The sequence below is a fragment of the Conger conger genome, chromosome 18 (assembly GCF_963514075.1).
Source record: "Conger conger chromosome 18, fConCon1.1, whole genome shotgun sequence".
Classification (NCBI taxonomy): domain Eukaryota; kingdom Metazoa; phylum Chordata; class Actinopteri; order Anguilliformes; family Congridae; genus Conger; species Conger conger.
This window is the reverse complement of record NC_083777.1, coordinates 2,821,016-2,965,194: the sequence shown is the minus strand read 5'-3', so window position 1 is coordinate 2,965,194 and position 144,179 is coordinate 2,821,016. Positions and strand designations below refer to the sequence as shown.

The 144,179-nt window shown below is 44.9% G+C and overlaps 3 protein-coding genes across 6 annotated transcripts in view; all 3 read left to right on the top strand.

The window, feature by feature from the left end:
• Positions 1-20,545, top strand: part of pik3ap1 (phosphoinositide-3-kinase adaptor protein 1) — a 25,786-nt gene extending 5,241 nt beyond the window's left edge. Inside the window, exons 3-18 of one of the 3 annotated variants that reach the window (XM_061228552.1) lie at positions 1,265-1,530; positions 2,517-2,661; positions 3,318-3,460; positions 4,520-4,652; positions 5,033-5,229; positions 7,109-7,283; positions 7,680-7,751; positions 7,858-8,133; positions 8,469-8,528; positions 9,143-9,345; positions 9,784-9,856; positions 10,451-10,621; positions 12,930-13,000; positions 14,971-15,065; positions 15,654-15,749; positions 17,059-20,545. In XM_061228552.1, coding sequence (XP_061084536.1) covers positions 1,265-1,530; positions 2,517-2,661; positions 3,318-3,460; positions 4,520-4,652; positions 5,033-5,229; positions 7,109-7,283; positions 7,680-7,751; positions 7,858-8,133; positions 8,469-8,528; positions 9,143-9,345; positions 9,784-9,856; positions 10,451-10,621; positions 12,930-13,000; positions 14,971-15,065; positions 15,654-15,749; positions 17,059-17,170 — 2,288 coding nt within the window. In that variant the 3' untranslated portion in view covers positions 17,171-20,545. Of the gene's footprint in view, positions 1-1,261; positions 1,531-2,516; positions 2,662-3,317; positions 3,461-4,519; positions 4,653-5,032; positions 5,230-7,108; positions 7,284-7,679; positions 7,752-7,857; positions 8,134-8,468; positions 8,529-9,142; positions 9,346-9,783; positions 9,857-10,450; positions 10,622-12,929; positions 13,001-14,970; positions 15,066-15,653; positions 15,750-17,058 lie in introns of all 3 variants that reach the window. The other 2 variants (XM_061228551.1, XM_061228554.1) reach the window with 2 other exon arrangements.
• Positions 20,546-56,148: 35,603 nt separating this feature from the next.
• On the top strand, positions 56,149-118,087 carry LOC133118571 (sorbin and SH3 domain-containing protein 1). Its single transcript, XM_061228673.1, has 26 exons — positions 56,149-56,255; positions 58,627-58,752; positions 61,438-61,535; positions 63,482-63,614; positions 68,657-68,817; positions 70,452-70,512; positions 71,493-71,567; positions 73,384-73,419; positions 74,607-74,731; positions 76,072-76,182; positions 79,054-79,137; positions 87,715-87,764; positions 93,350-93,522; positions 96,348-97,025; positions 97,068-97,736; positions 100,638-100,723; positions 101,446-101,613; positions 102,782-102,828; positions 103,742-103,856; positions 104,338-104,463; positions 105,081-105,275; positions 105,752-106,279; positions 107,311-107,409; positions 108,425-108,609; positions 111,771-111,877; positions 112,731-118,087. Exons 1-26 carry the CDS (start codon positions 56,222-56,224, stop codon positions 112,796-112,798), a joined length of 4,338 nt encoding a protein of 1,445 aa, XP_061084657.1. The 5' UTR covers positions 56,149-56,221; the 3' UTR covers positions 112,799-118,087.
• Positions 118,088-119,498: 1,411 nt separating this feature from the next.
• Positions 119,499-140,965, top strand: pdlim1 (PDZ and LIM domain 1 (elfin)). Of its 2 annotated transcripts, XM_061228121.1 has the most exons (8): positions 119,499-119,513; positions 120,135-120,212; positions 125,178-125,329; positions 129,074-129,158; positions 134,053-134,255; positions 138,236-138,372; positions 139,137-139,254; positions 140,090-140,965. In XM_061228121.1, the coding sequence occupies exons 2-8, from the start codon at positions 120,210-120,212 to the stop codon at positions 140,274-140,276; spliced, it is 885 nt and encodes a 294-aa protein (XP_061084105.1). In that variant the 5' UTR covers positions 119,499-119,513; positions 120,135-120,209; the 3' UTR covers positions 140,277-140,965. The 2 variants fall into 2 exon arrangements, with proteins under 2 accessions (XP_061084105.1, XP_061084104.1); XM_061228120.1 differs by lacking the exons at positions 119,499-119,513; positions 120,135-120,212 and adding an exon at positions 120,255-120,586.
• Positions 140,966-144,179: the final 3,214 nt, after the last annotated feature.

The following is a 144,179-nucleotide window of genomic DNA, read 5'->3' as shown; positions in this document are numbered from 1 at the left end:
TTTCTATTATTTTTAAGTTTGACCTTGAAGTGAATACAGTATATATGTATTTATAAGATTGAATACGCTTGAAAACACTGATCCATCAAAATTCATGTAAATTCTAAACAAATGAGAGAATACTATATGTGATAATATTGCATGGTTAATTTCAAAGACCGAGTTAAAAAGTAAAAGTAATTGTGCTATGCTTACTCAGTAAGAAAAGTGCATCTTTTCTCCATTGTCTGTGAATATTGATAAATTGATTAAGTTTTGATCTATCTTCAGTTGTCAGAGTTATCATACATTTGGAATAAATGGAGCTAGATGTGAATTCTGAATATTTTTTAAATTAATAAATTAAACAATGAATGGGAAAGCAGCGATTGTGATGACTTTAAAACCGTGATTCCAGTCTGATGGTCTTTCCTGCCAAACATTTTGATGTGAAAGTTTCTCTAAGATTGCAAGGTTGGTAAATGTTCAATTCATCTAACTGCTGCCAAGTGCTTATTGCATGTGATTAGCATCAAAATAAGAGTACTGTGTAAAATGGAACTAATTACATTATGGTTATGTTACCTTAAAATGTTTCACTGTTGTAAGGTCTTTGTTTAACATTTTAGCCATTAAAATGTATCTTACATGTATAATGGGGCAGCCTATGGCTTAGTGGCTGAGGTGCTTGACTGGGACCTGAGAGGCTGGTGATTCAAGCCCCGGTGTAGCCACCATAAGATCAGTGCAGCAGCCCCCCTGCGACCCTGTTCAAGCGGGTTCAGATAAATGGTAAATGGCAGGCATTTATATAGCGCCTTTATCCAAAGCGCTGTACAATTGATGCTTCTCCGTTCACCCATTCATACACACACTCACACACCGACGGCGATTGGCTGCCATGCAAGGCCCCAACCAGCTCGTCAGGAGCATTTGGGGGTCAGGTGTCTTGCTCAGGGACACTTCGACACCACCCGGGCGGGGGATCGAACCGGCAACCCTCCGACTGCCAGACAACTGCTCTTACTGCCTGAGCCATGTCGCCAGATAATGAATGGATGGATGTTATTATTATTTTTACATTGTCCTAGATATCAGTTTTGTAAGGCAGCATTATGGCTTCTTTGAAGACCTGTCTGTCAGTGTGTAGCTGAGCTCATATGTACTTTTAAGAAGCAGTTTCTGTTTCCTCGTGGTCACGTGTGAATCTGTTTTCTCATGTTCACGTGTGAATCTGAGTCCTCGTGGTCACGTTTAAATCTGTTTCCTCCTCGTTGCACAGCAGGGTCCAGTGAGCCTGAGGCAGAGCGTGACGGAGCGGTGGCAGAGGCAGAGGCAGAGACAGAGACAGAGACAGAGACAGCGCTGGAGCCAGAACCTGAGACCGGCCCACAGACACCCACAGAGGAGCTCCAGCCTCCCGAACCACCCCCCGAAACAGAACCAGTGCCTCAGCGCGGCTGCATGGTCAGCCGAGGAGCCCAGATCCAGCCCACAGCCTCAGCCCAGGAACCATGCCTCTGTATCCAGCCCAGCAGGATACAGTGTGGGGTAATGACTACCACACTATAATGTGTACTTTCTTCCACTGAGAAAATAATGGCAAATGCTTGCTTATACTGTTTTAATAAATTCACTGTAAAAACTATTCTGTAAAATTACAGCAATACAATTACAGCAACTTTGCTGACAGTAAATTACAGTGAAATGTAATGTGATTTTTTTTTTTTTTACAAGTTAACACAAGACCATACTGTTTAGATATTTGCTGTTATCTACATATTTATCAACATATTCACTGTAAAAAATGTACTGGACATTTTGCAGTACTTTACTGGCAGCAGAGTTGACAGTAAAGTACTGTAATTTCGCAGAATTCGTTTTGACAGTGTAGGATATCAGAGAATGAAAAAAACAGTCTAGCGTTTTTTAATGAATCCCTTTCTACAGGTACCACATCCATTAATATTGCACTTTCTAAATATCCAAGCAGCTCTTCTTTCCACTGTACTGGGCACTGTATGGATCATATATATCACACATTATATGAACACAATAAGCCATGATATAGTCTGCATCAAACCGTGCACTATGCTTTGACCTCTGTCTGAGATGCTTTGGGTTTTCCCCCAGAGAATTACATGAGGTGATAATAACTACTGACTGTGTTCGGTGTGTTGGAGAGACAGCTCTGGTTTCGGGGTGCGCTTTTTGGCATTGAAATAAATGTAATGTAGCCATTTAACAGAAATACCGATTTCAGCCATTTCACAGCTGAGTGTGTGAGGAGACAGTCTGTCCCACAGATCAGCAGTCTTCACCCTAGAAATTTGCATGTTGTCCCATTATGGCTCGGAATGATGAATAGGAGCAAATTAAGGAACTGAAAATTGTGGGCGAATCATGTCAGGTTGCATAATTTTCAGGTTGGATGGCTGGTACTACTACAATGTTTTTATGAGTATTTTCACATATGATCATTGCGATTCATCTGAAAAATAATGTTTTTTTTGGTTGTCTTTTGTGTGTTGTAAAAGTCCCAGGTAAATATTTTCTTCATCCTGAGGTGTAAGATGGACCCCCAGGCCAGAGCAGAAGTAGAGTTTTCCTGCCAGGACTGCATTCCCAAACGGGAGCCGGGAGTGTTTGAGAACGAATACACCATCAGTGTGAAGTCCCCCGGTACGCCCAGGAATTTACACTCATGTAGTTAGATGGATCTAGGGGGAAACTGTAGCTCCCACCTGGGTGATGCACGGATGCAATTCTCACCATACACCAGCTGAGGTGGGGAGGGAGAGCACAATATTTCTGCCGATTGAATCGGGGGATGAATAGATGGCAGCCTGAGACCGCCAGGTTGGGAATTTTGCCAGGACACCTGGGGACCCCATACTTTTTGTGTCATGGGATTGTTAATGTCCCCTGTGAGTCAGGACCTCTGTTTAACGTAATGCACGTGTAGTGCAGTGAAAGAGGAAACCCAAATCACACCATCCCCCAACCCCCCTTGCCAGGCCTCTCTCCCCCAGCATATCTTTCCCCGACACCCACAACTTACGTCAGCGCTCTCACCCACATGTAGCCTTCTGGGTAAGCTGTGGCCAACAGTTGCTTTTAGCAGTTTATTAAGCACAAGAAGAAGCTTCTTCAATATTTTCACTATGAAAAGAGATGATTAAAAGGTCTCAGCAGTGTGCATCTAATTGACTATTTGCATGCTCTGCATAAGCATTCATATAGACCAGTGCACATTGATATCATTATCTGTGGCTTTTGTGAGTACATTGTTTCTAGCTGAATATAAATGTGGAAACACATGTCTCTCTTGTTTGTAGATATGCCCCCAGGCACAGTGTTAGTGTCTCTGTTCTGCAATGACTCAGTGGTCTGCTCCAGGCCCATTGCGTACTTCACCAGTATGGGCGAAATAAGCAGCTACCTGGAAACCGCATTGAATCCGGCAGATTTCATGTGTCAGGTAAGAACAGTGCACTGTCTCATCTGACCCTGCTTGAATTGTTACCTCCCTGTTCCCCTGGAACATACAGTACATGCTGCATTTTCTAGCCCTGTGCTTCCCAACCCTGCTGAAAAAAACAGCTCAAGCTAGGTTTTCTGGTTTACAGCTGGTTGACCTGCTCAGACCAGTTCCCAGCTCAACATGGTTTAGCTGGTTGACCAGTTCAGACCAGCTCCCAGCTCCACATGGTTTAGCTGGTTGACCAGTTCAGACCAGCTCCCAGCTTGACATGGTTTAGCTGGTTGACCAGTTTAGACCAGCTCCCAGCTTGACATGGTTTAGCTGGTTGACCAGTTCAGACCAGCTCCCAGCTCCACATGGTTTAGCTGGTTGACCAGTTCAGACCAGCTCCCAGCTTGACATGGTTTAGCTGGTTGACCAGTTCAGACCAGCTCCCAGCTCCACATGGTTTATCTGGTTGACCAGTTCAGACCAGCTCCCAGCTCCACATGGTTTAGCTGGTTCACCAGTTCAGACTAGCTCCCAGCTTGTCATGGTTTGACCAGCTCAAGCTACTTTTTGAAACAGCTGACCAGCTCCCAGCTCAGACTGGCTACCAGTACTCCCCAGCTTGGCCATGCTGGTTGACCAGCTCATAACCAGCCTGATCAGCTCAATTTACAAGCTGGACAAGCTGGCATAGCTGGATCCTGGAGATCTGCCATTCTGTAGGTTTTCATTCAAGATTGAGAACCACTCTGCTAGCAGGGCTACTATTTTCACATTATTGCCTTGTTTGTCTTGGAACTTGAATTGAGTAGATTTGTAACAAAATTACGTAAATAAAGAAATACCCAAAATGGTTGACAGGAATAAATTACATATTTGTGAAAGATATAAAACAAAGAGACTATATTAAGAATAAGAAATCCTGCTGTATGTCTTTGCAGATCATGGCCCCAGGTTTTAACAGGGGTCCCCAGGTTATAACAACCATCCTGACAGCATGAGCACTGTGGGGGTATTGAGGAACTGAATCATTTTTAAGCATGCAACTTCATTTGTCAATGTTCCCAGGCTTTTAATATAACATCCAATAGAACGGAGGCACTGGACAAGCTACTGACCAACTCCCTTCGAAGCAGAATACCTTGCAATGGCCTTTGCATCTTTGGCGTGAGCCAGGTCGAAGAAGAAAACATGTCTACTTGTAAGTCTCTTGTTTTAGTTTAACTTAACATTTTTTAATGACACAATTTTGAAGGGTCGTCATTCCTACAAGATTCATTCCATATTTATGCACTCAGATTAAAGTGCAGGTTTAATCTGTTTCATTTGTCAGATGTAATTTGATGGCAGCGCGTCCATATCGAGTGCACTGTGAATCTGTGAATTACAACCCTTTAAAATTGTGTCACTGCCCAAATACTTACAGTTCACTGTCGCCAAATCTATTTTTGCATAAGTAAAGCCTGGTTATTTGTAAGTAAACAGCCGGCTGTAACTTATTAACAGTGTCACTGTTGTTGTGTCTCTCCTTCCGTCGACCGATCCGGTGCCGTGTCTTGGCCCTTTCCGTGCCTCGGACAGACGAGCGGAAGGAGGAGCTGCCCACGATACTCCACTTCGCGGCGAAGTTTGGGCTGAAGGAGCTAGCATCCCTCCTGCTGCAGTGTCCTGGCGCCCTGCAGGCCTACAGCGTGGCCAACAAGTACGGCGACTACCCCAACAACATGGCGGAGAAGCACGGCTTCTCCGACCTCCGGCAGTTCATGGACAAGTACCTGGTGAGTCACCGGGCCGAGTTGGCAGTTGGTTATTCCTGCATAACCCTCCTGGAAGATCTTTCTCAGTTTCATGGAGCTGATTACAGAACGTTGGATGCCGGGCATTTGGCAGCTGCTGCTGCCGAGTTGTTGATCAGTTTTCAGTTTTGATTTTGATTGTCTTTTGAGGGCTGTGTGTCGCCATGAGGTGGGGGGGTATTATGAGGGGGGGAAAACTTCAATATTGAGTTTGAAAGTATTTTTTTCATAAAAAACATTTGATAAAAGAAGATTAGCTCATGCCAACTCCAGGAGGTTGCAACACAGCACAGCACCATATGAAAATCAAATTTAAAATATAGCGATCTACCAACAAACCCAAGAGGTGTGGAGGTGCAGCCTCCTGGAGCCGGCCGTGAGAACGTTCAGTTCAGACTATTTGAATCATCTGCCTGTGACCTTGTCACACCTTAAAGGGTTAAATAAACATTAAACTGAAATCCCAGAATGGACATCACTCTGTGTCAACAACATTAAGCCAAGGGCAGTGGCTCTGAGTTGTTTATGTGTGTCTGTGCTCTTAACGGGTGTGTGTGAACCCCACAGGAGACTGTGTGTGTGTATGCTCTTAACAGGAGTGTGTGTGAACCCCACAGGAGACTGTGTGTGTGTCTGTGCTCTTATCAGGAGTGTGTGTGAACCCTGCAGGAGACTGTGTGTGTTTGTGCTCTTAACAGGAGTGTGTGTGAACTCCACAGGAGACTGTGTGTTTGTGCTCTTAACAGGAGCGTGTGTGAACCCCACAGGAGACTGTGTGTGTGTCTCTGCTCTTAACGGAAGTGTGTGAACCCCACAGGAGACTGTGTGTGTCTGTGCTCTTAACAGGAGTGTGTGTGAACCCTGCAGGAGACTGTGTGTGTTTGTGCTCTTAACAGGAGTGTGTGTGAACCCCACAGGAGACTGTGTGTGTCTGTGCTCTTAACGGGAGTGTGTGTGAACGCCACAGGAGACTATGCGTGTCTGTGCTCTTAACAGGTGTGTGCGTGTGTGAACGCCACAGGAGACTGTGTGTGTGTCTGTGCTCTTATCAGGAGTGTGTGTGAACCCTGCAGGAGACTGTGTGTGTTTGTGCTCTTAACAGGAGTGTGTGTGAACTCCACAGGAGACTGTGTGTTTGTGCTCTTAACAGGAGTGTGTGTGAACCCCACAGGAGACTGTGTGTGTGTCTCTGCTCTTAACGGAAGTGTGTGAACCCCACAGGAGACTGTGTGTGTCTGTGCTCTTAACAGGAGTGTGTGTGAACCCTGCAGGAGACTGTGTGTGTCTCTACTCTTAACGGAAGTGTGTGAACCCCACAGGAGACTGTGTGTGTCTGTGCTCTTAACAGGAGTGTGTGTGAACCCCACAGGAGACTGTGTGTGTCTGTGCTCTTAATGGGAGTGTGTGTGAACCCTGCAGGAGACTGTGTGTGTCTGTGCTCTTAACGGGAGCGTGTGTGAACCCCACAGGAGACTGTGTGTGTCTGTGCTCTTAACGGGAGTGTGTGAACCCTGCAGGAGACTGTGTGTGTCTGTGCTCTTAATGGGAGTGTGTGTGAACCCTGCAGGAGACTGTGTGTGTCTGTGCTCTTAACGGGAGTGTGTGAACCCCACAGGAGACTGTGTGTGTCTGTGCTCTTAACAGGAGTGTGTGTGAACCCCACAGGAGACTGTGTGTGTCTGTGCTCTTAATGGGAGTGTGTGTGAACCCTGCAGGAGACTGTGTGTGTCTGTGCTCTTAACGGGAGTGTGTGAACCCTGCAGGAGACTGTGTGTGTCTGTGCTCTTAATGGGAGTGTGTGTGAACCCTGCAGGAGACTGTGTGTGTCTGTGCTCTTAACGGGAGTGTGTGAACCCTGCAGGAGACTGCTGACAAGCTCAAATCGCCCGTAACGCAGTCTGTCACGGAAGAGGGGGATGAGGAGGTGTACGAGCCCATGGCCGGGGGGTCCCAGGAGATGCCGTTTGTCCCCGGCTGTTCAGAGGACATCTACGAGTCCATGATGGAGCTGGACCCTGACTGCATGGAAGACCTCTGTATGTCCTGAGGGCGGTGTGATACGTATGGGCTGGGCTCTGATATGTGTGGGCGGAGCTTTGATCGATATGGGCGGAGCCCTGGTCTGTGGAGGTGGAACTCTGGTCTGTGGGGGCGGAGTTCTGGTCAATGGGGTCGGAGCCCTTGTCTGAGGGGGCATGTCCCTGATAGAAAACAATGCTTTGCTTCAAAATATTCAGCCTGTTTCACTTTTACACCACATTCACCAATTCATTGATTAATTTATATTGTCTATCTGATTAACTGAACACATGTTCCATTGACTGAAGTGTAAAAGTGCTCCTGTTAATACCTCCGGGCTTTGCGTTAGCGCTTTGACGTGTGTTGGGTTATTGTGGTGTGTATGACCTTTGACCCGTGTCCTTCCTGTGCAGATGAGGATATGGACCAAGCACTGCGGCAGTCCCTGAACCCTGAGGAGGCCCTGCTGCGCAAGTTTTTCCAAGGTCAGTGAACAGAACAACTGTATTTCTCCATTATTGACTGCATTAGACTGTTAGCGCTTAGCATTGTGATACTCCCTGTGGTAACTGTCTTTTCTTGGTAATGCAGGGACGACAGAAAGGCACTTCACAGAAAATGAAGAGGAGCAGAGGGAGGAGGAGGAGGAGGAAGAGGAGGAGGCAGAGGAAGAGGAGGGTGAGAACGCAATGAGTGGGGAAGAGGAGGAGGAGGACCCCTATAACTTGTGTTTTCCGGATCAAATATACGACACGGTGGACGAACACTTCGGCTATGTCCCAGATGTCACCAACCGCCCCCCGGCGCCGATTCCCAGACCCTCTGTCCCCACCCAACCGGAGGACACCAAAACATACATCTCCAGAGGTGAGTCCGCCCACAACACAAAACAATCTGTTGAGCTGTGTCTCGGCTACACGGCTAATCGACGTCGAGTCATGATGCGACCACTTTTCTACCTATAATAGAACAGTGTTTAGCACTCATTGAATTATCAACTTCAAAAATATCTTTTAATTTCTCCCCCACTATTATGACCGACGTTGATTAGATCGTCCTGACCAGTGGTCTCCAACCCTGGTCCTGGAGAGCTACAAGGTCTGCTGGTTTCTGCTCCAGACCTTTCTTTTTCTAAAAATAATGAGCTATATTCAAACCTAGGCATGAACATATAAGAACAGCAATACTCCTTATTCTTTCAGTGTTTCATGAAAAGCCTTCGGATCACAGGAACACACTGACACCAGGAGGACCCTACTCAGGTGAAGAAGACTACATCTATAAACTATTTAATGTACACAAAACAGCCCCCATTTTTTTAAACAACACCTACAGCACCCCTAAAAGCCTGTATATATACTGTATCCATGATTTAGTAATTATATAGACATTTGTAATGTTCATAAGCAATTCACAAACCACTATTGAGATTTTATCTGCTGTAACATCCAGCTAAGTCAGCTTGAGAATTTATTTGGTCAAGCTTGTCATGACGTTGGCCTAGCTGGGTATGAGCTGGTTAACCAGCTAGTGCTGGTAGCTTGTCTTCTCTGTTTCAAAACATGACTTTAACTGGTCAAACCATGTCAGCCAGCTAAACCATGTTGAGCTGGGAGCTGGTCTGACCTGGTTAACCAGCGGTTTCAAAACCTAGCTGTTTTTTTCAGCAGGGTCCAAACATTGGTAAGTTAGTGAAACATTTGTATTACTTCAAGCTATACAATTTACTGCTGTTACACACTGCAAAAGCCAAAAAATAACAAGTATTTTCATCTTATATTGAGACTTACACACCCGTTACACACTTGTTTAACGGATGTGTAAATAAGATGAAAATATTGGCAACGAGGTAAGGGTCGTGTCTGTGTTGTGTCAGTTCCTGCGAGGCCGGTCCGGGACAGACCGTCCAGCTCGACCTACGACCCGTACGCGGGGATGAGAACGCCCGGGCAGCGGCAGCTCATCTCCCTGCAGGAGAGGGTCAAAGTGGGCGACCTAAACGTGGACGACGCGGTCCAGGAGTTCAAGGCCTGGCAGCAGAACCAGGACAAGCGCTCCCAGTCTCTGCGTTTCCAACAGGTTCTCCAATCACACCTTCTCACTGAACGCAGAACCGCTATGGGACCAAACATTTATACACTATAACCACTTCAGCTGTGAAGTGCGTGGAACAAGGCAAATGTTTGCGAGGAAATATGTTTGCTATGAACAGTTACTGCTGAACAATTTTAAATGAACATTCCATTTAGTTTGTCTCTGATACACTAAAAGTGCAGTGAATTATAACAGACAAATTATAATCAACTTGAACTTATTTGTTCTCTCTGTGTTTTCCTTGTTGGCAACCATTCTTGTTCGCAATGCAATACCTTTTCAGACTGTTAGCTAATGTTGGCGAACATAAAAAAGTTTTTTTTTGTGCATGTTATTTGTTCGAAGGAATAGTTTATTGAGTTATAGTGCATCTGCAGGATTATGTATGTATAACAGGAGGCTGCACCTACACTTTTATTTCAGGAGAATCTTAAGAGGCTGAGAGACAGCATTAACAGAAGACAGAAAAAACAAGGAAAAACTGGAAAAGACATTGGTAAACTTCAGCCATGTGTATGTGTGTGTGTGTGTGTGTGTGTGTGTTTGTATGCATGTGTGTGTGTACCTGAGTGTGAGTCAGTGCATGGATCTGTGTGTTACATAAGCTAAGTAGGCCTTAGGATGAAGGTGATGATTCACACACACACACACACACACACACACACACATTCAGACACACACAGAGTCACACACACTCACAGAGTCAGAAACACAGAGTCAGAAACACACAATCACACACAGACACACACACACACACACACAAACATACACAGACACACTCACTCACACACACACACAGTCACACTCACACACACACACACACACAGTCACACACAGTCACACTCACACACACACACAGTCACACACAGACACAGACAGACACACTCACACACACACACAGTCACACTCACACACACACACAGTCACACACACACACACACAGTCACACACAGTCACACTCACACACACACACAGTCACACACAGACACAGACAGACACACACACACACACACACACAGTCACACTCACACACACACACACACACACATGGTCAGGTTTGGGTTCAGTGTGACTCCTGCTCTCCCTGCAGAGATCACAGCCCCCCTGCCCCCAGGCCAGCATGGTGACTCCATCCTGCAGGTGGAGTGCTCTGTATATGAGACCACCTCTCGCTCCCTCACCCTGCCCCCGACCACCCGGCCGCCTGGCAGGCCCATGCAGAGGGGCAGCTGGCAGAACGGGAGCTCCTCCAGCTTGTCCAGTGAGTACTGCTCCCCCATTCCTAAAACCGCTCTACACACCGTTATACAGAGCTGCTCTCCCATTCATAAAACCGCTCTACACACCGTTATACAGAGCTGCTCTCCCATTCATAAAACCGCTCTACACACCGTTATACAGAGCTGCTCTCCCATTCATAAAACCGCTCTACACACCGTTATACAGAGCTGCTCTCCCATTCATAAAACCGCTCTACACACCGTTATACAGAGCTGCTCTCCCATTCATAAAACCGCTCTACACACCGTTATACAGAGCTGCTCTCCCATTCATAAAACCGCTCTACACACCGTTATACAGAGCTGCTCTCCCATTCATAAAACCGCTCTACACACCGTTATACATAGCTGCTCTCCCATTCATAAAACCGCTCTACACACCGTTATACAGAGCTGCTCTCCCATTCATAAAACCGCTCTAGACACCGTTATACAGAGCTGCTCTCCCATTCATAAAACCGCTCTAGACACCGTTATACAGAGCTGCTCTCCCATTCATAAAACCGCTCTACACACCGTTATACAGAGCTGCTCTCCCATTCATAAAACCGCTCTAGACACCGTTATACAGAGCTGCTCTCTCATTCATAAAACCGCTCTACACACCGTTATACAGAGCTGCTCTCCCATTCATAAAACCGCTCTAGACACCGTTATACAGAGCTGCTCTCCCATTCATAAAACCGCTCTACACACCGTTATACAGAGCTGCTCTCCCATTCATAAAACCGCTCTACACACCGTTATACCTAGCTGCTCTCCCATTCATAAAACCGCTCTACACACCGTTATACAGAGCTGCTCTCCCATTCATAAAACCGCTCTACACACCGTTATACAGAGCTACTCTCCCATTCATAAAACCGCACTACACACCGTTATACAGAGCTGCTCTCCCGATAGATGGATACGTAGATTATTGTATTCATATAGCACTTTTCTAGACACTCAAAGCACTTTACAGTGATGAGGGGGAAACTCACCTCAGCAACCACCCATGTTTTACACCCAACTGGGTGATGCAACGGCAGCCATTTTGTGCCAAAACACTCACCACACATCAACTGAGGTGGGGAGGGAGAGAGAATAATTTTCTTAGCCATTAAATCAGGGGATAATTAAGTGGCAGGTTTAGAATTTAGCCAGAACACTGGGGAACCCCCTACTCTTTGCAAAGAGTGCCATGGGATCTTTAATGACCACAGTGAGTTATCCACAAAGTTGCAATTTCCCATAATGTTATTTTGAAGCCTCATAATGGCTTCCTTGTCTTTTCATTGACACAACTACTCATGTTGACAAACACCACTAAGAAATCAGAGTGATGTTCAAATCCATAAAACAATGGCCACTGTCACTGTCCTTTTTTGGTTAAAGGGACAGTTGACTTTATAGGTTTTTAAATATAATGTCATTTTTAGAGTATGTTTTCAGTTGGCCCAGGCAGTTCAAATACCTCATGCCACAACACCCAACATGTTTTAAAATAATCCCACTTATAGCGCAGATGGTGTGTTAGCCTATGTATGTCACATGATTTGTTTTCAGATGTGAAAATTGCAGTACACATTTGGAAGTCAGTGAAATGTGGAATGTAATTTCACAATGTGGAAATTGTGAAAAAAGGCAATCATGTGTGGACATGCATATGTGATATTTTCTTTTCACATGTGAATATTTTAATTGTCAAATTAATGTTTAAGTAAAATAGTAATTTCATGTAGGGCTGTGCTGCCGCTTCTGTCCCAGTGCACATCAGGAAATAGTTTCAACGGAAAAAATATGAAACATGCTCTTTTGAAGAATAATCAGATAACACACACAAGTACAACCTAGAGAGGAGTAACATCACTGCCCACGCTGCTTTGAAAGCACCAGAAAACAGACCACAGACCAAAGTGAAATGTCTCTTTAATGCTGTTATATGACTGTAAAGCCTCTGAATTAGCTGTAAGAGTTTAATATTTTAACTCATCTGAAGTATCGTACCTCACAGCATCCACTGGTATTTATGAATACATATTAGCTAACATGCCAGCATCGACTTCCTGTTTGCTTTTTTCTTATTGATTATAGATTTGCCCCTTAATATTTCCACAGAATTGCTTGAAACCCCCTTAATGTACAAAAGGAACTAGTCTTCCTGGCAAAACACACACTTCTGCAAGATAATGAATCTAATGTGATAAAAATAGCCATATCGCACTTCAAGAAGTGTCTGTGGTCTTTAGCACCGGTGCCTGTGTGTGTGAGAAGGAGGGCTGATATTTCTGCTTTCGTTTTGAGCAGGCGAGGGGAGCAACAGACTGAGCACCCATAGCACTCTCAGCTACAGCAGTGGAGCGGACGCCGACTTCGAGGTGCACCCCAAACCCCAAACCCTCTCCCTCGGACCAGAACACACCCCAAACCCCAAACCCTCTCCCTCGGACCAGAACACACCCCAAACCCTCTCCCTCGGACCAGAACACACCCCAAACCCCAAACCCTCTCCCTCGGACCAGAACACACCCCAAACCCTCTCCCTCTCCCTCGGACCAGAACACACCCCGAACCCTCTCCCTCTCCCTCGGACCAGAACACACCCCGAACCCCAAACCCTCTCGCTCAGACCAGAACACACCCCAAACCCTCTCCCTCTCCCTCGGACCAGAACACACCCCAAACCCTCTCCCTCTCCCTCGGACCAGAACACACCCCAAACCCCAAACCCTCTCCCTCGGACCAGAACACACCCCAAACCCTCTCCCTCTCCCTCGGACCAGAACACACCCCGAACCCCAAACCCTCTCCCTCGGACCAGAACACACCCCAAACCCCAAACCCTCTCCCTCGGACCAGAACACACCCCGAACCCCAAACCCTCTCCCTCGGACCAGAACACACCCCAAACCCCAAACCCTCTCCCTCGGACCAGAACACACCCCAAACCCCAAACCCTCTCCCTCGGACCAGAACACACCCCAAACCCCAAACCCTCTCCCTCGGACCAGAACACACCCCAAACCCTCTCCCTCTTCCTCGGACCAGAACACACCCCAAACCCTCTCCCTCTCCCTCGGACCAGAACACACCCCAAACCCCAAACCCTCTCCCTCGGACCAGAACACACCCCGAACCCCAAACCCTCTCCCTCGGACCAGAACACACCCCGAACCCCAAACCCTCTCCCTCGGACCAGAACACACCCCAAACCCCAAACCCTCTCGCTCAGACCAGAACACACCCCAAACCCTCTCCCTCTCCCTCGGACCAGAACACACCCCAAACCCTCTCCCTCTCCCTCGGACCAGAACACACCCCCAAACCCTCTCCCTCTCCCTCGGACCAGAACACACCCCGAACCCTCTCCCTCTCCCTCGGACCAGAACACACCCCGAACCCCAAACCCTCTCGCTCAGACCAGAACACACCCCAAACCCTCTCCCTCTCCCTCGGACCAGAACACACCCCAAACCCTCTCCCTCTCCCTCGGACCAGAACACACCCCCAAACCCTCTCCCTCTCCCTCGGACCAGAACACACCCCAAACCCCAAACCCTCTCGCTCAGACCAGAACACACCCCAAACCCTCTCCCTCTCCCTCGGACCAGAACACACCCCAAACCCTCTCCCTCTCCCTCGGACCAGAACACACCCCAAATCCCAAACCCTCTCCCTCGGACCAGAACACACCCCAAACCCTCTCCCTCTCCCTCGGACCAGAACACACCCCAAACCCTCTCCCTCAGACCAGAACACACCCCAAACCCCAAACCCTCTCCCTCGGACCAGACCACACCCCAAACCCTCTCCCTCGGACCAGAACACACCCCAAACCCCAAACCCTTCTCCTCAGACCAGAACACACCCCAAACCCTCTCCCTCGCACCAGAACACACCCCAAACCCTCTCCCTCAGACCAGAACACACCCCAAACCCTCTCCCTCAGACCAGAACACACCCCAAACCCTCTCCCTCGGACCAGAACACACCCCAAACCCTCTCCCTCGGACCAGAACACACCCCAAACCCTCTCCCTCGGACCAGAACACACCCCAAACCCTCTCCCTCGGACCAGAACACACCCCAAACCCTCTCCCTCTCCCTCGGACCAGAACACACCCCAAACCCTCTCCCTCGGACCAGAACACACCCCAAACCCTCTCCCTCGGACCAGAACACACCCCAAACCCCAAACCCTTCTCCTCAGACCAGAACACACCCCAAACCCTCTCCCTCGGACCAGAACACACCCCAAACCCTCTCCCTCAGACCAGAACACACCCCCAAACCCTCTCCCTCAGACCAGAACACACCCCAAACCCTTTTTTTTTTGTTGATGTTTTAGGACAGCATGGACCCCCTCCTCCCGCCTCGGCCCCCGCGCAGCGACCCCCCTCCGATCCTGCCCCCTCCGCGAGTCCCGCCTCGGATACCCGAAAGGTTAGCCTTGCGCCGAACTGTCCTCTCAATGGTGACATTAATGTTAGCCTAGCTCCAAACTGTCCTCTCAATGGTAACACTAACGTTAGCCTAGCTAGCTACCTCATTAGGGAATTCTTGTTGGTGGGCCTGTCATGTGCTCTTCATAGCCGTGAGGAACTTGGATGTTTGCATACTGTAAGTTCAGGGCTTTAATGCTTAAAAGAAGCTGGATATTATTTTGTACAGTAACCCTGCTGTAAAATCCAGCTATGACCAGCTTGAAATGACCAGCTACCAGCTGTTTCACAAAACAGTTTGAGCTGGTCAAACCATGTTGAGTATGGAGCTGGTCTGAAGTGGCCGACCAGCTATCAGCTGTTTCAAAAAAGAACTTGAGCTGTTTTTTCATCAGGGAAGTAGTAAGTGGTACTGAAACCACTGAGAGACTGCAGAACTGGCAGCACAGTGCACCCTTTCAGACATGTCTGCTGTTCGTTATTTTAAGGTGGACAGCCAACAGCTTATTTTCAGACCCTTTCTTCAACCTTTCAGTTTGGTGTTCTCACCCAAGAGCAGGTCACGTTTCATGTGCATTTCCCATCACAGAAATAACTTCTCACAACACAGACGCGCTGTGGCAACACCTAGAGCGGGTGATAAGCACAGCCAGGAACAGCAGAAAGCCACGGGGCTTAATGACAGGTACAACTTTAGCGCACACTAACTTTTAGCCCGCGTTTATTACATTTTCAGACCTTAAAATGATAAGAATAAATGTAGGCTACATTTTTTACATGAATGACATAAATATGTTGTTTATAGGGCAATTTGACAGGATTGTGATATTGTACATTCACTGAGTACTTTTACTGTTTCTGTCATTTTAATTGATGAAGCGCTGAATTTCGATGAAGCGTTGAATTTTGCTGTGTTAGGATGTGAAAGCCTTGAAGCTCAATATCTCAAAAGTACTCTGAAAGCAGACAGAACCTTATGATTCAAAGGTGAAGGTTTGTGTGCCTGGATGACAGGCAGCCGTGGAAAGAAAGGCTGGAGTGGGATCCCAGCAACAGCAAAAACAACACTACATGCCTGCTGGTTGAAACCCGCTTTTTGAAACCTTTATACTGAAGCATTAGTGGGTTTTTTTGTCTCCTTTGGTCCTTTTATGAAATGAGCAGTATGAACGCCAGGCTGAAATGAGCAGTATGAACACCAGGCTGAAATGAGCAGTGTGAACACCAGGCTGAAATGAGCAGTATGAACACCAGGCTGAAATGAGCAGTGTGAACACCAGGCTGAAATGAGCAGTGTGAACACCAGGCTGAAATGAGCAGTGTGAACACCAGGCTGAAATGAGCAGTGTGAACACCAGGCTGAAATGAGCAGTGTGAACACCAGGCTGAAATGAGCAGTATGAACACCAGGCTGAAATGAGCAGTATGAATACCAGGCTGAAATGAGCTGTGTGAACACCAGGCTGAAATGAGCAGTGTGAACACCAGGCTGAAATGAGCAGTATGAACACCAGGCTGAAATGAGCAGTGTGAACACCAGGCTGAAATGAGCAGTATGAACACCAGGCTGAAATGAGCAGTATGAACACCAGGCTGAAATGAGCAGTGTGAACACCAGGCTGAAATGAGCAGTGTGAACACCAGGCTGAAATGAGCAGTGTGAACACCAGGCTGAAATGAGCAGTGTGAACACCAGGCTGAAATGAGCAGTGTGAACACCAGGCTGAAATGAACAGTGTGAACACCAGGCTGAAATGAGCAGTGTGAACACCAGGCTGAAATGAGCAGTGTGAACACCAGGCTGAAATGAGCAGTGTGAACACCAGGCTGAAATGAGCAGTGTGAACACCAGGCTGAAATGAGCAGTGTGAACACCAGGCTGAAATGAGCAGTATGAACACCAGGCTGAAATGAGCAGTATGAACACCAGGCTGAAATGAGCAGTGTGAACACCAGGCTGAAATAGGCTCTGCTCTGATTCATGTCGTTTACAGGATTCCTGAGAACCCCATGATGGAGCGCTACGTATTGGGTCCAGCACGTTCCCTTCCCCGCCTGCCCCAGAGACCCCCGTCCCCCCCTCCCATACCCCGACGGACCCGCTGACAGGGGGGCGCCCCCCTCTCCCTCTCTCCCCCAGTCACTGTTCTGCACTCGGCTCGCAAAAACCGTCTCTGGCCCCAGAGACGCCAGTTCATTATTCAGAGTGTTTCTGATTCTCAAACCATGACAACCATGGGCCGCTCAGGGTCTGTCTCTCAGAGGAAGTGAACTCCTGCCAGGGTTGTGGGGCATGGCGGTGGGCTGGCACCCAGACAGGAAGTCCAACACCATATAGTGGAGCCCACCAAAATATGCCTGCATGTGTTATGCAAATATGTGAGCTAGCTGGGTGAGAAGGGTGCCTCTATAGTTCTGGTTATCATACATTGTGCATTACAGTATTCCATTACACAGAGAATCAAGCCTATAGGCAGTTTCCGGGTTTTATATGTATTTATTTCCCTGGAGTTGGAGCTGTAATCATTGAAAGACTGGCTGTGCAGTACTTATAAATGTTTGTCAGGCTACGACACACAAACAGATATTGTGTACCTGCTTTATTTCAGGGTTGAAACAGAAGTGGCACTATTGACTGAAAATAAAAAGGTACATCTGAATATTCAGCTGTCTGGATGAAACCAATGAAGTGAATTAATTACACCATGTTCTGTACATGCTAGCTTTCCGCAAACATTTCTAGCAACAAGGATACATCTGTATACTTTCTAAATGTTTTTACTGGCAGGTAATACTTCATTACTGATTTATCCAATCCTGTTTGATTACTTTTAGAGTTATTTATGAAATGCAATATACGTTTGTGTGTTCAATATGTGCAAAACAATTCCATGTAAATTAAGAATTGGTGTGTACTGTTTTGGAAAATCCTGTTGCTTTATTTGTTATTTTGAGATAAAATGTTATTATATTTTCATGGGGTAGCTTTAATAAATCTCCTCCCCGAAGTGTCTTTTTCTCCTTTTCCATGTCTAGCTCTCACATTAAGCTTCTCATTTTCTGGGCCATGCGGTGATATCCCGTGATGACCAGCTTGAACTACCAGCTGCCAACTGTTTCAAAACCTAGCTTGATCTATTTACATCTGCAGGATAGACTTAACAGTGGCTTGCCACCTAACTATACTCTCAGAAACTGAGGCAGTGAAAATGTGACCGTGGAGGCACATATTTTTTCTGTACCCTGAAAGTGCAGCAATATTCTCTTTGGGTACAAATTAATGTGTTTTTCCAAGCAAAAAAGGTACAAATTAATTGTATATTGCTGGCTAGGGGTACAACTTTGTACAACTGCCCCAGTGACAAGCATTTGTACCTTTTTGGCACTTTCTGTACCTAATGGTGCTTAGATGTGTCCACCATGTTAGCGATGTGTACTAATTGTCTTATAGCATTATTTATTTTCAACCGACTGCTTGTGCAGGAAAATATTTTAAATAAATAAACGGTTTTACTGGAAATCAAGCTATATGTTGCTGAATGTGCAGGCCAGCAGCTTTGTCATGTTTTACAATATTTAATAAAATAATAAATATTCTAGATAAAGTAGTAGAAATTGTTGTGAAGCAAATAGTTATTTATGGCTTTAAAGATAAGACGCTGGAGCTTCAGGATCACTGAGCTGCTGTATGTAGGCATATGTAGGTTTGGGCAGGTTTGGGTTTGAATATCTGTGGGAATTACCCTTTAGGTTTTAATCTTTAATCTTCATCTTAGTGTATGAAATATAGGTATATTTTGTCAGATAGTGTATCTTGTGGTCTTCAGGTAAACATGTTTATCTGATGGTTGTTTTTAGAACATGGTGTATGCAGGAAACTGAAAAGTTTTTTTAAAGTCTTGCTTTCATGTCACACTACAACTGCATCTCCATTTTCTGTCACAAATACTGCTGAAAAATGTGCACATCTCAACATGCTAGTTTATGTTTTAGTGTATTTAACATTTTAGTGTCAATGTGTTTTATGTACAAATACGACCAGTGGAATAAGTTTTGACATTAGCTTTAAACCTGTCAACACATTGCATTACAAGCTGAGATTCTAAAAAGTACAACATTGCTTCAATTCTGCCACAATTTGAGTTGGGTTTAATGTACAATTTGCTTTGCTTTTTGTGGTGGACTTTGTTTTTGAACATTGTAATGATTGCGAGTTGCCGTGAGAGCGTTCTTTATTTGGGGCACTGTAACTTCCTATGGTTTCTGTTTATGTGCCTGTATTTGTGTTATGTGCACAAACATGACCAAAGAGGATATGAAACAAGAGCGTCTGCCAAATGCCATTAATGTAATGTAATGTAACAGCGTCATTGGAGTTTATCATCTTGATCTTGCCCTCACAGAATATAGAGAGAAATCTAAACTTTAACTGCAATGGCCATGCCAGTCCCCTGACTAAAATCTGGCTGAAAACCTGTGGGGTGAGTGGGGAAGGGGTGTGACCATGGACTCTGGATGACCTGGAGACATTCTGTCTGGAGAAATTCTCTCAGATCCCTTGCTATCCATGCTCAAGCTAGGTTTTGAAACAGCTGGTAGCTGGTTGACCAGTTCAGACCAGTTCCCAGCTCAACATGATTTAGCTGGTTGATCTATTCAGACCAGTTCCCAGCTCAACATGGTTTAGCTGGTTGACCAGTTCAGACCAGCTCCCAGCATGACATGGTTTGACCAGCTCAAGCTATCTTTTGAAACAGCTGGTAGCTGATTGGTAAGCTACCAGCACTAGCTGGCTGACCAGCTCATACCCAGCTAGACCAGCTTGATCAGCTCAATTTTCAAGCTGGCATCGCTGGATTTTACAACAAGGAAGTGTGCTCCTGCCTAATCAGACATGTGAAGCCTCAGCGCTATTATGGCAAATAGAAAGCACGTTTACCAGTACTAAATACTAAATGCAGGGGTGACAGTTCTTTTCAGAATAAAAATAATTTTAGGCTATGACTAGCCTACACGTGAACACACCAAGGGTTTCTGCCTCTAGTATAGGATAGGGCAAGTTGTTTCACATAATGACAATTCTGCAAATAAATAAATAAACAAATATAAATAAATAAAGATAGAACCCGATGGAAGTGCGAATTGCAACTTTGCACCCACCCACTTATTCTGCTGACTGCTTGTCGGGCAAATGCTCATGAGTCTGATTTTCACTCCACCATCCAATGGTGTTTCTGACTGTGAAACACACATAATTTGCTAAATGCCACGTAATGTAATGTAATAATTTATTTTAGCAACAGGAGTCCGTTTCCTGGTCTGTAGTTTCCCACTTACTGTCTGTTTCCTGGTCTGTAGTTTCCCACTGTCTGTTTCCTGGGATGCTTTTCATGTAGAGCACTTTTCTGAATTTTATGTCATATTGGTGTTTAATTTGTTTTCTGAAATTCAATTACATTTTTAATAAAGGTTTATAATGTCCATGGAGTGGAGTCAACATATTTTTCTGAAACTTTTTTTCCAGAGAGCACCAGTATAGTCATAGTCACATTTGTATTTTCCTTCAGAATCACCTTTTAGCTCTTTTACTACACTGGCATTTAGCTGACAGTCTTCACCACAGTGACTACTAACAATAAAACTAAATTATCCCCGCAGTGTACTCCCTTTGACATGCAACAATCACCCATGTTGCACTGAATGGCATCAGCTCAGTGTGCTGTGTACTATCTAGGTGATGATACTTGCTTGGCTGCCCTGTGACGATGCAGTGAGCTCACTTCCTGTGCCCGTGGGCTCATTGACTCTAGAGTGGTTATAAATAAGGAAGTGTGGGAGAGGACTGAGAGGAAGTAATTGTCCCATGCTGTATGCTGCATTGCCATGCCTTTAACGTTGTAGGAAAGTTAAACATTGTTGCATAACAAACTCCTATATTACTGTTCAAATCTGTTTTGCACATTGATGGCAATAGAAGACATGCAAGCTCCCCGCTGGGCAGACCAGGGTCAAGTACGCAATTGTTTTGGATTCAAATACTTTTCTGTTCTCGACTGATCTTGCTTACTGCAACTGAGCCAACCAAGAGGACCAGAAGGTGGGGTTTGCAGTATTTGAGAGTATTTAATTAGGTTCCAATACACCAGCCAAGCTCAATAAAGCGTAGAAAAGTATTTGAATCCAAAACAGTTATGTATTTGACCCAGTTCTGCTTCTGACACACTCTTGTGGCAGCCAGATAGTTATTTCCCCCACTGGAGTGCTTGCAACGATCAAAGGACAACGTCACTTAGCAAAAAGGACAACGTCACTGAGCTACAACCGCGAGGATAGGAGGGTAGTGCCTGGTACACCACTGAGAGAAGGAGGTAACCTGTGCAAACCCATGTCAACCAAACTCATATACTGTAGCAGTGGGCAGATAATGCAGGCTTTTGGGAACTCTAGTCTGCCTAGCACATTGACATAGCTCTCCCTTTAATCTGAAACCGCCATTTTATTATTATAACTGACTAAGCAACATGTGAGCTGTACATCATTTTATATAATAAATCTTCTGACCACTTCATGTAACATAACACAGCGTATCTTCGGTGGCTGCACTGGTGATTATCACTGCTAACACTGCTAAGGCTTAACGCTCAAACGTCTCTCCCTCTCAGCCATTACTTTTGTCAAGCGTGCTAGAGAACATGAGTGTAGTGACATGGAGCTCCACTGGGGATGGCAAAGAGGATGGGCCGGCTGGTTCTGGTTTTAACCTAACAATTAACAGCTCATTTCGACCCGGGAAGCCAGGCCAGGAATGTGCAATGTGTACTTCAACTGCTGCAGCTGAAAAAGGATGCGCGGGTGCCAACAGAAGCCAGAGCCACAGCGGCAGATCCTGCATCCAAAACATCATTTGCCAAAATTACACACTAGAGGGCAGCATTTCATTTTTTAAGCACCAACGGGAACTTTGTGAATGCCTGAACTGTGTGTTTTTTTTCTTTTGTTAAATAAGTGCACAAAATCACTTACTCATTGTCTCACCATAGAGTTGTTCTGGGTTGCAAAAACACCTCCATTATGCGGTCTTGCGTGTTGCTATTCTGAAGTTCTCTCTCAGCCAGCTTTCCCTTCCACTTTATTACTCTGGCTGTCTGAACCCTCCTCTTTGGCTCTGCTCTGGTTTTGGGTGCACATTTACAACTTTATGGTACTGTGTCCACCACCAGTCACCCCGAACAGACTGACCATTTGGGTAACACACTTTACAACAGGACGCAACACCTAGCGAATGTACACCTAGGCGTATAATATTCTTTCATCTTTATCTGACCTGACTACATGAGGGAGAACACACTTGCAGCAGCAGCAGTAGCAACATCAGTAGTTGTAAGGCTAATAACAATAGCAATAAAAACGATACCTTTTCAATTCAAGTTCTAAATTCATTTCTAAAGTGTTTTCTAAATGTTCACACAAATTAAGAGTGCACAATGCACATTGTTCACTGGAAACACATATGCCTTTGGAAACAGCAGAGCAAACTTTCTCATGGTGTGCAAATTATGCAGTTTTGTCTGGAGCTAAGACAGCTTTCTTAATTTACCCGAATTAGCTGGAGCTGATATCTATCGGTGTTCTCGAGCGTCCGCCTACAGGCAACCCTTGTTCTCATGTGATTATAAATGTGCCTTTATATTATATATATAATTTAGTTCAAATGTCCACACACAGAAAGAAGCATACATATAATTGCACTCCACTGTTAATGTCAGTTAATGTTTGACCTTATAAAATCCACATCCTAATTTAATTTCTGAATTTTTAAATAGCATGGTATAACCTAGTTATCTATTGTCTACCTTAATTGTGCAGCAAATGTCTTAATATATGTTCACAGTTTTTCGTTTGTCTGTGTGAAATGGCAACATCGGGCTATGGCCTATCTGGGCATCTACACCTGCAGCCTTATGGGCACAGATCTGGGCAAAGGGCTTTGTAGGCCTACATTCCTGTGCTTCCACACTTCCATCAGTTGTTCACAATCCACAGTCTGAAACCCAAGGTACTCTCCTTCCCTCAGTGGCTCAGCAGCTTTTGGAACTTGAGAACTATTAGCGACAGATTAGCAAACTAGCTAGCTCAGTAACAGGTACAGATAGATTTGATAAAAAAGTGCCTGGAAAGACGTATGTACACGTCATATGTGCTTGGCTGAGCTGACCCGCTGGCCGAGCAGTCTAGGAGGGCGCAGCTGTCTTCCCGGCTTCACCAACGGATGGAAAGTACCTTGGGCCCATCTGAATCCCTCAGTGACAGGTCACATCCGACTCTCGTAGCACTTTGACATACGCTACACGGGCACGGGAGCATACATGATAAGACACGCATCCTTGCGTGACGAGGGCACAAAATACAGAAAACTGCTTGCATCAGGTCTGCGCACCAGTGCGACAGTACGGGGTCCAGAAAGAGCGATTCCGTTTTTCTGGAGGTGGTCTTTGAAATTCACCCACTGTTTCTCCATTGGTTGAGAGGTACTACTACGGGCGTCTATCATTGCTCCCCGTTAACGGCACCGACGATTCCAGATATATTCTAATTAGCTAGAAGCAGGTCGTCCCTATTGGTGGGCAGTTGGTGGATAGCCGGCGTGCCCGCGTTGTCACAGCAGCACAAACAGAATCCCAACTGCAGCGTGCAGTGGCGTCATCTAGAAGGAACACTGGAGTGTTTTTCCCCAAAGGTAGGAACCGATGCGTTACCCAGTTTCATAATAAAGAGCGGCTTTTGTCTTTCATGTTCTTCGCATGTGTCACCTTGCCAACATGTAACGGCTGCTTGTGTCGGCTCTGATATCGTACGCCATCGATATATCAATATACTCACAACGTCTACATTACAGCGGCACAGTGTATCGTGGTGCGTCTTGAAAATTGCGGATAATGAATGTTTTAAATGACCGTAACGTCATGTTATCCATTAAAACATTCAGTGTTTGTGTTCGTGTGCAATGATGTACCGACATCATTTGAACTGCGTTTAAGCTAGTTCGTGCTTGGTGTAGAACCATAAAAGATAAAAACGACTGGGAATACACATGAGCTTGCTTTTGCTGCAGAAAATGCCGTTTCAAAGTCAGGAGCCAAACGAACGATTGCTGCACTCTGCACCCTTATATGGAAGAAAAGGTGAACATGTTGTATCCATCAGATTAATGATAGCGAGTGTGCAGATAGCGAGCTTACAATTATGGCGAGATGAAATGTCGGTGTAAGTAGAGTGAAATATGTGATATATCCATATTCAGATATTATTATTATTATTATTATTATTATTATTATTAATATTATTATTATTATTATTATTATTATTATTATTATTATTATTATAACAATAATAATGTTATTCTACTACTCGTAGTACTACAATTGCTATGTGATTGTTAGGGTAATATTTAAGTTTCACTCAGTGATAAGATTAGATATTTAAGTTTCACTTGGCGATCATGAAGTATGTCTGTTGTTACATATTGTAAATTCTGTTTGAGTATTGTATATTTTACAATAATAAGCATGTAATTCAGGGGAAAAAAACCATGCCATGTGTTTGATGACACTGACAGGGACACGTTTTGACTTTTTTCTCGTTATTCCTGTTACCTGTGCAAGGTCATGCCTGACTTGTTGGCCAATAGCTCCTGTGGCCCTGAGGTGCAAACACTGTGATTTGGTGCAGTTTACACACATTGCAACATTTTGCACTTCCAACATCTGGGATAAGGCCACGTAATATTCCGATTCTCATCCTAACTGGGGCTGCTAAGTGAGCAGTGAGCTGAGATGTTTGCTGAGGTTGTTGCTGTAGCTGATCCTCTCCTACCAGGGCCCAGTATTTCACTACTTTTTTGGATAGGATTTCAGTAATCAGAGAGGTTTCAATCTAAAAAATCTCAGTATTTCAAAACTAGAAGGATCCTGATCCTAAAAATTGGGATAAGGATTTTGTAATCCAATCCTACCTAGACTCTAGATCAAATGTTTCTTTTGGGAATTTCCCAGGTAGAGATTACGATAGGTTTGATGCTGAAAATCAGGATAATTGATCCCACTGAAAGGGTGGATTCATGATGGATTCAAGTTTGATGAAGGGACACATGGCACATCTTTAATAAATTGTTTTATCCAGTGATTGCACATTCATTAACACCAACCCTTCCAAAACAATATCCATTCTAAATGGATAATAATATATTTTTAAGGGTCCACAACGTGGTCTAAAGAAAGCCTTGAAAGCCTCTATTCTAAAATAATTGCATAATGGGGAGGTGCATAAACAAGAATATCATAGTTCTTCCTCAGAAGAATGCCAGAATCCAGAGGGACCAGTTGGTGAGTCAAAGAGACACACTCGAGTGAACCTTTATTTTAACTGGGGTCGGTTGATAAACATGCTCTCAAAGCAGTTGTGTTTGATAGTTAGTGTTTTTTATAATTTTTATTATTCAGACATTGAATTTTGACTTTGGCCTATGTATTGTGTATGGGAGGAGATTAATAGGACTAATTATGCAAACTGAATTACACATTTTCCAACATGCATGGAAAAATGACAATTCTGGGACAAAACCAACAAGATCAATTTGATCTGGAATAGCAAAAAAAAGGGATTTCAAAATCTGGATAATTCTGATCTAGATTAAAAAATTTGAAATACTGGGTTCTGGAAATGACAGCAAGTTTTAATCTCTCTGTTAACGAACATATCTTTGTGTCTGTACCTTTGAAGATGTTCTCCTGTAACCTGTAGCCTTTTCAAATTAGTTAATGTATATCATGCAATAACATTATTTTTGTGAATATATGTGTATATGAATTACAACGTTGATGTTATTGATTTCTTCGATGGATTTATTTCACCTCGTATTGTCAGTACATAGACCTGTTGTTATGTGTGATAGCAAGTCATCCAGGTAGTTATTTTACAAACACCTTCCTGTTCAGCAGTTACACGTAGTATACTGTGTGTGTAATGTAATATAATGCAGTTTTCTCATGATTTAATTTCATAAACTTGCTGTTCATGTATCAGCTCAGATAGAGGAGCACAGCAGTAGATCAGGAGGAGTGCAGGAGGTCTGGGAGAAACTGCCAGGAGAAGGAGGTATGAATGAGGTCATCACAGAATAGCTTAGACATTACAGTTCAGCTGTGAACAGGACACTGTCTGAATTTATCCCCTTATATTTATGTATATACACACTATTGTTGCATCAATAGCATGATAATACAAATGCTTTAAAAACAAGAAAGTAAATAACTAAAGCAATCTGTACAAAAAAGAAAGAAGAAAAAACAAGAATAATCTAGGAGAAGAATACTTTTTTTATGTTTTTTTTTTTCTAAATTAAAGAGTGTTCTAGAACTCTGTTCATTTCAATTACCTGTTCTGATTTTTACGTTAGCATTAGAACATTCCATTAACAACTTTCAATCTCATATCTCATATTTGCTAATGGTTAATTAAAATCTGACAAACAAATCAAACAAATAACATACAAAGCTTTGAGTCACTTCCTGGGAGCTGCCTAATCCCTGTTGAATGTGGTGCAGACAGTGTTTTGTGTGTGTGAGTATATAGGGGGGGTTAATACTAAACATGTGATGAGTGGGTCATTCTCAGCACAAAGCAGGTTATCTAGTGAAGAGCTTAGCAGCAGCACCACACATTTTGCCTGTAGTATTCATACACCTTCATACAGATATCTTGGGTCACTGTACCAAAGGTTATTTTGACTGGTTTTAAGCATGGCTTTAAAACGGTTCATTGATTGGTCAATTAAAACAGTTGTTTACAGAGCTGAGGGGGTATATCATGTAGCAGGATAACTGCGCTAGCTGGATAAGTTCACAGAGTAAAACCCAGGACAGCTGTATTTAGTCCAGTCCATTGTCCAGTTTCTGGGAGGGCTCCCAGTTTTTGGGGTGAAAAGAGAAGACCTTGTGACTCTCCAGGACCAGGGTTGGCCACCCCTCTTGTTTTTGTCAGTTTGTGAATTCACTGTATGACGATGCTAAAGGGTCCTCAAACCCTGTTCAGACAAGAGCCCACAGAGGGCACATCACAGCAGCGAACAGCCAATAACAACGGGCTGAGTGGTCGTTAAAAAGCAAATGTGCGATATCCACAGAAACGAGAGCTGAGCTAATCGTCGGATGAGCAGGGCTGGGATTTAGACAGCTGCCTGTGTCTCTGCCCGTTAATAGCTCCGAGCAGGCATTTTCCCAGACACCCAAATGTAATTTAGCCCAAATGGTATGTGACATTCAGCAGCAGTCTACAGATGGGAGGAACAGACCATCCCCACTGCCTCCATACACACATCTACTACCCTGCTCTCTCTTTCTCTCTCTCTCTCTCTCTCTCTCTCTTTCTCACACCCTCCCTCCATACACATGTCTAAAACCCTGTTCTCTCTCTCTCTCTCTCTCTCTCTCTCTCTCTCACACACCCTCTCTCTCTCTCTCTCTCTCTCTCACACACCCTCTCTCTCTGTCTCACACACCCTCTCTCTCTCTCTCTCTCTCTCACACACCCTCTCTCTCTCTCTCTCTCTCTCTCTCACACACATGCACACACTACCTCATTACATGCTTTACACATGTCTCATACCCTGTTCTGTCTCTCTCACTCTCTCTCTCATTCTCTCTTTCTCTCTCTCTCTCTCTCTCTCACTGCCTCCATACACACATCTAATTCCCTATTCTCTCTCTCTCTGTCACACTCCCTCCATTATACATGTCTAATACCCTGTTCTCTCCCTCTCTCACATCCTCCACCACTCTCTCACCCTCCCTTCACTCTCTCTATCTCTCCCTCTCACACACACTCTCCCTCTCTCTCACATGCTCTCTCTCTATCTCTCCCTCTCACACACACTCTCCCTCTCTCTCACATGCTCTCTCTCTATCTCTCCCTCTCACACACACTCTCCCTCTCTCTCACATACTCTCTCTTTATCTCTCCCTCACACACACTCTCCCTCTCTCACACGCTCTCTCTCTCACCCCCTCTCTCTCTGTCCCCCTCTGTCTCACACACACTATTTCTCTCACACTCTATCTCTCCCTCTCACACACACTCTCCCTCTCTCTCACATGCTCTCTCTCTATCTCTCTATCTCTCTCACATGCTCTCTCTCTCTATCTCTCTCACACACTCTCTCCTCTCTCACTGGATTGCCTCTCTCTCCTTATGTTCCTTTAGCACTAGATCAGTTCATTTAGACTGGCCTGCTGAAGCTGCAGTCAAACCCTGTGCTGCTCCATACTCAGAGTGCGTCTGTGTTATCATTTCGGTGGAGGTTTGATAACGCTGTTGCCATTGGCGTCCTGCATCGATCTGTGTTTAAAGGAGATCAGGATGGACCCTTATCAAGCTGCATTTTCCTACACGGATTGTTCTTTCCTGTTTAATTTTTACTGAAATATTTTATTTTATGGCTTTGGCGGTGTGAGTAGCAGACGGCGGTTTCCATGCGGTTAGCTTGGCTGTCATTGACACAGGCACTTGTGTTCCGTACCCAGCCAGCCTCCCTGCAGTGCCCTGCAGTTTGTCAGCAGGGCTGAAACACTGAAGGGCCTGTAGCTCCAGTTTTTCATCCAGGACTCTGCTGGCTGAGCTTTGATTGGCTAAAGCCTCACTACAGTCCTGTATGCAACCAAAGGGTAGCAACGATATCAAGGGGCTGCTGACAACGAAGTATTTTTTTCCTGAATGTTTTGTTTTTGAAGTGTCTCCTCTACTCTAGAGGTGTGTGTGTGTCAGAACATTCTGGGTATTGAGAGCTTTCTGTTTATGAATCATGGTACGGTGGGGGTAATTTAATAAGAGAGACATGAGGTTCTAAAAGTCAAAACCACACATTGTCACACGGTACGTAAAAACGAGCTTTCTCCAGCTCGCCTGTCATTGTTCAAACAACGGTGTACAGATCCCAGATAGGCTAGTTCACTGTGACTGTTAACAGCTACACACCGGCTGCACATTTATGGTGTTTACTGCTCTCCGAAGGCCGACATCTGGGCCGGTGACACAGACCAGAGGCAGAACCTGTTCAAAGTCTCATTTGTATTGGGAAGGCCACTGCCAGCTTCCACCAGTGTTTTACTCCACCACTGTCTCCCACTTTAGAGCACTGGTTTTAACTTCTTAATAACGGGACATTAATTAGAGTACTTTTCAATATCAACTCAGAAATGTAGTACTCTTCAGGGACTGTTCAGGGACCTGTGAAATACACATTCCAGTGTTAGCGTAGCGGCCTGCAGACTCATTACGGACCCCTCTCCTACGTTCCCATGACCTGTTTCGTGTCCCGACCCAGAGGTTAAGAAACACTGCTTTAGTGCGTGTAAAACCATAGCCTTGAACTGAATATCGATATTGATTTAATATTGGATTCATTACACAAGTATTAAGTTGTCATATACCATTTCCATTTGGAGAAGAATACACATGATATGACAACTCTACTATTTACTTTTCTGGGTTGCTTTTCGCGACTAAAATTTCAGTGTGAAAACGGAACCGAATCACAGAGACAGAGAAAAGTTTTCCTCAGCTGTCATATCCGTCACAATTACCAGAGACTGTCTGCTCATGCACTCTTCTATTCTGTGCTGTGAACTTGAGCCTTTTATGTTATGAAACAGCAAACAAACAGCATTTTTCAGCATTTCAGTCCCACGTTATTAATTAGAAAATAGATGCAGTGGTTTCATTTGTGTTCTTAAAGGAGCTAAAAATGCTTGGCGAATAGCTAACAGTCAACACCACTCTGATATCAGCTGTGGAATGAGCGCATTAGCTCCTGGCACTGATGCCATTGGACTTTCAGATGTGGAATGTGGCATGTCCAATGTCTCTACCAGTAAACTCCCAGGCTGAAATGATAGGATGTGGTTACACCCCTAAACCAAATCTTATACAGAACATGCACTTTATGTGTGCACTTTACACTTTGTTGTACGTCGCTCTGGATAAGAGCGTCTGCCAAATGCCATTAATGTAATGTAATGTAACATTAAACATGGAGCACAATGTTTGTGCAGAATATGTAGTTGAGAAACTGCTTGTGGGAAATGCGGTCCGTCCGTGGTGAAAACCTGTAGCACACTGCCAGCGTGTAGTTCAGTGTTCGCAAGGGACCTGCTGAGCCTGCTGATTAATAATTTGTGTCGTCTGGTAAATATTTTACAACTTTCCTGTAGTGTCATGTTACCTGTCCCCTGTGCCTGAGGGGTATCGTGAGAAACTGTATTGTGATTTCTGTTTAATTTTTTTCACTGTAAATCAGCTACAGTACATTTTATAAACTCAGATTAGATCCCCCATGGAACTGTAGTATGTGTTCATCAATTTCACAAGCAGCAGATCATCTTACCATATGACACGGCATGTGTACAGTTTGGACTCTGCAAATATTAGTACAAGGCTTCTGTGAATAAGCTGGTGCATTCAGTCAGTGTGGAAAGAACACCTGGACAGTCCGGTTTTGCACCTGAGGGAGATTTCAAAGAAAAGGTACACTTGCTGTGAAAAGCCTACTATGCAGAAGTTTTGTGGAATGCCATCAATTTTACTGTATGGAGATGTGCATGTCTTCAGTTGTATACATACTATTATATAATGATACTATGTACTATAATGATTTTAGAACATTTTGCTTTTAGATTTAGATTTTTGGAATATTTTAGCTGTAGAATCAGCAGATTTGTGCTTCCATTTGATCAGCTTCCATTTGCCAACATGTGAATGAGCCGTGGCGCGGTAGCTACGCGCTGAACGTCTCTGCTGAACACGGTGGAGCCGGTCACACTGCCGTCTGTGTGCTGAACACGGTGGAGCCGGTCACACTGCCGTCTGTGTGCTGAACACCGCCCTGTCCGGCCGGGCTGCGCACACGGCTTTTGTGTTTTCACAGAAGTCCAGCTGACCTGGGAGATACTCCGGCAGCACGGAGGATAAGGTCCCCTTGTGTCCCGCGGCGTGCTAATTCAGTAGCGGAAGTTCTGGAGTGCGAATTGAACGGGGGAGGTTTTTGTTGAGCTTCCCCAAATTATCAGATAGCTAGTTAGACAGCCCAGGTTCCGTACTAGTTTCTTTCGACATGTAGTTCTTCTAAGGTGCCATTTTGTGTACTGTCAGAGTTAGTGGTGGTGGACTCGGCTGCAGCTGTAGCTCGGCTCTAGGCACTCAGTGATATCTACGGTCTTTCCTGCCTCACTGTGTCCCAGCCATGGCAACAGAGCATGCCCAGTGCAGTCAGGGCCTGGGCCTTTTCCAGCATGTCCCCAGCCCAGCACACTCCCATTTCAGTTCAGCCCAAATTCAGCTGGGCAGACTCTGGAAAGGTCTGCTCTCAGGACAGACACTGACTGTCTACTAAATGTTGGTGTTAGTGATCTTAGACTGCTGTGGCAGTGATCTTGGTGATCTTGAGTGAATTAGTATTAGTGATGCTACATTGCTGTAGCAGTGAGTTTGAACAGATCGATGCAGTGATATTGCTGCAGCACACAGCCTGGTTTCACATTAGTGGGCCAAGGAGTCGGGGGGCAGGAGTGGATGATCTTTATTGCTTTTCTGCAGTCTTACAAAAATGTCTCTGACACAGAAGTCTGGACTCATTAAATATGTAAGGGTCCTGTACAGTCATGGCATTGTAGTGCTAACTCCTACCCCCCTTTCCAAATAACAAATACCTTTTATAGTGTGAGCATACACAGTGAGGTCCGTAAGTATTTGGACAGTGACGCAATTTTAAAGGGCCTTAATTCCTGCATGATTCACTTCATGTGGAGGTACAGTAAATACCCTGAAAAAGTGCAGGCTGTCATCTTTAATTCGATGGCATATACATCCACATCGAGCACACCGTGTAGGAATTACATCCCTTTGAAATTGTGTCACTGTCCAAATACTTATGGACCTCACTGTATGGGAGAGAGCAGGCTTAAAGGTACAATAGGTACGATTTTTGTGTTAAAACATTGTTACAAGACCATTGTAAATCCCTTCCTATCATTGAAAAAGGCTCACTGACATGTTGACTCACCCTCTGCCTGTGTTTATAGTCCTTAAATTTGGGTTTCAAAATATGCGGTCGACGGGCCACCACACTGTACCAAAACATTGTATAGCTGTACAATGATTCAAACTTATTGGTTGAAAATTGGTTCTAATTGCCACAGCCAATGGCGTTTCAATGTCAGCGCGTTTACAGAGAAAGGGTGGGATAAACAGTGTTGTGGTTTGAGCGCGTTTGTTGCTGCAATTCTTCTCTTGACCATTAAAACTGAAATTACCTATTGTGCCTTTAAATAAGAACAACCCCTGTGTGACTCTGTTGTCCTTCAGATGCAGGGACACTTGGCAGGTGTATTTTGGGGCCTCTTGAGCTCCAGGCTTCTCAGTAACCGCCCTCCTTCAGGACGGACGTGTCGGTTAGCCGCTTTGCCTTTGATTAACTGCTGCTATTTGAACAATGTGCACTCTGTACATGCTCAACTGTGTACCTGCAACCCTTCCATTCAAAGCCTGTGTGTGCCATTTAATCAGGCAACACGTGACCATGTTTATAAAATGGCTCACAATGAGCTCCATGTTGTGCAGTTTTTTACTTTTTATTAAAAATAGCTTTTTATTAATAATATTCTTTATAGGGACACAGCGGACACACAGGGCAGCCTTATGGACACACAGGGCCTTATAGGGACACACAGAGTGGCCTGTAGCGTAGTGGTTAAGGTGAAAGATTGGGACAGGTAAGGTTGGGGTTTGAATCCCAGTACAGCCTCAATTAGATCCGTTCAGCTGTTGGGCCCTTGAGCATGGCCCTTAACCCGGCATTGCTCCAGGGGAAGAAGAGTGTCTGCCAAATGCCTGTAATGTAACAAAAACCATATTTTTAGGTTTTGTCTAAATTGATTAAACACAAAATTGCAATCATATAAAATGTATACTGTACATGAAAAAAAAACTGAACTAAAATCACCTTGAAGCAGTCGCATTGCTAATGATGCTATAACAACTGCAGTGATTGGTTGGTTCATTAAATGGCTGATTGGTTGGTTTATTAAATGGCTGATTGGTTGATGCCGGTGTTTCTATAGCAGTCCAGCAGGAAGGTACAGAATGCCACAGCGGTACCTCACTTGTTACAGAGAGGAATTTGATTTAGTGCAGCTACTCAGCATGTACTTTAAATCCTCAGTTCAGGCTCCTGCTAATATGAGCAATAGTGGAAAATGCTGCTGGAGTAAAGGGTGTAGCAAGCAAGGTTTGAGTCGCCCTGCAGACGCCGTGGCTGTCATGGAGGAGGTTTGAGTAGCCCTGCAGACACTGTGGCTGTCATGGAGGAGGTTTGAGTAGCCCTACAGACACTGTGGCTGTCATGGAGATGTGAGTAGCCCTACAGACACTGTGGCTGTCCTGGAGATGTGAGTAGCCCTACAGACACTGTGGCTGTCCTGGAGGAGGTTTGGGTAGCCCTACAGACACTGTGGCTGTCATGGAGATGTGAGTAGCCCTACAGACACTGTGGCTGTCCTGGAGATGTGAGTAGCCCTACAGACACTGTGGCTGTCCTGGAGGAGGTTTGGGTAGCCCTACAGACACTGTGGCTGTCATGGAGATGTGAGTAGCCCTACAGACACTGTGGCTGTCCTGGAGATGTGAGTAGCCCTACAGACACTGTGGCTGTCCTGGAGATGTGAGTAGCCCTACAGACACTGTGGCTGTCCTGGAGATGTGAGTAGCCCTACAGACACTGTGGCTGTCCTGGAGATGTGAGTAGCCCTACAGACACTGTGGCTGTCCTGGAGATGTGAGTAGCCCTACAGACACTGTGGCTGTCCTGGAGATGTGAGTAGCCCTACAGACACTGTGGCTGTGCTGGAGGAGGTTTGGGTAGCCCTACAGACACTGTGGCTGTGCTGGAGGAGGTTTGGGTAGCCCTACAGACACTGTGGCTGTCCTGGAGGAGGTTTGGGTAGCCCTGCAGACGTGGCAGCCCTGAAGTAGCTCCGTAGACGTTCAGAATGGAGTACTTCTGGGTTAGGGCTGGAGCTGCGGTGACTTTTTGAGTAGGAGGTGCATGTCTGCCATTGGAATGCTTTTTTATTTTATTGAAACAAATTGAATACAGAGAACACTCAAACATTACATACAGTATATATCAAAGGAACATAACAATGACAGGAAGGAAGGGAAATATTACAGAGATTGAGCACCGGGCTCGAGAAAAGAGAGATAAAAACTTTGAGGTGATATAAAACGTCATAATTTAAAAGTTTGCTAGCTTTGCTGTTACAGGAAAGCTTCAAAGAATTTATATATTGTTCTAAATATTTGCTGAATACATGAACAAATTGTTTCTGGGGAGAAAATAGTATGAAAATACAATTTTCATAAAATTATTAAAGATTCATGAAATCTCTATTGTGATTTTCTTCAATAAGAAAAAAAAAATTCTACACTTGTGATGTCAATGCTTTTTGAGAACTTCTTTTTTTGTGAAATTGTGGATTTATTGCTGCAGTATTTTCCTTTAGAGCTCTTTACAGGATTACATCTCGTTCCATTTAGTAAACATTTCCAGGTCTGTTTACCTTCCGCAGCAGACTGTAGTAGCAATGGCACTGGAACCTGTCACACCTCATCAGTAATAGAAATAACATCACATCCTAGGAACCCGCCATATCTGTTTTCACAGGACCACAGTGTATGTGTGTGTGTGTGTGTGTGTGTACATGCACGGGACCAAGGTGCCCAGGCTAGATGCACTATTAAACATGGAGACTTAGTATTCAGAGGCACTGTACAACACTGTAGATGATGGTCATGAATTAGCCAGTACTGTCACCATGTTAATGACTGTGTGAGTGCTATTTAGTCGTTTTACAATGCACTGCATGTGTGAGTGTTATACAGCAGCTCCATATTGTTATAAATGTATGAGTCATTGTTTACTGATGTTACTGTTGTAAGGAGTGGGTGAGGGTTGTCTTGTAATGTAAACAGTAACAAACATAATAATGAATGTGTGTATTTCACAATAATATTGTGAATGTGTGAATGTGTGTGTGTGTGTGTGTGTGTGTTCAGGGTGGGGTGTTTGCAGAGATTCTTGAAATAGGTGTGGGAGTGATCTTAGGCAGCATAGACGTGTGGAGCGCTTGTTGTGGCTGCCCTTCGATGATCACACTGCCTAACCAGCTGGGAGGAGTGATCCAACTCCCACGACCCAGCTCCCATGAGCACATGGTCAGACCTCATCACCTGCCAGCCTGAGTTTGCCTCTGCTGCACTGGCATTGGCTTCACTGTACCAGAATCAACACTGGTGTGTAGCGTAGCAATATGTCCTGTAAACTAACCTGGGTCAAATACGTCATTTCTTTGGATTCAAATAGTTTTCTACACTTTATTGAGCTTGTCTGGTGTACTGGAACCTAAGAAGTTGCAAACCCTGCCGTCTGGTCCTCTTGGCTGGCTCAATTGGGCTAGGCAAGATCCAGAAAGTATAAAAACCAAGTTATTAGACAATGCAGGTACACACTTGTCCATACTATCAGTACAGATGCATCCTTGCCAACTGGTCCTGCCAATGTGGTATAACTCGGAACATAACATGGAAGTGTTGCCCTATATAAGTTAAATATGATAATGCATGGCACACAACATACTGCTTTGTTAAGTTTTTCTGGAGATTGTTGATGTCAGTGGCCTAAGGGGGAAGGATGGTTGGGGTGTAAGACAACTGAGCTCTTGTCAAAAAATGTATTTGGCGCATCTCTAATGCTTAAGCAGTCTGCTCAAGGTAAATCACTTTAGCCACATTTCTCTGCGGAGTCGTTGTGTGGATGCTGCATCAAATTGCTACACCATCCTCATCACTGTAGGAGTACAGTGGTCTACAGACTGTAGTCATCCACGGACCACTGGTTGGCGTGGGTGAGTTCTTATGGAATTAATTGCTAGGAATACATGGCTGACTGGTTTGCTGCTGTGGTGATATTGAAAGGCTGGTCAGGCAGACAGCAGCACCTTTTCTATCCATGAATGAAAACTGGCTTATTATGCATTTCATATACATAAGCAGATATTGCTTTGTTTTTATTTGCATGTTTATCTACTTCTACTACTGTAGCCAACCTTAGTACACATTACATTACAATATACAGGAGTATATTACATCCCTTATGAGGAGAGTCAGCTAGTGCCCCATTTGAGTAGAGAGAGAGAGGGAGGGAGGGAGAGAGAGAGCAAAGAGAGAGAGAACGAGAGCGTGAGAGAGAGGGAGAGCGAGTTCCAAATGAGAACAGAGAGAGAGAAAGAGATAGATGAGGACAGAGAGTGAGTTTGTGTGTTTTGTGGGTCAATGACATGATCTGTCATAACATTTTTATGTGCAATTATTTTCAACTAAAAATAAAATCCATATTCCCAACCTTAAAAGGTATTATTCTCTCTCATGTGGTGCTATGTAGATTTCCATTGAATTATGAATTATTTTACAGTATGTGAAAGTTAAAGCCTCCGCTTTTTTACTTCCTAATTAAATATAGTTTTAATGCCATGTTTGGTAGCGATAATTATGTTTGCAAATTGCTTGACAGTTGTATTCTCCCTGTGGGATTTTGTAGTTGAGAGGCATATAAAAAACGGCTGTTAAAATGTTATAAAATTAATGGTGCAAGTTATGTATGTTTTTAACTGCAGAAATTTAAAATATTAAAAAAAAATACCTTTTAAAATATTTTATGGTTGCAATATACAGTATGTATAACTACAGATATTGTACATCTGGGGGTTGAATGATGTTTGTAAAAGAAGGTTTAGAAGAAGGATATTGAAGTTATGATTTTATTATACAGTTTTCAGTAGCTTTAACAGGATTCTGTTTGTCTACAGTACATGAGATTAAAGATAGTAATGTTTGTTAGGACTGAGGGTCTGTGGTCGTTTTAGGAGCGTGATGAAATGACGTTCTTTCTGCGGGATACCCTAAACGGTGCCAGGCCCTCTGCTGTATAGGCATGCCACATGCTTCACAAGGACGTTTCAAACCCTGTTCAAACTGAGACGTTTGGTGCCACCCCCGTGTGGTCAGCAAGCTCTCTGATTGGTCAGTTAGTGTGGGATGCTGGTTTTGATGACTGATATAGAGCTGCAGATGGGCCTCTTAGCCCCGCCCACTGAGCCCCAACCGCTGTTCGTCAGACAGGAGTGGGCAGGGGGCTGGGATCGGCCTGGCAGATTCCTCACACACATATATACACTCACACACACACACAAAAACATCCCCCCTCCACACACACACACACACACACACACACACACACACCCACAAACAAACACACACACACACTTATATGCACTCACATACTCACACACGCACACACACACCAGCTATACTACTCTATGTCCTCTCTGCTGCATAATTAATTGTAGGCAGCACCTACGAAAGTCCCTCAAATTTGACAGTTTGGACATAGCCCCTCCCGTTCAGGGCCTAAAATGAGAAGGCATGGCTGATTGGTAGCCCAGGTCTGTGAGGCAGAGTCTGTGTTCATATGGAGGTTTTCCCGGCTGAGCTCAATAATGTTCATTGTCAATGGTTATAAATGGATTCTATGTGGCACATTGGTGAAATATTTGCTGACTAAATGGATGCTGTGTGGATCATTGGACAGGCACTGCTTCACTAGTCTTAGCCTGCTTTCAGCATCTGCTCACTGGAACTCAGTGTTGACCTGAAGAGCACAGTAGACCTAATGAACTGACTTCTCCTCCCCTCCTCTCTCCTGCTTCCAACACCTGCCTGGAGCTGTAGTTACACCCCTGACTAGCACTCCCCTCCTGACTATAGTAACACTGTAAGGCTGACTAACTCTCCCCCCCGATTACAGTAACACTGTAAGACTGACTAACACTCCCTGCCTACAGTAACACTGTAAGACTGACTAGCACTCCCCCCCCCTCATTACAGTAACACTGTAAGACTGACTAGCACTCCCCTCCTGATTACAGTAACACTGTAAGACTGATTAGCACTCTCCTCCTGACTACAGTAACATTGTAAGACTGACTAACTCTTCCCCCCTGATTACAGTAACACTGTAAGACTGACTAGCACTCCCCTCCTGATTACAGTAACACTGTAAGACTGATTAGCACTCTCCTCCTGACTACAGTAACACTGTAAGACTGACTAACTCTCCCCCCCGATTACAGTAACACTGTAAGACTGATTAGCACTCTCCTCCTGACTACAGTAACACTGTAAGACTGACTAGCACTCCTCTGATTCTGTGGGTTCAGGCCTAGCCTTGGCTGACAGTTCCATTAGCCTACCACTCCATATAACCACAGTCATCTGTGCCTGGCTCCATTGACGTTTATGTACTGTCATCTTTTTAGTTCTGCATATTATGTACTTTAAATTGAAGTGGTGCCAGCCAGCAGCCAGTGACAGATGGACTCCCCCTCTGACTCAGGTTCTGCTAAAGGGTTCTGTTCCTCGTCAGGAGGTTTTTCCTCTACGCTGTCGCTGTAGGCTTGCCTTCGGGTTCAGGCCCAGATCCCTGTGAGGCTGATTCACTCATAAAAATGTGGCAGACAAATACACTGAATTAGAATGAGATCTCCAACACATACATACACACACACAACCGCATGCATACACACACACACACACAGGCACACAAACAACCGCATGCATACACACAGACACACGTGCGCACACACAAACACACACACACGCACACACAATGGCATGCATACACACACACATATAGCCACATACACACACACATACACAACTACATGCATACACACACACACACAACCGCATGCATACAAACAGACACACGCACACACACGCACACAAACACACACAACCGCATGCATACACAGAGACACACACACAAACACATATACAACTGCATGCATACACACAACCGAATGCATACACCCAGACACACGCGCGCACACACACACACACACACACACACACACAAAAATGTACAAACTGGATTACTGGTGAAATATTCACCAACTATGCTCGCAGCTAGGCATATTATGTTGATTGTTGATGAAATGTTTATTCTCAGTGGTTATAAATGGACATTGTTTGGATCAATGGGTAAATATTCACTGACTGTATATAAACGGAAGCCGCGCGGATCATCGGTGAAATATTCACCGACCGTCATTGTAAACGGATGCTGTGTGGCTTAACTGAAATCTTAACTAAGAGCCGTTATAAATGGCTGTCGTGCGGATCACTGGCAAGATGTCCGCTGACAGTGGTGACGCACGGCGGACCTCCACGTGGAACATTTGACATCCGTCCAAGGGCCCGCTCGCAGTGGCCCCAGTCTGGCAGGGCCGCGGAGGGCCGGCGTCTCTGACCCTGCAGCCTGTCCTGACGCCAGCCCCACCGGCATCCCCCGAGGTCTCAGCCCCTGCTCTATTTATGGACCAACACCTTACACCACAGCTATTTGTTTTGTTCAGACTCCATCTGCTTTTTCCTTGTCCTCTCTGAGGGCTAACACGGCTGTCTACAGTCCAATCTATCTACAGTACCCGTGAAAAAGTATTTGCCCCCTTCCTGATTTCTTCTATTACTGCATATTTATAACACTGAATGGTTTCAGAGCTCACGAATTGTAGTATTAGACAGGGAACACATTTTTAAAATGACCATTTTATGTATTTAAGATAAGATGTTTTAAGTTACCAAGCACCCAAATCACCCCTGTGAAGAAGTAATTGCCATATTTAGTAGCGATATCTCCTGCCAAACACTTCCTATAATTTGTTATCGGGCTTTCACATAGCTGTTGTGGAATCTTAGCCCACTCGTCTTTGCAGAACTAATTTAATTGAGACAAATTGGTAGGTTTTGCAAGCCTGAACTGGTCATTTCAGGTCCTACCTCCCTCGTTCTCTCTCTCTCTGCCTCTCAGTCTATCTCTCTCTATCTCTCTCTCTATCTCTCTCACTCTGCCTCTCGGTCTATCTCTCTCTCTGTCTCTCTGTCTCAGTCTATCTCTCTCTATCTCTCTCACTCTGCCTCTCAGTCTATCTCTCTCTCTATCTCTCTCACACTCTACCTCCGCCCCCCATACACATACACACACACATAGGAAAGTGGGGGGAAAAACAGTAACAACCCCATAAACCACAAAAATGTATCTCTCTCTATCTCTCTCTCTCTATCTCTCTCTTTCTCTCTCTCTCTCTATCTCTCTCGCTCTCTCTCTCTCTCTTTCTCTCTCTCTCTCTCTCTCTGACTGAAGTTGTATGTCCTCATAGAGATTAAACATGTCCTGGATCAGAATCTCAGGTGACTAAAAATATCCCCCTCCTGTGGGTGATTGTGCTTCTCATGCGCAGTTCTCACGATGTGACCGACTCTGGCTATTCCAGGGAGGAGCCCGCACTATTAAAAACCCTCTAAGAGAGGAACAGAGAGGCTGCAGTGGTCCTGATGCATGAATAACTCACAGGAGCCCCCTCTCTACTGCCCTACCTGCTGCAGGAATAACTCACAGGAGTGCCCCCTCTCTCCTGCCCTACCTGCTGCAGGAATAACTCACAGGAGTGCCCCCTCTCTACTGCCCTACCTCCTGCAGGAATAACTCACTGGAGCCCCCTCTCTCCTGCCCTACCTGCTGCAGGAATAACTCACAGGAGTGCCCCCTCTCTCCTGCCCTACCTGCTGCATGAATAACTCACAGGAGCCCCCTCTCTACTGCCCTACCTGCTGCAGGAATAACTCACAGGAGTGCCCCCTCTCTCCTGCCCTACCTGCTGCAGGAATAACTCACAGGAGTGCCCCCTCTCTACTGCCCTACCTCCTGCAGGAATAACTCACTGGAGCCCCCTCTCTCCTGCCCTACCTGCTGCAGGAATAACTCACAGGAGTGCCCCCTCTCTACTGCCCTACCTGCTGCAGGAATAACTCACAGGAGCCCCCTCTCTACTGCCCTACCTGCTGCAGGAATAACTCACAGGAGCGCCCCCTCTCTCCTGCCCTACCTGCTGCATGAATAACTCACAGGAGCCCCCTCTCTCCTGCCCTACCTGCTGCTAACACCAGCTGGGGAGCCTCACTAGCGCCACAAGTCGAGTGGAGAATATCACCTCGCCTTCCTGAGAGGAAACCGCACCAGCAGCAGGGAGAGGCGGTAACAAGCGGCCGAAACAGGGCTTCTGATGCTCACTTCCTGGTCTTGTTGAGAGACGTTGCTTACCGGTGCCTGTGAGGTTGGCCCCAGCATCTGTGTACAGTAAGTCAATGGAAACAAATAACAATATGTTAAAAATATAAAAAGTCAATATTTTTTTCCCGTATGAATGCCTATATACTGTATGGGTACCCCTTCTCTTTACTGCTCCCTACAATTTGTACAACTTGGTGGTTCCCGAAAAACTCCACTTCTGTGGTGTCTTTTCCGAAGCCAATGGAAGGTAAATGTGACGTCACAGGCGATTGGTCCATATTGTTTACGGGTAATAGTCTAAAAACTAGCTGTTCATACAGCCTTTGTAAAAAGGCCTGTAGGCAGTGAATGAGCCGCTGAGAGTCTCACATCACCTGGAAGCTGAATGGATTCATACTTTGTTCTCACACTTTAGGAATGAAGCTTGTGATGTCACCCAAATGACACATACAGCACAGTCAGATCAAATGAGGATGGCCCTGCAGTCTCAGACGCAGTCCTCCTGAGGCCCCCCTGCTAATGCTACTATTGAGTCTGAGCCTTCATGCTAATGCTACTAGTGGGTCTGATCATCCATGCTAATGCTACTAGTGGGTCTGATCATCCATGCTAATGCTACTATTGAGTCTGAGCCTCCATGCTAATGCTACTATTGAGTCTGATCATCCATGCTAATGCTACTATTGAGTCTGAGCCTCCATGCTAATGCTACTATTGAGTCTGAGCCTCCATGCTAATGCTACTATTGAGTCTGAGCCTCCATGCTTATGCTACTATTGAGTCTGAGGTTTCATGCTAATGCTACTATTGAGTCTGTGCTTACAGTACTCATCTCCCCTGTTAGCTTTTTCCCTCAGTGCAAACAGAAGTTGATGTATCCAGATGTATCCCCTTGTTCAGGAATGCACTCTCTCCTAAGATTTACATGGCTTATTTTTACTCCACAGTGTCAACATGACCAGCGAAGCGTTTGACTGTTTTTGGTCATGCTTGCTTTCCTCCTCGTTGAATCTCGAGGAGCCGTTTCAATGTCTGGCCGTGATCATGTTCTGAGTGCTGACTGGTTGCCAGTCCCTCAGGGTGATATCTGATTGGCTGTACAGTACAGTACCTTCCAAAATTCACATTGGACATTGAAGTGATGGGACGGGCCTGTCCTGTTGAGTTAATTTTAATTCAGGCTGTGGACATTTGTATAAATCTATATCATCTATAAAACGCCATAGGGGAAGGAGATTGATGGAGTCCAGTGTCTGTAGTTGGTGTCCTGAATCTCCAAACTTTGTGCAGCCCTGATTAAGATGACAAAAAAAAAATCTGCTTGGCTTCAAGAAGTATCATGTGATCAGGTGGGTTTAGAACAGGGGTGTCTAACTGAATTCCCAGGGGGCCGCAGTGTTTGCAGGTTTTTGGGGTTTCCTTTCAATCAGCTGTCAATGAAAGCCTTGAGAACAAGGTGTGTGGATTTTTTAGCCAATCAATGACTTCAGTGAACCACAGGTGCTAAGAACACCCGAAAAACCAGCAGACCTAGAGTGGTTTGAGTTGCAGGATGCCCTGGTGTGGTTTGAGTTGCAGGGTGCCCTGGTGTGGTTTGAGTAGGTACAAGGTGCCCTGGTGTGGTTTAAGTAGTGGTACAGGGTGCCCTGGTGTGGTTTGAGTAGGTACAGGATGCCCTGGTGTGTTTGAGTAGGTACAGGGTGCCCTGGTGTGGTTTGAGTAGGTACAGGGTGCCCTGGTGTGGTTTGAGTAGTGGTACAGTATGCCCTGGTGTGGTTTGAGTAGTGGTACAGTATGCCCTGGTGTGGTTTGAGTAGCGGTACCGGGAGCAGGGCTTCCGTGCCGTGAGTGAGACGCTCTGACGGCATGACCCTGGAGCCCTGGAGCCCTGGAGCCCTGGAACAGGGTGAATCTCTCCGTGCTGCACATACATTTCCTTTTATGTCCCAGTTGTATAAAGAAGCAGTGTGAGGGCGGAATGAGTCCACGTGCCTGACGGCCTGCATCCAGCCGGCTCACGGATGGTGTTTATGGAAGGAGAGCGTCCTCCCCGTCCAAAAACGCCAAGCTCTCCACTCGGCGGAAGGCGGGAGTCTTCTCCCAAACCATGTTTGGATCTCTTTTTCTGAGACCCCACCGCCCCCCACACCCACACGTGGAGATGTTTCACCCTTTTCACTCTTCCCCGCCGCTAGCAGACCCTGGTGTAAAATCCATTTATGACCAGCCTGAACTGGAGTGTGGAGCTGGTCTGAACTGGTCAACCAGCTACCAGCTTTTTCAAAACCTAGCATGAGTTCTTTTCCTCAGCAGAGGAGAAAGCAGAGCCAAAATGGCTTCTCTCTGCCGAGCCCCCTCAGCCATTTGGTCCTCACGCCAGGGCCTTGTTTATTTATGTATGAGGGCATCTTCAATTAGTGCCGCAAGCGAGCTTTCCCAGAAAGGTGCGGCCGCCACACTCCTCCAGGGAGTGGTGGAGCGTCGTCCACAGAACGAGGCACGCCGTTATTTACATTTCACTCATAATGGAGTCCTGTACCTCACTGCAGCTTTTCCCTATTTTCATCAGAGCACTGTCAGAAATACATAATTAATCTGTGGAGGGACAAGCAGTCTCTGAAAGCAGTTTTCTCCTAAAAAAAGACCGTGCTTCGGCAGAACTACGATGGATGTAGTTACTGTGCGTTCAGTTTGAGTTTACTTACATGAACCTGTGCATCAGCATTCACACTGGTTTCAGAAATGGAGTGAGATGTTCTTATGCTAGGCTGACTTAAACATGTCTTTATTTTTTTCATCACATGACTATTTTAAAATGGGTTATTTGGTGGTGTGAGCCTAAAGCCCTTTTTTTGTTTTGACATTAAGTCCTGAGGGTAATGGGATTTACCCACGATGCCTCACACGTGCGGGGAGACAGTGACCTTCTGGACAGAATCAGCAAGTGCCTCGTGTGAAGTGTGGACGTTTCCCAGAGAGACAGACGGCTCTTAGCTGCGTGGTTCAGTCTGTTCTCCAGCTCAGCTGCGGGCCCGAGCTTAGCTGCCTAAATCAGTTCAGCTGTTCGGCTTCATCATAGAAGTGTGGCAAAGTTTAGCTGCCTTAATCATTTCATTTTTTATTTCAAATGTTATTTTTTTTGCTGTGTGGTTGAGTGTAGTTATCTGGTTTGGTTTTTGGTTGAGCCATGTGGATCAGTTTGGCGACGGATTTGTGTGTGGCTTGACTTTATGGTTAATGTTTTGTAAATGGCAGGCATTTATATAGCGCCTTTATCCAAAGCGCTGTACAATTGATGCTTCTCCATGCACCCATTCATACACACACACACCGACGGTGATGCAATGCAAGGCCCCGACCAGCTCGTCAGGAGCATTTAGGTGTCTTGCTCAGGGACACTTCGACACCGCCCAGGCGGGGGATCAAACCGGCAACCCTCCGACTGCCAGACGACTGCTCTTACTGCCTGAGCCATGTCGCCCCGTTTTGCAGTCTGTTCTTTATTCATGATTAAACAGGAAGATCTCTGTGTCTGACACTTGTTCCTGAAAGTATGTATTTCCCAGCCTCACCTGTAGTTTGTCAGACAGAATTCATGCTTGTGTTCTTAGCCCCTAAACATGAATTTATCTGATGCTGCACAATGAGACAATATAAATGGCAATATAAACTGCACAATATAAACTCCTGGATGACCTGTGCTTGTGCGTATATATACTGTCTGTGTGTGTGTTGGTTGGGGTTGGTATTACTGCTGTTGTGTCTGTATTTCTGTATGTGTGTGTGCATGTGTGTGTGTATGGGGGAGTTGGTGCTTGCTGCTGTTGTGTGTGTGTGTGTGTGTGTATGTGTATGTATGTGTGTGCCGCAGGTGCATGTGTATGTGTGTGCATGTGTGTGTGTGTGTGTGTGTGTGTGTGCCGCAGGTGCATGTCTGTGTGTGTGTGTGTGTGTGTGTGCGCATGTGTGTGTGTGTGTGTATGTGTGTGCCGCAGGTGCATGTGTATGTGTGTGCATGTATGTGTGTGTGTGTGTGTGTGAGTGTGTGTGTGTGTGCCGCAGGTGCATGTGTATGTGTGTGCGTGTGTTTGTTTGTGTGCATGTGTGTGTGTGTGCCGCAGGTGCATGTCTGTGTGTGTGTGTGTGTGTGTGTGTGTGTGCGCATGTGTGTGTGTGTGTGTGTGTGTGTGTGCCGCAGGTACATGTGTGTGTGTGTGTGTGTGTGTGTATGTATGTTTGTGCCGCAGGTGCGTGTGTATGTGTGTCCGTGTGTGTGTGTGTGTGTGTATGTGTGAGCATGTGTTTGGGGGGGGGGGGTATGTGTTACTTGCTGCTGTCGTGTCTGGGAGCTGTTGAGTGTGTGTGTGTGTGTGTGTGTGAGAGTGTGTTTGGGGGGGTGTGTGTTACTTGCTGCTGTTGTGTCTGGGAGCTGTTGAGTGTGTGTGTGTGTGTGTGAGAGTGTGTTTGGGGGGGTGTGTGTTACTTGCTGCTGTTGTGTCTGGGAGCTGTTGAGTGGGTGCCACATTCTCGAGTGGCAGGTACTGACAGTCCCGTTTGGGGACGCCTGGCGCTGAAAGCAGAGGGCCTGATCAAGGTCGAAACTGGACGCTTTATTGGGCGGGTGGCGGGGGATCATGGGGGGGAGAGACGAGGGCTTTAGAGAGGAAGTCATATCCCCTGCGGCCCTCACTGTCCTTCCCACGCACTCCCGGAGCTCCGAGACTCCCAATTCCCTCACACAGGCCGGTTCCAGGGAATTCTGGGCTTGAGGTAGGGGGATGGTTTGGATGGTTGGAGCTGGGAGGTCTGATATGGGTAACACTGAGATTTTGGGAGCAGTTTGGGGGTTGAACTGTTCTGTAAAGTTCCACTCAAAACTAAACAAAGGCTCCTTGCAGTTTCTATTATGACAGCTTTATTTATATTTCAAAGGCAATATTGAGAATTTTATAGTAGCTGGAATATTTTTATTGTCGCTTGGCAATGGTCTTGGCTGACATTTGTAAAATGTACATTTGAAAGGAATTATTGCCATTAATAGGTAAACTGTATAATGTCTCTTTACAATGAAATATACTTTTTGGTGCTATGAATGCTCTGTTTTGGTGTTATGAGTGCACTTGTTTGGTGTGATGACTGGTTTCTCATGTAACGGACAGTGTGGAGGAGTGTGTTATAGTGAGGGGAAGGGCTTTAACGTACAGTATGGATGAATGCTTTAGGGAGAGGAAGAGGATGTTAGATGAAGAGTGAGTGTGTAAGTGTATGGGCATGCCATAGAGAGGGGAAGAGCATTAGCATGAGGACTGCAGTATGGTGCCTAGTGTTCTGGGTGTGTTCTGCAGAGTGTGTTAAAATTGGGATTGTGTTTGAGACAGGAGTGTGTTATAAACTGGGGACATGTTTGAGACAAAAGTGTGTTAAATGGAAGACTGTGTTAAAGTGTGGACTGTGTTTGAGACAGGAGTGTGTTAAAGTGAGAACTGTGTTTGAGTGTTTAATTGGTGTTGTCCGTGCCTTATTATTGTCAGATATTTGGGTGTGGATTCCTCTGATTTCCAAGGGCAGCCAATCCTCACACTAATCTAAAGGAAAACCAGCCTTATTCATGTGAATATCCAGCAAAGTTGTTGTCTCAGATATATCCAAAAATATCATCATGTTCGCAGTGAAAGTTATCTCAGAAACTCCTCCAAGACACGGTCTCAAGACCTCTCATTCTGAGCTAGTTTTCTTTTTTACGCTATTCTTGGAGATCGCCTTTCAAGGGTGTGAAAATGTCGATGGACACCAGATCCTGTGCACGCTACCTCTGGCATCCTTGATCCGTTAACCCAGGAATCCATTAATCCTTCAGCTGTCATGATGCCATATTAGGCCGTGAGGCATCTCTGCACGTAGGCCGTGTACACACGAGCACCAAAACCCGTTCAGAAAACTGGCTCCTTAAAACCATCACATCCACACTATCAGGGGTTTTCAAAATCTTTTAGGTAAAAACCCCTCGTAGGTCGGAGTTGTGAACTTACTGGTTTTAGCTATTAAGTGTACAGGACAGGTTTTTGAAACCTACCTGTTAAATCATTCTCCTTGCTTCATCAATAAATTGTATAGTTCCATTGATGGTACTCGCCTGTTTCAAAGGAATTTTAAACATCACATTTGTATTTATTTTACTTTAGTAATCACATTTAATCTCTATATTATGGCTGCCGATCGTAATTCATCTTGAATGGAGGAAACAACTTGCAAACACCTGGCAAGGGGCAAACGGTAAACGTTGTTATGGTTACAATGGAACATAAAAGATCAAATCTGCTGTCAAGGAAGCATGCTGCCTTGAGGTATTCTAGGTGTTCGAAAGCCACAGAACGCATTTGAGTAGTGTGTACAGACAGGTCAGGGTAGTGGAAACCTTTCAACTAAAATGTTTCCGAAACATTTCAAAACTAAAACCGCCAGTGTGTGCGTAGTCGTAGATGCTGCGCTGTCATTGGATAAGCCACTTGTGAGGCATATCTCTACACTTAGATCCTGTGCTTTCATTGGATCAGCCACCTGAAACCCTAAAATGAGCCTCATTTTAACATCAAGCAGCTCCACAGCTCGACAGGGTGCTACACTCACGAGTGAAATAGACAAGAAACCTGGACAGATAATGGCAACACCGGCCAAAATCTTTAACTGGATTCTTACATTAACTTGACAAATCACTGGTGTTTTGCCCGTGGTTCCCTTCATATAACATTTTCTTTCAACACAGTCTCGGTTGATATTTTGGCCCTCAAGCAAGTAAGAGTCATATTTTTCTGCTAAGTGAACAGTCACTTAGCAGCTGTGCATAGCTTCTGCGTGTGTCTTTTGCAAACATACCAGCCCTGTAGCACCATGCTGAGTAACTGCACACACCTGTCAAACAACGTCAAGTTCAGATTAGTGTTCAATTATCGCCTCGAACCTCATTAGTAACTGAGATCCACTGGTACGCCACGTTCTGGGACCAGTACAGGGACAGGCACTGCCTGAATTCCCATAATGCCTATGCCGTGACAGGCCCGCCAGCTGTAGAACCCAGCTATGTCAGGTCAGAAGTGCTCTGGTTTAGCTGGGTAATACTGGTAATGCTGGTTGCCTGTCTGAGCTGGTAGCTGGTCCAGCGACTGTACCAGCCGTTTCAAAACATAGATTGAGCTGGTCAAACCATGCCAAGCTGGGAACTGGTCTGAACTGGTTAACCAGCTACTCGGCTGTTTCATCTTGAACAGTTTTTTTCGGCAGTGTGTTAAACATGTGGAGGGGCGGGGAGGGTACGTGGGAAGGAGGACTGAGCGTGAGGAGTGGGATAGAACAAGAACTTTGTGAGTTTGTTAGAAAGGCTTTTGATCAATGCTGCTCTTGAGGAGTGTAATCACTGCCCTCTCAATCCCTGTCTTTTCTTGATCTGGGCTTAACAGTGACACTCAGTGAGTCAAAGGGCAGAAAGCATAAGACAGCAACATTCCTAGCATTACAGTACTAGGCTGGCTGGGCTTGTGGGAGCACACGGCGTATGACTGTAGATGCATTAGGAGATTCGATATTCACTGTGGGGCTGAGGGTCTAAGTGCACCATTGTGCTGTAGGAGGTCCCACAGGCGAGTGCTGTTCTCCCAGTGCCAGGCTCATTTCGGCAGGTTTTGGATTTGAAAGGTCACACGTATCGCAGCCAATTGGAAGGTGAAAAGGCTGTAAATAAATTCCCGGTCCGTTTTGTTCCCGACAGGAGTGAGTTAAGGGAAGAGGGCTGGCCAGACCCTCCCCTGGCAGGACTGGCCTGCTTCGGAGACAGCCCTCGAGTGTGCTACTGATGCCAGAGGAGAGTGAGAGACCTGTACGCTCTCCTGAGGAGGGGCAGTGTCAGTGTTCTACAAGGAGGTGGCAGAGACAGGGTTCTACGAGGAGGTGGCAGAGACAGGGTTCTACAAGGAGGTGGCAGAGACAGGGTTCTACGAGGAGGTGGCAGAGACAGGGTTCTACAAGGGGGTGGCAGAGACAGGGTTCTCTGAGGAGGTGGCAGTGTTGTTGTTTATGGGGTTAATGTCAGAGCTGTTCTGTGAGCAGGCAGCAGTGGCTTTGTTGTTCTGTAGGAGGCTAACATGCTCCTGACACTCATTGCCCATTCATCCGTCAGTGAATTACAGCTGTTTGCCCGCCTCAGTGTCTGTTTACCGAACAGCAGACGCACTGTCCAAGGCCTGGCAGGAAGCTCTGTTGCCAGGCAGCCATCTGCAGGCCTAATAAGCTAATGAGTGACAGTGGCCTCCTCATTGGCAATCCGAGCGCGCTCTTTAGTCCAAACAACCAGCCTGTGCGTTAGCATTGCAGCTCTTTAGCTCAAACAACCGGCCCGTGCGTTAACATTGCAGCTCTTTAGCCCAAACAACCAGCCCGTGCGTTAGCATTGCAGCTCTTTAGCTCAAACAACCAGCCTGTGCGTTAGCATCTCAGCTCTTTAGCCCAAACAACCAGCCTGTGCGTTAGCATCTCAGCTCTTTAGCCCAAACAACCAGCCTGTGCGTTAGCATCTCAGCTCTTTAGCCCAAACAACCAGCCTGTGCGTTAGCATCTCAGCTCTTTAGCTCAAACAACCGGCCTGTGCGTTAGCATCACAGCACTTTGTCCCAAACAACCAGCCCGTGTGTTAGCATCTCAGCTCTGTAGCTCAAACACCCAGCCCGTGCATTAGCATTGCAGCACTTTAGCTCAAACAACCAGCCTGTGCGTTAGCATCTCAGCTCTTTAGCCCAAACAACCGGCCTGTGCGTTAGCATCTCAGCTCTTTAGCCCAAACAACTGGCCTGTGCGTTAGCATCTCAGCTCTTTAGCCCAAACAACTGGCCCGTGCGTTAGCATCGCAGCTCTTTAGCCCAAACAACCAGCCTGTGCGTTAGCATTGCAGCTCTTTAGCCCAAACAACCGGCCTGTGCGTTAGCATCGCAGCTCTTTAGCCCAAACAACTGGCCCGTGCGTTAGCATCGCAGCTCTTTAGCCCAAACAACCAGCCTGTGCGTTAGCATTGCAGCTCTTTAGCCCAAACAACCGGCCTGTACGTTAGCATCGCAGCAGAGGAAGCTCTCCTGGTGACTGCTAAATATCAGAAATATTACACGGTGCTTTGCTATTTTAGGAGATCAGTTTGTTGTTTGAGGTGTGACAGGCACGTTTTTGAGCTGAACATCTCAATCTCATCTTATATTTCAATATTTACATTTATATTTATATATTTATATTTATTTTCCAAATATCAGGGTCTAAACCAGAACCTGGGTCTGCTGGTTTAGTTCTTTCTCTGCACTTATATAATCAATTAGAACAGTAGATTACTGGGTGAACAGGGTGCTGATTTTAAGGTGAAAACAACCAGCAGACTCAGTAGCTCTCCAGGACCAGGGTTGGAGACCACTATCCTGCAGAAAGGACCATTGACATTTAGCCTTTGAACACTCAGGAGGCATAAAAATAGATCTGTTCCAATTCACTTCATATCCATAAAGCTTCCAATCACATAAAAAAAAATTCCAAGGCTTGCAGCATAAAATAGTGGCGTCAGACAAATACAAAACCTCTATCATCCACATAAAATTAGATATGCTGCCTCATGCCATTAATGCGATTGGTCTGAGCGGGGTAAAGAAAACAAAACCATGGAAAATCAACAACCTCACCTCTGATCTCTTCATAATATCTCAGTTGGCAATTTTAAGTTCTTTGAACGTGTGTATCTAACGGTTCTTACAATGTCACATCATAGGAACTTTATGGTAGGTTACCTGAACAATTTCTGAATGTTATTTTTTTGAGCAACTGGGGAATGTTCTGCGCAATGTTCTAAAAATGTTTTGAGGAAAGATTTTCTTAAATCACATGTTTCTCGAATCTTGCTGGAACATTATCTGGGGAAAGTTATGGGAAACATGATGAACTAAAACATTCTTACATCACATGTTAAACAGTTTGTGCTTTTTGCAACGTTACAGTGGAACCTTCCTGAAACCTATAGCTAATGTTATTGAATGTTCTCCGAACATTCCCTGTAAGCTGGGATAAAGGGGAGAACCTGACAGAATCAATTCTGCCGAAGGGAGAGGGGCATCATATAGGGTACAAACCATCTCACTAAATGCTGAAGCCGGATCTCTGAAGAACAATTGAAGCTCTGTTGAAAGTGGCCACACCTCTTTGGCACCTAAAGACAGTGTCACACCAGGCTGAAGCCAGTGAGTGCCAGTACTTTCACTGCATTCAGCAAACCCTGCAGTTTGGCTGGTACTACTGCATATGTAACAAGCTCTCGTGAAACCTGCCTAAGCTGAATTAATACAACTGCCAAAACAGGGTTCAGGACAGTTAACAAGGACTTTGTCATAAAGTTTTTGTATCTAAATTAAGGAATGAAAGGGGTCAATAACTTGGAGGATTCTGTAATAAGGCTTTTGATCTCTATGAAATGATACTGCTTTTATGGAACTGTAAAAGGACTCTGTAGCTGCCAAGTGTCAAACTTCTGCAACTAATTTTGGGAGTAGTACTGTATATCCAATCCAGGGGATTCCTTGCTTGTAAGTTTCCAGTTCTGCACTTCGTTCTTTAATCTGTCAGTGAATCTTACTGAATAGAATTAAAGCAAATTTCAGAAGAGCTTAAGCTGGCAAACAGAATTAACTTTGGCGAGATTTTTAATCATGCTGCCATCATCACTTCTGATTGTGATGGCAGACATCTTGTAGGTTAGAATGCACACTACATACCTGTACACCACAGAGAGACATTGTTTACTGGATTTTCCAGAGAAATAACCACATGTTCTCACTCCTTACAACCTGGGACATTTATACCATCAGTTACATATACACACAGAATTCACATGGACGCAAAGTAAACCTCAGGACTATTTTGTGTTTGTTCTTCTCTTTCCCCTGTTTATTCAGAATATCTCATTAAACCATAACAACATCTCTTCCAATCGAATTCAACCAATAACAACACATTTATTTTATTTGCTAGCTGCAGGGCACAGAAGCAGATCTATGGGCCTCAATTTCAATATTTAAGGATGCAGTTATGAAGCCATCTCAGCCACTGTTCACTAATGTGATTCACTTGATGTGTATCGACAGTGCACTCTGGTGTTAATGGGGTTCTGAATGATGAGCGCTCAAGCATAGCATTTCAGGCTGGTTCAGAAATGGCCAAAAGCTTATTTCTGTCCCCCTGGACCGAGGAAAGAGCTCACGTCAGTACTGGAGACGATGTCACTGTACAGCGTTTACTGTGTTCCACAGCTATTTTGTTTATATAATATATTAGGGTCATAGGTTTTATATTTCATTTTGTAGGATTCTACCTATGGCTGGTCAGTAACATTTAATTGAGTCAAAAGGTCAGGAAAGCCCCACCAGCTGAACGAGCTCTACGATATTTATGAAGTTTGATTTGTTGTGCTTGTTACGTCAGATTTAATTAGTTTTAGTAATCCATTTAATGCATTCATTTCAGTCCACCAGGGGGCAGTGTAGCAGTGCTGCTGGTGTCGATCAGCAGAATTGTTTGAGAGGAGAACTGTGGGAACTCCAGCCTCACTAAAAAAATGTCTCTTGGTCAATGTAGACGCCCTTAATCCTATCTGTAACTATGTTGCTGAAACAAAGAGTACTGTTCTTGGGTCAGTGGTACATAAATAATCTTATCATATTTGTGAACTTTAGTGTTCAGTGTTAAGTTTTGTCTTATAGTCGACATGACTAGTGACCTCAAAGGTCAGTAAGAATGATCTTTGGCACATCTTACCAGCTTTATTTTCAGTAGACCTTCAGAATCCCAGAATTCTCTGCTCTCCACACAAATTATGGCATTGTGATAGTGCTGTCGTAGAATATTCTGAATAGCCCATGCCCTGTCCTCCAAAGTGTTTGCAGAAGTGAACACAACAGAAGACAATGGTGCACTGAATGTTCCACAAGAGGGCGCTATTGGCTGGGTGTTTAGAAGTTTGTCATTGTCTAGTGCAGTTTGTTGAGATTTTTCAAGGTGAGGGACTCATTGATGGGGGTTTGTGCTGTGTGGGAGTTTGTGAAAGGTTAGTGTTGTGTGTTTATGGGGGTTTGTGCTGTGTGTGGGAGTTTGTGAAAGGTTAGTGTTGTGTGTTTATGGGGGGTTTGTGCTGTGCTATGTGTCAGGCTCTGTAAAGGGAGAGTGTAATGTTGTGTGTTGTAGTGTGTGAGGGATTTCCTTTCCAGTGCTGTCGGCCCCCATAAATGACCATGCTCCATGATGCAGCTCGGATTACACAGCTTTGGCCCGTAATCTCTCTCTCTCTCCTTCTCTCTGTCCATCTCAAACACTCCATCTCTCTCTCTCTCCTTCTCTCTGTCCATCTCAAACACTCCATCTCTCTCACTCTCCTTCTCTCTGTCCATTTCACACACTCCATCTCTCTCACTCTCCTTCTCTCTGTCCATTTCACACACTCCATCTCTCTCTCCTTTCCACATGGTTTTATGTTTTACAGGGAAGACGGTCCAATAACCTTTGTAAAACAAGACAAAGCAATAAACAATATTAAAACTGCAGCGTTCCATCTAGTTCCGTGAATCGGGAATTGACTCCAGAGAAACTTCTCCCTCAGGGTGGAGGGGAGTGAGGGAGAGTGTGTGTGTGTGTGTGTGTGTGTGTGAGGGTGTGTGTGTGTGCATACCTGCATAAATGTATTTGCACTTCATGACTCTGTTCATGTGTACCCAGTGATACTAACATTAGGGTGGCATGATTTAGTTGTATTTGTATCTGTCTTTAATGTGAGCAGGGGCAGCAGGGCCCACTGAGAGCGAATTCATGGGTCCGCCATCACAAGCACTCTTTCTGAGGGAGTAAAACAGGAGCTCGGGGGTTGTGAAAGCCGGTAACGCATGGGCATATTGCTGTAAAGCTGCAGCGTAACTTGTCTGTGTGTTACAGGGCTTTGCAGTGGAGAGTTCTGTGAGACCTGACAGATCGGCTGGTAAGTCCACACCTTTCAACCTGCATTAGGATGCTAACCTGTATCTAATCATATTCACAGGTACTGCATATGCTAACCTGCATTATCACGCTAACATTTAATTAATCATTTTCACTGGTATAGGCTACCCTGTACCTAATCATTTTCACTGGTATATGCTAACCTGCATGACTATGCTAACCTGTATGAATGAAAATGAAAAACACACGGAACAAGCCCAGTAGGAAAATAGACACAGTGCACTATGTTTGCAGAATTATAACATAAGCCAAACTAACAGCCATGAGGCCTTGGTGGGCTGGTACAGGGTGACTCTGTACGTCTGTCTATTCTCCCCCTCTCATTCTCTGCATTTCTCCCTCTCCTCCAGGCGCTATCTCCTCATCCATCTTTTTATGCTGTTTACAGTCCTGGTGCTCTCTCTCTCTTTCCCAAGTTGCGCCACGTATAAGACTCTCTTTCCCTCTCCCCCTCTCTCTTCCTCTCTGTCTCTCACTCTCCCCCCTCCCTCCCCCTTTCTCCACTCTCTCTCTCTCCCCCTCTCTCCACTCTCTCTCTTTCTTTTCTCTCTCTCCCTGTCTCTCGATTTGCACCTTGTGTGAGACATGCTGACTGTTCACTCGGGTTTCTAAGCAGCTAATGCTTAAAATCCTGTTTGTGAGCATATTTGTGAGCTTGCAGCTGAACTGTCTGTTATGAATGAGGAGTACACTAAGGACCTCTGCTCTGCTGAATACACCAGTTCTGATCTACTACACCGCAGAGAGTTTGGGCTTTCAGTAGTCCCGTGGCACTGCCAGTCACTTCACACCTGTGCTGTATGGGCTCTGACAGTGGAGGCAGTCCACCTGTATCTGTGAACTCCCGGGTGGAAAATCCAGGTGACCAGCCTGAAATGACCAGCTACCAGCTGTTTCAAAACATAGCTTGAGCTGGTCAAACCGTGTTGAGTATGGAGCTGGTCCGAACTGGTCAACCAGCTACCAGCTGTTTAGAAACCTTGCTTGAGCTGTTTCAGCAGGGAAAACAATCCAGAATCTTCTTTTCAAAATGATTCAGCCTAAACAATCTTCATATGGTTCATATTTCCTAAAGAGCAGTAACTCTGACTGTACATTTCATATTGTGTACTTCTGATTGCAATATAGTTATGATTCCACATCATATGGCAGATGCAGAATGCTTTCTATGTCTGTAGTTCCCTCAGGTCTGTGGTGTAGCTGTGTCTGTAGTTCACTCAGGTCTGTTGTGTTGCTGTGTCTGTGTAGTTGCCTCATGTATGTTGTGTTGTTGTGTCTGTAGTTCCCTCAGGTCTGTGGTGTTGCTGTGTCTGTAGTTTTCTCAGGTCTGTGGTGTTGCTGTGTCTGTAGTTCTCTCAGGTCTGTGGTGTTGCTGGGTCTGTAGTTTTCTTAGGTCTGTGGTGTTGCTGTGTCTGTAGTTCTCTCAGGTCTGTGGTGTTGCTCTGTCTATAGTTCTCTCGGGTCTGTGGTGTTGCTGTGTCTGTAGTTCTCTCAGGTCTGTGGTGTTGCTGTGTCTGTAGTTCTCTCAGGTCTGTGGTGTTGCTGTGTCTGTAGTTCTCTCAGGTCTGTTGTGTTGCTGTGTCTGTAGTTCTCTCAGGTCTGTGGTGTTGCTGTGTCTGTAGTTCTCTCAGGTCTGTGGTGTTGCTGTGTCTGTAGTTCCCTCAGGTCTGTGATGTTGTTGTGTCTGTAGTTCCCTCAGGTCTGTGGTGTTGCTGTGTCTATAGTTCCCTCAGGTCTGTGGTGTTGTTGTGTCTGTAGTTCCCTCAGGTCGACGGACTGTCTCTGCTGTCAGAATAACGCCGGTGAAGAGCATGAAGAGTTCTCCGGACCTGATGCCAGCTGCAGGTGAATACCTCCCTCTAGGGGGCAGTGCAGCACAAACTGCTCTCAAGGCTAATATATTTCACATTTTATTTATTTACCAGGGACAGTAATGATAGGAATGATCTAGCTTGCTTTATTCAGTCTATTGTATTGTTGCTGCAAATATATGTTCATTAGTTTAGTGCAGCGCTGCTCAACTTCTCGTCCTGATTTCACTAATTATTTTACCTGCTTGGTCCAGATAATAAGCAAGTTAGTGAAATCAGGTGGTGGAGCGCAGGGTCAGAGCAAATACCTACAGATACTGCAGCCCACAGGAGGAGGAGTTGAGTAGCGCTAGTTTAGTGTATACACACACAGACACACAGACACACACACATTCGCGCACGCACACACACACACACACAAACACACACAGACACACATTCACGCACGCACACACACACACACACAAACACACACTTGCACGCACACACACACTTGCACACACACACACACACACACACATACACACTCGCACGCACACACACACACATACACACTCGCACACACACACACTCACACACACTCATACACACACACAAACACACACAGACACACACACACACACTTGCACACACACACACACTCGCACGCACACACACTCGCACACACACACACACACACTCGCACGCACACACACACACTCGCACACACACACACAAACAGACACAGACACACGCACACACACACTTGCACACGCACACACACACTCGCACACGCACAAACACACTTGCCCAAGCACACACACTCAAACACAGACTGGATGGAGCACCAGCAGTCTGCTCCAGATGAAGGACTGCACACTCAGCTCCTGCATGGTGGACAGAGGCGGCTAGGCTTCAGCAGAGAGAGTCTCTGGCTGGATGCAGAGAGAGTCTCTGGCTGGATGCAGAGAGAGTCTCTGGCTGGATGCAGAGAGAGTCTCTGGCTGGATGCAGAGAGAGTCTCTGGCTGGATGCAGAGAGAGTCTCTGGCTGGCTGCAGAGAGAGTCTCTGGCTGGCTGCAGAGAGAGTCTCTGGCTGGATGCAGAGAGAGTCTCTGGCTGGATGCAGAGAGAGTCTCTGGCTGGATGCAGAGAGAGTCTCTGGCTGGCTGCAGAGAGAGTCTCTGGCTGGATGCAGAGAGAGTCTCTGGCTGGCTGCAGAGAGAGTCTCTGGCTGGCTGCAGAGAGAGTCTCTGGCTGGATGCAGAGAGAGTCTCTGGCTGGATGCAGAGAGAGTCTCTGGCTGGATGACCATGATCAATGGCGGCCCTGCGCTGATGGGAGAGGCCCATGAATGTGATTTGGAGCTCACCCCCTCCATCTGTAATGCGCATAGTCCATGAAGCAGAGAGCACACACTGATACTTACACTCACTCACACACTCATACACACACTCACACACACACACACACACACTCACACACACACACACACACACACACACACACACACACAAATACACACACGCTCACACACACACACACACAAACACACACACACACAAACACACAAATGCTTACAGACACACACACTCACTCGCACACACATAAACGCACACACACAAGCTCACAAACATACACGCACACTTTCACACAAATGCACACACGCAAACACAAACGCACACAGACACACCCTTGCACACACACTCACACAATCTCACAAACATACATACACACTTACACAGTCTCACACAAACACTCACACACACACTCACTCACACAAACATACACATTCACACACACACACACACACACACACACAAACACACACACTCACTCACTCTCACAAACACACAGAGACACACACACACACTCACTCACGCAAACGCACACATTCACACAAGCTCATACACACACTCACTCACTCACACACTCACTCACTCACACACTCACTCACTCACTCACTCACTCACTCACTCACTCACACACTCACTCACTCACTCACACACACACACACACACACACACACACTGAATTTGATTTGGAGCTCACCTCCATCCATCCATAATGCTGATGCTAGTCAGTCAGAGGCCAGCAGGTTTGCACACAGCTCGCTGGAGAGACACATCTATAACAGTCTGCCATTAGAGCAGAAACCACAAGGCCCATAACCTGATAAACAGAGCGCTGAGGGCCCAGTAATCAAACCCTCCGCCCGTCCTTCTCATCGACATGTGTTGTGTGTTTGCGGTGCTGTGTACCATCGGGACATGACACGGAGGTGAACCTGCAACCCCTCAGGGTCAGTCCTGACTGACCAGGCCTTTTGCTGCGCTAAGAATACATACTATTAAATCCCAAATATAGAGTGCGCGGGATCCCGTTACATTAATGGATCTGAATGTCTCCCTCCTGTCTCCTCTTAGACATGGACCCCTCCAGAGTGTGCAAGGGGAGGGGGGTTGTGACATTGAGGGCGACCCTGGTCCACATCGACGACGATGACATCAGCGCCCCTCTGCCCAGCGCAGACGCACAGCAGACCGGGCAGAGTGAGTCTGTTTACAAACGCACATTATTACATAGAACGTACTGGGTGAGTACACAGCTACTTGTGCAATTATTTGGTAGCTACTTTGATTTCAGCGGTAAGTACTATGGTACAAAGTCAGTAAGTACCATATTTAAGTACTGTGTGAATACGTTTTACCGCCTGTTTCATAGTACTTACCTCTGAAATCAAAATAGTCACCTGTGTTTGCCCAGTGCTATGTAATAAACGGGCTGCCAAATAAAGCCTTAACAAATGAACTGTTATGCAGTAAAAAGAGGTCTTTTTTTATGTCTAGAAAATAGCTTTCAGGAGAAATGTCAGAACAGTTTCTCGGTGTGTGGGTTATTGTTTTATCTTGTATAAAAGATACAGCCAGCTCCTTTTAGTTTAAGTACTATGTTCATTTATAAGCTCAGGCTTATAAAAGCAAGTGACAGTGTGAAAACTGAAACAGGCAGTTCATACTCAAAAACCTACCAATTTGCCTGAAGAGTGGGCTAAACAGTGATGTGAAAAATGAATCCTAAATTATAGGAAGTATTTGGTTGCTATAATTTCCACTAAAGATGGGGTAACGAGTTCTATGTAAGTTTCAGCTGGCAATTACCTTTTCACTGGGGTGATAATGGCCGCTCGATAACTTTGTTCATTAAATAATGATAATATGTTTCTGCTCAGGTTCTCTTTGTCTAATCAAGCAATATCACATGAGAGGGAGGGCTGTTGTGCTTTTGTGATTCGGTCGAAGATAATCATCACCATGATGATATACAGTACTATAGCACAACCTTGTGTGATTGAAGATAATCATCACCATGATGATATACAGTACTATAGCACAACCTTGTGTGATTGAAGATAATCATCACCATGATGATATACAGTACTATAGCACAACCTTGTGTGATTGAAGATAATCATCACCATGGTGATATACAGTACTATAGCACAACCTTGTGTGATTGCTTTTATATGACAGCCCTACAGACAAGGATATTTATCAAGTAATGGTGAGAATTTGAGACAATAGACTGACTTCAGCATCAACAAAAAATAGTTCCATTCCATTAGCTACTGTTACTGTCTCATGTTGCCTGGCAACACTATAAACATACACAAAGACTGACTAGTTAGCTGGCAATGCACAAAAGTTGCAGTAGACAGGTACAGTAGCTAACAGAATTCTGTAAACTACCCAGATTCCGGATGGTGATGTGGTCGGTGTGATGTTGTATTGAAACTCATGGAATGCCTCTTGCCCAATCAAATTACTCGACTGGAACTGACTGTTGTATAATATTAGAGATTGTCTAAAGATTTGAAACCATTCAGTGTGACATATGAATAATAGAGGAAATCAGGAAGCATGCAAATACTCTTTGGTGGCTCTGTATAATTACAAGCACATACACTTACTGTATGTGTATGTAAGAAATTGAACTCTTAAATATGCCTTTCATCTGGACAGGTGTAGATATGAGATGCTTTGCCTGACCTGAAAATGAAATATGTTAACTACAGTCCTTCATGTCTAAGATTACAGACACAGAAGGTATGAAAAGCGCCTAAAAGGTACAAATGCTCGTCGCTCGGGGGTACAATATAGGTACATTAAAATTGTGCTTGGAAAACATACTCATTTGTACCCAAAGAGAACATTACTGCACTTTCAGGGTACATTTGGGAAATGTACCCCTTGAAGAACAAAAATGTGCCTCCACTCTCACTATTTCCGAGAGTGTATTTACCCAATAATTGATTCGGCAGATGTTCAAATGTAATGGAAGCAAAGAGTAACAGAAAGGTCATGACCGGTCGTTGTGAAGTTCTGGGTTTGTTGGTGGTGACTCCATGTTGGAAACAGTGAGAGTGAACAGGGCGTTGTGTACACTGTCTCTCATTGTGTGTGCTGGGAGGGGGCGGGCCTGTGGCCATGGCGACCCAGTGTACCAAAGCAATAAAACGCGATCTCTGTGTCCTCCCCGCTGCGCTGTTCTCCGCCGAGTCTGCGCGCGCGGGCGCTCCGTGTCACGTGAAGCGCCGTTCCCCGGCCGGCGTGGACGCCCGTGCGGCGTGAACGCTCGTTTGTCCGTCGAGGCCGCGGAATAGTTCCATCCGCGGTCGCTCATATTTGTGTGGGGGCTCAAAGCCTCCCCTTGTTCTGGCCCGGCCCACAATGCCCTCTGAGCACCAGTCTTCTTCATGGCATTTGAAACATGGAGGAGCAGGGCTGGAGGCTGGCCAGGCCTTCAGGAGAAGATGGCTCGGTTGTTGTTGTCCCCGAATAAAAGACTTTGAGAACAAACTGCCCCCACAGCCCGTCTGAATAGAGGCATTGTTTTTCGTCGCAAAGTTCACTGATTGCGAGAGAGAATCTCGCTCTTTTGGGTAATGAGCGACTCTGTTCATATAGACCTTTCCAGGAAGCAGGGTTTTTTCTCTGAAACGGAGCAAAGGGAATTAGTTTATGGAGTAATTAATGCTATCTGTTTCCCTCTCATCGCTGTGCCTGTCGTCCACCTGACTCAGCGGGCCCGTCGCCCAGGGCCTTGGAAGAAGGTATTCCTCCCAACTCCAGGCTCTTAATTCTGCCTCTTTATCCAGGACTCGGTGGCCTGTGCTCTGTGTGTTCGTGAGAGAAAAGAGCTGTCCACATTGGCTCCTTTTCTGTGCTCGATTATAGATGTCTGCCTGGCTGACACCAATGGGGACAGCTCAGCAGCCTCTGTAGAGGTGAAGGGTGATGAAGATCTTCTCACAGACTGTAAGCTTCCCTCACAGGTGAGTTATTTCCGCTTGAATGTGAATCATTCGTCTTTTAAAAACAGTTATTTAGTGTGTTATTAAAAAGCAGCAGGGGGCGGCCTTACTCAGGCATTAATATATGCATGTTGGGTATTATTCTTGGTATTAATTTATGCATGTTTCTGGGTGACGCATATTTCTGTTCCCACTAAGGTACATGGAATATGCTGTTGTTTTTCAGAATGTTGTGCCTTTCTTTTCTATTACAGTATGTTAATTGTTACAAGTTTTCCATTTTAGTTTATTTCAATGTTGTGCATATACACACACACACACATACATACACACACATGCACACACAAATTCACACATACACACACACACACACACACAGAAGAACACACACACGCATATGTCTATCTCATTTAGCAGTGCAGTCAAGTATTCAAAATTGGCTGCAGTCTGTTATCCATTGTTGCCGCTTATCAGACTGCTGAACATAATGCACTAAGCCAACCCAGCAATTACAGTGGCGCATGAAAGCAAGACTAATGTTTTCAAACTTTATCGAGAATAAAAATATGCCATGAATTAAAAAATGAGTGTGGCATAATGGAGCATATTCATACCTGCACTGTGTTTCTGTCCATGTGCTGTGCCTTTCTCGAAGTACACATACGTGTACTGTCTCTGGAATATGTGCCCCTGCCAGTACAGTTCTGTATATATGATCTCCCAGACTCCCAGCCCTTGCTATAGCGGTTTTTAGACTGATAATGTGTTTTAAGATGGGAGTGTCAAACCTGTGTCCTGAGAGCTGGAAGACCTGCTGGAGTGTGTGTATTTTTATCAGCAGCTAATGTTGACTTTTGAGACGAGGTGTGTGTGGTCTGTTTAGTCACTTTAGCCAATGGGTTACTTAAATTTATCACTTAAGTGACACTCATGCAGACACTGTGGCATTCTGGGACTTGAAGTCTTGACACCCCGAGGGAGGTGAGGAAAAAAGAAAATGAAAAAAAGATATAACAAACGCTGGCTGTACCTTCTGGAAACAGAAACCACAGGAATAAATAATTGACCCTGGGTGCTTTTCAGGGTGTTCTTGGCACACTTTGTTTGCCGGAGAGAAACTTTCTGTGGGCAAGCATTTGGAGTTTGGCTTCTGTTGTCCCCACAAATGTCACATAAATCTCCAGATGGAGATGGCACTTCGTACAGAGCTTTTTTTTTAACGATTTTCAACCTTTTAATGTAATTATTGGCATGATGTTAAAAGGATATATCCCTGCTCAAAATTGCAGGTTAAACTAGCTCAAGCTGGTTTATGCTGTGTTTTTGACACTACCAGCTGACCAGTCTATTGTGTCAGCCACCTGTTTGACCACCAACGTACTCTACAAGCTTAACCAGCATTGTCCAGCTAAAGAGCAGCGTTGACCAGATTGTTTAAGCTGTGTTTGAACACTATCTTAAACCAGTTTCAAATCCCAAATGGTCCAGCAGGGATGGGGGATGCGTTTTTGCTTTTGTAAATTGTAGGTTACAACCACCGCAGGTCAATAATTGTGTGGTGGTGAAAATTACACTACTATATAGAGCTTACCGCAGAGCATGGTAAATGTGCTGTAATGCTGTTCTCAGAAAGAGGGTAATTAAAGTGAAATCCAAATGATAGCAAATGTCCCATGAGCTGGGACCTAGCTCAATAAACTGTAGTGTGTATATGTGTATATGTAGTCTATGTGTATGTGTGTATATGTAGTGCATGTGTATGGGTGTATATGTTGTGTATGTGTGTATATGTGGTGTATGTGTATGTGTGTATATGTAGTGTATCTGTATGTGTATATATGTAGTGTATGTGTATGTGTGTATATGTTGTGTATGTGTGTATATGTGTATATGCAGTGTATGTGTGTATATGTGTATATGTTTGTACTGTAACTGATCTGTGATGTCACTTCCTCTCTGGTCAGCAGGCAGGAGGCCTGAGTCCTGAGGACCCCCTGCTCACTTCCTCCTCAGACACGCCCGGTTTCCTCACCCCCTCCTCCACCTACCCCTCCACCACCTCCGTCAACCCCACCATCGTCCTCCTGCAGCACAACAGAGGTGAGCTGGCCTGTCATGTCCGGTGGTCACATGACCGGTCAGAACCAATCAGATACTCCGTTCAGTGTTCACCTGGTCAGTCACGCCCAATGAGATACTACATCCTGCGGTCACCTGACCAGTCAGAACCAATGAGGTCCTCCAACCACTGGTCATCTGGCCAGACAGACCCAATAAGATACTCCATTCAGTTCACTTCCAGGAAGTTTACTGGCGTGATAAGCAAGTCTGCGTTGGCAAAGACCTTTAAAACTATAATCTCTCTTCGCTACTGAATCACAGCATTGACTGTGTAATAAGATACATGGTGATGAAAGTTTATGAAATGCTGCCACCCTTTTTGACCTGTCTTATCTTCATTCTTGGCCTTAAAATGAAGTACTTGGGTTTGAGTTGCATTATTTCACACAGTTTAAGCTTACCTCCTGCTTGGAAAATCTGACCCAACTGTTTTCCCGTGTGAAAAAAATATTTTATATTATATAATATACTTGAAGAATACTATTATACTATTATACTGGTATAATTATAATATGCAGTTTATGTTATTATCCTTTAAGTATGCTGAAGTATACTATATTCTACATTTTCTTATTTCTTTTGGTGGTAATTTTGAAGAAGCATGGTTTATACAACGTGCAATGCAACATGCTTTACACCAAATAAGACTAAATTAAAACTGTTTGAGGTGATGAGACAGGTGTATTTCTGGATTTTCACCAGGGATAATCAGTCGGTAAGAAATACAAAATGGTTTACAGAACCAGAGCAGGTGTTCCCAAGGGCTGCCATTACTGAGGAAATAAAGTTAATGGGATGCAGTGATGGCCTGTTCTCAGTGTCCCCGTTCAGTGTGTCTGCATCCTGTTTCCTGTCCTCCCATTTCCTGTCTTCACTCAGACCACATTCAGAGTTCCTCCCTCTGTAACTTCATAATAATATTTGATTAATGATATTTTATTGATTGAATAACATGAATCCCCTGACTGCTCTAGCTAGGTTTTGAAACACCTAGGGCATGTTCGATCTGAACGGTTTCTGTGTTGAACTATGTGTTTTCCTCCCAATGGGCTTTGCAGTATGTTTGCTGAGTCAATAATGAGGCATGTGCTTTAAAGCCTGAAGAACGCCTTCTCAGACACCATAGGAGCAAACCGTACTATGTCAGTCAGACTAACCAGGGTTTGCAACAGGATGTTCAATTCACCTCCCAAATGGTGGTCACCGGGGTCTCCTGACAGCTCAGTCTTGCATGCCTGCCACGTCGCGACACGTTCGTGCTGTTTGTGTTGAAGACGTTGAGAAGCTGAGGCGAAAGACGACCCGTGAGTGATTACGCTAGCCCCACCACCGCTTGCTGCGCGCTCCATCAGCTGATCGTCTCTTCTCCGTGTCTCACTTTTGTTCTTCTCTGGCCGCAGAGCAACAAAAGCGCCTTAATTGTGCGGAAGGTAGGCGGTGAAGGATGGGGAGTGGGGGCCAGCAGGAGGGGGGCCATCAGCAAACACATTCTCCATCGTCTCTGGGCTCACAGAGGCCGATAAACACACCCTAAGATCACTTCTCATACACAGTGATCTCTTATTCATTAGTTTGGGGCACGGACCATCAAATCGAGACCTTGGAATTACAAGGTTCCAACTGACATTTTTTTCAAAAATAGGACACTAATACTGTTTATATGTGAAGCGTTTCACAAAAATACTGTTTAACAGTATGAAAAAAAGAGCTACATTTAAAAGGTTTAATGTACATGTTCGGAGCACATTCATTTCGGTATCTTTGAAGCTCAAAATCTCAAAACCACTCAGTCATCAGAACCTCAGAATGCAGATAGAACCTTATCATTTTAAGGTCACAATGAAATCTAGCCCTCAAATCCAAATCCAGCTCTGGTTTTCTTCTCTTAACTGAACAATTTGTGCTACTGACTGGTCCGACAGTCTTCAAATCTGAGTCCCAGGTGAAGGAACGGTGGAAAACCAGCAGTTCGCGGCCCTTGAGGAGCGTGAGTTGGTGATTCCCGGTGTGGAGTATCTTCACATGAACATATTGTGCTATAAGCAGATAAGCCTTGGGGCGGTCAGCTTTCTGATAAATTATTACAATAATAGCATAAATAATGATGCTGCGGTTTTGAGATGGAGAATTAATGCCTTGCCAAACAATGGATGTGATTGTGAGCTTGGTCAGAGCTTTCACATAGAGCTTTGAATCTTGCCTTGCTCTTGCCAGGAATAGTCTTTTCCGTTCAGAAAGTCTTGTGGCATTAAGGCAATTTGGTGCGAGTGGAAGGGGAGAGAGCCACACACCACGGGAGACTTCCTGTCCGTTTCAATATCACGCAGTCAGTTAAAGTGGATACATGACCGCTCACCAAATGTCAATCCTACTCATATTCATATTGATGTGAATCTGTACACTGTCTGAATACATCTGGCTGTATTTGTGTTCTCGTTTTGTATTACATTACATTACAGTCATTCAGCAGATGCTCTTGTCCAGAGTACAGGGACAAGTGCGTCGAAGACCCTAGAGGAACGTGCTGTTCCAAGTACTAGGCCTTGTCCTAGTATTCTTGTAATGAATGTTGTATGACATTTCCACACTCCAATTATTAAGCAATTCCAATTTTTTTTTTCATTCTCGATGTTTTGGCTCATGACGTTTTCATTATTAGTTAACTCTAGCTTGATTAATTAAGACTGCGCTTTTTAATTGCTATTGCGAGTTTTGAAGGCTGATGTACCTGTTTTGATAAACAGGGCACAAGGTAAAGTTCCATTGTTCGTATGAAATGTCAGGCCAACCAATCACATTGGCCAATTGGTGTCTGTGCAAAACAAGGCAAGATAATGCTGTACGAGGAAGCAATCAACAGAGAATGAATAAATGAGGGGCTAGGCCAGCAGGAAGACCTATTCATCAAGCCTCTGAAAAGCATCCATTGAGAAACACAAACAACGACCCTTTATTGAGCAATGGATCCACCAATGGTACAGAATACTCTTCTCACTGGTCGACTCATTCATTCATTTCCTGTCCAAATTATGTTAGTCAGCTAAATAACATGTAAATAACTGCCCATCCCCCCATAAAAATATTCATAAAGATGTGTTTGCTCTTGGTCCTGTTTGTCGGAATACGTTTTGTATAACCGTGGTGGATGTGGCATGTTTGTGTTTTTGCATGACTTTCGTTAAACTACACTGGTGTAGTGTTGGCTTCCATGCTGGAAATCCTGAAGATTTTTTCAGACATAATCATACTTAAATCTAGAGGTTATATTTGTATACACAAAAATTATGAACCATAAAAATTTTGGAATTTTACTTGCACCTGAGCAGACTGATTGAACAGAAAATAACCAAAAACTGTGGGGAGTCAAGCGTTCTCTCTCTGTGAAAGTGCTTAATTAGTTTCAGTAATTTTCACACCCATTTTTGACTGATTGGCTGTGTTGCTGTTTGTGGGTTGGCATGCTGCCATTTCGTGCCTTGCTTACTTCTTCATCATTAAACATTTTGTGGGAAAGTTACACACAAACACACACACTGTACACGCACACACACACACACACACACATACACAGAGTGACAGATCACGCCTGTATCTGCAGATCAGGTTTGTGTGTGAAGTCCAGAACTGTTTGTGAAGTATGTTGCTTCTCATTAAAATGTGTTTTCAGAGCTGCTGTTTTGCTAATGACACCAGAATCTGTTGCGCTGGATTAAAATGGGAAGTTCTTCCCCTTTTACTGATACCAGCCCTTTAAACCCTGATAAACATTCGCAAACAGGTTGCAATTCCCCCGACCCCCATTTATACAGACTACTGCTGAGATGTCCCGGTCACAAGATTAGTGTCCTCTCTTCCCTTTCCCGTCACATGACTGTGTACTTCATTGTCACATGACTGTGTCCTTTCTTCCTGTCCTCCTGCATGATATGGTCTTATCTTGGTGAGCTTGTCAAGGGCAGTGTTTTTGACCTCAATAAGAAAAGCCAGCAGGTTGCTTGAACTTGAACTTGAACTGCTTGGATTTGCACACTAGTTTGTACCTTTTGTCTTTCAATTGCCGTGAACCTCACATGGCAAAGAGATTTCAGTCTTTCTTCTGTCTTCTTCCAGGCTTCTGTTTCTGGTGTTCTCTTTTTTACAACTGTTTTATCAGGAGGGTTAGACTCTTGGTTTTGTACTTTGTTAATTTGTTATGATTTTTTCATTATCTGAACAAATAGTTGTCCAATCATGCCGTGTCTTCCTTGCTTTTAAACTTGAGGTATTCAAAGTTTTGAATATTAAAAAGGAGTAATTTTTAAACCTTATGCAGATGTTAATTTTGTGTGCATGTGTCCTGTGCTGTAAATGGACAGTGTTTGCCAGGTCCTTACAACCATATGTGCCCCACCCAGTGACCAAACCTCCCCAACCCCCCCAAATCCATCCCCGCTGGCTAACTCTGTCAGTGATGGTGCACGTTTGGTTCTTAAAGGTCCCATATTGTGGAAAATGACATTTCCCTTACTATGTGGATTAAAAAGGAGTTAAAGGTGCTATAAAAACATTGTGAAAGTATCAAAACGCACAGTCCCCAAATAAATCCACACAATCTGGATGGAGAAAATGTGAATTTAAACGAGCCGTTTGGACTATGATGTCACAACTATGCACTCATTTGCATATGGCCGCCTTCAGCCCGTCCCACCTTTTAGCCAGAACGAATCCCAGCTCTCGGCACAGACGGTGCGTGCTTTGTTGGATCTAGCCAGCCAATCAGAACAGAGGTTCATTGATATCAATGCGCCTTAAAGACACAGTCACTGAAACTCCCTCTTGTTGGTAAAGCTCATGAGAGGCGCTGGAGAATGGACTGTAAAACTGGATAGAGCTTGTTTTCGGTACTTAAATGGATATCAGGACCTAGAAGAAAACACTGGACAACATGGGACCTTTAAGATTCCTCTTAGTCTACAGTGCCTCAGTGACAGTGCGTGTTCGGTTTACAGTGCATCACTGACCGTGTGCGTTTGGTTTTTAAGACCCCGCTCCAGAAGGGGGCGCCGTGGAGCAGGCCCTGCTGGACGAAGATTCGGGCAGAGTCCCAGAGAGCTGCCTTGGAGAGATGGATGGGAAGCGGATGAGGCTCTCCCTGCACTCGCCCGCCGCCCGACCCCTGGAAGACGCCTCCGCTCCCATACGGGTAAGGATGCGCTGCGCCCACAGAGACCCCCCCAGAGACCCCCACAGACACCCCCACAGAGACCCCCACAGAGACCCCCCCAGGCCCGGGGAACGTCTATTCACCGCGTCACGCAGTCCGACACACACCTCCAGTCAATTCAGTTTCATTTTGTAGAGCTTTGTCACAGTGGACTGTCACTAAGATGCTTTACAGCAGTGGTCTCCAACCCTGGTCCTGGAGAGCTACTGGGTCTGCTGGTTTTTGTTTTCTCCTTAAAATCAGCACCCTGTTGGGACCCAAGTAACCAGGTGAGGTGAGGTGACTGAGTAATCAACTGCTCTGTGCAACATCGAAAACCAGCCGACCCTGTAGCTCTCCAGGACCAGGGTTGGAGACCCCTGTTGTACAGAGTTACAGAAGGGAAGAAAAGCCCTGAGCCCCCAGATAGCAAGAGCTAAACTCCCTAGTGGGATAAAAACCCTGAAATGGTGGCAAAAAAAACTCCTGGGAAGAAAACGATGGGAAGAAATCTCAGGAGGAACCCGACTATAGGATGGACATACCTTCTTTCACCTCCCGACCACCTCTGGGAGTTTGTTAGCGGTTAGCGGTTGTAAATCTAGGTGGAGGCCACAGGAAGGATTGGATTTGTCAAGGACAGGCTGTAGCTGTCAGCGGTGTTTACTGTTTCTGTTCAAACTGCTGTACTCAGCCTTTTCTCACACATCTGCTGTATGTGACACGTTGGCTCAAATGCCCGCTCTCGCACTGCTTTGGGAAAGGGAGGCTGAGTGTGGTGAGCGTGTGAGCGTACCGTATTAATCTGACTGAGACCTGGAAGACAAAAAAGAATCACTCACCTGGGTGACACGCATACTGTGGTTTCAGTCCCGTGGTGCATACTGGGCAGAATGCTTCATATGCGGGCCGAAAATTGTCACAAAAGGCACTAAATCTGGCCCAAAGAGTTTACACTAAAGACAACAATTAATCTGAACATATTAACCATAAGTAATGTTCAGTTATGAAGTGTTAAATAAGGCTGAAGGTTGTGATGTGAACTTATAAAGTGTACTTTACTGTGGGTCAGTGGTACGTGTTGTGCTCAGAGCTCTTTAAAAACCTGGCACGTCCTGTACGGCAGCAGCATGTTCACCCATCATTAAAAACATCCCAGCATGCCGAGGGGCTTGAATTTCACACTGGGACGAGGTGTCTGTCTTCATACCACCGTCTCCAGTCACACCAAGTGCTGTGAAGCCTGTGGTACACTTTTTAATAAGGTTACATAAATTGGCACTAATTAATGTAGTTGTTGAGCCAATTCATGTAGGAATTGTTTTTAACAGTTTTTATATTTGTTAATGATTATATGTTTATCTTGTGGTTTACTAATATATACATGTTAATGTAACTAATGTACTTGTAATGGACTAACCTATTATATACAAACAAATTAAAAGCAAATTTTATGCTTAACAACTACATTATTTAATGGCAATTCATGTAGCCTAAAGTTTTTGGAAGTCATTGCTCTTTGTGGCTTTTCCATGTTCCCTATTATCATATTATTTAATGAGAGTAATACTATCAACACATCTTTGGTTAATGCAAATGCTAATGGTTAATCTTTTGTGCTGTTCTTTTTCCAGAACACTGAGAGGTCCAAAGACTGGTATAAGAACATGTTCAAACAGATCCACAAGGTCCCAGGTATTTTATCTCCCTGAAAGTGTGTGTGCCTTGTGTGCCAGTAAGTGTGCATCGTATTACAGTGCGTTGTGTGTCTCTGAGCGTTGTGTGCCCACAAGTATGTGTCACATTAAAATGCACTATGTGTGTGTTGTGTGTGTGAGTGTGTCACATTGCAGTGTGTTGTGTGAGTGTGTCACATTGCAGTGTGTTGTGAGTGTGAGTGTGTCACATTGCAGTGTGTTGTGTGTGAGTGTGTGTGTCACATTGCAGTGTGTTGTGTGAGTGTGTCACATTGCAGTGTGTTGTGTGAGTGTGTCACATTGCAGTGTGTTGTGTGTGTGAGTGTGTCACATTGCAGTGTGTTGTGTGTGTGAGTGTGTCACATTGCAGTGTGTGTGAGTGTGTCACATTGCAGTGTGTTGTGTGTGTGTGAGTGTGTCACATTGCAGTGTGTTGTGTGTGTGAGTGTGTGTGAGTGTGTCACATTGCAGTGTGTTGTGTGAGTGTGTCACATTGCAGTGTGTTGTGTGTGTGAGTGTGTCACATTGCAGTGTGTTGTGTGTGTGAGTGTGTCACATTGCAGTGTGTTGTGTGTGTGTGAGTGTGTCACATTGCAGTGTGTTGTGTGTGTGAGTGTGTGTGAGTGTGTCACATTGCAGTGTGTTGTGTGAGTGTGTCACATTGCAGTGTGTTGTGTGTGTGAGTGTGTGTGAGTGTGTCACATTGCAGTGTGTTGTGTGAGTGTGTCACATTGCAGTGTGTTGTGTGAGTGTGTCACATTGCAGTGTGTTGTGTGAGTGTGTCACATTGCAGTGTGTTGTGTGTGTGAGTGTGTCACAGTGCTGTGCGTCGTGTGTGTGTGTGTGTGAGTGTGTGTGAGTGTGTCACAGTGCTGTGTGTCGTGTGGCCCGTGGTGCTGACACCCCTGTGGCATGTGTGTGTCGCGTGTTTGTCACGTGTGTCACGTGTGTCTTCTGTCTCTCCGTCGTCTCGCTCAGAGGTTCCGGAGGAAAACCCCTACCGCCCCACCTACATTTTCCCCGAAAACTATGACAAGCCACTGAAAGTGCGAGGTACAAAACGACAGTGGTGGATTTTAATTCATCTTTTTGACCCATGATTAATATGCTAATCATGCTGCTTGACTTTTTTTAGACCAGCTACTCTTTCCCTGCAATAACCATCCGAAACACTAGGTGGTGCACAAATTCAGTAGAATAGAATGATATCAAACAAAATACTCATTGTTACGCAGGAACTAGTAGCACTAGCGTTAATGGAAAGAGAATGGGTCATCCCTAACCTCTCACAAAGCATCTCCTCTGGGCATGCTTGGTTATTAACGAATGTGCACATCGCTGTGGCTTCATAGAGCTTACGCACATCTAACACACACGTCTAACTCTCCTTTCTGCATGTGTAGTTACGTCTGTCTCTCTCTGTTCCCTCCTGTGCGTTCTGTTACAGTTCTGTTGCCCCTCCATGTGGCCCTCTCTTCATCAGAGGGGCAGCTACCGTGTGTGTGTTCCCTCAGTCTGTGCTACTGTTGACTGAAACTGTAACAGATCTGCTTCCCATTACTGACAACTGTTTCCCTTCATTTCAAAACAGGTGTTTAAGGACATTTTTCTCTGCAGTACCTTTAGATGGTTGTCACAGTAAATTTTTTGACCCATCCTCTCTGCAGGACAGACCTGCTTCAAATACGTCATTCTTTTGGATTCAAATACTTGTCTGTGCTTTATTGATCTCACCTGCTGTAATTGAAGCATAGTTTTATTTGAATCCAAAGCAGTTAGGTATTTGACCCAGGTCTGGTGCAGGAGAGCCCAGAGGAGCGTAGCTGTACTATGCAGACAGCCTGCGGGTGAGCAGTCTGAGTCTCTCACAAGGAGCTGCTGGTCGCTAACGGTCATGACACGGTCATGACGCGGTCAGGATATGGTTCTAGAAAATGGGACACACTGCTGCCCCTATGACTACAGCTTTTATCTGATCTGTTTCCGCCCACTGGGCCCAAAAATAAGTATTTATAAAAATGGGACTAATTTGCCTAATGTGGCAGATGAGGAAATGGATCCTATGATTGTCCCTGTGTTGTGCAGAGTTTCAGCGGAAACCAAGGACGCCGTTTTGACTGAATTGGGATTTGTTTACACACAAAGTCATTTTTGAGCAGGAAGTCGGGGGCGATGACATACGACGATTGTTCCTGTTATGTTTAGGACAGTCCGTCAGGATCCTCCAGGCACCCTGAACAATGCGCTGCGTCCGCTATCAGCAGTCAGCACGGCTGCAGTACTCATGCGTGTTTACAGAAACTGTCCTGTGAAAATGGCTAATGCTTTGCCTGATCAGTCTTTTTTATTTGCTTCTGGTTTCAGATGAGGACAAAAAGAAAACATTTTAAAAGGGCAGAATGATGTTCTTCAGGAATTCTCTAAGCTACTGTATCAAACATTGTGTGAGGCTTATCCAGGGGTCGAAGGAGAATTTCTCTGACCTGGAAGCTATTGCAGTCCTTGTTTGACACTCTTCTGTGCATGAGTTTCTTGAGCACATAAATTAAATCAGTGTTGCTGTGATGTCCGGTCTGAGAGTCACTCTGGAGTCAGGATTGGAGTTTGGAGAGAAACCTCAGAAGTTTATGCAACATCACAATTGTTTAAAATATGGATCCTCTAACATACATACGTACTTTGGGTAGTTTGACTGACCAATATTATGACGTTTCTGGGGTTTTTAATGAAGCTTCCTGATTTAAAATAATTTGGATGAGAAGATGAGAAAATGACATCATATCATTATTTTCTTTATATGCCCCACCGTTCTGTTACCGCTTTGAGAGTATGTTAACCCTTAACAATATCCTGAGTTTTTCTCTCATAGATGATGCCCCATCCAGCCTCATGTACCCAGATGACAGCAGTGAGTTTATTCGTTTGCTTAGTGTTATGTATTATTGCCAGTGCTGGCTCCTGTGCTCAAAATGGAGGAGGCAGAAAATATCTCCTTAAACTAATTGGCCTGTTTTCAATCATTTTCCTTGATGAACAAGTTTGCCAATGATGGCTATAATCCATTGGCAGGTAAACACATAGCTTCTTTCTTTGTGCCATATTTGAGAGATTAATTGATTCAATTTCAGTCACTTCATCACTACAAATTCTGCACAATTTCATTCAATTTATAGGGACGATGTCGTATTTACAGCATACACAACACAATCTTCTGCATTGCAATCAAGGCTATCGAACCTGAGCTTGATTGTTTAAATTACTAAATTTGCGTATTGATAGATACATCTTTCCCACGAATATTTTCGCAGTATGAGTGCAGAAAACAAAGAGTAGCTACACGTTTCAAAATGTTTGAATAATGTCAATTGAAATGTGCGCAAATATATATATATATATATATATTTTTTTTTCCTAATTGAGTAAAGTGGCTGCACCTGATAGTATCAACACTGTGAATTAATCACGTTGTTAATCAAGGAAAATGATTGAAAACAGGTCAAGACCAATAATTAGTTTAAGGGGATATTTTCTGCCTCCTTCATTTTGAACTCAGGAGCAGCCATTGATCACTACAGAGCCCTTCGAAATTCCATAGAATCGGCCTTCATAAGAATTCAATCAAGTGGTTTATAGCTTTATTTCTGTATGTGTTCCTTGGAGGATTTTAGGCACTACTTTTTCAGCTGAAATGAAGAGATGCAGGTGATAAGAATTTTAATAACCACCTGAATTCTACAGATGGTGCCTTTTATGAATTGTGAAGAATGTCTGTTTTGTGTCAAACACTGAACCATCGCTTATATTCTGAATGCAAAATTTTTCTTGTTTATATTTCAAACTTTATATCTTTTGCCCTCTGCAAATGTGTATATTATATACAATTGGCAGTGATGGCAATGGCTTCCAGGCTTACCACATCATAAGCAGAGTACTAATAATGTGTAAAAATGAAACGGTTTTGATGTTGTTCTGCTGCTGAATTTTGTGTGTAAATTTTGTGTGTAAATTCTGTGTGTAAATTTGTGTGTAAATTCTGTGTGTAAATTCTGTGTGTAAATTCTGTGTGTAAATTCTGTGTGTAAATTTGTGTAGCGACAGGGGTCCCGCGATCGAGGAGCGCTGCAGACATCGGGCGGACCGACCCCCGGGGAAACGCCATGTCCAAGATGCCCGTTCCCGCCCGCACCTCCTCCCTCAGACCATCTGCTGAAAGGTCAGTGCTCGGCTGTACAGGGCACCAATAATTCAGTGGCTGATCCTTGGCACAGGTTTTATACTGATGACCTATTCAGTCATATAAAAGAACACTGTAGAAGTGTTACTAGGGGTCAAGGGTGAAACAAAGTGCGCAACTCAAAGATGCTGAACCCAGGTTTTTTTTGTTGTCTAGCTTAAACTTTATTTATTGTCCAATATTTTTTTTTGGAACATCAAACAACATACACAACATAATAAACACAATACAAAGAACCAAACCATACCAGGGGAAATGTATAATGAAAGGTGAACTAGAAGAAACGTTATATAAGCAAGACCATATAAAACAAAATGGTTAGGATGCAGTTATCAACAGCTGATCCCAATATTTCAAACAGGCATGCTGCCTCTTCCCCCCCACCCTTTTTTGATGAAGAACATTCTGTTCTCTTCCATACAGAAGCACGGTAACCACCACTTTCTGTTTCTCCAGAACCTCCATCTGTTCAGCGCCGTTATCTGTGCCATTTCCCAGTCTAGCTCTTACAAAACAACAGCTCCGTTACTAATGCTATCTGGGCGAAAGGAAGCCTACTTCCTGCATGATGACATGCGCGTGATTGGAGGGAAGGGCGATGATGTCACAGTTGGCCAGCAGTGGTGCCAGGACAGCCGAGGGGTGGGGTGGGGCTGGAGGACTTGGAGTCTTGTTTGGAAAGTGGCCCTCCCGCAGTGGGGCTCACAGAGGAAGATGGAGACAGAGGGTTCAGCAGATTGATGGAGGTTACTGAAGTTAAAATGGCGCTCGTAAATCAGCGGGAACCTATGGCCCCAGTGAATAACCTCAAATATATTTTATTTACACTGTTTATATAAGGGCCATTCAGCTGTTTATACGAGCGCTTAGATCTGCGCTTCCTCTGAACTGGCAGAAGGCCGTTCATGACGCAGACAGGCAGAGGTACCTGTGTGTTAGTGTTAGCATAGGGCCCTGAAGAGGCAGCGGTAGACCTAAGGCATATGCAGGCCTTGGGACTGCGCAGGCTACCGGACACCGCAGAAGGAATGTTCCGGCGCGCAGTATGTAGCGGTAGCGGTCGATACGGAGCAGAGCTCTCACACGAACGCGCTGTTCTGTGTTATGTGAAGAACAGATAACCCCCCCTGACAGCTGCGACAACAATAACAACGTTAGTGATAATAAAAATAACCGCGCGGCAGACGGAGAGAGTCTCAGCTTGAACAGACAGGAGACAGCATACTCTGACTGTGATGGGGGGGCGGGGTTGAACACATATTGTGGTTGACTGAGACTGTGAGGAAGGTTGTCATGGAGACTGCCCCCCCCTCCCCCAGGAAGGACTGGGAGCCCCCGGACAGGAAGGTGGACACCAGGCGGTACCGCGCCGAGCCCCGGAGCATCTTCCAGTACGAGCCGGGGAAGTCCTCGGTCCTGAGGGGGGACAGAACGGTACGGAACATTCCGCCCAACCCGCTGCTCTGTCGCACGCATGCGCCATCCCCCGCTGCTCCTCTCTGATTGGCTGTGGTACGGGGGGCCTTCCCGCTGATTGGCTGTGATTCGGGGAGTCCTTCCTGCTGATTGGCTGTGATTTGATGAGTCCTTCCTGCTGATTGGCTGTGATTCGGGGAGTCCTTCTTGCTGATTGCCTGAGATTTGAGGAGTCCTTCCTGCTGATTGGCTGTAATTTGGGGAGTCCTTCTTGCTGATTGGCTGTGATTTGGGTAATCCTTCCTGCTGATTGACTGTAATTTGGGGAATCCTTCCTACTGATTGGCTGTGATTTGGGGAGTCTTTTCTGCTGATTGGTTCCAGATTGAGATGCTCTCAGGCATGGTTTTTAACATGCGTCTTCTGTCACCCAGAGACAGACGGACGGACTCTTCTCTCTCACTGAATGTTTAATCGCTGACACAATCTGCTCCTTTGAACTACTTTGAATGTGCTTTACTGCTGTTTGACCCTTTCAGTGCCAACAGTCCCGTATAGCACTCTTGACCGTTGTCCTTTTCAACCAATCAAATACTATGCTATTGTTTTGAGCCCCAATTAAAACTAAATTTGACCAACTTTCTCAACCAAACTCCAAAACCCCTTGGGATTTTGGTGGAGCCACTTAATATTGGACGTGGGACTGAAAGGGTTAATGTGCATTTATAGCGTCTTATTACAATGGTGCTCTGTCCAAAAAAAAAGATACTTTAGTTTGATATCCCCCCCCAACTGGTAGCATAGCTGTTGCCCCTTGGGTTTAGCTGGGATTTGTTCTCACGTCATTCTCCCATCGATGGCTGGCCCGTGACTCTGGTGCCGCTTTGCGTGGGGGTGGGTGGGGGAATGCAGTGGAGTGGATCCCATCCCTAAAATGGCTCCATTATTTCTGACTCCATTCTTCGATTTATGGGCAGAAGAGCAAATGACAAATATGCAAAAGAGGGTCCCTAACCTAACATCTGAACTGTAAATTAGATTTATGATGGTTTGTTTTTTTAATCTCTTACTGTAGGTATTTAAATACCTTCTATTCATTTCCTTCATGATGGGAGGTTAGCACCGTTATGAATAACGGGTTTTGCATAAGGCTTTGCATAACACTGTATTTCATTAGAGATGAGAGGGATGTTACTCACTGTTTAACAGCAGGTGCTAAATCATACATGTATTTTGGCAGAAGTCCATTTATTTCTCAACCATTATTTTGCTTCAGTGCAAATTTATTTTAATGAAATCTACATTTCATTCACCTGTCTGGTCTATCTGGAAGGTCTTCTTTGTTTCATAATCGTCTCACAAGCACATCCTTGAGGAGTAGGCTTTTTCTATTCCTGTTGGTTTAAAGGCAGACTTTCATCAGCTGCTCATGAAAGCTTGCCTTTGTATTGAGCCGAATAGTATTCCACTGACAATATCCGTTTCCTTGAAATTTGGGCGATACTTTTTTGGTGGCTTTGACACCTGACCTCTTTCTGATTCAAGATAAATAAATGAAGACCTTGAGTCTGCTAATGGAGAAAGATAAAAATGCAGAATGACTTGAAGTTCTGAGTAGCATGAAATAGCATGAGCCAGCAGGGCTTGTGTTAAAAATACATAGTGTGTTTCGGGTAGGAGACTGCCGGGGGGGGGGGGGTTTAACTGAGCATAAGCACAGCGTCCCCACGTCTATTCTTCCCTGCTTTCATTTCAGCTGCCTCGTTTTTTTTTCTGAGTTCCTCCCTCCATTTTTCCTGCAGCTGTTGGTGGTTTGTTTCAATAAGCAGCGGTCCGCAGATCGATGTTCGGGAGGTGAAGTAGTCCTCCAGGCATGTGTCAGAGCAGTCTGCGGTACCCACGTTCAGAACTCCTTCCAGCGCTCCGAGACTGCTGCTTCCTTTCCCTGCGGAATTTGGCTAATTCCCTGGAATTTTCTGGAATCATTCAGCTAATGCCTGGGAATCTAATTTTCCGAACGGTTTCTCGGTTTGATCCACGGCCGCACTGATTTACTTATCTTGTAATCATCTGGATAGGGCTTCCCATCCACAAAGCTCGAGATATTTCACTCCACCGCGGATGAAGATCGGTGGGTCACAAATAGGAAACAGATCCGACTTAAGGAAAATGTGTCCTTAACGTTTGTCTGAATCCAGAACAGATCCCGCTACACAGAGGAACACATTGTCCTCAGTTTGCAGAGGAAAAGAGGTGCTGGTCACATGACCCTGATCACATGTGCCACTCATGTAGGATATCAAGAAGTCAGTCTTGCAGGAGTAACCGTCAAACTTGACCACTGTAATGTTACATTTTCAACACAAGTTCTCAGAAAATGTCTGAGAGATGTATATGTCATACTGTTGATTTTATTCATGAAAATGTACCTGGTGGACATCAGGGGGTGGAGTGTAGGCCTATCCATCATTCTGATTGGTTGAGATTGGAGAGGTTATTTATTTGTGACACTGAAAGCTATTACCATCCCCTTATGGACATTAAAGTGAAAGGATATGGTGTTTTCAGTAGAGACCATATATCACCGCGATTACAGAAAGCATGTGTGCATGAACAGTGCATGCCACTAGAATAAGGGAGTAGCAAAATTAGCTACTCGTGTTCTACAGCTGTGTCATCTTTCTGAAGTAATGAGAGGTACTCCTATTATTTATACTTTCATTGTGTTACAGATCTTTAGCAGAGGACACTGCAGTCTGCAGGATCCCTCCCCTGTCATTTTGATTCAGAGCATGTCTATGAATGAGTGCTTTGTCTTGATACATTGTGCTCAACTGTCTTCTCTCTCTCTCTTTTTCATCCTGTTCCTTGTTGCCGCACCCCTTTTAGACTCATGGTTTAAGTCCAGAAGATGTAGATTTAGAGAATGAACCTTGGTATAAATTCTTTTCAGAGATGGAGTTTGGAAAACGGGTAAGTCCCACAGTGGAACTCTTTCATTTAAAGTCCTGACATGACCATATATTAAAACCCTGCGTGTCGTAAATATCCCACTCGGAGCCCTGAAACCCTCACTGTATGTGGGACCAGATGAATTCCCTGAGAAGAGGACCCAAACTCACATCCATAACCTGAGAACAGGACCCAAACTCACATCCATAACCTAAGAACAGGACCCAAACTCACATCCATAACCTAAGAACAGGACCCAAGCTCACATCCATAACCTAAGAACAGGACCCAAGCTCACATCCATAATCTGAGAACAGGACCCACACTCACATCCATAACCTGAGAACAGGACCAAAACTCACATCCATAACATGGAGTCAGGACCCAAACTCACATCCATGACATGGAGTCTGGACCCAAACTCACATCCATGACATGGTGACAGGACCAAAACTCACATCCATAACATGGAATCAGGACCCAAACTCACATCCATAACATGGAGTCAAGACTCAAACTCACATCCATAACATGGTGTCAGGACCCAAATTCACATCCAGAACCTAAGAACAGGACCCACACTCACATCCATAACCTGAGAACAGGACCCAAACTCACATCCATAACATGGAGTTAGGACCCAAACTCACATCCATGACATGGTGACAGGACCCAAACTCACATCCATAACATGGAATCAGGACCCAAACTCACATCCATAACATGGAGTCAAGACTCAAACTCACATCCATAACATGGTGTCAGGACCCAAATTCACATCCAGAACCAAAGAACAGGACCCAAACTCACATCCAGAACCTAAGAACAGGACCCAAACTCACATCCAGAACCTGAGAACAGGACACAAACTTACATCCAGAACCTGAGAACAGGACCCAAATTCACATCCATAACATGGAGTCAGGACCCAAACTCACATCCATGACGTGGAGTCAGGACCCAAACTCACATCCAGAACCTAAGAACTGGACCCAAACTCACATCCATAACATGGTGCCAGGACCCAAATTCACTTCCATAACATGATATCAGGTCCCTGTCAAACTCACACCCATAATCGTGTCTGTTTGTCACTGTGCTTCTCTTGCTGTTTCATGTTTTTGAAGTCCAGTAGCACATCCACCAGTATCTGCTTCTAAATGTGTTTACAAGCAATCATGAACACAATTTATCTCTTTAAAGGGATGTGTCACTTTGGCATAACACAAGTATTTTGTGGAGATACTAGCAACATCACCTGGCCCTGCTGACATTTAATTGTTTCACTGTTCCTCCATGCTGTCTGGGAAATACAATGCAGTAATCTCCACAACATTGTGTTTGTGATTGTGTGGTCAATACCTGAACTTTTCATTTATATACAAAGGAACATTTATACTGATGTTATAAATGTTTGGTTTTATGTGCTGTGTGTGTGTTGTGTTTGTGTGTGTGTGTGTGTGTGTGTGCATGTATGCTTATGTGTGTGTGTGTTATGATTCTTCTGTTCCCTTTAGTGTGAATGGGTAGTATTTAGCTTCAATGAGCAGGCATCAGAAATATTGATTTCCGTTCTTGTTGCTTTGTTTTGAAAATGTCAGGACACAGGGAAACGTGTTATTATGATACTGTCCAACCTGCTTGTGAGAAAAGCGTTCTTCCCTGGAGGTTTGGTTCTGGCGGTGTGCTGTTTTCTCTAAAATACAGTCCACTCAAACAAAAGGAACAAGGAAATTCCCACAAAGAAAACACTTACATTTAACGAAATACGCTAGTGACAGTGAGGTTTATTAAATAGTATTTTCTATTGCACACCTCACAGGTTGATGCAGCATTTGAACTTAAGTCTAAACGATCAGCCCCTCAGTGCTCCAGTCTCGTCGACTGAAACATAAAATTAATGCACATTATTTCCGTCTCACATGATTGTTTAAGAATTAATCCGACTGCCAAGGCCACCAGCTGAGGTTTGAAAACATAAAGCAACCATTCACATTATCTTGTTTCCTGCCTGCAGTCAGATAACAGTGGGTTCTCTCATGTAAACTTTTTGTCACTCAAACCAGCTTCTGTTTGAGACATTTTGAGTTTTGAGGAGTGGACTTTGTTGTTCGGCTGCCATGTTGAAGAACACTTGATTCATGTGATCTCGTTGTTACACATGCACATTTACACAAACAGGCGCTTCTTTTTGAAGCTGGCCTTGCGTGATGGACATTATGACACTGCCCTGCAATTACCATTGTTTGAATTGCTTTCGTATTTATCTCATTTAAGTAAATGCTCTTGCAGCACGAATAGATTAGGGTGCATTTAATGAACATTGTATTTGTTTACCGAGCTATAAATCATTCATATAAATGTGCTTATTAGACGATAACTGAAGTAACTGAACAGTATTTAGATGTGAGCGATTCCATCTGTTGGATATTCATCTCATTTTACATGCTTACGTGCGGGTAGCACTGTTATATTGAGTGAAATTGAATTGACTGAGGCTACACAGCAGTAAAAAGCGAAAGTGACCTGGTTTCAGAAAGAGTCAAAGGACGAATGCCCAGTAACAACACACCGATGCTGTTAATATCGCCATTAAATGTTACCGTCTCCACCTGGTGGAGCGGCCTACGTGCGGTGAGCACGAGGTGCTGGTATGTGCACGCTTAGCATGTTCAGTATGTGCACAGCGCCGGGAGCCATTCATCATCGCATGTTTCCATGTAGAGAAAGGAGGGGACAGCTCGGCCGTAGACACTGGTTTCATTTGAACTCTGGGAGAGACACTGCTGGACCCCCTGCCCCCTCAGAGAAAATGGTTCCAAAAGGAACCCTGTGATTCCACAAAAAAAAAAAAACCTCAATCTAGGTTTTGAAACAGTTGGTATTGGTTTGACCATTAGGGTCTAGCTAGTTGACCTGTTCAAACAAGCTCCCAGTCTGACATGGTTTGACCAGCTCAAGCTATGTTTTGAAAAAGCTAGCTCATAACCAGTTAGACCAGCTTTAAGACCAGCTTGGTCATGCTTGTTGACCAGCTTGGTCATGCTGGTTGACCAGCTCATAACCTGCTGGACCAGCTTTATGACCAGCTTGTCCAAATCAATTTTCAAGCTGGTCAAACTGACAACGCTGGATTTGACAGGAGGGTATCTATTTTACAGCTTGTTTGTTGGGTAAAAGTTTTGGCTGGGAGCTTACACACTCCACACCCATGATAGAGGGATCCATAAATAACTAACAAGGGTTTCTGTAAGGAGACAAACATAACAACCTTTTTTTCAGAGAGTTTAGTCTTCGTTATCAAATTTCAAGTCTAACAAGCATACTAGCTAGTCTTATGATTAATTAATGTGAATGAATGTGAATATTGGGGGTGATGTCACCCTATCCACCCCTAAACCTACACATCTGGCTCTGGAGCCATTATTGAACATCTGTTAGGCAGGCAGGGAGCATCTGATTCCAAGCTCCCCAGTTCTGGTCCTAGAGAGCCTCATGAGTTTTCTTGCTGCTCTGTCCTTATTTGATAAAATGAAGCAACATATATCAGTTATCTGATCATGTTCGGTCCGCTGGGTCTGAGCTGGGTGACTGTATGAAGCTGAAAACAAGCAAGTCGGCCGTCTCACATCGAAAGAAAGTCGCGAGGGACCCTGAGAAGCGTTGACACGGCGGCCATTTTTGAGTGGTTCTCTCTGACAAATCTTGAAAGTCGGGGTCTCAGAAAATGTCTGTATTAGAGCTGAGGGGCTAGAAGTCAGTTCTCCTTAGTGGTCGGCAAATAGTCCCCTGTGACAATTAGGTTTATGTGAAATCCATTAAATCACATTGCACTGCAGTCACTTAGCAGATGTTCTTATCTGGAGCGACCTAGAGAAGTGATGGCCCCCATTTGTATTAAAGCAGTTGCTGTCTGCCATTGCTCTGCTCTGTGTGAACCCGCAGTTGTAAATAAACAGAAGGCGCAGGCGGAAGGTTGTCTCTGCGGCAACGGCAAAGCACAGCGGTGTCGTTGGTTTTTGTTTTTTGTTTGACCTCCAGCCTGGAATGGGGTCACTTTTGACAGCTGTACAGTCATGGTCCACTCACTGTTCTCACTATTCCCGGCTCACTGTTTACAAACTGAGTACACACACACACACACATGTACAGTACGTGCACACAAACACACCCCAACACACATGCATAAACGGACGGACACGGACACACACTCACATTATGTCTTTCTCTCACACACACAAACACACACACATAAACAAACACGCGCAAACACACAGCGATCTGTCACATAGGAATATTTCTGAGCCATTCCCAGCACCTGTTTGGGTACATGGGCGGTCTGAACAAACAGCTCCATAACAGAGCACAACAATGCAAGCTCCGATTGTTCCAATGACACCCTGGCCTGACACTCCAATCTGTTTATCTGGAAGAATCCAGAGTCCCCCTGGAATTTCTAAACTGCCTCTTTAGCACTTGCCCACTGTCCCCTTTTCCCCTGTTCAAGATCGGTCCGATGTTGTGAAATTGTACTTTCGCATGAAGCCTCCTGCATATTTTTAGCCTTGCTTTTATGTGGTGTGTGTGGCAAACAGTATGTGTGTTATATAGTATGCCTGTGTAAGGCGTGTGTGTACGTGTACAATAGTGTGTGGTGGGGATGGTGTGTGTTGGGTATGTGTGGTGTTTGATTCTGCGTGTGTTGTCTATTTGTGTGTGTTGTTTGTGTTGTTTGTGTTGTTCATATGTGTGTGTGCACCTGGTTGTATGTTTGTGCTGTTTAGATACTGCTCTGCTCTTACCTCATATAATATATATTTTTATCTGTTCAATATCTGCCTTCCAAACTTTCTCAGGCTCTGTGAAACGTTATGCACTTTTTTATTGGAGGAAAGTTCCTTCTGCTATAAAACTAGCTAAGCTAACTAACAACTCCCCCCACTGCCAATGGGGATTTCATTTCTAAATCCATACCATATGCTGAATTTATTCTGTGTATTTGTAAAGAGGGTCGGACAAACTACATTTTCAATTTCATATTTACATTCTTATTGAATAAAACCTTGACTACATCTTGAAAGAAAAATGCTTATACTGAAATAGACAAATCACATCACATAAATATTGTGCAAATCGCATCTGTGTAATATCTTTATCGATTCTGTGTTTTATTTCTATGACAATGCAACTTCAGAAATTCACTTTATAGAGAGGGTATAAAAATATATATATGTATTTTAATCATGAAAGATTTAATCATCTTCAAAATCCCATTTTCTGGGTTTCTCTAATTCCTGCAGTCATGGGATGCTGGTCTGCTCCTTATTAAAACCTGGCATAAGGCCGCCTGTACAGTGATGTCATTAATTTAACTCTTCATTTAAATGTATTCAACATGTACACAGAGCAGAATTCAGTTACTGAAACACCCTAAACCGTGAAATCACAGTTTCTATGTTTAGAAGGCTTTGTTCAAAGCTTATGGTTTAGTTGCTAGGATTTACAAAGTTTACCTGTTGGTTCCATGGGATCTGAAGTTCTCCGTGTGTGAATGCAGGTCTAAGCTTACTCTAAAATTTACTGGAACATCCAAGAGCCTCTATTTCTTGCCACAGCCTGCAGCTTACCGCTTTTTTGAAGTTGGCCTGGTCTATGCCATCTTGACCAGCTTCAAAACTGAGCTGGTCAAGTCGGTCATAAGCTGGTATAGCTGAGTATGGGCTGGTCAACCAGCTAGCAGTGTGCTGGTAGCTTGTCTGATCTGGTAGCTGGTGAGCCAGCTTACAGCTGCTTCAAAATACAGCTTGAGCTGGTCAAACCATATCAAACTGGGACCTGGTCTGAATTGGTCCACCAGCTAAACCGTGTTGAGCTGGGAGCTGGTCTGAACTGGTCTACCAGCTGTTTCAAAACCTAGCTTGAGCAGTTTTCTTTCAGCAGGGTTTGATGGTGTACAACGGTGCTCTCTCCTCAAAGACACCAGCCTGTCTTCTATATCTTCGGTCCAAAATGTCATTTTCCCAGCAGGTAACTCCTAGTCTAGATCAGAGTGTGATTGGAAACTGCCAGCTCTGTTGTTTTATACTACTTTCACACCACCACGTCAAAACTCTACTGCATGCTGATTGGCTTGAAGGGGGGGCGATTAATTTTATGAGTCTGTTACCGTTGGGGTGCCGATGCCTTCTTCTAGGGCCACCTGCAGTCGATGACACGTACTGTACACACCGGGCAGACTACCCTGGCCTGCGGTCAGCAGGGTGTATTCCTGGCTCAGCTCACTGCAGCCCAGGTGCTGGTGGCCGGCAGTGGGGCTAACGGATGCCAGTCACACAGTGATTCCTCGGTCTTTAGCGGAAGCTCACCTGTAGAGACGGGTGTGGCATCAATGTGTGAGCCTGCTCGTTATATCACACGCTGAGGACAGGCGACCGTACAGGAGACAGAGTTACAGTCCTGACAGGCTTAATTACATACTGCCTATGGATGTGGCAGCCAAATTCAGGCATGTGCTCTCAACTTAAAGGAGAGTGTCTGTTAACATTAGTAATGAATAGAGCGGATGCCTTCACGCCTCTCTGGGTGATTATCGTATGAACAGTCATTCGCTTTAGGGCGATAACAGCTGCTAAAATGGCTGACGATGAGTCACAACACATTTGTCTGGGTGTTCATCATTGTCTACTCCACAGGCTCAATCACCTTGTTTAAGCTTCAAATCGTGTCACGAATACTCCTTAAGTTACTAAAAGCCAATTTGTAAAACTGTTGACTGGCATATAGGTTAACTTAGTCTCTGTTTTGAGAATAGTCAGCTTCTTAGTTTGAATGTTTCACCTTTTTGTGTTAGGTTACATTACTCGTTGGCATTCTTCACTCGTGACATAGTTTATTACATGTTTGACCTGCTTCGTACAGATGGCTGCTGGGATATTTTAAGGGCTCTTTACAGCAGTGTTGAGTAATGGAACCAGTGTTGGTCAGCTTGCTACAGGAAGCTTGTGTCAAAACTTTCTTATCTCCACAAACAGACGCTTTCTTCGGGATTCTTACAACTTTTTCCTGTTTTATTTCCTCTTTCTTCACTGTCAGTACAAAGCTCGTTCCCCAGCCGACTCGGGACCCGTGGGTTATGTCATTTTAAAAGTCCTTATTTACCGAGGGCAGTGTGACAATCGGACAGGAAGAGGCTGTTAAAACGCAACGTGCCACGGACACATTCATGCAGCCTGACTCCTCCTGGAGGGGACTGGGCAGTGGAACATTGAGCAGTATAAATAGATTATGTGTCGACCTGCCAGGCAAATTCCAGGCTTATAAAGAAAGGCATTCATTTTCAAAAGGTTATTCGTCATATTCCTTCCCCTAGCAACTCCCTGAAAAAGCTCTTGTGAGATATGCAATGTGGTTTTTGGGCGTCTGTTTTTCGGGGAGGGGTGGAGGGTGGGCGTTGGTGGGGGTGAGGTTCTGTGTGGCTGTCAGGAGGGATTGCACAATATTATTTCCAAATATTCCTGGGCTCCTGGTCCGGTCATCGGTGTTATTTTTACTCTGGCGTCTGCACAGAGGACACCGATAGGAGCAGGAGTTGGGGTGTGGGAGAGAACTAAAGCCGCTAACGTTTGCTTCAGAATAACACTGCTTTGGTCTGCTTTCACACTGAAGCTACCTGCAGCATCACCAGAAATAAAGCAACTTAACTGAACTGTTATACGCTTGCTTGTGCATGTGTGCGTGTGGGCATGTGTTTGTGTGTTTGTGTGTGTGAAAGAGAGACTGTATTTGTATGCAAGTTTGTCCATGTTTTGTGTGTGTGTGTGTGTGTGTGTGTGTGAAAGAGAGAGCGTGTGTATGTGTGTGTGTGTGTGTGTAAAAGAGAGACTGTCCTTGTTTTGTGTGTGTGTGTGTGTGAGAGAGAGAGTGTGTTTATATGTGTGTGTGTGTGTGTGTGTGTGTGGAAGACTGTATTTGTATGCACGTTTTGTGTGTGTGTGTGTGTGTGCGTGTGTGTGTGATAGAATGGTAGAGGGAGAGACAGAGAGATGGAGAAAGAGAGTTCCAGAGGGAGACAGAGATGGAGAAAGAGAGGGAGAGAGGGTTCGGGAGAGACAGAGAGATGGAGAGACAGGGGTAGGGAGAGACAGACGGAGAGAGAGAGAGATGGAGAGACAGACGGAGCGAGAGAGAGGCCTCCTCTCACCAGCTGGCTGACTGATCTACGGTCTACTCCACTGCTAATGAGACTGACTCACTCCCAGACAAAAGACCAGAGCGCTGTGGAAACCTGGAGCCCATTGGCTGCACAGACCCCGGCCCCTCCCCTCCCTAGTGCCCCTCTCAGCCCCCCGGCCCCCGCCCCCCGCCCCCCTCCCACACTGCCGCTTGTTTTCCTCCGCTCCTCATGCGAGCCAAAACACACGTTTAACTCCTCCATGTAGAGTCTGCTCCCGCGCAGAGCTCAGCCCCGGAGCTTCCCCACCGCGGACGGACAGACGGACGGACGGACGGACGGACCTGACCGATGCCCCTGCTGCTCTTCAGCCTGGGACAGACCCTCGGCCGGATTTATCAATGACTTCTTTGTTTGGTTTGTTGCAGAGCGCTCCCTCTTTCACGCCGCTGGAAAGCTCCGCAGACCTGCCGCAATTGTAAGTCCTTCCTCTTTCATTACCGCTCTGTTCTCGCTGTGTGGCGTCACGTGTGGTGTGTGTGTCCGTGTGTACGTACGTGTGTGTGCGCAGGTGCCCTGCGTGTGCCCTGGCACTTGCGTTTTTCTCATTCTGATGCTGGGTTTCGCCGTTAGCGGGAACACCCCTCTCTCCCGATGGGGTACCCCTGCTTCCTGGCTCGGGGGTGCTGTGCGATCCAGTCGAAAAGCGCTAGGCTACGCTTGCCGCCCGCTTTCTCTCTCTGCAGCTAACGGGGGGCTGGCCTCTGCCTCAGTTTATTTAAAAAGCAGAAAATAAACAGCCGAAGATAAAAGCTGGAAATGTTTTGCGGGGAGATAAGAGACTTGCGTTCCCAGCCTGGCTGGTCTGTCTCTTCAGCGTGGGGGTGGAGGGTTGGCGGGGGGGGGGGAGTACCGTTATCTCCCATGTGGAGGTGATAGCGGAAACTCTTTTTTTCTCTCTCTCTCTTTTCTTTTTTTCTCTCTGTCCTCTGTCAGATTGTCAGCCTTTCATGGCAAGAGGTCGTGGATCTTTGTTCCCAACTTACGACGCAAATGACTGACGGCTGGCTTTTGAGCCCTGTTTTTACGTCATGCTTAATTTATTTCCCTCTATTTTTGTTTCTCCCGAAAGGAATGTGAGGAATTCGGGACCCGGCCGGGCTGGGCGGGTGAAGCCGCCTCTCGGCATCCTCACACATCTGCGGGGTTAAGAGCCACAGCTCCCTCCCGTTCAGCCGCCCGCGCCCGTTTCCTGACTTTCAACTGTGTGTTCTTTCAAAATACTCCAGCAGTTAGCGGTCTTACGGGCGCTGTTTTAACACAAAAGCGCTCGTCAGAAGCTTGTCTAGTGAGACACTTACAGCGCAGTGTGTTTGGAACTCAGAAGAAGCATGAAAACCTGAGTACTGCCCACGCGGACTTGTGGAGATGTGTAAACACACAGATTATCTTCACGGGTAATTACTCGCTGCGTCTCTGCTGCGCTGACTGGCGTACGGAGAGCGCGGTTTTGATTTGGAGCCTGAATTCGGCGGCTCGTCGCTGTGGCTCCATTAAACGCACATAGATGGATCCACAGCTTGCTGAAGTTGGGCCAGCACACGGAGCCAATTCTCAGCTGTGAGTCACATTTGTCATGATTTTTTAAATGTGTTTTTAAGAGGTAAGCGGGCCCGCGGAAGGTTCCGGAGAAGGAGGCCGGTCTCGAGCACTCGGAGAATGTCGGTGTTTTATGTGCTCTCTCAGTCCCCGGGGGCGCGTGGTGCTGTGAGGCTTTTGGAGAAAAGCGCAGAAGTGGGCTAATGCTTTTTTCACCATCTGTTTTTCCATAATGGTGGGGAGGCAGTTTGGGTCTCTCCATTGTAGTTTTCTATTGGTGCAGAGATGCACACAAGCGTGCGGTTATTGGTACACTAAGTGCCAATAACTCCCCTCTGTGCTGGAATCGACAATAGAGATGATTATTAAAAGTATTTTATTTATTTATTATTATTTCCAACAAACCAGAATATTTATCCAGATACACAGTGCTGATTTCATGAATTATCTTAATAATATTTTTGTATATAAAGTAGAAGCAGACATGTAGTAGTATTTATAGTATTTGACCTCCTGACTATGTATTTTAAGTATTTTATTTTCCCTTTTTTTCTTTTTTTACAAGTGTCTTCGATGAGAAAAACATACTGCGGTGAAAATATTTTCTAAATATATATTGTATTTCATTTTAATTGAATGTTCCTTATGAGGAATCCTGTATAGAGCTCAGAGAAGCCAGAATGTGCTGTCCTCCTTTGAGTCACTGGGTCTCAGAAGAATAACAGTACACTGCACGTAGAGTTTATAGTCATGTGTTCAGAGGCTGTGATTAAGATGTGAAACGCTGGCACATTCCCAGGTTTCGTGATGTGTTTTTAATGTCATTTGGATGCGGTTCCCCAGCCACACCCAGCTAAAATGCTGGGTGGCTGTTTATTTGTTCTAAAGTATCCGGTTTTCTCGCCATTGTGGTCCAGCGTCACGCTTGTTTACACGGTAAACGCATTTCCAGAGAAAGCTTTTAGAGGTGCTGACCGATGGGCCAGCGGTCTGCTGAAACTTGCACATTCTTCTCTGTGAAAACGCAGTCAGAATTTGTGTCAGAATCTGCTTTCTCTCTCAGCCCAAAGTCCACTTTCACAGGTCCTGTGGACAGAGCTCACGCCATGACACCTGGGAAGGTCGCGGGTTCGAGCCGCAATAACATTCTGGCTGGGGTAATAAAAATAAACAAACGTCAGAGAGATTCTTTCCTGTCACTGTACCTCTCCTTCTGGAACAGCTCGACATGGAAACAGGGACGAGGTTCCACCGTCTCCTCTCCCCCCGATAAACAAACAATAAACAAACAATAAACAAATAAATACAATAAAATTCACAAGCTGAACTGAAGCAGATGCGCTGTCTGACATGATGCGCTGTTGAATTCATGAGCGGTTTGAGGCGTTCTCCCACTAAAGTGAGGACCTTTGGTTTCGTGAGGTCCGTGGGTAATGTCATACGTGGCTTGGGGCTGATTTCAGTCCCGTTTGTGGGTGTGAGGCGACCGTTGCCAGAATGTGCCCATAGTTGGGCTGCGACTGAACGACGTCTGTGTCCGAGCGAGGGGGTTATGGGGGGTCACGCCTGCGTTATATGTGTGTCACGCATGGGTCACGCCTGCGTCAGTAATGTGTCCGATAACATGACGGTCTGGGATTCCTGCGTTCATTTGGGATAGACGACACCGTGAGAAACAGAGACCCCTCTGTGCTTTATGGCCCTGTGGGGACCCCTATCTGTGGGCTTCTTTTTATATTCGAATTTGAAACACCAGCTTTAATGTTCTGTTCAGCGCAGTTTTATATACTACTACTACTACTGCTACTACTACTACTACTGCTACTACTACTACTATTACTACTACTACTACTATGACTACTACTTTTTCTTCTTCTTCTACTTCTTGGTATTGCTCATTTATTATGGAAACTGATACTCCAACGTACAGCTCAGTTATTCTTAAATACTCTTGTGTGTGAGAAACCTGTGCCATCTAAAGTCATGTGGGTACCCGTGTCCACATTTGCAAGTAGCAGTTGAACTGTAATAAGCCAGGTGGTCTAGGCAATCTCTGGACTTAATGCGACCACACTGGAAAATGCCTAGCAAATGAAACTGTACAATAACACAAAGGTGATCGCAGGTAGACATTGTTGACAGTAGCGTTAGGGAATGCTCAGCTGTATTTTTAGAGCAGTGGCATGTTGTCCTCTGTGGAGTCTGGAGAATCTAGATTTGTGTTTATTCATTTGTACCTTGCCTGTTCTGAGTGGCCTGGATGCTTTTTGAGTTTGAGAAAGGGTCACGCGATCCGCCATATCGCATGTCGACACCCACGGTCCGCTTTTCTACAGGTGGCCGAGTGGATTCGGTGACAGTGGCACTCAGCTAATAATCAATCTGATAGCACCCCCACCCTTTCCAGCCTGCGACAGTCTGACACACGTGTGAAGTGTCATTTAAATCCACGGGAGATTTCCTAAAAGTGTATTAATGCGGCAGTGGCTCCTTTTATTGAAAAACCGCGGCGTAACACAATACCGGGGACAGATGTCACACAGGGGCTGAAAGCACACTAAGGTTTCTGTTGAGACCAATCCTGATAATTGAGCTCGCAGAAAGCTGGGTCTAATTGTCAGAGATTGATCTGTTTTCGCTGTCTGTATTTCAGTTCAGCAGGAATCCACTCCAGCTTTCTGCTTCCTATGTTGGGTTTTTAGCTGTTCCAGTGCCAGCTTTGTCACATATGTTTTTGTTTATCCTTCTATGATCCAACAATTAATTTTTTGTACACTGTAGAGAAGTTTCTGGTCTTAATCTCAAGAACCATATGTTGCACTGCAAGGGACAGTCAATAAAAATAAAAACTATATTTTTGTAAACATTTTCACGGCAACATGTTTTTCCAAACTCTTATATTATGTAAAAAAATTTTTAAAAAACTTTGAAACTACTTTCTTTTCTCAAGAGGATTAACAAGGGCTGTTTGATGTGGCTGATCTAGTTTATGTGAGTGAAAGTTTGTCAAGCAGCAGTTTCCTGCTTTGTTTGTTATGTTTTCTGCACGTCGAAATGCTTGTTTCTTTCTAAAGCACTGGAAACAGTATCATAATTGTTCTAGTCTGTATGAGCTGGCCTTTTCTAGTCTGTTGAAGCAGCACTTTGTCGTGCTGACTTTTGTCTGTGTATTAGCATTACGGTTCGTAATGAGAGGGAACATCATGGCCTTGTGAAGTGCTTGGTGGACGATAACATGTTCATGTGATATTTGCTCAGTATGTGCTGCAGCCTACGTTATGCCTGTTTGTGTATGTGGGCCTATCCTACTGCTTCATGTCTTCAGTGAACTCAGGAGGGCCAGCCTGGCACTAGTTTCCCCTGAAACTTGTGGAATGCCTGTTTAAGTGCCGTCTGGTTCCCCCAGCGCGTGTGGGCAGACTGCAGGGGTCCCGGCCCCAGCACACCCCCTCCCTGGGTGGGTGTGGGGCTAGGGCCAGCTGCTTGTTCCCTGTGGGCCCTCATTGATAGAGTCAGCACTGTTACACCCCGACATTATGTAAATTGGCCATTACAGACAAGTTCCTTAACTGTTTGTTCATGATGTTAGTTCGGACAGTGGTTCGATTGTGTTATGTACCCTCATGAACATTGAATATGCTGCAGATATCTGGGGTTTCTATGAAAATATGTTTTTAATATATTGTGTAGGAAGGGTGTGTAGTTAAGAAAGCAGCAAATTAAAATGAATAGCTGTAGCTATGTGCAGTACACTGGTCGGTTTGTGACCCAGTCCATTCAGAAACGCGTCTGAATTGCAGCTCTATTCACGTGATGAAAAGGCGAGTGGACGGTTGAAACGTGGACGTTCAGAACCCTTAGGCCTCACGTTCCTCAGTGTAAAATCAGATGGGGGGGCATAAATGAGCTTTCTGCGTCAAAGTAAGCGGCAGTTTAACATGACTGATTTTTGTCTACTAGATAAGGAACCGTTTATTGCCTATGTGTCTGTAAAAGCTTGCTCTGTTTGCTTTTAAGTGAGCATGTGTCATGTTTGTTTGACACCAATGCAAGCAACAGTTCTTCTTGTTTTTGTATAACCCATGCACTGCACGTCTGTTAGACTTGTCCTAACAAAATAGCTCAAGCTAAGTTTTCAAACAGTTGGTAGCTGGTTGACCAATTCAGACTAGCTCCATACTCAACATGGTTTGACCAGCGCAAGCTAGGTTTCAAAACAGCTGGTTACTGGTCATTTCAAGCTGCATTTTAAACCAGGGCATGGGATGATGGATTCATTGGATGATGATCTCGAAGTTATTTACTGCAGGGAAGGAGGGAATATGCACCTTGACCACAAAAGTATAGCACCCAAACTCCCATTTTGTGTCAAAATGTTGACGGCACATCAGCTGAGCAGAAGAGGGGGGTACTCCCGTACTCCGCAGCCTAAGAACCGCTTCTCTGGCTCTCGTTTCCCTCCAGTTCCAAATGCGAGCCGGACCATGGCGAGGCCAAGGAAGGGGAGACGCCCCCCAGCGAGCCGGGGGCAGGAGACAGCGACCGCCACATTTACAAAAGCGTCCTGGAGGGCGGAGACATCCCCCTGCAGGGGCTCAGAGCTCTGAACAAGCGACACCCCAGCTCCTCCTCTAAAGGTGAGTGTTCAGGAGTCACACAGATATCACCTCTGAATCTGGATTTAAATGTGTGGGGGGGGGGTCGGCGAGCCCAGATCCATGTTTTTTCCTTTTAACGTCTTGTTTCCGACTCATTCCTCTTTCGGTTTATGTTATTCCTAACAGTCATTTCTCCTTTTTTTACTTTAGTTTTCCAGTGTTGATATTTTTACCCACCGCTATGTACAGGTGCATGTAAACGCATCCCTGTGACTCGTCAGACACAAGATTATTGCGCGTGAAAGTGCAATAACAACTTGTGCTGCTCGAAGCTTCCTGTTTAAATTTCACCGATATAAATGTCATTGTAAATGTCAGAGTGACATCAGTTGCACTATATTCCCAGATTGCGGATGCATGAACAGTGTTACGTGTTTTAGATGGTGAAACAAACTCTTTCAACAAAGACTCTCACCTGTTGCTCCCAAAAAAAACAAAAACAAGTCTCATATTTTACTTGTGTTAGTCCTCTGCTGGCTTCTGGCTGTCGCCTCCCTGCCTCAAAATGGCCGGAGGATATTTTTGGAGTCCTTCCCTCCCTGGTTGTTTGAGCGGAGGCCGGCTGGACTCATGTCGGCTTAAGCCGACCCGGAGGCTGGTTTTTCGGGTCTCTTTATTTAACACCTGGAAGATACAGGGCTGCGCTTCTGAAGTGTGAGGTCACAGCTCAGCCGTGTATTTATAACGGAGGAGAGGTCAGAGGTCGCGCTGCAGCATGCCAGGGATGGAAAGACAAACAGGGAGGGAGATAAACAGAGGGAGGGACAGTGGTGCAGGAGGAAGACAGCTGACCTGGGGTCAGCGGACGGAATGCCTCTGAACACCGGTGGGGTGGGGGCCGGTGCCTCTGAACACCGGTGGGGTGGGGCGGGTGCCTCTGAACACCGGTGGGGTGGGGGCCGGTGCCTCTGAGCCAACGTGCCAAAGATTCTGACCGCATACACGCTGCATCGCGCCAAGCGGCCGGTCAGCTGATGCAACTCTAGGAGGGCATTACCTATCCTTCCACGGTCGTAACCGAGGAGTTACTTTATGTTGCTGATTGGTACATAGTTTGATGACATCAGTGACTGATGTTTGGTGAAGTGTCATGTCCACTGAGACCTGTATGTGAGGGTGAGGACATGTGGGAACTCTTACTGACATAATTTCATCCCCTGTAAAATGATTGATCTGGTTAGTGTATCACTTGTAGATCGGTTCTTGAACATGTCATCGTAGAAGGCCTGAGCTATTAACATGAGCTATTAATGTTTGGTAGTGGTTGTAGTGCCAGCACTCACGGAGGTAGAAGACTGTTTGGTAATGCACTGTGTCCCTTAGGAATATAAAGAGGTCATGACATAGGTATGAGCCTCCATTCATTGTCTCCCTTACTCTAAAAGGATCATTTGACCCATATTCTTTGTTCTATTGTTGTACGAATACAATGGCACAAGCAGATTGTTCGTCAGGTTTTTGTTTTAGCACAGCCCCATGACACCTAATTCATTAAGTACTCGTGGTCTTAAATTAGGACTTTGATAAGTAGAATTAGGTTTCTTAGTGCTGGGCTAAAACAAAAACTTGCACCCACATTGGCCATTTTTGGATGAGATTGGACACCCCTACTCTTTTGCCCGAAAGAGAACACGTAATGTAATGTAACATAATGGATAAATCTGTGACTTATGAAACATGTTACTAAATATTTATTATAATTATTTATTCATATTTATTTTACATTGCAAAGTAAAAATGTTTGTGACTGCAGGACAACCACGCAATAATGCCTTGAGATCTGAATACAAACTTGTTTATTATGTTGTGTCCATAACTTAATTTGTCAGAGGTGATGTAGGCTGCCTTGAATTTGTGTTTAGTGAGTGTTTGGTCAACTGTAGGTTGTGGAACGATGGGTCAAACTTTGACCTTTAATGAATACTGTATAAATGTTTTCGGTTGACTACATTTTAAATTGATTTTTATTTTATTTTTATTTGTAGGGGAGGGGAAGCTCAGTTCAGACTAAAGATTGGCCTGCAAGTGGCATGTGTTGGCATCAGGTGTTCAGGAGTCAGTAGTTCACACTGCAGTTCTCTACAAAGGTTTCATTGCATCGCAGATCTTTGGTCTGAACTGGGTTGGAAACTTTAGAATTAGGATGATAAGAATCTATCAGACATATCGACACTGTCTATTGCCATCTTATCATGTAATTTCTTTTTATACATTTTTTGTTGCACTGAGTCCTGTCATGCACTTTTCTTACATTTTAACTTTTTAAATTTAAATGTGTGCCATCATTAAAGCATGTCCACTATATAGTGAATTATATGTAATTAGGAGTCTGGAATGTTTGCAGAAGCATTTTTCTTCTCATTCATGTCATCTGTGATTCAGTAAAAGGCTGCTCTGTTCAAACTGTGAGAAGCACTTCAGCCAATCACGTACTGTGCTTGTGTCACATGACCACACAGAACCATTACCTTGCATCACCAACAGAATGCCTCCTTTTGTTCATTGTTTTTATTGTTTCTGTGTCCACTGTTAACAACGTGGCATAGCAGGAAGAAGCCCTGCATCTTTCAAACACATTTTATTTCTCAGGTCTTGTGGAAAGATTGATGCGAGCAGTGTTGAGTCATCCTAACTCCTGCCCTACTCCCTCCCTATGGACCCCCTACCCTGTTTACTTTACCCAGAGGCATGTGTATCGGTGATGTCAGTGACTGCTAGGGCATTGCATACGTTGGTTTGCGTGTAAACCTGTGGTCAATGTCACCTAATATGCTGTTTATTCTGTTGTCCTGCATGCTTGCCAGTGGACCATAAAGGTGGGAATGGCTACATAATGTCACCTTCTTCCTGTGTAAATAGCGCTTCGGCTCTCGCCGCTAGCGCGCTCGCTAACCAGTGTAAGAGTAAGAAGCCTCTGTCGGCCGCCAAAGCGGGCCTCCCCGAAATCCTGCCGTCCAAGTTCAAACCCAAGCTGCGGGAGTTTCAGGAGGTGCGGGAGGCGAAGGCGGAGCCCGCCCGCCGGCCCAAAGCCCACAGCTGCGAGGACCTCAGGGAGGGGGCGTCGGCGGGCCGAGGGGGGCCGGACAAGAGGGCGGGGAGCGCCAGCGGGCTGCCGGACTGCGGGGGACAGGCCTGGAGGACCACGGCCGAGTTTTCGGCCATGTACCGGACCATGCACCACATCCGCCGGCCTGGCTGCGAGGGCTACAGCCCCCATGGGAGCGTGCGGAGCCTGACCTCGCTGTTCGAGAGGGACGGGGCCGGGCCCGGGGGCGGGGCGGGGCTGGAGGGGGGGGCGGCGGCCGTGCCCAGGAGCGCCGTGTCGTCCCGGGTGACGGAGTTCGAGCAGATCATCCAGCGCTCCTGCTCCATGCCAACGCTCCACGGCAGCCCCAGCCCTGGCTCCACCCCCTCGTACATGACGGGCGCCGTGTCGGCCGAATCGCTGCTCCTCACCGAGCCCCCCCGGAGGGAGGAGGAGGAGGGGGGGCTGAAGGAGGCGGCCATTTTGTTGTGCCGGGAAGAAGCGGAAGAGGAAGAGGTCGACTCGGAGGTCGTCGATAATTCGAGGCCGGATTCCACCTCGAAACCAGAGAAGGAGGCGCGACCAGAGAAGGAGGCGCGGCCAGAGACGGACCGCTGCTCCGAGAGCTCCGCCCACTCCCCCGTGGCCACGCCCACCCCGCCCGGCCACGCCCACTTCCACCACCTGCACAAACCCAGCAAGTGCAAGGGCACCTGCCCCGCGTCCTACACCCGGTTCACCACCATCCGTCGGCACGAGAGGCAGCTGGCCCAGCGCGACCGCCAGGAGGCGGCCGACAGGAAGAAGCCTTTTCCCAGCAGCCTCTTCCTCATGGGCCCCGCCCCCTTCCGGCTCAGAAAAACCCTCCAGAGCCACCAGGCCAAAAAAACCTCCGCCTTTTCGGCGACCAAGGCCCCGGCCGGGGGCCTGAAGCTCTCGCTCGGGGAGAACAGCCACACGGCGGAGCCCAGGCCCCTCATCCCCACGCGCATGTCCTCCCTGGAGGTGCTGGAGAGGCTGAGCAACGGGGAGGCGCCCCCCTCCTCCCCCTCCCCTGGGGGGGGCGACTGCAGCCCGCGCCTCCTCAACGGCGGCACTGCGGGCCCCGGCCCGCCCGGCCTGGACTGCAACAGAAACCCCCTGAGCCCGACCGCGGCGCACGAGCGAGGTGGCTATCTCCGTCATCTCCCCTCCGCCCCCCGCCCATCCCCGCGGCCCCCCATCTCTCCCCCGGCCCCCCCCTCCCTCCGCATCTCCTCCCTCACAAACCGGAAAGAGTGATGGCGGCCTCCATCTTGTGTCCGTGTGGTGCTGTTGTGGTGGTGTTGCATCTCTCAGTCAGCGGCCTTTTGTCTGGCTGTGGACACGTCCATGAGTCAAACATTGACAAACTTTTTGGAAGAAATTGAAAGGGTGTGATGTAAGGAGGGTTACCTGCAAGCTTTGACCAAGTGTGTGTGTGTGTGGGTGGGACCGCGCGTGTGTGTGTACATAATGTGCATGCTTATCTATATTTTCTTTTTCTCAATGTAAAATTTTTTCTCCATGTTTCTGCGTGTTGTGGCCATCTGTATCTGTAAGGTTGTGTTGATGGGAGTGGCTGGTTGTGAATTCCATGTGATTGAGTGCCTTGGATTGTGGGTATGATAGCGTCTTTCGTGGACTTGTCGGTGTTAGTTTTTGTAGTCATTTTACAGGCTTTTTACAGGTTTGAGATGATAAATAGTGTTGTAAACGCAGTGTTGTAAAAGCAGACTTGGGGAAGTGTGTGTGTAAAGAGGTGCTTAAGAAGTAGTCAGGCTCATCTTACACCGTTGCACAGTCGAGTTTGGAGGTTCCTCCTGACTGTTCTCCTCTCTCCACACCACCATCTCCTCCCCCTGCCATTACAGTATTCCAAAGGTTTCCGGTTGTTTCCACAAAATGCAAACTGCTGAGAAGTAAATAAACATTGTTGTGATTCATAACAGAGCAGATCAATTCCAGAGGTCGGTAAATTATGCATAAATCATTTTCACTAAAGCTATAAATGCATTTGTGTCACGTTAAGGCAGAACTATTTTGATGGATGAAGTGTTTTGTGTTTGAGTGCGGAGGCTTGGTTAATGTGATGTCGTTAAAGCATGATTGAAATAGCTGAGATGAGAGCAGCGTATCCTCGGTGAATGATTGTTGTCTGCTTTTAGACTTTCTCTCACAGTTGCTGAAGTCTGTGGGCCCTATCACAGAGATTATTCAAATTAAAATCCAGTCACATATTTCCAAAAATGAAGAATGGCATTCGTGTACTGGGCTCAAGCAAACCAAAAAAATCACTAAGGTTCAGATAAACCTATAGCCAAGTGGCTAAGGTGGCTGGGACCTGGAAGGTTGGTGGCTTAAGCAGTGTTGCTACAATAAGCAACAATAAGATCAGTGCAGCTGTTGGGCCCTTGAGCAAGGCCCTTAACCCCGCATTGCTCCAGGGGTGATTCTCCCCTGCTTAGTCAAATCAACTGTAAGTTACTTTGGATAACTGTAATGTAATGTAATAGACAACATTTAGGATTGTCCTTAACTCTCCTCCATTAACAGGGTGTATGCAAACTCTTGAGTGAGGCTTTTCCCCTAGATTTTTGCCCACTCTGATCTGGCACAAATGTAGGGCTATAGAGAAGTCTACCCATGTGCCAAGACATAGACGGTTAATATGAGACAATACATTCTTTATTTACACTAATGCACTCAATGAACCACTCATAAATCCTAACATCAGTTCCAAAGTTAATGCTCGTATTTATTTGGCAGAAATGTATAAAGAAGTGGTCACCTCCCCACATGAATAAGCTGGAGTTTCCCACTGGAGTTTGTATATGCGGATGAGGACAGTGTTTGGAGTTTGCTGATGCAGTAATTATGAATAACTGCAACATTTATCCCTGGGAAAACCCAGATACAGTAAATACACTGTAGCAATGCATTAATAAAACGTATAGCAAAAGAACAATTGTGCCGTTTGACTCTTGCACAAGGACGTTTTAACATAGTCAGCTTATGTTCTGACAGATATTGCATAGTTTGCAAGTTAGTATGTGTGACTACTGGGCCAAGTTTTATTTTAATCAGCCATTCAGTCTGTCACTACAGAAACAATTTAATTTTAATCCAGTCATTTCAGTTTTTTGGCAAGTTCTGTTTTATCCAAAATTCAAATAGTATCAAACCAAATAAGTTATGTAACCTGATTATCAGGTAGTCTGTCTTCATGTTTCTTTCTGGAATTCTAAATAATTAATCAGTACACTGCGTGAATGTGGAAGTCAGTACTATGTGGAAGTAGTAAAATCCAACCTGCAAGAATATGTCCCCATTTCTCTCAGGGTCCTCACAAGTAGTGTGTATTCTGTTTATCCTGTTATCCTATGCTCATGAGGAACCTGCATATATACAGAGGGTGAGGGAAAGGCACAGGTGTATAGTGTTTTCCTCTACAGTAGCGTGTTAGCCAGTGAGGGGTCTAACAGCATGTACTATGTCCTTTTACATCTCTTTCCTTTCAAGCACTTTCTCTCTCCAGGTGTTTGAAAGTGTAGCATTGGGTGTGTTGTTTGGTGCATCACTCCATCCATGTATCTTTATGTGTCTACATGGCTATATATGTATATTACCATACATATATACATGTGTATGTGTACATGTGTGTTCTGTGTTCACACTGGCATGTTAGGGATTAGACTGTACATCAAACTGTATAATTTTTGTTTTGTTTGTTTGATTTGATTTGCTGTGTTGAGCAAAGTGCAATTTAACCTCTCCATATATACGCCCTATTTTCAAAACTAATCAGATTTTCCCAAAACCTGAGCTTCCTCATTGACATTTACATGACCAAAGGGGGCTTTCTCCATTTATTGGGATTTAAAAGAAACAACATCCTTTATAAAAACATGTGCTTCACAACCTGCATTCATGTCCCTGCAGATGAATGCGCTGGTGTGCACACGTGGTCGTGTTCATGGGGAATGTTTGGCACATGTTTGGTGTGTCTGTTCTGGGGGCAAAGTGCTGATTCCTGCTGTTTTCCGAGTAGAGTCTGATTCTCCACGGCACTTCTCCCACGGGGAGCACACGGATAATCCGGAGGAGGCGCTCAGGAGGCGGTATGGGGATAAGGAGGTAAGGCCTTTCAGCGTTTTCAAACCACAACTGCACTGGCTCGTGTTTTTGTGTGTTCTATACTGTCAATAATTAACTTTTGTGTTTCATTTTCTAAAATGTGGTGATATTTCATATTCATGAAAAAGAATAGATATGTATTGTTCACCTCAATTTTTGTATTGTAATATTTTGTATTATGTGATCCTGCCTTCATTTTGTTATGTATTTTCATGAATTTAAAAACATCATGTACTGTGATCAGGTAAATCTGCTAAGCCTGTACTCAGTTCAAAACAGTAGATTTCATGGCGAATGATTATTCAGAATTTAAAATTGTGTTTACTTAAGTGAAAGATAGGGAACTGTGTGTTTATTATTCCCTCCCAGATTCTTTCAAGAGAGAACTGTGACGCAATAAAAGCTATATCGCAAGAAAAATTGCAGCTGAATAAAATGTTTGAAGACCTGTTTTTACAACATATTTTATCCACACCAACTATACCTATAACTATAACGATGTGAGCATGTCGCGCCCTGTAGATTTTGTTGGATTTTGATTGGCTGTCAGTGTTTTATCATTCTTGCTGCTGGACAAAATCACTCATTCCACATCACAGTCGTTGTCGTTATAGTTGTGGATTTTCAAAAGGACACATTTATAGTTATCGTACAGTTATTGCTGTTGGTGTGGACGGGCCTTAATAACCTCTGCGTGTGACGTGTGGATCTGCTCCGTGCAGAAAATCCTGGAGGAGCAGCGGCGTCTGAAGCGCGAGCAGGAGGAGGCAGACGCTGCCTCGCGCCGGCACACCAGCCACTTCCTCACGCATCACCAGTTCATCACCAACGAGCGCTTCGGAGACCTGCTCAACATCGACAACACCGAGAAGAGGAAGTCCGGCTCCGAGGTACGGAGACCCAGCTCTGGTGTCCGCTCTGTGCCGCCCTTCTTCTTGTTAAGTTAAGGCTTAAGGTAGACATGCTCACATGCGTATTACTGCCCTCCTCTGGTCAAAGGAGTAGTTAATGTCTTGGTTCTCTTCACTAAATCAGGGAGTACAGCCCAGTTTCCTTAAAAAAAAAGAAAAAAAAACTGTATGGCTTTCCTTTCAGTTAGTTTGTGGTTCTCACTTGGACCTTTGACTTTTGAAAGAAAAAACAGAAATGATGATGACACCAATGATGCCCTCTCTGTTCTGTATTCCTGGCACACTAAAAGCATGTGGTAACGGTCTCTGGAATGCCACAATCACACAGCCCATCAGGACTCTTTCCATTCCTGGAAGTTTTGTCAGGCTGCTTTGAGTATAGTAGTACTTCATCTGGGGCTGTGGAGTTACAGTAGTCTTCTGTATATTCTTGTATATTTTTTCCATTTGTTGACTGATCTCTGCATGTAGCACAGCATCTTCTGGTCAGCTGACATCTCTCATATTCCAGTCCTAATATGATGGACCAATCAGCAATGCTAAAGTGCTAGAGCTCACACAAGAGGATGACCTCACTTTAACAGACCTGTAACAGACACGCATGTAAACGTAAATGCTCCACTCACATACTTTACCAATATACCTTCTTTCTACTAGATTAATCTAGCCTGGTGCAATTGAACCAACCAGGAGACCAGCAGGCAGAGTTTTTTTTTTCATAGGTTTCAATACACCAGACAACCTCCAGAAAAGTATTTGAATCCAAAGCATTTACATATTTGACCTAGATCTGGTAGCATCAACGCTATTTGTGTTTGCCCCCAACACATAACACATAGGCCCCCTATCAAAGACTTTAGTTTGCCAGTGCATGGATACCTCTGCATTAAGACCCCAGTATTAAGTCCCCAGTACCAGCATTTTCAGACCCCATAAATCTGTTAAAGTACCATTGTGCAATGTGTTTTCACCATCAATTTAGTCTTTCAGCACTAGTGAGGACCTATTTGTGTCCTCACAAGAGTGTGAAAATGTGAGTAAAGCAGGTCACAGGTGCTCATGTGACCACAGCTAGACCTTTAGCACTGACAGCAGGAGGAAACGGCTTGTTTTCTTTGCCTAATTTAAGCCTTGTGTGTGTTCACAGAGGACTCCTGCCCTGGCCAAATTTGACTTCAAAGCCGAGACACTAAAGTAAGTAAAAAAACGTATCCGGTTAAAAGCAACAGACAGAATTTCAGACTCCTCACTGGCCCACTCTTCAGTGGTCATAGCCAACGGGGCAAACATGCATGCTGTCTCACTTATAAAAATGCTTTAACCCGGGATTACTGCTTGGTTGTATCATTACCTTCAGATTCTAAATAGGAAATGATAGCTCAGTTTTACTGAACGATAAAAAAATTTGACCTTACATAAAGTATGTACTCTATTTCTAATCACTGTGATCACCCGACATAAACAGGATACAGTATACCGTAATGGAGAAGCTTTTGTTAGAGGTAGTTTTCAAATGAATGTTAGAAGATACATTATAAGAGATTATCATACTATAAGTGTGCCAGTGATCACTCATGAAGCCAAAATAATAAATAAGTGAATCAGTCATTCCCAAAATAAAAATCTGTTGGCAAGATCTCCAGCAGGGTGGCACAGAGCCAGAGACGCTACTCTGAACAGTTCGTTGAGTGCCGTGCAGTCTTTTTTGTGTTTTTTTGCACATTTTTACTGCTTAGTTTAGCACTATTTTTGCTTTCTTCAATGCCTGTATGTAATTACATGAATACCACTTAACCCTTTCATGCACAAGCAATGCAAAGATATAGAAAATAAGAATTCTGTCATGTCACTTTTGACAGATGTTGTTGATGTTGTGCATCAGAGGGTGAAATGAATCATGAGAAATGCATAAACTCTTGAATTAAGCCATGAATTGCGGCGTCATATGAGTTTGGTGTTGTCCCTTCTGTGCTGAAACACGATCCATTGCCTTAAGTAAGACTTAGACTGCTGTCTTTCTGCTTTTCTGCTGTATCTGGTAATGCATCCGTGTTTTATTAATGCCCTGGGGCTTCGCTTGGCTCACGTCTGTGTTCCTCCCCACCAGAGAGCTGCCCTTTCAGAAGGGGGACATCGTGTACATCTGTCGACAGATTGATCAGAACTGGTTCGAAGGAGAGCACCATGGTCGAATGGGTATTTTCCCTCGGAGTTACGTAGAGGTAAATATCACTAGTTCCTGGAGATTCCACTGAAAATACATTGCACTGTAAACAGCATGTGTTTTTGTACCCTGTGTCATGGTGTTTCTTGTAACTTTTTTGGTGAAGTTGCTCGAGCGAAGGGCATGAAAGGAACATCGGTACAGTATAATGTTGATGAAGCTGGTGTCTGGGTGAACATAGTGCCTGCATGGTAGTAGAGCCTGCTGGTGTCTGGATGAACAGAGCGTATGTATGGTACTGGTGCTGTCTGAAGCTAGTTCTGGGTGTATCGTATTGGTGCCTGTCTGAAGCTGGTGTCCATATGAAGCTTGTGTCTGGGTGAACATAGTGTCTGTACTAGAATACTAGAGCCTGTCTGAAGCTGGTGTATTATATGAGGCTGGTGCCTATATGCCTCTGGCCCCTGGTGTATTATATGAAGCTGGTGTATTATATGAAGCTGGTGCCTGGGGGCCTGAAGCAGGTGTCTGTGCTGCAGCTCCTGCCGCCCACAGAAAAGGCCCAGCCGAAGAAGCAGGCCCCCGTCCAGGTCCTGGAGTACGGCGAGGCCCTGGCCCGCTTCAACTTCAACGGAGACACCGCCGTGGAGATGTCCTTCAGGAAGGTAGGGGAAAGGTTTTGCATCTCTCCCGGCCATACCAGTATGTGTGCGTCAGTGTGTGTGTGTGTGTGTGTGTGTGTGCGTCAGTGTATGTGTGTGTGTGTGTGTGTGTGTGTGTGTGTGTGTGCGTCAGTGTATGTGTGTGTGCATCAGTGTGTGTGGTGGTTTGTAGAGTGCAGTGTTGGAATTTCCGTTTGCATTAGAGTTAGGATTGCGTGTGCCGTTGTGTGTGTGGTGTGTGTGTGCATGTCTATGTCTCTGTGTGTCCGAGTGTGTCTGCAGGTGTGTTGGTTTCTGCACATGTGTGTGTTTTGGTTGTTGAGTGCCATGTGGGATCTGTGTGTCTGTTAGGATTAGCACATATGTGAATCTGTCTGTGTTAGCGTTAGGGTTAGTCTGCAATAGCGTTTGCACTGTGCGCGTGTATTTTGGTTGTAGAGTGCAGAGTGAATCTGTGTCTGTATTAGCGTTAGGGTTAGTCTGCAATAGTGTTTGCACTGTGCGCGTGTATTTTGGTTGTAGAGTGCAGTGTGAATCTGTGTCTGTGTCTGCATTAGCGTTAGCATTGTGCATCTGTGAATCAGTGTGTTTTTTGTTTGACCGCTGCTGTTTCCCCGCAGGGTGAGAGGATCACACTAATTCGCCGTGTGGATGAAAACTGGTACGAGGGTAAAGTCTCCGGCACCAACCGCCAGGGCATCTTCCCGGTCACCTACATCGAAGTGCACAAACGGCCCCGCATCAAGAATGGCGTGGATTACCCCGACCCGCCCATTACGCCATCACCCAATCGCAGCAGCAACGCCTCGCCACAGGTGGGCAGGCAGCCAATCAGCGAAGACTTGAACAGACCTGGGTAAAATACAGTACTTAATTGTCTTGGATTCAAATACTTTTCTGTGCTGTGATCTTGCCTGGTGAGCCAACCAAGAGGACCAGAAGGTGGGATTTGCACTTTTTGAGAGTTCCGATATACCAGACAAGCTCAGTTAAGCATAGAAAAGTATTTTAATCCAAAGCAATTAAGTATTTGACCCACGTCTGCACTTGCCCTCATTCAAAATAACTATTCATTTTCATCACAGCAAGAAATCACAGAAGAGTTTATCTCTTACCCGTTAGTGCACTGCAGCAGAGCGATGTCGTGTATTCCGTATCTCGTTCCCACCGGTCAGTTACTCTCCCTGTTATTTTGTGTCTGCTTTTTTCTTGTCCTCATTTAATCTTTCCTCCTTTTCCACCTCTTTCCTCGCTCCTCCTCCTCCTCCCCCTCCTCCTCCTCGACCCAAAGATCCCCCGAACCCGCCTGAGCACGGCGCCCCTGCCCCTCCCCCGCTCCAGCCAGCGCTCGGTGTCCCCCGAGGTCCACGCCATCTCCTCCGAGTGGATCTCCCTCACCATGGGGATGGGCTGCAGCCCCCCCGCGGCCCCCACCCCCCCCTTACCGCCCCCGCCCTCGGCCTCCTACCGCTGGGGCGAGTACCTGCCCCCCTCCCTGTCCGCCAGCCCCGTCCCTCCAATCAGCTACAGCCCCTACCCGGGGTCCCCCTCCGCCTCCCCCGTGCCTCCCCCTCTGCCCCCGCCCCGGCCCAGCTCGGCCACGCCCTTCCTGACCTTCACCCCGCCCCAGGGGGAGGAGTTCCTGCTGTCCCCGCCCTCGCCCCGCCTCTCGCGCAGCCTCAGTCCCTGTGGGGGGGCGGGGCTGGAGGGCTGGCTGGGCGGGCGGAGCCCCCTGAGTGGCCTGCTGGGCGAGGGGGCGGAGCCAGAGAGGGGCAGCGAGCGGGAGGCCCTCTGCGATTGGCTCAGCAGCCCGGGAGAGGTATCAGCTGCATGGTGTGCAGTGCTGCGTCTCAGGGCCTCGCAAATCACCTCCGCCACTGGCCAATCACCTTTTTATCCCCCGTTAGAGCAACCACCGCTACCACCCAATGGGATGGCTAATGCCGGACTGCAACATTTTGTCACAGAATGTGGCCGTGTGGTTTTTCTGTATGCCAGCCTTGCCTCTTGAGTAGGATTTCATATCCTACTGCATTTCATGTCATAACAGTGACTCTTTCACTGGCAAGGTCATGTAGCTGGTGTTAAATTCTGAGTTTAAGCAGAGAGGTCCTCCAGTTGCTGGGGCCTACCTCACACTGCAAGGTTTTAAGTTTTGTCTATGGCACCAACCCTGTCTGGAGAGACTTTTCTTCTTCAGGGTTTGTGGAAATAATAAACATAAAAACATGCCATATAAAATATTACAGGTTCTGAACATATATTTGAGATTTCTTTGCATATTTACGCATTTTGTTAAAATATTGTGGTTTTAATTATTTAAGGAACAACCAAAGCTATTGTGCTGTTTAACTGGTCACTTGCATGCGTTTGATGAAAGCAGGATGTTGTTTTGATTTGTGTGTGGACGGCGTGTGGCACTGAACGCTCTGGTGTGAACTGTGGGCAGCGTTGTTGCGGTGTGTTCCTCCCCTGGATGACCTTTCCCCTCTACTGATGACCTGGGTGACATGGCTCAGGCAGTAAGAGCAGTCGTCTGGCAGTCGGAGGGTTGCCGGTTCGATCTCCGGCCCGGGCTGTGTCGAAGTGTCCCTGAGCAAGACACCTAACCCCTAAAAAATGCTCCTGAAGAGCTGGTTGGTGCCTTGCATGGCAGCCAATCGCCGTCGCTGTGTGTGTGTATGAATGGGTGAATGAGAAGCATCAATTGTACAGCGCTTTGGATAAAGGCGCTATATAAATGCCAACCATTTACCTGCGTTTCCCCGCGCCTCTGTAGGACTAACAGCGCCCTCTACAGGTCCGGCTGTGTAACCCACGGAAACTAAGTGCCGTTTCTTTCTCCATCAGCTGGTGAAGAGTGATGGTGAGTACCAGGGCCGGTCCTCCAGAAGTCCCGTGCTGCTGTTCGACATCCAGGACAACGTGATGAACGCCAACTCGTTCGCGGTAAGCAGTGCTCCATGGCAACGCTACTACTCTGCAGTAGAAGGATGTTTCACCATAAAGGATGTTACTCTTCAGCCAAGGGGCACAATTTCAGCATTGCTTTGTTTTTAATCACAGGCTGTAAACCGAGTTGGATATAGCCAGTAAAATTGTAAAGAGAGCAAAATAAAATTAAATGTGACATCACCATTGTTTACAATGTTTAGAATTTTAATGCCATTTAAAGGCATACCAAAATGTTCAGCCTTGCTGTGGTCCTGAGTTTACAATCAAAGAAATCCCTCAATCCCATCCATTCACCTCCATTTTTATATTTGATACCTGTCATTATATCTCCTATATTCAAGGAAAAAGTCCTGCATAGTATGCCTTTAACCCTTTGTGTAAAGTGTAAGATCACATTCTAATGCTGATGTAACAGTCATTCCTGGTAACTGAAAGCATTGGAGTGGGAGCACACTGACCTGCTCTTCAGAGTGTTGATGACTTTTTGAAAGAGGAAGAGGAAGAGGCACAGGGAGGGGGTGCTGAGGACAGAGCAGAGCCCTCCCCGGTCATCCCCCCAGCCCTCAGATTAACCTTTCCTCTAACACTCTCATTCCCACTACTGTCTCCTCTGATCTTCCTTCCCTCAGAGTAGAACTGACCAGACGCTCATCTTTAATCCGAGTGCATGACTTTACTCTCTCCATTTCAGACCTCTCATAACTGTGATTTCTGTGACTTAGCACTTACTTCTATGTCTTACCTTTCCATGCTTACCTCTGGACCTCACCTCCTCATCTGTCCTGGTTTTCCTGGTTTTCCTGGTTTTAACGGATCCCTTTCCACCTCGATACTCACCGGACCCCCTCTGCCTCCTGACTTCTTTCTACCTGCCTGCTAACAAACCCCTCTCACACCCCCCACCACCTGCAAACCTCCATCCCCCCCCCCCCCCCCCTCTGACTGTCTGCGCCGGCCGGCCGGGCTGGGGGTCTGGGAGGGCCGCTGCGTTCTGGCCTCCCTCCACCAGGAGGCGGTGTGTAAGGAGATCCTGAGCATCGCCGAGACGTCCGTGCGCTACTGCAGCACTCTCTCCCGGGCGCCCGATTCGGGGCGGGGCCGGAGACTGCAGCCCAGTAAACACTCTCTCATCGTTTCCCAGCAACCACAGCCGCACACGCCCAGTCCAGAACCCGCGCGGCCCAGCTGCGGAATGTGAGTCCCCCCCACACACACCCCCCGCACACACCCCCCGCACCCACACACCCCCCGCACACACCCCCCGCACCCCAACGCCCCAACAACCCTCCCTCTTTCTCCCTCTCTGTCGTCCTGCTCGGACTTTATCACAGTGAGGACGTTTCGCAGTGTTCACACTCCTGAGGGTAAGGGGTGGGGAGCAGCAGCAAGGTGGAGGCGAGTTTTTAAAAAGGCCCAAAATCCAGGACTTTATGAACAACAGTCATATTGTGAAAGTCCTTAGTTTGATAAGAGAGCAAATGTCTGAGCAAAAGTTAAGACATAGTAGAAAATATTAGCATGTTTTAAGTTACTGTTTGCTTGAGAAGTCAAACTTTCTCACCTCATTGGCAGTTTTTTGTCAATTAATCAAGTAATAGAAATACGATTTTGTCTAAATATAAGACAAAAATACGTGTTAAGACTCTTATTTTTAGTTTTTTTGCAGTGCACTCGCGTTTTCATTTCAGCAAATACATTTTCTGAAAACCACAAGTCTTTATTCAGCTCCACACGCTTGTCTCAAGCCTTGTTTTACCCCCCGTGTTCTTGAAGCGCTTATCTGGTCTAATTTGTATCTAGAAGAGAAACAGGCTCTGAGACTGTGCCAGGAGCTTGTTCCCTTGTTTATCAGCAGTGCTGCAGAGCATAGTTCCCTTAGCCTCAAAAGCGGGAGATCCTTGAGTTGCCAAGAACTTACCGATTTTAACCAATCGGTGATTGGCCGAATGTGGCAGCTCCACCCACCATGGCAGCAATGGGGAAGACTCCAGTGCATTGATATGAGCTTCTGCATATAACTGTTCTTAAATTATGGTTAAGCATGAATGACAACTTTGTGTCTCACCATATCACATCTTCTTTATTTTACACCTAAACATGGCCCCTCACTGAATCTGTCCTGCTGTGTTTGGTCAGAGTCAAAGCTGAAAAGTGGCCGGCAACCCCTCCAGTATAACAATATGAAATCTATATTTTTCTCAACATTATTGTTTGAGAAAGGAAAGAGGAAAAGGGTGGTTGTGGTGGTTTATTTTGGTGGCAGGGGCATTCTGTAAACTGTGATTATATCTACAGCTAAATATACTGTATAGAGCTCAATATAGCTCAGCGCAGATATGCTTCAACTGTAAAGGCTTATGTTTTCTAAGTTATCATACTCTATTCTTCTCCAAAGGACGGTTAATTGTGTTCTACCGGGCGGAGTCGGGGGTACCTCCTTAATACGTACCTTTTCCTGAATGGTCAGTAGCGTGTAAACCTTCAGATATGTAGAGAGAGAGACCGTCCAGGTCAGGCTTAGGCTGCTAGCTGGGTAGATTCAGCAAGGGGAACGGGATTCTCTACCACTGCACATGGGGTTCATCCGTGAGTTATGAGGGCCTTTTCCGCCATCTAGTGGTATGACTGAGGTACTTCAGTGTCACATGACAGGGAGCCCACATCAGAAACTGAAGTTCTGCGAGTAGTAGCCCATGGTCTCCATGAAGGTTGTTGATGGGGACCTGTATTATGCTGGGGTCAGTCACAGGTCTCTGTTTCTGATGGCCTGTTCTGTCAGCTGTAGTCCTTCATGTAGAGTATGTCTATGTTCTCAGAAGGACTCTGTCACTCTCAAAGACTCTCCCATCTTACTGACACCTGAACTCATGCCAGAGCGATGTTTTGCATATAGCATTTATGATGTATGTAAAGCAAGAGAAGGAGTGGTTCACTGTGAGATATTGTCACTGGCGTTCACGGGCACGAGGCCAAAGGCCGTGTTGGGAAAACTGCAATTATACAACAGTTTTACCAACACGTGTCTACATTTAAAAAAGGAAACGTGAAGAACGATACAAAATTTAGACTACTATTATGCCGTTTTAACAACAGCAAGCAATGCGGTTTGGTTTTTGCTTAGTTGAAAGTGACTTATCGTGTGAATCCTTGCGGAAGAAACTGTTGTATAATTTGGCATATCATCTCTTTCAGCATATATTTCAGCATGTACTGTATTTCAGCGTATATATTTAATTAATGAGATCCAACGTGTATGGAACAATCTGTACTAGGCATGAAAGAATGTGAGCGGAAGTACAACTTATTGCCTTTAGAGGGCGCACAATTGTTTTTGTGTTTTTTTTAATGGGTAGGGTTTTAAAAAATGTCACTTGTCTTCACATACCGAGAGTATCTGGAGTATAGGAGAATTCAAAATGTCTCCATGTGGAATTTATGTACCAGAATTCTGATTACTAGCATTCACATACATTTTCAACCCTTTTGTTGTACTTCAATTAAAAACTCTTTCATGTTGATGATTTTACTGTTATCAGGCTACTCACCGCATGTACTTAGCATTGCTTATGTGTCATGTACCATGGCAGTTAGTGGTGTTTGTTGTGCTTCATAGTATTTCTAGCGTTAGTGGTTTTGGGGTGCTCTATGGTATTTGTAGTTTGGTGGTTTTGGGGTGTTCTATGGTATTTGTAGTGTTTGTGGTTTTGGGGTACTCTATGGTATTTGTAGTGTTTTTGGTTTTGGGGTGCTCTATGGTATTTGTAGTGTTTGTGGTTTTGGGGTGCTCTATGGTATTTGTAGTGTTTGTGGTTTTGGGGTGCTCTATGGTATTTGTAGTGTTTGTGGTTTGGGGGTGCTCTATGGTATTTGTAGTTTGGTGGTTTTGGGGTGTTCTATGGTATTTGTAGTGTTTGTGGTTTTGGGGTGCTCTATGGTATTTGTAGTGTTTTTGGTTTTGGGGTGCTCTATGGTATTTGTAGTGTTTGTGGTTTTGGGGTGCTCTATGGTATTTGTAGTGTTTGTGGTTTTGGGGTGCTCTATGGTATTTGTAGTGTTTGTGGTTTGGGGGTGCTCTATGGTATTTGTAGTGTTTGTGGTTTTGGGGTGCTCTATGGTATTTGTAGTGTTTTTGGTTTTGGGGTGCTCTATGGTATTTGTAGTGTTTGTGGTTTTGGGGTGCTCTATGGTATTTGTAGTGTTTGTGGTTTGGGGGTGCTCTATGGTATTTGTAGTGTTTGTGGTTTGGGGGTGCTCTATGGTATTTGTAGTGTTTGTGGTTTTGGGGTGCTCTATGGTATTTGTAGTGTTTGTGGTTTTGGGGTGGCTCGTGTCTGACTGCGTGTTGTCCTCCACAGTTTCCAGGCTCTCTACAGCTATGTCCCGCAGAACGAGGATGAGCTGGAACTCCGGGAGGGTGATCTGGTCAACGTCATGGAGAAGTGCGACGATGGCTGGTTTGTTGGTATGTCCAACGCTCACATTCCTGTTTGCTCATTCTTAAATAGGGCCTCTGTGTGACCAAGGGGAGACAAAATGGTGGCTGTACCACATAAAAGATATATATAAGACAGCTTTTGTTTGCCGGATTCCGATGGGAGCCAGTCAGTGGCCAATGAAGCCATCATGGAGGTGGATTGGATGGATGCTGCTTGTTCCAAATGCAATTATATATCTATGGTACTTTGATTATGCATCTAAGCTGGAAGATGCTTTGATTGTTAAAAAAAACCTCACAAAACATCCTGACCAGAAAGCCGGACTGCTGGATGTGTAAGAAATGTCAGGACCGATGATGTCACAGTGACAGAACTCCCAACGGTAACCGGCTCTTACATACTGTAACATTACTACAGTGCCGTTTATCCAAGGAAACTCCAGCTGCTCACGCAGGCTTTCAGCATTTTTGCAATATTGCAAGTAATCACATATTTGTATACCAAGGCCATAAATGATTTCAATAAAACTGTATCATCAGCCTTATTGTGCCGCTTTAAGTACGGACGTGGAGTACCGTACAGCTCTCTAGCATTGATTACTGCTTGGTTATTGATTTGGGTTTTAAAAATAGCAGACCTTTCCAGTTAGCGATCCGCTAATGCAGAGTAAGTGAATGGCAAGGACAGAGCAGAGCTTTTCATTTCATGCTGAAATTTTTTTTCCATCGCATTTAGCACTTACCTTCTAATGCAACAGATTTTACCGCCATTAGACCGACGGGCAGCTAGTTTTGTATCGCCACTAAATGCCTCTACTGGGGTGTCGACTTCCATTAACTCGGTTTATTCTTCTTCTTCTTTGTCTCTGGCTGTTTTCAGGAACCTCCAGGAGAACGAAAGAGTTTGGCACTTTCCCAGGGAACTACGTCAAGCCCGTCAGCCAGTAACCCCCGCAGCCCGGGCGCTCGCTCTCAGCGCACTCTGCCCACATCCCACCCACGGCTGCCTGTTGAGTTTGGAAATCAGTACTAGAGGTTTATTTCGTCACGGTCGCGTCTCGACCAGGTTGAAAGCAAAGGTTCGGGGGTATGCGGTCGATCACGAGACAAGGTTCTTCTCTGGGAGGGAGGAAGAGGAGGAGGAAGAAAGAGAGAGAGAGGAAGGAGGGAGAAACATCAGATTCACTGCCCGATCTCTACGGTGCGGTGAGCAAGTCTGTTACGCTCTCCAGCCCAGCGGAAAATCGGGACACCCTGGCAACGTTAAGAGAACGTTATCAGAGTGTTGCGAGAGCGTTTCGCTGGCGCACACACACCCAGCTATATCCGTGACATGCCCTTCAGATTTAATATGTAGCTGACAGAAATGTTTAGGTCTTGCTGTGTGGTTTACATTGTAAATAATACGAGAGTTTTCTTTGAAGCACAGTTTAGAAATAGGTGTCGCTGCAGTCAGCAGTACACGACTCATGGAGAGCGTGTCAGAATAAAAGCGTTTCACAACACCACGTAGATCTGAGCAGAAACCGAAGTGTGCGTTTACACGCATAGAGAATCCAGTGGCCTTCCAATAGCTACCTCACACACACACTGTGGGATATAATATTACCATCACTGACCCTAGTGTGTGTGTGTGTATGTGTTTGTGTGTGTGAGTGTTTCTGTGTGTGTGAGTGTGTGTGTGTGCATGCGTGCATGCGTGTGAGTGTGTCCCCACATGTTTCCTTGTGTGTGTAAGTGTGTGCACGCATGAGTGTGTGTGCGTACGTGTTTGTGTGTGCATGTATGTGTGTTTGTGTGAGCATGCGTCTGTGCATGTGTGTCCATAAATTTGTTTGTATGTGTACGTACGTGTTTGTGTATGTCTGTGTATCCGTACATGCATTTGTGTGTGAATGTGTATGAGAGTGTGTATGTGTGTGTATGTAAGTGTGTGACAGTGTGAATGTGTGTGTGGCAGAGAGAGAGCAGGAGAGATATTATCCATCCTATGCAGCCACTGCATCCCTATGCCTGTATTTGCAGACTTCAGTGTGAATTTTGTGTTTGCAACCATCTGCAATATTTCTTTCAGAAATCTTTATTTATTTTTATTTGACTGTTGCATGTTATTTCTTTACAGTATATAATGGTTTTCTTATGCTTTCTATTTTCATAACATACCCTCAACTAGAGTACAGAATTCATAAGCGCGGTGGTTTCTTCATGTGCAATTTATTATATAATAATCATAATAATTTGTATATTTATCATCACCAGTGTTATCACCATCATCAATAAGATTTTAAAATATACTTTTTTTTTTTTTGGGAGGGGGGGGGGGTCAGCACACACATATGAATGTATCATTTATACATTATTTTTAAATATGTTATTTACATATTCATAATCTATTTTTGAATGATAAGTATTTTCAGGATATATGTGAAACTGGCATAGTTGTATAATGGAAGTATGCTTTACGGTAGCAGCAGAGGGTTTTGGGAAACGTTTTGTACTCTTAAGGCAGAGGCAGAGGAACAGGGCTGTACAGTGGAGCAGGAAGTGCCATGTTAGCATAGCATGTTGCTCCTGTGTGGGAATCGCCCCCATTTTGTATCATTTCCCACACCATCACCATCGGCTATAACACTGGCACTATTTAAACTGTTATAGACTTGGAATGTATTATATAAGAAACTGCTCGTGCTTTATTGGTTAATTAATGGGTTGTTTAATTGAATTTCAAATGAACCGATTGATTGATTTCATGTTCTCTTGACTGGTAATCTGATACACTACAAAACAGAAACATTATCGGATAATGATGTGCCATAAAGAAATACTATTTTATTTTTGCTGATTGAATGGAGGTTTCTTATCTTCCCGCACATTATGCACGGGCTAAGTAGAGCATGCAGTTGGATTCACCTGCTTTTTGGTTTCACACTCATATTTTCCACCCCTGTTGCTTCACACACGTGTTCATTTCTTCTTAAACATAACGGGAAATGTGTATTTTCAACGCCGCCTTCAGTGTTGATGGAAAGTTGAAAACAAACAAGCACGAAATTTAATGACATTCCCAGAGTCACAGAAGAGAAAATGGTGTCTTGTTTCACCATGTTTTTGGCTTTACTTCTTTTCCCTTAAAACAAGTGAAAATGTTGCATTGTTCCTGGTCCGGGTGTCAGCCATCACTGCATAAGGATCACCTTATGGTACGAGGAACCTTTCACTGCATAAGGATCACCTTATGGTACGAGGAACCTTTCTGAGACTTACCCAATCACCTCAAAGGTGAATTCTGTGGTAGCGCAGATAAAAATGACTGGTTTTCTGTATGAAAAAGCCAGAACAAAATAGTCTGAAAATAAGTAAGTGTACAAAATACTTACCACAAGTTTGCCTACTTTCAATTCAAAATGTCTGCCATCCTTTTCTACCTTAAGGGACACAGCTGTCTCCTTATTTCTAAAATACAAACTGATAAGCTTATGTGCAATTATACATTTTTTTATCGATGTAGACCTCACGTTTATAGACACTCAAAAGGATATGTCAAGGGATCTGGAGATAATATGCCAAAATAGCTGTTGTAAATGGCAGTGTTTTGTAAAATACATGTTGAAAGTAGACGGGCATGGATATATTTCCTCTTAAGCTGGATGTAACCATTTCCATCATGCCTAGCTGGTAATCACTTGTTTTTCAGATTCCCAGTCAGTTACAGCTTTTATAAAATGCTTGTTTTGGGAATTGTATAGTGCCTGTAATCCAATGAAGACTAAAAACACTAACCTGTGTGAATTTGACTGCTGTTCAAAAATATCGGAAATAAGCACGATAAGCAAATCAAATTATTTTATTGATTTTTATCATAAGCTAACACAATGTTTTGATGATAAGGCAGTGTTTGGGGTAAAAATATAGTTTTGAAGTAACAGAGAAGTCACATAATTCAGAGATTAATGCTTTAATGATTTTTTATGGTTTTGCAAACTCACTACAAAATACCCCAAGTATGGCTTACAAGTATTAAAATCTCAAACACATAAACAGATGAATATGAAGCAGGTATTGTAGCAGCTGTCAAGTTTGTGTCTAAAGGTGTTATTCCAGCCTTCTACTGGACCCCAGTTAAGTTCAGACATGTTTGTACAGAAGAATCACTGTGGATTTGACCCAGAGCAAAAACTAGAGCAGTAGATCAGACTTGTCTAAATGTCTCTGTGAAGAAAGTAGGCCGGTTGATCCATTGGGCAGTTGGTGCAGTATGGTATTTATATCAGTAAGACCAGCCACATATCTGTAACTTACTGTACAGGTGAATGGTATAAACTGGGGTACCATCTGTCACAAGAAACTGCGGGTACATGGGAGTCAGAATGGAGTGTCTGCTTAAGTATGACTGTAGCCTCATTTCACTCACTAGCTCACAAGTTTATTTAATACCAGTCTGACAGTTTCCACTAGTTTTAGTCCAGAACTCGAATGTCAGTGACATAGCATCGTATATTTATTATTTTTCTCCTACGAAAGAAAAAATGTAGAATTTCCCCCACTACTGTGAGGTTGCCCAAAACTCATTTGTAATTTCCTCAGAAAAACAGTCGTGTCAAACTCTGTGTGACCCTGTTGAATGTGGAGGCGAGTCATGTTGATCCAGGTGTACAAAATTAGTGATGAAGTGAAATCCTACAGGATGGTAGATCTCCAGGAACAGGATTGGGGGATTTCAATACTTACAGTATAATGCATTTCTGGTTAATCATAACACTGGCGGTCTACTAAAGCAGACTAGGTGTGTGTATGGCTGAAGGGTGACCTGATTGGACAGACTGGTTGTGTTAACTGGTGATGTCTCCACCTCCCCAGTATATGTTAGTATTTAGTAATGCTGGCAGTATGTGTATAGATTTGGTGGCCAATCTCTTTCCTTAGCATTATGCTCAATATGTACATTGCATTATGATCACAATCGCTAATAATGAAAAACACCACATTACTGCAGCATGAGAAGCATCACAACGAAGGCTGAAATAGGCAGGTATGAACCTTAATTAATTATTTTGTCAAGCGTTACAAAGCAGTTATGAAGCCATCGTGTGCCCATTATATAAACGTTGTAATTATCTAATTCAGGTGAATTGTTGGTTTTCTTTCTTTTATTGTTATATTTTAAATGCCATGACTCTTGATTGTGTTAGCGAATGAGAGTGTCGGTGTGCCGCAGCACTTGGCTGCCATTGGTCTGTTGCCCGTTACTGTTGACGCCATTGGTTGATTGCTATATGATGGTGGTTTCATTGGATGCTTAATGTATTCAGTTTGGTTGTGCATTTGATGCACTGGACATCCACACATAAGCTAAATAACTCCAGTTAATCGATATTGAGGAATATTCTAATGTGTGAATTTTATCTAGCAAAGAACCAGGCCAACACAAAGGGCTGTTCACTCCACCTCCGAGAGGCTTCCAGGGCAAACTGAGAATGAAAAGACAGGAAAACATGGCTCAGATTGAGCAGAACCATTATAGAGATGTATTCTCTAGTCTGAGTCTTTGGAAGACATCAGAATAATCAGACACCGGTACCCTCGAGATGTGTGAATGTGTCTGCTGAAACAAATAAATACTCAAGTGTATAGCCTACATAACATTATACATAATTGTATGGACTCTCAGTACTTTTCAGCATGAATGCACATTTTGACAAGTCTGGCTAATGTAGGATTGTAAATATGTATATTATATAGAGGAAAACCAGAGAAGGAGAAATGAAGTCATTCGGCTCTAGATTTTCTGCCTTTATTTTGAAGCACAGAGTAGAAGCAACAGAATGCGGCGTGGTCCGCGTCACACTGTGAGCGTAACCACGCGTGCGTCACATTTGCTTTACCGAATCACGCATCGTTTTTCTTTTTCCGTTTTTATTTTCTTTGTCCATCGGGAAAAGTGTATCCGTGTCATATTTAAGAGTATTACTCTTATCGTTGTATTGCAAGTTATAGCGTATGTGATGGGAGAAAAACGCAATTAGCAGTAAGAGAAGCATAGCGTAACATTACTATCGATTATGTTACTGTAGCCTATGTATACTGCGGTTTGCCCAAATGCACACCTGCCTCATGTTTTGTTGGTTTGCTTCTATTTGCAGTGCTGTTGCTATGACAATACTAAATTAAAAAGAACACTATTTACTGCTGTGATTTCAGTATTATGCAATATTTAATAAACTGTATTAAAGCATATAACTGGGATGATGTCTTTATTTATAAGAAGAAACTAATCATGTTCTCAAGCAAAGCTGGAAGAATTACAGCCTGTGTAAATATGAGATATCTTAATTCAATACTGTTACACTTGGAGGATTACTTACTGTATGTAATATGAACAATTTAAGAAGTTGGCAGGTTTTGCTATCACAGCTGACAGGACAAAGCTACCGTTCTTGCTTATATTTTATTGTGAAGGGGGTCTGTCCCTGGGCTATTAGTGTATGGTAATACACAGGTTTCTAATACATCTGCTGACACAAGAGGAATGTGTGCTGTAGGTTTCAAGTGTTACTGAAGAAATGCTGCACATGTTCCACAGACCTGGGTGTTCTATACATTTTAGATGTCCAAAGAATCTTGAATTGCTATAGATGGGTCATTTTCTACAGATCTCAGCCATTCAACAGATCTGTTAACACAGTTAATGTAATGGCATGCATTTCCCGACAGGATCAGGTCACAAGAGTGGTGTCAGCACCTGTACTTGTGAATTATTTACTGTATTTGAACAATTTGCACATCTTATTTATTATCCTACAATTGGTCGCCCATAGTTCACCATGACCAGTGCATGACACAGACTCATTCACATAGCAAAGCTGCAAGAGGCTCTAGGAAACTAAGTGGGGAGATCTTATCACTAAGAATGTGGGTAATAACTTAATTAGGTTGTGTTTGAGAACATTACATGTTTTCAGTTGATCCGCCCTTCACATGAAAACCAGACAATGCCAGACAGTTGGGACTTTTCTGTGAAAAGCTTTTCATAAAATTTGAATGTGAGATAACTTGCTTTGTTGGCTGTTTTGCATCTATGAAATTTTGACTAGACTGTCGTGTGACGGAATCCTGAAATTAATTACCTAATGCCTTTAATTACCTAATGCCTGTTCTGAGAAATTCATTCAGATGCATTAGAGGCAGGCATTCACGTTTTCCTGATAGACCACTTCCCCATGTGTTTGATAACGTTCTCATAACATTGTTAGTAGCACAATGCACTATCCACATGTTTTTGTAGTGGATGCATGCATGGGTTGAGTTGCTACAAGATTACATTTTATACCCGTGGCTTAGGATAATGCCACTTTAAAATGAATATCCAAATAACTGAATTAATAACAGTCTTCTAGGAGGAAAAATCTTCAGACATCCTATGATTATAGTTATTTAGTTCTCACGTCGTGTACTGGCCGCTAGAGGGCACACGTAATATTAAAAAGTTTTCGCATTTTTATTCCATTATTTTGGGGGGGGGGGGGCATAAACTCGGCTTCACAATGCGTATCCACACAGTAGCCTAGCTATAGTTAGGCCTACTGAAGACTGAATCGGGCTAATATTATATCACGTTAGAACAGAATATTCTAGCCAACACTTGTTCTTGTGCACAAACGTTATGGTAGGCAGTTGAAATAATAATGTAGCCTCGTGCAGTTGCTTTAGGTTTAAAATATGTTCTGTGTGTTTAGTAAAAAGCTACACAAGCGAGGGCAATATGGCCTTTTTCTCTCAATCGAATTCAGGTGTTGCTTTAAAACAAATAGGCTAAATAAACAGATTAAACTACAGTAACAAAGGATCATGTTTATCATTTAAATGTAAACTAGTTCTCAAGCAAATGCTACTTTTATATTTTTCATTGGACTAATTAATGCAACAGGATGATAATTGGATGCTTAATATTCAATATTAAGTCCCTTCAAGTAATAAAAAAAAAAAAACTGTTTAATAGGTAATTTCACAAAGCACTTAAAGTTTCAGCTTTAGTCGAATGACTGAGCAGTGTTTTAGACCTATATTACGTTAAGTTAATTTGGGCTATGCTACGGTGCTTATGCATTCTTTTAAAAGACGGGCTATTGGCCTAGGCTAAGCTACATGTTATATTTCTTTCTTTTTTCAGTTTTAAACGTGGTTATATTTATAATGCAACAGAGAAAGGCAGTGTCTTTATGTAGCCCAAGGCAGCCCTTCACACTCACGCCAACCCCAGGAACATGTTTCGGTTTGTCCGTGGCAGATCTCCGGAAGACCGCCAGGAATCCAGACTTTGGGAGCGGCACATTCCACATCCTTGGAATCGGCTCTACCATAAATGGTAAGATTGCATGTAATACGATGACGCAAGGGTACATCCCTAAACAAACATGGGAAATAAGCCCCATCAGCCTGGAAATTTCAGGCGAGAGTCGGCCAAACGTTGAGAAGGAAGGGGACCGCCCCTGTATCAGCTCTCGAAAAGGCACCTCCCCGCCAGGCACTTTTTTGTCGGCTGCTTCTCGGAGCACTTTCTGGTAGCGCACCTAACTTACTGCCTAGCACTTTCAGCCTCGAATTGCTTTCGTCTTCAAACTTAGATTCTCGGCCATTTCGGGGAAAATGCCTGTGCGAGTTGTCATGGAAGGTCCCGGGCCGTGGGGGTTCCGGCTGGTTGGTGGGAAGGACTTCGAACAACCTTTGACCATCTCACGGGTAGGTGCTCGCTACAACCAACTCACCCTGAACAGAACGCCCTCCGATACAGATGTCACTGTTTCGGCATTTCTCTCCGGGCGATAGGATCTAGTCCCATTTCTGGTAGCACTCGAAGCTGCAGCTGACTTGGGCTAGTTTATAGCTAGGCTAGGATATTGTGCGGCAAGAAAGTTGATGAGTATTTTAAGTGAAATAAAACTTTGAATGGTTAGCCTAGGCGAATTCCTTTTGATAACTAATCGGTCATAACAGAGGTCTGGCCTATTGTGAGAATATAACACGGAAAATTAATGTCGTGCGGTTCTTTTGCCAGAATTGCCTCAAACTAAGATGAGTAAAATTTCCACGAAGCACCAGAAACGGTACATTTGTTATGTGCTACTTGTTATGCAACTCGAAAAGTTTTTGAGTGGAGACAGACAATGGTGCAGTAGCCTATCGTTGTGGCATTGAGTGTTTTATCAGCTAAAATGCTGCAAAGTCCTTTGGGCAGCTGTTTCTCGGAACCAGTGTTACTGCGTATTATGGGCAAAGACCGCAGTTTTGCCCTAACAGCTGCTGTCGGATATTTTAAAAATACATCATTTAATGCGATGCCGTGCATTTTTATGTAGTAGACTAAAGATAATTTGATTAAAGTTTACCATTATTTTGTTGCATTAGCAGGTTAGGTTACATCTTATTCATAGTGTAATTTTCAGTAGGCCTACATGCAGTTCATTTGCATTTCATATTGGTTCATGCGTTTGTGTGTTTAATCAGATCGACGTCCAATATAGCTACTTTACGTTGTAGGCCTGTTTAGCCAAAACTATTATTTTATAGCCAATTATACAATACTTTTTAAAAAATTATTATTTTCTGATGCTGATCAATGTAATAGCAGTGCACGTGTTATCGGTTAGGAAAGTGAAGTTGTGGGCTATAGCTAGGCTAATGGCTGCAGCTAGGAGTGCTGAACCCTGAAAATATGGTCGACTGGGGACCAGCACTCCCAGCTCCTCCACATCAGCACCCGAACAGACACCCTGCCCATTCCGTTAAGAAGAAATGTCAGATGGCTACAGTGCTAACGCCAGCAGGTGTTGGTCTTGCTGTGGTCACGGGCGTTCTTTCACGCGAAGCCCATGCAGCCGTTTTGATCAGTGAAATTGATTGTAAACCGTTGACCATTACCGCAGGTATTAATTCCGCGCAATGAAGCGAAGCGGCTGCTAAGCTTGTCCAGGCCGATATACTATGCTGGACCGAGCCAGCATTCCTGACGGAAGACAGCTCTCTGCAAGCGCTTCCGATCAGGAAGGAAACGAGCAACTCGGTATCTAGAGCGTTCAGGCTTTCCAGCTGACCTCTCCGAACTGAAGCAGGCAGGGCTGCTCTCCCTGTGGTATGGGATTTCAGATATGGCTGAGCTGACAAGAAAAGATATTTCTGGATTTTGTCAAGACTGCACAACAACCAAGACTACTCTCATAAAACCCCATCCTCTACCTTAAACATTTACAGAACAATTTAATAAGATGAGCTCTATTGTTCTTCTCCACCTTATCACCTTTTCTTAACCCCAGGCACCATCACTATCCTCCCTGGCCATGCTCACTGTGTCAACCATCAATTTCCACTGTAGTAGGGTGTGTTTCACTTCTCCTTTTTAAGCAGCTCAGTGTTATACACACACACACACACACACACACACGTCTGCTTCCGGGGATGGCAGCCCACAGTAAAATGATTATCTTAAAGTTCAGCAAATGTTTTCCCTTCCTGTCTGGGTGGAGCTCTAGTGGGCCCATAAAATATCTCACTGCACATAAGGGAAGCGTTTCCAGGTTAACTACCTGTACCAGGGGTTGTCACCGCCCTGATTTAAAGCAAATGAAGCTGAGTTTCAGTTCTCTCTTTATTGAGATCAAAGTCCTTTCTCTTCCTTCTTAACATGGCCCGCGGCAGTAGCGTGGGTTTAGCTATGGACCTCGTACATCTCACATACCTGTATCCCTCTGGGGCTAGCTCTCAGGATGGAGGGTCTGCATTTTTCCACAGCTGTTATTCAGAGTTAATATAGGAGGGGCGATTCTGGTAATAAAAAATGTAATAAAAAATGTCTGTCTTTAGTTAAATAAATCATCATTCTTGTTCTCCCAGTGGGTTTGCTAATTCACCACTCTTTGGAACCTGTAGTTTGTACAAATTTCCAGTGGTCCTGGGGAGCTACTGGGTCTGCTGGTTTTTGTTTTCTCCTTAAAATCGGCACCCTGTCGAGACCTAGGTAACCAGGTGAGGCGAGTTAACCGTTAATCAACAGCTCTGATTGATTCATTAAGTGCAGTGCGACAGCACAAGCCAGCTGGCCCTGTAGCTCTCCAGGACCAGGGTCGGAGAGCACTGCTGTAGACCTTAGCTGTTCGGTTTACGGTGAAAGCTACCTGAAAAGCCACAACAGTACCCCTCCTTTTGGCGAGAACCTGCATTGGCTCCTCATTGCAGTGCTGGGCTGGGGTTCAGATGCCCACAGACTGCAGGGACATCTTTCAGACAAGCTGGGACAACCACAAGCACTTCAGTCTTTTCATTGCTACAGCTGGGGGAGTCATGTGTTCAACTCTTTGGGGTCGGTGAAAAGTTTAGTGCTGGAGGCAGGGGATCGCTCAGAGCTTTTGCTGGGGAAGACCAGCATGTTCTCCTGTTTTTCCCAATCAGAGCCACCTTCGTTCTGTCAGTTCAGCCACATATTACTCATACTTTACAAACATTACAGGCATTTAGCACACACGCTTATCCAGAGGGACGTGCAACAAAGTGCAAATCAGAACCACAGACACACCATGGAGGGAAGTGCAGTTCCAGGTGCTCTGAATGATCACAGAGATGTGTTTTTCTTTGTATTTAGCAGACACACTCATCCAGATATTTTACTGGATATTTCACAGAAGGAATTTGAGTTAAGTCTGTCACTGAAGGGTAAAGCATTGGCGTATCGGTGGGCAGGTGAACCCGCAACCATTGAGTCACAAGCCCACATCTCTGCCTGTGTAGTACTGTGCTGCCTGAACGTGTTCTACCCCTGTAAAATGCTTCCTCCTTCCCAGCTCCTGTGAGCCACCTTGTCTCAGACGAGGGCCCCATTGGCAAGACCTGCAGGCTGCACCTTCCTTTCCCACCTCCTGTTTACACTCCTCCTCCTATCTCAATCTCTCAGTCCTGCCCTCCCCCTCTGCCAGGCAGAGAAACAGGAGTTTGGGACTGTGGGAGAGCAGCCCCCACCCCCATGGACAGCCGTCTGTGTGGCTGCCATCTTGAAACAATGCATTCTGATAGCCCCCTTGAAATAATGGTTCATTTGCATGTAATCTTCAAACCATTTCCTCTTTTAATTTGTTTCAGAATGCTTGGATTGCTTTCGATATTGTGAGTGCCACGTGGCGCTCCTTGCGCAGAAACTGATTGCAGTTCACGCGGTATAATACTGACTGTGATTATGGCCTCAGTGTTGGTGTTGGAGCAGTTTAGCAGTAGTTGCTGTACCGTACTAATACTTCATCGCAGCACAAGTATTCCTCTACTGTGGTCTCTGTTGTCCGTGATTTGTGTAAAATTAAATGGGTAGGTGCTCGGTTTATGGTGAAACTATTTTTACACCCACTAAGTACAGAATTTGCGAGAATCGTGGTCTTTCAGCGATGTGGGGAAAGTCTAAAGCCCTAAAGGTAATTGAATTGCTCTGCTATTAAATAGTCTCTGATGTAGTCGACTGCATCAGAATTTCCCGTAATTGTAATGGTTCTGCTCAAGAGATGTCTGGAAACCATGGCTGTTAGTGGCTTTCCTCGTAGCCTCCGACGTCTTCAGTAATGAGTTAGCGGAGTGCTTGTGCATGTTGCTGGTGGTTAAGCACTAGCACTGCTATTAGAACAAATAGGAGTGAATTATAGCTGTCACTCACATCATGAAATCTCGGAAGTCGGCAGTTTCTAACTTCCAAGGAGGAAAAGGCCTTTTGAACACTATAAATGCTGTCATTCTGAGTTCTGATGTTCTCTCAGTGTAGTGACACTGGTAATGCTGATGTCATCCAGATATTGTCAGACATACCACCTCGGGTGTAATTATGTTTGGGTATGTAAGTGTCGTATGTTTTAATGTGATCCAGGTGTCATGTTGTCAGAGGTGCTTATTTGATCCAGATGTGTTGATGGCTTATTTGCTGGCATGGAAATGTTTGCTGGGGTGATTACATTACATTCCAGTTATTTAGCTGATGCTTTTATCCAAGCAACTTACAGCTGATTAGACTAAGCAGGGCCTAATCCCCCCCAGGAGCAATGGGGGGGTTAAGGGCCCTGCTCAAGGGCCCAACAGCTGCATTGATCTTATTGTGGCTACACGGCCACACACCTGAGCCACTAGGCTATAGGCTGCCCCCACTGATGACGTCACGGCCGATGTTGTCCAGGAGTGATGATGTCACAGTCTATGAGAACTGGAGAGGTTGAGAAGGGTCCAGGCAGTGAAGGGTCCAGGTCTGTGGTGCTTTCCTGTCCAGTCGTACGCATGTCTGTGGGTTGCTGATTGGGTGCTGTGTCCTCAGGTGTCGCCGGGCAGCAAAGCGGCCCAGGCCAACCTGTGCACGGGGGACATGATCCTGGCCATCGACGGGCACGCCACCGAGGGCATGACTCACCTGGAGGCCCAGAGCAAGATCAAGGGCTGCACGGACGAGATGGTGCTGTCCATCGACAGGTGAGACACTGTGCCCTCCCCTTCCCCACCCAGGCAAGTGTGACCACTTCCTTCGCTGCGACACTCCGAGGTACTGGTGCAGTGAAAATGAAGACTTTACGGATACAGCCTTTCAGTTGTAGTGGTGCGTTCATGACATCTTAGCAGTTTACGACTCGCAAGTCCTATTGTACGGCAATAATCGCACCGAGTCGGAGTTTTGGGTATCTCTGAAGTTTGCAAGATGACAAGCACGTCACCGATGAACAAGGTGTCAGAGCTGAATATTGTGGGGTTTTTTGTCGAATCCGTTGTCCTGAGCCCACGAGAACATGGCAGGTCACAGTGATCCCGTTTCATCCGAGTTCCCACCATCCAACATCCACATCCAGCAGTGGACGCACGATAAGCTCTTCAGCTTGGCCCTGCAAAATAAAAAAATGTGACTTTGGCTTCCTTCACTGCAACACTCCAAATTCCTTAGACCAGTGAATAGAAGTGTAGAAAGAGAGGGGGTTTTTTTGGCGCAGTTTTTGGTGAAGAATAAAAATTAAGATTTAATTGATAAAATACATTATTTTTGGCAAGATGCCTTTGTTGGGGTTACACATACGAGAGGCAAAGTGCTTCTTATATCTAAACAATAAACTTAGAAAAAAATTCAAAACAACCATCTTACAGTCCTTAGTCCAACAGAATACTTTCTTAGAGAAGGAGCAAGTGGTTCAGACATAAGGTAGGAAGGGAGCCAGTGCTAGCTGGGGGCTGCTAATATGTAGCGTTGTAGAAGGCGCCTGACCTGGCCGGCAGGTTGGTTTGTCAGGGGGGAACTCGGCCCTTTGGGAAAGGAACCTGCACCAGCCTGACTCTGTCTGCAGTTTCTCCCAGCTCTATCAAACCCGGGATGTGATGAAGTCACAGGCAGGCTTAGACTTCACACCATCCTGTGCCAATGCCGTGCTGTTACCAGGGATACCGACATGCCCAATCGGGGCTCTGACTCCACCCAGAGAGGGTAATCTATGCAGGTGCCGTGGGACCTGTTCCCACCAAGAGGCCAAAACCGGGCTCCATTACTGAAGCTGATTTCCTGGTGCTGTTGCTCACACTAGTGCGGCTGGCACCAGTATGGGTGTTTCAGCCAAGTCAATGGCAACAGTATGGTAAAAATATAAAGTCGATTATTTTCTCCCACAAGGAAATGTAGTCGCAAATGGTGTTTTTTTTTTCTTCGTCTGATGTCTTCACATGTGCCAACTTCCTTAAGTTATTGTACTATCGAAACATTCTGTGGATGAATCAGCAGTAGTGCGTCACAGTGAAGTTGCTTTATCTTGCGTGCTGAGTGGACCAGCTGTGGTCTTCATGCCCATATACGGACTTCCCGTTTCCCTACTGCGCCTCTCCAGCTCCATTTTATACAAGATGGTGCTGCTGAAAAGCTGGACAGTCATGACAGTGGGTGACATCAGACACTTGATCCATATGTTTATGGTTCCCCCCTGTGATGACGAGATTTATTCCTGATACTCTAGCCACAGTGCCTCTGGTCCCACTGTACCTTAGCCTTCGTATGGCCGTATTCATTTCAAACAGCCTGTAGGGGAGCTAAATTTGGTTGAAAGACCATGGTGCATGGCATGGTAAGCTGCACTTAGGTCTGTATCTTTGAGTCAGAGGCTCAAGGTATTGGCAACCAACAATGTTAGTATACTTTTTATTGTCTATTGTTTACTGTTTTAGTGTGCTCTTTTTATATTGCATAAAATTGTGTAGGTTTTAGGATCGTGCTCCAATTATGGCATATGTTTTGTCCCTGTTGGTGTTCCTCATTGTGTTGGCGGTTTCCCAGAGTTCCCAGTGAAACTTTGTGTATCAGAATGTGGACCGCCCCTTTTTTCTGTAAAAAATGAGTTGGTTACCATAGCAATGTTCCAGGCACTATGTCCAGTGTATGTCCGTAGGTCAATTCTGTTGAGCATTTGGCAGCCGTGGAAGGAAAAAAGAAATTGTGAAAAGAAACAACACCATTATCTAGTTTATGATGCATGTGTTAGAAAACCAAACAAGCTAACAAAAACATAATCGCCTAACAAAAAAGGTTTTCCCCAAAGCGAATGTTCAGCTGTTGTGTGGTTTCTCAGTCAAACGGGGAGGAAGTAACAAAGTTTTTGGATTGTCCGGGGTGGGGGTTAACGTGACTTATTCTTCTGACAAATCGGCCCTCTTTCTCAAGAAGCAAACACTCAAATTTAAGTGGAAGTCAATGTTCAGGATAAATGTTGATTTAACCCTGTCCTTCTCTTCCTGAACTGAAGAGTCATTAGTAGTTATGAATGAGGGCTTTGGATGCCAAGCAGTCTTGATCTCCCATTTGGTGGAAGTGACAAAGATCTGTGATGTCGACAGGGTTACTGCCTCTTCAAAGGTTTGTCCACCATGCCATGCTAGCTGCCCTGAACAGTGGGGCTTTGAACTAGCTTTAAATTGCAGTCATAATGATGCTCACAGAGCATTTAAATAGCATGGGGGGGAAATGAAATGAAGACGATGTAAACTTGTTTCAAATTTGGATATCTACCTGGATGTGTTCTTAGTGGCAGTTATACTTCAGACTAAACTCGCAATGTTGTAAGATAATATTTAAATGCAGCCTTTGCCTTTACTTTAATAACCAAAACCATAATGCTGTAACAATGCTTGTCCGTAGCACTTCATTATGATGCATTAGTGACCGTTAATGTTCTCCTGAAAGGCCACTTTCCACCCCTGTGTTTTGATGATATTTTCATAACATCGTTTTGGCACAATGTAGAGAGCAGATAATTTTAGGTGTGCCCTTTTACCACGGATGTGGTAGCTGTGCTGTTACAGTGAGATACGAACAGCGAGACGTGATTTACGGCCACGTGTAAAAGCGTGTTTTATTCCGTCAGATAGGTGACGTGCTGAGACAGGCTAGGCAACAGATGACTCTGCGATCCCCCTCCCCGTTTCTGAGTAACTGTAGGAATGGAGAACCGCCTGTGAAATGACCTGAAAGCGAAAGTAGTCAGGTTGCGTTTTGCGCTCTCGTGAATAATCATATGTCACAGCGAGACAAAGAACATTCACTCCACTTCTAAGGTTACGCTCATTTGGAACGGCAAGGAAAAATATACCGACTGCAATTTTTCACATTTCATTAATGGATTCTCTCACCTTCTCTTTGGTCACTGCTTATTTGGGGGCAGATAGTATGTTCTCACTGATGTCATCATGTTAAGATAAGTAACGTTTACTCAGGGCTGCCCCCTACAGTGTTAGAAGGACCTTACATCTGACACCAGGCTGCAGTGTCCTGTAGCAGGGGTTTGAAATTCCAACTCAAACTAGGTTTTGAAAGCGCTGGTAGCTGGTTGACCAGTTCAGGCCAGCTCCCAGCTCAATATGGTTTAGCTGGTTGACCACTTCAGGCAAGTTCCCAGCTTGATATGGTTTGATTAGCTCAGTATCTGTGACAAGCTACCAGTGCTGACCAGTTTGGTTGACCAGCTCATAACCTGCTAGACCTGCTTATGGATTTTACTGGAAGATATGTTCCCAATCTAACTATGAAGTCACCTGTTAATGTAAGTTCTTGTTTTTATTTTTATTTTTATTTTTTTTGGGGTGGGGGGGGGGTTGGTTTGTTAAAAAAATATTTGCTCCTGATGTTTGTGCAGTTTACTGTGCTGCGTGGACATGTCTGAAGGTCCAAGATCTGAAATTTTCTTTGGTTTCCAGGTCTGAGTCCAGGATGTGGTCCCCTCTGTCGTCTGAAGGGGGTAAAACAAATCCATATAAGATGAACCTGGCGTCCCAGCCTCAGGTAAGCTTTCTGTTTCCTGTTTCCTGTTTCCTCCTCACTCTATCATCACCAGAGCCTGGGCGTGTCTGAGACAACACTCAGACTGGTCATTAGAAGGACTTCAGACCCTGGCCTGTCTCTTTAAAAGCCTATCAAGTTCACTCTCAGCAGTACCTGAACGTTCCCACCTCAACGTTGTGCAAACAAAGCTGGTCAGACTGCCAGAAATGAAGTCATTGTTTATACCATAGCAGTGAGATATCCTAGGAGACAGAGATTTATCACCTTAGCTCTGAGGCAAATACCTGCGCTCAATAAAATACAAGTCGAATGTGTGACGGAAACGTCTGGTTACTGCAGTTCCGTTCTGAACTGAGACCATGTGTTCATAATTACTTGAGGGGCTTGTGATCGTTTAAGGGATGAATATTTAATGAACACAACACAGTTTGTTAATGGGTATGTGGTTGAGGCTTGGTAAGGCTTTTTTTTTTACTTGGTAAGAGTTAAAAAAAAACAAGGCACAGGCTCTAAAGCCTCATCTTTTTAGGAAAAGCAACTTTCGGGAGAACTACCGAGCAATGTTAAAAATGATAATAAGCCGACCTGCACAGATCCTTTTTAGTTTTTGCTATATCCAATCACGACGAACAGTGTTTAAATGTGAGCAACTGTTTTCTCAGTTTCTCCACATTTCCATAAGTCTGCTGCTCATGATAAAAACGGTTTTCTAAGTGTGAGTGCCTCCTTAGGCAACGAGATCATGCCTTAACATTGCCTGGTTCTGTAATGCTGCTGTTCTGAGAAAAATGTCATTTTATTTAAATGTGAGCTATTTCAGGTTCGTTTGTTATAATGTGAGCTATTTCAGGTCAGTGTATTAGCATATAAGCACTTACATTATTTCAGGTCCTTTCATTGGAATTACATTACATTACAATACATTAATGGCATTTGGCAGACGCTCTTATCCAGAGTGACGTACAACAAAGTGCATACCCATAACCAGGGATAAGTGCGCTGAAAGACCCTGGAGGGAAGTATTACATTAATGGCATTTGGTACAATTTCAACTGCTACCTGCACAACAAAGATAAGGACCAGGGCCTATTTGATTTTTCAAAAGTATGACCAAACCCCTTAACTAGCCATAAGAGATATTTGAGGTCCCTTCATTGGAACGAGAGGCATTTCAGGTCCTTTCATTGGAACGAGAGACATTTCAGGTCCTTTCATTGGAACGAGAGACATTTCAGGTCCTTTCATTGGAACGAGAGACATTTCAGGTCCTTTCATTGGAATGAGAGACATTTCAGGTCCTTTCATTGGAATGAGAGACATTTCAGGTCCTTTCATTGGAACGAGAGACATTTCAGGTCCTTTCATTGGAACGAGAGACATTTCAGGTCCTTTCATTGGAATGAGAGATATTTCAGGTCCTTTCATTGGAATGAGAGATATTTCAGGTCCTTTCATTGGAATGAGAGACATTTCAGGTCCTTTCATTGGAATGAGAGATATTTCAGGTCCTTTCATTGGAATGAGAGACATTTCAGGTCCTTTCATTGGAATGAGAGATATTTCAGGTCCTTTCATTAGAATGAGAGACATTTCAGGTCCTTTCATTGGAATGAGAGATATTTCAGGTCCTTTCATTAGAATGAGAGACATTTCAGCTCCACCTCTGCTCTGGCCCTCTGGCTGGGACGCTGCAGGGACAGTGTCTGCTGTGACTTTCTGCTCAAGCCTTCGCTTATCTCCCACAAGTGGAGGCATGCACCACACTCTCAGGCTTTTGTTTGCTTCTCAGGACGTTGGTGTCAAATTAATATTTACTACGGTCAGCGCAGTTGATGAATGAGCGGAGTGCAGACCTAAAGCCATTGACCGGAAGTTTGACTAAGAATCCCCCAGATACACCAAACCTGAAGCTGAAAGGAAGCACGTAGTCTTGCCGTGTTACTGATGAGAATAATTGGATTAATCTTATGTTTTCTTGTTTATCTGACTCCATAATAATAGTTTAACCTTTCCTCTCTGCTGTACATAGGAGACTGTGAATGCCTGCCAGTGTTGTGGCTCTCTATCTTGCTTCATAGACGTGGACGTGCCTCTGGCTTGCGTAGCCTCAAATTATAGTACATCATGTGACGACACTAGTGTGTAGGCAAGTGACTATGGCGTGCAGATAAGTTCTAGGCTATGTGTTTGTTAGGACCTTAAAACTGCTAGGTGTGCAGTGGTAAGAGTCAAAAGTGGATGCAGGTTAAAGCAAATGCACTAAATTGTAAAAATGTTCAATAATAGCAATATCCAACGGCTAAATGAGAGTAATGCCTGTATGTAGGTTACACGCAGGGGACTGTGTTGATTCGTCTCCTCCAGCCATTGCGCTTTACCCCTTCTATAGCCACAGATCAAAGACAAACACTGAATCATCAAATAAATACACAATCATAGAATGAGAGAGGAATCAACGATCCTGCTTGCGTTATGTCTGTATGCCTATCAAACCTGGTTAACCTTTGTCGACCAGCTGGCTGCTGACTCACTGGTAACTGCGCCACCTACAGTTCACTTTTTAATGGTATTCCAAGATCTTTACTCAGCACCCACTGGACCACGCCACCAATGACACCAACCTGTTCCCCATGACAGCAGCATTTCTACAACCCCGAACATGATTATACTGTATAAGGAAAACCGTATAAGGTTTATAACAATGCTATTTCACCTCGGTAGTTCTGGGGGCAGTTCACTGAGATGGCTGAATTGCACAGGGGCAAAATTATGGGGGCAATAGTGCTATATTGGCAAGCGCTGTCTCTTATCAAACCCTGCTGACCCTGTGTTAGCACTGTGAACAGAGTCTAGGTTCCTTTGGGGGTCTGTTAAGAGGCACACGTCTGTAAACCACCCTACAGTGACATGGACACAATCCTATAGAAACATTGAGAGGTTCAGAGAGAGTGAGAACTGCTTAGAAATATGTGTAATTACTGGGGTGGTGAGTTATTGTAATATTAGCAGTTGCAGTGCTAATTATAAGTGCAGCCGACACACATTTAGACATTAATGCCGAAATTAGGCTTTTCAGTGAGACGAAATGGCCATGGCCTGTAGCCTACAGCAGCGCACTTCCATTCAGGTCTGTACTCGTCTTCGATGAAAACCCCTGCGTCCCCCTCCCTCTTGACCCCTGACCTGCACCGCTCGTGTCTCTGTGTAAATATTGGCCGACATTCACTTGCATGTATTTAAGGCTTAAACAGGACTTTTATTCATTTTGTTTGCCTACAATGTTCTGATAACACAAAACTATGGAGCATTGTGCTCTCTGACAGAGTAAGAAAAATGTAGTACGACCTGCCGTAGGCCAGAGTGGAGACGTCTGTTAACACCACTCTTTTGAAATGTGAGCAAAGGGTACCGCCCCCTCCCTTCCTGACTGTGTAGCTGGGGAGTTAGCAATGACGTTTACACGTATGGAGCAGGGGGGTCCTACAGGTACGTCCACTGGTAACAAGCGTGTATAAGCGTGTACTGTTGTAACATGTTGTAGGGGAGTGGTGCGTGTCAATTTCATTTTAAGATCCAGGTATAATCTGAACAAGATAACTCTGCAAATTATTTTTTGCCCCAGGCGAGATCCTTTCTTTTCAAACGGCGGTTTACAAATCTCTGAGCATTGTAAACTCATGACAGTTTCAAGGATTACAATTCCCTAGATGGCTCTGCCTTTGGCATGCTGGGAAATGTGGTCCTCTGCAGCGAAATGCCCCCAAGGCTTAAATGTTTGTGCTCCACCCGTCTTCCCAACCCTTTTCCACAGAAACTACAGAAACTGAACAGGTAGGATGTTCCGGCTTGGATCCAAACAACGAGAAAGTCTCCGATGCAAGTCTCTCTTTCGGTCAGCCTCCGGCACGGTGGACTGTTTGCAGCTGTGGTCGCATGCGTAGGAGCGGAGAGGAGGTGTATAAAGGAGAAGTCTCCTCCCTCCTCTCTTCCCTCTCTACGGCGGAATGCTGTGTGCCATTTCTTCACCGGCTGAGCTGTGTGTCATTAGCAGAGCTGGGTCAAACACGTAATTACTCAAATACTCAAATACTTTCCTTCGCTTTACTTTTCTTTGCTTGTATGTTATATTGGAACCTATGAAATACTCTCAAGAAGTGCAAATCTCGCCTTCTGGTCCTCTTGCACCAGGCAAGATCAATCAAGCACAGAAAAGTATTTTGATTCAGAAGGGTTACATATTTGACCCAGGTCTGGTCAGGGGGAAGGGTTGTGCACTGTCTCAGTAGGGCATGCTAGAAGAGCGCACTCCTCACTTAAGTAGTGTAAAGACGCTTGATTTGAGATCGTTGCTGATCAGTTGATGCTCTCGACTGCTGTTCTGTAGTGGTGCTGCTGTGTTGCGGAACTGAACGGGCCTGTAGCAGCTCTCGGGCTTTGAGCACTGCGGTTCTGAATTCAGGCCTCGGGCCTAAACGAGGATGAGCTCGGGGTGTAAATGACACGCTGGTGTGTACCCCTGTGGCTGTGACCGTGTACCCCTGTCCCAGAACGCACACGACAGCACCCACTCACGATCAGCGGTTTGTGTTCCGCCATCTTGCACCTCGTGCCGTTGTGTGGTCAGGTCTGATTCTGCATGGCACATTGGCTGTGTGTGTGACGTGTGTGTATGTATGTGTGTGTAATGGGTGTGTGCGTCTGTGTGTAAAACGCATGTAACGTGTATGTGGTGTGTGTGTGTGTGCGTGGTGGATAACAAGTATATGTGCACATGTAACGTGTGTTTGTGTATAGCATGAGTGTGACGTGTGTGTATGTGGCATATATCTGTGTGTGTATGTGTACAGTATATGCAGCGTGTCACCCTTTCTCTCTTTCTCTCTGTGACTCACAGGAAGTGAAGCCCATTGGTTCGGCTCATAACCGCAGTGCCCTGCCCTTCCCCTCCGCCCCTAACTCCGCCCCCAGCCCCACAGTGGTGACCAACCGCTACAACAACCCCAGCGGCCTGTACTCCTCCCAGAACATCGACACCTTCCAGAGCACCATGGAGGAGGCCAAGGCCAGCGCCGGCCAACCACAGGAGCCCAGCTGCATGTAAGTCCCACCCCTAGCCCTGCGCTAGCCAACCACAGGAGACCAGCGACACGCAATTCCCGCACCCTACCCGGTGCTGGCCAAGGGTAGGGTGTGGGACTTTTAGAGGTTAGGAAGATGCTGAGCTGGTGCCTTTCCCTATTAGTTAGTGGAAAGTTTAGCAAACAGTTTTGGTAAAACTCCAGTGACCTCCACATTCATTCTGTGAGGGCCTGTTAATACCTCTAATACTGTACCAGTGCAGATGTTTCAGCCCTGTTAATGTGACCTCTCGCTCAACCTCTTCCTCTCTGGCCCTGTGATATATGCGCTCCACCCAGTTAGGGTGTCTTCTGCAGCGCCCTCAGACTGGGTGCAGTTTCACAGCCAGTGAGTCATTCAGATACGCACTGATGTTGTTTCCATCGCGTGTCCCCACTTCCTGCCTGCTCATGAGCGCAGCGTGTAAGCTGTGAGAGTCACCTCACATTTCAGAATGACACGTGAAGACGAACCTGACCAGACGCGTTGACATCAACGCGGTATTTTCTGACACACAATGCCAGTCCATAGGTACATTTGAATTGATTTATCTTTTGTTGTCTCTCAAAGATACGCACATGTTGGCAAATAATTTAAATGGTATTTTCATAATTTATCAGTTTTTACGGCAGAATTCAGTCCAGGTTAAGCAGCTTTACTCAAACCGACAACCTCCGAGCCTTGCTAAGCATGCTGTCCATTCACCTGTATGATCTGTGACCAGTTTGTAATGCAGTATTTGGGCAGTGACACAGTTTCTGTTGTTTTGGCTCTGTACTCCAGCACATTATATTTGAAATTGCGGCCTGTATCGTAGTGGTTAAGGTAAATGACTGGCATACACAAGGTTGGTGGTTCTAATCCTGGTGTAGCCACAATAAAATCTGCACAGCCGTTGGGCCCTTGAGCAAGGCCCTTAACCCTGCATTGCTCCAGGGGAGGATTGTCTCCTGCTAAGTCTAATCAACTGTACGTCGCTCTGGATAAGAGCGTCTGCCAAATGCCAATAATGTAATGTAATGTAATGAAATTAAACAATGACGGTGCAGACTGTCACTTTTACATTTTGAGGGTATTTACATCCTTATTAGGTGATATGTAGGCCCTTCTTTATACATTTTATACCCATTTCAGGCCACCATAACATTTGGGAAAAGCTTGCTTCACAGCTGTTTCCGATGACTCCGGTGTACTCAGTCGCATCCTTAGTGCGGCCTGTAGCGTAGTGGTTAAGGTACATGACTGGGACACACAAGGTCGGTGGTTCGATCCCTGGTGTAGCCACAAAAAGATCCGCACAGCCGTTGAGCCCTTGAGCAAGGCCCTTAACCCCACAGGATTGTCTCCTGCTTAGTCTAATCAACTGTACATCGCTCTGGATAAGAGCATCTGCCAAATGCCAATAATATGATGTAATGTAGTGCAGGTATAGAAGGGGTTACAGTGTCTAGTCTGGATTCTAGGCTTTTGGCTGCCTTTGGAGTCTGTTGGCGTCTGAAGTAAGAGTAAATAAGTTAAGTACTAACATCTCAAAATACATCGGTAAATACTAAAATACTTACCGAGTTTAGACTTTTTTTGCAGTTTGAGCCACTGTGTACTGGGTGTGAGCAAGTTCTCAGTTCAGACCGTATCGGACACGTTATTACAGCACTGCACATCTGCACACTAACCTCTATTACAGCTCTGCCCATCTGCACACTAACCTCTATTACAGCACCGCACATCTGCACACTAACCTCTCTATTACAGCACTGCACATCTGCACACTAACCTCTCTATTACAGCACAGCACATCTGCACACTAACCTCTCTATTACAGCACAGCACATCTGCACACTAACCTCTCTATTACAGCACTGCATGTCTGCACACTAACCTTTATTACAGCTCTGCACATCTGCACACTAACCTCTATTACAGCTCTGCACACTAACCTCTCTATTACAGCACCGCGCATCTGCACACTAACCTCTCTACAGCACTGTACATCTGCACACTAACCTCTATTACAGCACTGCACATCTGCACACTAACCTTTATTGCAGCACTGCACATCTGCACACTAACCTCTCTCTTCCAGGGGTCTGGTGTGGGGGATGTTGAGTAATGATGCAGCTACAAGCATGGTTTCTTTGCTTTTGTATTGTTGCTGTATGTTTATATGTTGTGTGTTTGTATTGTTGCGGTATGTTTGTGTTGAGGGTGTGTGGGTGTGTGTGTGTGTGTGTGTTTGCGCTTTTGCGGTATGTTTAAATGTTGTGTGTGTATGTTTGCGGTTTTGCGGTATGTTTATATGTTGTGTGTGTATGTTTGCAGTTTTGCGGTATGTTTAAATGTTTGTTTCTGTTTGCGGTTTTGCGGTATGTTTATATGTTGTGTGTGTATGTTTGCAGTTTTGCGGTATGTTTAAATGTTGTGTGTTTCTGTTTGCGGTTTTGCGGTATGTTTATATGTTGTGTGTGTATGTTTGCAGTTTTGCGGTATGTTTAAATGTTTGTTTCTGTTTGCGGTTTTGCGGTATGTTTATATGTTGTGTGTGTATGTTTGCAGTTTTGCGGTTTTGCGGTATGTTTAAATGTTGTGTGTTTCTGTTTGCGGTTTTGCGGTATGTTTATATGTTGTGTGTGTATGTTTGCGGTTTTGCGGTATGTTTATATGTTGTGTGTGTATGTTTGCGGTTTTGCGGTATGTGTATATGTTGTGTGTGTATGTTTGCGGTTTTGCGGTATGTTTATATGTTGTGTGTGTATGTTTGCGGTTTTGCGGTATGTTTATATGTTGTGTGTGTATGTTTGCGGTTTTGCGGTATGTTTATATGTTGTGTGTGTATGTTTGCAGTTTTGCGGTTTTGCGGTATGTTTAAATGTTGTGTGTTTCTGTTTGCGGTTTTGCGGTATGTGTATATGTTGTGTGTGTATGTTTGCGGTATGTTTATATGTTGTGTGTGTATGTTTGCGGTTTTGCGGTATGTTTATATGTTGTGTGTGTATGTTTGCGGTTTTGCGGTATGTTTATATGTTGTGTGTGTATGTTTGCGGTTTTGCGGTATGTTTATATGTTGTGTGTGTATGTTTGCGGTTTTGCGGTATGTTTATATGTTGTGTGTGTATGTTTGCGGTTTTGCGGTATGTTTATATGTTGTGTGTGTATGTTTGCGGTTTTGCGGTATGTTTATATGTTGTGTGTGTATGTTTGCGGTTTTGCTGTATGTTTATATGTTGTGTGTGTATGTTTGCGGTTTTGCGGTATGTTTATATGTTGTGTGTGTATGTTTGCGGTTTTGCGGTATGTTTATATGTTGTGTGTGTATGTTTGCGGTTTTGCTGTATGTTTATATGTTGTGTGTGTATGTTTGCGGTTTTGCGGTATGTTTATATGTTGTGTGTGTATGTTTGCGGTTTTGCGGTATGTTTATATGTTGTGTGTGTATGTTTGCGGTTTTGCGGTATGTTTATATGTTGTGTGTGTATGTTTGCGGTTTTGCGGTATGTTTATATGTTGTGTGTGTATGTTTGCGGTTTTGCGGTATGTTTATATGTTGTGTGTGTATGTTTGCGGTTTTGCGGTATGTTTATATGTTGTGTGTGTATGTTTGCGGTTTTGCGGTATGTTTATATGTTGTGTGTGTATGTTTGCGGTTTTGCGGTATGTTTATATGTTGTGTGTGTATGTTTGCGGTTTTGCGGTATGTTTTTATGTTGTGTGTGTATGTTTGCGGTTTTGCGGTATGTTTATATGTTGTGTGTGTATGTTTGCGGTTTTGCGGTATGTTTATATGTTGTGTGTGTATGTTTGCGGTTTTGCGGTATGTTTATATGTTGTGTGTGTATGTTTGCGGTTTTGCGGTATGTTTATATGTTGTGTGTGTATGTTTGCGGTTTTGCGGTATGTTTATATGTTGTGTGTGTATGTTTGCGGTTTTGCGGTATGTTTATATGTTGTGTGTGTGTTTGCAGCCCGGATGCGGACCCCGGCAGGCCTGTGGTAGCGGCGGACTCTGAGGTGCTGAAGATGCTGCAGGAGAACCAGGAGTCCGATGAGCCCCCGCGACAGTCCGCCTCCTTTAAAGTGCTGCAGGAGATCCTGGAGACAGGTACTGCACTGCCCCCTGCTGGGGCCCCTGGCTCTCCACAGCAGTGTCTCTCAGCTCCAGTCCTCAGGACCCACTTTCCAGTTTTATGTCTAATGACTGAACCAATCAAACCTCCAAAATGCACTTGATTAGTTAAATCAGGTGTGTGAGTTCCTGGTTACAACAAAAACCTTCTGTTTCCAGTGGGTCCTGAGGACTGGAGTTGAGAAACTGCTCTGTAGGGTTCTATAGGGCTCTACAGGGTTGGGGTTGAGAATGAGAAACTGCTCTGTCGGGTTCTATAGGCCTCTATAGGGTTTGGGCTGAGAGTTGAGAGACGATGCTCTACAGGGTTCCTGTGTGTGGAAGGTTTGGGGATCACATGCAGGTGGATGTTCAGACTGTCCTCTCTCCTGGAGAGCCGCAGGGTGTGCTGGTTTTTGTTTTTTTGTCTTAATATCAGCAACCAAATAACCATTGAGTGGTTTCACAAGAAACCATGTGAGTGGAGTTAATTGTGTAATTACCTGCTTGTATTGAACAATTCAGTGCTGAGTAACAACACTGACCAGGTGTGCGGATGGCTGTTCTATGCCCTTTTAAGCTCTTACACAGAGTGTTTCTCAGGGCTTGCCAGGCTGTGGGGGCAGGTCTTGTGTCTTGCGGTGTAGCCACTGTAGATCTGTTTGTGAAGTCTTCTGCAGAGAGTAGCAGCTGACGCATCCCTGCCTGCCTCCTGAAGATGTGTCAGGGCCGTAAAATGAATCGCTCTCCTCTCTCTGCAGGAGACGCGGATAAGCCCTCAGGATTCCGCAGCGTCAAAGCCCCCACCAACAAGATTGGATCGTCTGTGGGCAACGCAGAGAAACTTCCTGTGTGCGACAAGTGTGGCGCGGGCATCGTGTAAGTGGCCTCTAGTAGCTTTTCATTGTCTAAAAATCCAAATGCTAATATGTTAAAGTCTTAAAGATGATTCTCCACGTGAGTGATATTGTTGTTGACAACTATCCAACACTCCAAAGGCAATCAAAGGCCTAGAATCAAGATTAGATACTGAAAGTTTACAGTAAGGAAGTGAGTGAATACACCTGACTATTCAGAAATGACTGAGAAGCTGACTGTCAAATTATTTTTTGTTCCCTGAAATGGGGCCTCTGTATAAAAAGGGATGTAATTCCTACATGTATCGCCCGATACTGCTGTAATTAGCCTTGAATTAAAGGTGACAGTCAACCTCAAATGTATTCTTTAATTTCAATCCAATGTGCTGGACTACAAAGCTAAAAGTACAGAAATTGTGTCAACGCTCTAAATGCATATGGACTGCAAGTGCTTTAGTGCAATTAACACATCGGTCCAGGTTCAAATACGTAATTGTTTTGGATTCGATTACTTTTCTGCGCTCAATTGATCTTGCCTGGTGCAATTGAGCCAACCAACCAGAATGCAGGGTTTTTATGTTTTGAGAGTATTTCATCAGTTCCAATACACCAGACAAGCTCAACATTGTGTGTATAAGTATATTTGAAAGCAAAACAATTATATTTTTGACCCAGGTCTGAAATCACTGAAAGCATTTGTAAGAGTACATTTTGGCTAGCCTTGCTAGTCTCTAATGCGTGTCTTGGCCTTCAGCCTGAATGAAGCTCATGAATGAATTCAGCCTGAATGAAGCTCATGAATGAATTCAGCCTGAATGAAGCTCATGGTTGTAAGGTGTTTTCTCCTTTCCTCACAGGGGCATACTGGTTAAACTGAGGGACAAGTTCCGCCACCCGGAGTGCTACGTGTGCACGGACTGTGACATCAACCTCAAACAGAAGGGACACTTTTTCGTGGAGGACCAGATCTACTGCGAGAAGCACGCCCGGGAGCGGGTCACCCCGCCCGAAGGCTACGACGTCGTCACCGTGTTTCCCAAATAGCCCGGACACGCCCCGCACCCCTCCAATGAGCCCTGCCTAAACCGGCTGACCGCACAACCACTCAACAGACTATCTGCACTCCCAGCCTGAGAGAGGTCTTGTGGGTCCACCGCAACATCATTCTCCTCTGAACACCGCTGCGTTCCTGCGAGAACTGTGCGTCTCCAAAAAGGGCCATTTTCAGGAGCCAAACCTTCAATGTGTGACTTCCATGAGTAATCCCCAAATATTTTTCTATACTTTACTGAGCTTGTCTGGTGTATTGGAACCTTCTAAAATACTCTCAAACTGCCTTCTGATTCTCTTGGTTGGCTCATTTGCACCAGGCAAGGTCAGTCAAGCACAGAAAATATTTGAATCCAAAAAAAACCAACGTAGGTATTTGACCAAGGTCTGCTGCTTAGTGACTGTTTAAGGACAGCTAGTGAGTGTGGCTGGGTTTGTAAGTATCTGTGCTTCCATCTCTGTGCCGTAGCACATGGATCAGACTGTTTGCCATTTGCAGCTTAAGTGCGTTTCTGCCTTTAGTTTAAGAACTGATGGCCATTCTCACTTCGAGGTCCAGTATCAACAGCCTTTAGAATATGAGCTTTGCCACAGTTATCTTCTGTACCGACCAGTACTGCCTTCTTTCACAGCGCTGTCTGCACTGCAAGCATTCAATCAAATAAACCACTTTTAAACCCTAACATTTGCTTTCTTTTGATATACCAACTGCCACCTTCCATCACTGCAAATCCAGAAATGACATGTGGATTATTCACAATAGGGTGTCACATGTACAGTGCTGTGCCGATGCCTTAGGCACCCGTAGATTATTATATTTATATATATATATATATATGTGATGTGTGTCTAGACTACCCCAGTGTATATCTGCTATTATTTTTCAGACTGTCATACAATACAAAGGAATATCCATGAGTCATGAGTCCATCGATGCACAGGAATGATTCAACTCAACATAGCTGTGCACAGCTAATTGACATTTTTAAAGGGAGGTCCTGGCCTGAGAACAGAAAAGTCCTGGCCTAGCCAACGCTGTCCTGCAATTCTATAAGACAATCAGCAGGCCGGTTGTTCCAAGCATGTTGGAGAACTTGCCACAGTTCTTCTGCAGACTTTGGTTGGCTCCTTGCTTCTGATCTCAGACAGCCATGATCAAGTTTTTATGTAAAAAGTAGTCAATTGCTTACAGTCAATTGCCTACAGTAATATGATGGTCTGATAGAACTGCAGGACCGCGTTGGCTAGTAACGCCAAAGGGAGGTCACAAAAAATATTGATTTGATTCAGTTTTGAATAATTCTGCCAAATTACTCAAATGTAATGTAATGTATAGTACATTTATTTATTGATCGGTACAGAATGTTATACAGGTGCCTAGGACTTTTGCTAGTTCACATGAAGTACAGTGTGGATGATGGCCAGGTGGATGAGATTTTGGTTATTCTGTTGGTGAGGGGACGACCATTTGAAAAGGCATCTGTCGTATGTAACACTTGAGTCTTTGTACAGTATGTTTTTGTCAGGTGAGTAATTCCATTGCCATTAATGTAGTGTAATGTAATTCCATGTCAATTCAAGATGCTTTTGGATTGCATCGTCAGAGATTAATTACATTTGGCATGCTCATTAGGCCTTATATAAAAATAAAAATAAAACGTCAAACTGTAAATGACACTTGTTTCAGATCATTCATTCGACAGATATGGGCTAACAAAGTTTGTGCTAATTTGCCTTAAGTACGAAGGCTGCAGGCGCATACCGCTGAGGATGATGGGTAATGAGGCCAGGTGTTCCCAGTCAGACCCTTTAAACCACAGCCCAGGGGGGTCTCCTGGAGAGGGTCGCTGTGGAGAAAATCCCCCCAGGACCTCCCTTTAAAAATGTCAATTAGCTGTGCACAGCAATGTTGAGTTGAATCATTCCTGTGCATCGATGTTTGTATGACTCATGGATGTTCCTTTGTATTGTATGACAGCCTTCACTGTAAAATCTGATGCTTCAGTCTTCGCATGAAAAATAATAGCAGATGTACACTGGTGTAGTCTAGACATACATCACACATGCATGTCTAGACTGGTGCTGCAGTATTAATAAACCAGAAAAAGATGTGATCACCGGATAGGGCTGGAAGACTCACACCACACACACACACACACACACACACCAGCTCTTATTTATCGCGAGTGAGGGGGAAAGCAAGTTTTCTTTTTTGTGGTGAAATCCAAAGGGATGAGATCAGCGGTGACTTGCATTCCATTTCAGTGTTCTCACACCAGTGTGTGAGTTCAGTCAGTTCACAGCTAAACTTTAGTACGGTCAAATAAAGCACACAGTGTGAGCTAAATGTGGGAAATAAAAGCAATAATGTGATCTGAAAGATGCTTTATCAAACTTAACAGCTGAAACATTGGTAAATCTGGGAAGACATCACCTATAGTCTGCTGCCATCTACTGGCGATTATTTTATTCATTCTCTGGAGTCTGTGTTAGCAGTGTACCTAAAGCAGAAAGACATTACAACTGTGCACACTTCAAGATCTGTTCATTTATCGCGAGTCATACGTGTGTTTATGTTGGCAGGCCTCCACCTCAGTCCGCTTCCTTTAAAGGAGTAACATGGTGGTAGGTCACACTTTCTAGTTTTTTATATGCAATTTAAAAGACATTGAGGGCATTGGAAAAACATGATAAAAGTATTAAATATGTCCGTTCTCTAGTTTTGTAGAAATACGCGTTTTAAATCCATCGTCCTATTTTCAACCGGTTGAGAATGTTTTCCTAGTAGTACGTCACACGAGGATAACGGCTCCCCTTATCCCTCCCCTATAACTCACGACCACAGTTTGCGCCGCTGTCCTTCAGTTGTGGCAAGCCATTGAGGATTTTAGGCTTAGAAAAATACGTCTTAAAATACATTTTAATGACTGAATAATACTAATAATAATAATAAATAAATCTGCACATTTGTTTTATTGTTGTTTTATTGTTTTATAGTCACAGCAGGCTTGAACAATGGCTGTGACGCAGAACTGGTCAGCAGCAGACAGAAGGCCTTCCACGTTGTCCTCGGTGATCGGTATGGTTTGTCTGTAGGCGTAGTCAATGACGAGCTTCATAATTTCAGGTGACACCCCAGGAACGTTGTACACCTCCTTCCCGCCTGTGTTCCAGCCAGTTGTGAACAGGGTGCTGTAAAAGGAGCATACAGCCAATGCACATTCATTTCCTAAGTATTTTCATGCACATGACTTCACATTTACCAGAAGTTGACATATTAGAGAAAGGTACTCTAGCTGTATAAATCCTAATGTTGGCTGAACATGCATGTCTGCATTGTAAGCTTCTCTGATTGGGAGATAGTGTATTAGAATCCTTACGAAGGTGGAACTTTTGAGTGACCTTCATTATATTATATTATATTGTGGATTATATAACTTGAGAAATATACTGTTATCTCAGTGGGGACACCTGGGGAAATATACAGTGAATAAAAACTTTCTGAAATTCAATTGTAATAATATTTCATATCTATTCCCACAAAGAGGAGCAACTCTTTCTCTCTCAAAATAATTCCCTTTCCTGTGATACATTGCCTGCCTGAGTCACTGATCCAGGGAAGTGTTTAAATTCTGCCTTCCTATAGCCATCATAACCTTCCCAGAAAAAAAGTTAATACCCAACGGCATTAGTGCTAGTGTGAGGCACTCACCGGAAGTAAGTGCTGCAGGCACAGAGAATAATCTTGTGGGCTTTGAACTCGACTCCATTCACCAAGAACACCACGTCACAAAATTTGCCCTCCTGTCGCAACTTGTTCAAGACGGCGAAGTCGAAGTGTGTGGCACTCACTGCTTGCTCCATCCTGAGCTCTGAAATGTCACTTACTTTATGGAG

Excerpts from the sequence above, each read along its gene's own strand:
- pdlim1 (XM_061228120.1), top strand. The coding sequence starts at position 120,494 with ATGCCTGTGCGAGTTGTCATGGAAGGTCCCGGGCCGTGGGGGTTCCGG. Across the intron at positions 120,587-125,177 it reads AACCTTTGACCATCTCACGG|GTGTCGCCGGGCAGCAAAGC; the intron begins GTAGGTGCTCGC and ends CTGTGTCCTCAG. Across the intron at positions 125,330-129,073 it reads ATGGTGCTGTCCATCGACAG|GTCTGAGTCCAGGATGTGGT; the intron begins GTGAGACACTGT and ends TTTGGTTTCCAG.
- LOC133118571 (XM_061228673.1), top strand. The coding sequence starts at position 56,222 with ATGAAGAGTTCTCCGGACCTGATGCCAGCTGCAG. Across the intron at positions 73,420-74,606 it reads CCTCATGTACCCAGATGACA|CGACAGGGGTCCCGCGATCG; the intron begins GCAGTGAGTTTA and ends AAATTTGTGTAG. Across the intron at positions 97,026-97,067 it reads CCCCCGGAGGGAGGAGGAGG|AAGCGGAAGAGGAAGAGGTC; the intron begins AGGGGGGGCTGA and ends TGTGCCGGGAAG.